The sequence below is a fragment of the Ranitomeya variabilis genome, chromosome 4, assembly GCF_051348905.1.
Source record: "Ranitomeya variabilis isolate aRanVar5 chromosome 4, aRanVar5.hap1, whole genome shotgun sequence".
In the NCBI taxonomy this organism is placed as follows: Eukaryota; Metazoa; Chordata; class Amphibia; order Anura; family Dendrobatidae; genus Ranitomeya; species Ranitomeya variabilis.
In genome coordinates, this window is record NC_135235.1 from 36,606,616 (window position 1) to 36,750,794 (window position 144,179).

The 144,179-nt window shown below is 43.9% G+C and overlaps 2 protein-coding genes across 3 annotated transcripts; one reads left to right on the forward strand and one right to left on the reverse strand.

Moving 5' to 3' along the window:
- Nucleotides 1-1,781: 1,781 nt before the first annotated feature.
- CNNM1 (cyclin and CBS domain divalent metal cation transport mediator 1) lies at nucleotides 1,782-37,176 on the forward strand. Of its 2 annotated transcripts, XM_077258335.1 has the most exons (12): nucleotides 1,782-3,268; nucleotides 16,821-16,964; nucleotides 18,305-18,445; nucleotides 18,995-19,164; nucleotides 19,247-19,346; nucleotides 22,646-22,693; nucleotides 24,694-24,756; nucleotides 27,242-27,405; nucleotides 28,872-29,055; nucleotides 32,126-32,233; nucleotides 35,171-35,287; nucleotides 36,939-37,176. In XM_077258335.1, exons 1-12 carry the CDS (start codon nucleotides 1,882-1,884, stop codon nucleotides 37,013-37,015), a joined length of 2,703 nt encoding a protein of 900 aa, XP_077114450.1. In that variant the 5' UTR covers nucleotides 1,782-1,881; the 3' UTR covers nucleotides 37,016-37,176. The 2 variants fall into 2 exon arrangements, with proteins under 2 accessions (XP_077114450.1, XP_077114451.1); XM_077258336.1 differs by lacking the exon at nucleotides 24,694-24,756.
- A 12,754-nt stretch (nucleotides 37,177-49,930) lies between these two features.
- GOT1 (glutamic-oxaloacetic transaminase 1) lies at nucleotides 49,931-60,566 on the reverse strand. Its single transcript, XM_077258337.1, has 9 exons — nucleotides 60,359-60,566; nucleotides 57,012-57,193; nucleotides 56,078-56,201; nucleotides 55,070-55,182; nucleotides 54,322-54,426; nucleotides 52,924-53,074; nucleotides 52,025-52,190; nucleotides 51,619-51,761; nucleotides 49,931-51,101 (listed from the first exon to the last, which is right to left on the reverse strand). The coding sequence occupies exons 1-9, from the start codon at nucleotides 60,474-60,476 to the stop codon at nucleotides 50,962-50,964; spliced, it is 1,242 nt and encodes a 413-aa protein (XP_077114452.1). The 5' UTR covers nucleotides 60,477-60,566; the 3' UTR covers nucleotides 49,931-50,961.
- Nucleotides 60,567-144,179: the final 83,613 nt, after the last annotated feature.

The following is a 144,179-nucleotide window of genomic DNA, read 5'->3' on the forward strand; positions in this document are numbered from 1 at the left end:
CCCGGACGCGCGCCGCTATCAGTGGAGAGGTGGACAGAATGCTCATTTAGTGGTAAGGAATCACCGACCACCTCTCCACTGAAAATGGCGGCTGTCAGGACTCTGTTCTCAAGATAGATGCAGGACTCATTTCACAATAACTTTGGACCAAAATTGCACCATGGCAACTTTTATTACAGTTCCCGAACGTGAGACCAATGTTTCAAATATCACAAAATTTTGCCCAAATTACTGCTTTTTATGCTCGTTAATTTCTGCGCTTCCCACTGTTAGAAAAGAGCATGTCACTGGTTAACCAGTTCAAGACCGGGCCATTTACCCCTCTGTCCCTGATTACGCACAATGTTTTTTTTTTCATACATGCAATTTATATAGCTTTTTTTCTTGTTCGGATAGTTGAGTAATTTTTGCAGCTTTTGTTTGTGATACATGGGGCTTTAGTTGTATGCCTCTTTCATAATCTCTCCTTTTTGGCTGATATCATTGGAAAAATAATGGACATAGATGTCAATTTTTCCCATTTTTTTATCCACAGTACAACTAAGATACATATAAAGATTTGTTCCCCATTCTGCGACAACTATTTTTATATATCAGGGACATTTTTTTTTTTACAGGGTCAGCGCTAGTAACAGAGATTTGGCATTTTTTTTTTAAATTAATGTATATTTTTCCTTTCCATTTTTGTTTTATTTTGCACATTGTGCCCTCCATAAGGTCATGAAAGACATTCCAATATTGAACTATTTCTATTTTCATCTTATTTCCCCTGTAACTGCGGCTGGCACGTTACCCCCAGTTACAGGGGAAATTCAGCTTCCTGCAGAGCTGTCTGGTCTCCTATCATCCACAGTTCCTGTCTCCTCCCTATATACAGCAATCACATGGCCGCTGTATATGGAGGAGACGCCTTCAGTGCTTCCTATTACTGTGTATACAGCGATAAAGAAGGCAGACTGTATTTACAGCAATTCATGTCACAATTTGCGCCAAACATGTGACTTCGCTGCGTGAATGGAGGCCTGGTACGTTTTACACGAAAGGATCATTGTTTTCTCGTCAAAACACTGAGAGACCACAGTGCTGCCGCCATTTTACCACATCTCACACATTTATAGTGTTAGACTAGACCCATAGCTCTTGTGCCCAGGGAGCTGTAATGGCCGCCCTCTAGAAACAGAAATGACTAATAATATGACCTTTGCTTTGAGAAGACCATGGTCGGTGTGTAAAAAAAAATCATCAATTCCTCCAAAGAAATGACCTAAAATGGTCGTCGGGTTCCTACAACCAATAGACCTCACATAGCAACCAATCACAGTCAAGCTTTAATTTTTTATGACTAAAATCTGCGCTTTGATCGGTTGCTTTTTTTTTCCACAGAAGGTTCATAAATAAAAACTTTGCTCTGATTGGCTGCAAAAGCTAAATGAGATGCAGCATTTCGTAACTGATTTTTATTTTTTTCGCTACAGGAAAATAATTAGTCACTGGACAAAATATAAGCTTTATTATTAAAACTTAAAAAGAAAGACTTTGAAGTTACCTCAGGTAAGCTTCCCGCCATTTTTCTAAGCTACTGTTGCTAAACCAGTGATCACGTGTCACTTTCTGCCAATCCTAAGACGTCATTGAAGTCACATGACCTACACTCGCGCTCCCCCGCGCTTCCTTTACCCCTTATCACCTTCCCGCCTTTTTATAGTCTAGCTTTACTTCACACGCACAGGTGACGTCTTCTCTGAGTGGGCGGACACGTCAGCGATCACATGACACTCCTCTGACCAATACTAAGGACGCCGAGAGTCATGTGACGCGCAGCCGCTTCCCCGCGCAGTCAGCGCCTCCTTCCTCCTGTCAGAGCTGTGAGGAGGGCTCAGCATGGCGGAGGCGGCCGCTCCCGGTGCCGTCCTCCTCTTTCTCATCTCTCTGTCTCCACGGCCCGCGTCTTCCTGGCTGCTCGGTCTCCGGCCGGAGGACACGGTGGGCGGCCGTGTGTCCCTGGAGGGAGGCACTCTGCGGGCGGCTGAGGGGACCCGCTTTACCCTGCGCCTGTACTTCCAGCCTCCGCTCTCGGCTCAGCAGCAGCTGCATCCCCAGCAGCCGAGCTCCGCGGGTAACGGCTCCGGCCCTCCCCCCAGACTGGTGTTCATCGAGGAGCCGCGGGCGGAAGGTGACCCGTGCCTGGATGAAGGGGCCTGGGCTTCGGATGTGGAGGTGCTCGGCCCTCTGCAGCCCTCCCCTCACGGAGGCTCGGCCCTGGTGGAAGTCAGGGTCCGGGAGCTGCGGAAAGGGGAGCGGGGGAAGCTCTTCTCGCTCTGCGCCTTTGACGGGCGGCGCTGGGAGCACCATGGCGGGGAGCACTTCGTGCTGGAGGTCCGGGAAGCTGCCGAGGCGATGCCGGCCTGGCTGCGGGCTCTGGTGGCGCTGCTGCTGCTCGCCATGTCCGCGCTCTTCAGCGGCCTCCGCCTCAGCCTGCTCTCCCTGGACCCGGTGGAGCTGCGGGTGCTGCAGAACAGCGGCTCCCCGGCGGAGAAGGAGCACGCCCGGAGGGTGCAGTCAGTGCGCGCCCGGGGCTCCTACCTGCTCTGCACCCTGCTGCTGGGCAACGCGCTGGCGAACGCCTCCCTGGCCGGCTGGCTGTGCTCGTCCCTCCCCGCGGAGCCCTGGGTCTCCGTGCTGCTCTGCACCGCCTGCGTCTTTCTGTGCGGGGAAGTGGCTCCCTACTCGGTGTGTTCCCGGCACGGCCTGGCCATCGCCTCCCGCACGCTGTGCCTCACCCGCCTGCTGATGGCGGTCACCTTCCCGCTGTCCTACCCGCTCAGCCGCCTGCTGGACTGGGCGCTGCGCCAGGAGATCAGCACCTTCTACACCCGGGAGAAGCTGCTGGAGATGCTGCGGGCGGCCGATCCCTACAACGACCTGGTGAAGGAGGAGCTGAACATCATCCAGGGCGCCCTGGAGCTCCGCACCAAGGTGGTGGAGGACGTGCTCACCCCGCTGGGGGACTGCTTCATGCTGCGCTCGGACGCCGTGCTGGACTTCAGCACCGTCTCCGAGATCCTGCGCAGTGGATACACCCGCATCCCGGTGTACGAGGGCGACGACCGCGCCAACATCGTGGATATCCTGTTCGTCAAGGATCTGGCCTTCGTGGACCCGGATGACTGCACCTCCCTGCAGACGGTCACCCGCTTCTACCACCGACCCCTGCACTGCGTCTTCAATGACACCCGACTGGACGCGGTGCTGGAGGAGTTCAAGAAGGGTGAGGGCGGCTACACCCCCAGCCTGTGCCTGTCTCATCCCAACCTCCTGTCCCATCCCGATTCCCTGTGCCTGTCTCATCCCCGGCCTGTGCCTGGCTGTCTCATCCCCTGCCTCCTGTGCCTGTCTCATCCCCGGCCTCCCTGCTCTCCTGTGACTGTCTCATCCCAACCTCCTGTACCTGTCCCATCCCGATCCCCTGTGCCTGTCCGATTCCCGGCCTCCTCCTGTCCCATCCCGATCTCCTGTGCCTGTCTCATCCCCGGCCTCCCCCTGTGCCTGTCTCATCCCCGGCCTCCCCCTGTGCCTGTCTCATCCCCGGCCTCCTCTTGTGCCTGTCTCATCCCAACCTCCTGTCCCATCCCGATCCCCTGTGCCTGTCTCATCCCCTGCCTCCTGTGCCTGTCTTATCCCCGGCATCCCTGCCTCCTGTGCCTGTCTCATCTCCGGCCTCTGCCTGTCTGTCTCATCCCCTGCCTCCTGTGCCTGTCTCATCCCCTGCCTCCTGTGCCTGTCTCATCCCCTGCCTCCTGTGCCTGTCTCATCCCCGGCCTCCCTGCCTCCTGTGCCTGTCTCATCCCCGGCCTCCCTGCCTCCTGTGCCTGTCTCATCCCCAGCCTGCCTATCTCATCACTGGCATCCCTGCCTCCTGTGCCTGTCTCATCCCCAGCCTGCCTATCTCATCACTGGCATCCCTGCCTCCTGTGCCTGTCTCATCCCTGGCCTCCTGTGCCTCTCTCACCCTCGGTCTCCTTGCCGCCTGTGCCTCTCCCAGACATGGCCTCCTGTACAACTTCCCTGTGATTCAGTCTGAAGCATCCTCTGCCCAAAACTTCATCATCCAGCAGCTGTAATCCCTGCCACCATCCTGTTATACAGCATAAGGCCGGTTTCACACGTCAGTGGCTCCGGTACGTGAGGTGTCAGTTTTCTCACGTACCGGAGACACTGACACACGTAGACACATTAAAATCAATGTGTCTCTGCACGTCAATTGATTGTTTGCGGACCGTGTGTCCATGTGCAAAACACGGAGACATGTCAGTGTTCGTGGGAGCGCACGGATCACACGGACCCATTAAAGTCTATGGGTTCGTGTAAAACACGTACCGCACACGGATGCTGTCTGTGTGCAGTCCGTGTGCCGTGCAGGAGACAGCGCTACAGTAAGCGCTGTCCCCCCAGCGTGGTGCTGAAGCCGCCATTCATTTCTCCTTTCCAGCAGCGTTCACTGGAGAGAAGATATTTTTTTTGTGTGTTTAAAATAAAGATCCCTTTCACCACCCCCCTCCCACCGCCTGTGCGCCCGCCCGCTGGAAGTAAAATACTCACCCGGCTCCCTCGCTGCTTCCTCTCAGCGCCGCAGCTTCTTCCTGTATGAGCGGTCACGTGGTGCCGCTTATTACAGTGATGAATATGTGGCTCCACCTCCCATAGGGGTGGAGCCGCATATTCATCACTGTAATGAGCGGTACCACGTGACCGCTCATACAGGAAGAAGCTGCGGCGCTGAGAGGAAGCAGCGAGGGAGCCGGGTGAGTATTTTATTTACAGGAGGTGGGAGGGGGGTGGTGACCGGGATCTTTATTTTAAACACACAAAAAAAATGATTTTTCATATCTTCTCTCCAGCGAATGGTGCTGGAGAGAAGAAATGAATGGCGGCTTCAGCACCAGATGCAGGAGACAGCGCTTATCTCTAGCGCTGTCTCCTGCACGGTCCGTGTGCTACCCAGTCGGCACACGGCTGCCGCACGTGTGCCACACTGATGTGCCACGTGATCACACGGATAACTCCAGTACCGATTTTTCCGGTACTGGAATTATCTGGACGTGTGGGACAGGCCCAAGTAACATCACCAGTCTGTGTCCCCACTAATCGGCTCCTGTATACTGCTGTATTTTGGACCTAGTTTCCCCACTAACAGCCCTTATTGTCAGTACAGTCATCAGCATCATTCAGCCACTGTCCCACCATAGACGTGTAGTAACCTTCTCATTGGTTATAAGTATCCTACTGTAAAATATATAGCATACTCCAGCCTGTGTCCTCACTACCATCACATCCTGCATGCTACTGTATTATGTATAGAGTATCCCCCACCACCAGTCATCGGCATCATTCAGCATCTGTCCTACTGCACATATAGTATCCACAATTACAAGCTTGTGTGGTATCGTCATAATCTCCTGCATCATAAAATATATCTAGTATCTTCCATCACCTGCCTGTATATTCCAACTACAGTTATCAGCTCTATCGTACTGTATTATTTATGTAGATGGGTGGACGCACAGAAGAGGGCCCTTGTGCAGGGACTCCCTGTGGAATCCAATACATCACCATAATGAATCCCTATATGTGCTGTTTTGGAGGTGGTAGTGGGCACCAGGTTTCACCAATGATATGTTCGCCCCTGTATCCAGAATGCCCTTATCAGCCCTTACAGTCACCAGTTATTCAGCAACTGTATCATACCATGTTACACGTCTAGTATCCTACACAACTAGTTATCAGCCTCTGTATTATGTATCTAGTGTCCCCTACCAGCTGCCCTTATCTTCACTAGTCATTCAGCAACTGTATCATAATATTACACATCTAGTATCCAGTCTGTTTCCTAACTGCAGGCATCCATCAGCCTCTGTACTCTCCTGGCTCCATTGATTAGCATTGTTCACGCTGCACCTTCTGCTAAGATCTGTATCCTTCATATAGTGGTGTCTGTAATATCGCATAACTAGTGTCCTCCATCACCAATCTGTAACCTCCAATCTCTATATATCTGCGTCCTACTACAGTATGTTCCTCATCGGTTCCTGTATTTTATTTTACTTGCTTATTTAACACCCTTAATTCCACACTTGCAAGGGCAATGCGAGAAACTCGTGCAAGTCTCCCTCAATACCCGGCACTGCCGTCGACACTCAGGACCGGAATGTGCCACTGCATGTATTTCTAGGCAGCTGAACGCTCCGGTCTGAACCGCCGGCAGCAGCACCGGGTATTGAGGCGAGAGACTCAAAACAGGGACTTTTGCAGTTTATTGCTTATTAACCCCTTCGTGACATGCGCCGTACTAGTACGGCGCATGTCATGTCTCCCTCTTTGAAGTGGGCTCTGGCGGTGAGCCCACCTCAAAGCAGGGACAGCTGACATGTGCCCACAATAGCGGCAGGTGGAATCGCAATTCACCCGCCGCTATTAACTAGTTAAATGCCGCTGTCAAACGCTGACAGCGGCATTTAACTAGTACATCAGTCCGGAAATGCGCACATCGCTGACCCTCGTCACGTGATCGGGGGTCAGATGTCTGCATGACAACCAGAGGTGTCTTGAAGACCTCTGTGGTTGTTGATGCTGGATTGCTGTGAGCGCCACCCTATGGTCAGCACTCATAGCAAGCATGCAATTCTACTATGGAGGAGCGATCTGAGCTTTGCTCCTATGTAGCAGAGCCGATCGGGTTATGCCAGTTTCTAGCCTCCCATGGAGGCTATTGAAGCATGGCAAAAGTAAAAAAAAAAAATGTTTTAAAAAATATAAAAGTATAAATTATTATTTATTTATATAGCACCATTAATTCCATGGTGCTGTACATGAGAAAGGGTTACATACAGGGTTATAGATATCATTTACAGTAAACAAGTTTACAGTGACAGACTGGTACAGAGGGGAGAGGACCTGTCCTTGCGGACTTACATTCTATCACCCCCCTTTCACCCCATTCAAAATAAAGCAATAAAAAAAATCAAACCTACACATATTTGGAATCGCCTGATCTATCAATAATAAAAAAGGATTAACCTGATCGCTAAATGGCTTTGCGAAAAAAAATTCGAAACTCCAGAATTACATTTTTTTTTTTGTCGCCGCGACTTTGCATTATAATGCAATAACTGGTGATCAAAAGGACGCATCTGCACCAAAATGGTATCATTAGAAACGTCAGCTCTGCATGCAAAAAGTAAGCCCTCACCCAACCCCAGATCACGAAAAATGGAGACACTACAGGTATCGGAAAATGTCGCAATTTTTTTTTTTATTAGCAAAGTTTTGAATTTTTTTTCACCACTTAGATAAAAAAGAAACTAAACTAGTTTGGTGTCTGTGAACTTGTAATGACCTGGAGAATCATAATGGCAGGTCAGTTTTAGCATTTAGTGATCCTAGTAAAAACGTCAAACAAAAAACAAGTGTGGGATAGCACTTTTTTTTGCAATTTCACCACACTTGGAATTTTTTTCCCCTTTTTCTAGTACGCGACATGGTAAAACCAATGGTGTCATTCAAAAGAACAACTTGTCCCGCAAAAAACAAGCCCTCACATGGCCATATTGACGGAAAAATAAAAAAGTTATGGCTCTGGGAAGGAGGGGAGCAAAAAACGAAAACTCAAAAATGAAAAAGGGCTGCAACTTGAAGGGGTTAAAACTTGCAGCCATATTTTGAGATATGGTACTTTTTGTTTTATTTCTAGCTCGTTGCAGAGGAGATCGACTATTGCTGCTGTCTTGCTTGTGTGCACTAGGCTGAAGCAGGCAGGGATTAGGAGGTTATAGCACGCTCCAGTGGTCAATGCAGCTTCAAAACAGCACTTACAAGCTCAATAGAAAAGAGGTTGTAAGTGCTGTACATGTTCTGCTGTCTTGAAGCGGTGGTCAGTCTTCAGGGCAACGAGCTGTAAACTAAAAAAAAAAGTGTTAGTACCTCAAGAACGGATGACAATTTTAACAATCAGTAAATTGCAATGTTACTTGTATTTCTAAGCACTATCGATCGGTCAATACCTAAATATGAAGGAAAAATGTTGTGAACCCCAGCCCTTAAAATGCCAATAAAAGCTTAAATGCATATATGGATAAACTATATAGATTTTTATTATACATGTGGCATCAAATATTGTATCCCCATTGACTCAGTTTGCTGAATGATGCAGTTTTCTTGCAGATATGCTGTAAAAATAGCAAAAGTCAGCACCTAAGAAAGTGAAATTAATGGGCAAGTGCAAATCTGCTAGTGCTGCAATACAATAACAAGTACAAAGATGCAGTTGCCCTGCAAGCAATGGAACTTTTTCCATTGTTTTAACCATTCAAAGACTGTTTGTTTGTTTGTTTTTTATCGATTATGATTTTTTTTTTTTCTTTTTTCCAAAACTTTTTTCCCCTTCATTATAGCCTTATGATGGCTTCTTTTTTTCTGTAAGGGTATGTTTCCACGTTCAGGAAACGCTGCGTGTTTGACGCTGCGCAGAGCCGCAGCGTCACACACGCAGCGTCCAGATGTTCCAGCATAGTGGAGGGGATTTTATGAAATCCCGTCTCCACTATGCGTGGTAACACGCAGCCGGCGGCCCTGCGATTCCAGACATGCTGGCCGTCTTTTAAGATCGCAGCATGTCCGTTTACCTTGCGGCGACGCCGCAAGGTAAAACAGGGTCCTATGTGTGGGGTGCGATGATGCCGGATGTGTGCAATGAACACATCCGGCATCATCGCGTCACAGAAGGGGGCGGAGCGGGTTTGCCGCTCGTCCAAACCGCCGGCCATCCTGAAGGTGGAAACATACCCTGATGGTATGTGTCCACGTTCAGGATTTGGTCAGGATTTTACGCAGGTAAAATCCTGACCAAATCTGCACCTGAGGTCACTGGCAGGTCACCTGCATTGTTCTTGCGTTTCAGCAATGTAAGGACATGCTGCGTTCTTAAAAGACGCGCCACATGTCCATTTCCGCGGGTCTACCGCATGTGTCTTTTAATGCATAGTGGAGATGGGATTTCATGAAATCCCCTCCACTATGCTGTAACATCTGGACGCTGCGTGTTTGACGCTGCAGCTCTGCACAGCGTCAAACACGCAGCGTTTCCTGAACTTGGAAACTTACTCTAATAGTACTTATGAAAAATGATATTCACTTTACCTTACAATGAACGGAAAAATGGGAAAAATTCCAAGTAGGTTGACATGTGGCAAAAAACTTTCTTCAATTTTTTTAATTTGGTTTTTACAGTGTTCATTGTGTTGTGAAATATGATTCTCTGGATGAGTACAATTATGGTGATACCAAAAACAGTTTTTGGGGGTTTTTTTTAAACTATTTTAGTGACTAAAAAAAAATTAAACTTTCGAAACGTATTTGGTTAGTGTCTACATTTTCTGAGACCCCTAACTTTTTTTTGTTGTTCTGTTGATGGAGCTGAATTAGAGCTTATTTTTGAAAGATTTAAAAAAATAAATAAATCAAATCACCCTCCTTTTAAAACTTTAGAAACAACTTTTATTTTTTTAATAAATTTCATAATTATTTTCAATAATTAAGAATGCTATATGTTTGGTATTGCAATAATCGTACTGACCTGATGAATAATGTTGACAGGTTATTTTATATTGCACAATGCACGGCATTAAAACAAAACCCAAACATTTCTGATTTTTTATTTTTATTTTTTCTTGCCATTCATCTGCACTTGAAATGTTTTTCCTGTTATTCAGTACATGATTTGGTAAAATTAAGGCTACGTTCACATTTGCGTTGTTGGGCGCAGCAACGCAAAACGCATACACAACGCAGCGTTTTGTGACGCATGCGTTCAACGTTTACATTAATTTTGGACGCAGAAAAACTGCATCATGTAGCGTCGGCTGCGCCCAAATGACGCATGCGTCAGACAAGGCTAGACAACGCATATCGGCGCATGCCCATGCGCCCCCCATGTTAAAGATAGGGACGCATGCGTTGGTATCCGTCGGCGACGCTGCACCCAACAACGCAAATGTGAACGTAGCCTAACATTGTCATTTAAAATTACAACTCATCCCGAATAAAACAAACTCTCATGTGACTGTCACTGAAAAAGAAAATAAAAAATGGGACTCTGGAGAAATATAGAGAAAGGAAAGAGCAAACATTAAAATTGGTCATAGCACGGAGGGTCTACGTTTATAAAGAGACCCTCATTCACTCTAGACAAGAAAACTGCAAAAACATGCAGTGAAAAATGTAAGACTTCACATGTCCGTGTATTAGCTAAATGGCTACAAAAAATGGAGGAAAATAGAGATCGTGATAGCAAAGACAAAGGATCCAGATACTAAGGCATTGTCGGCAGAGTATTGCACATAGTAAATAGTTAATTGAATTCAAAGTATTGCAATAAATAAATGAAAATTACACTGATTAGAAAACTATTTAACTACATGCTTCATAGACAGGGAGGCATAGAAAATTCATAAAATATATTGCTAGAGAAGGGAGCACTACAAAAAATTGCTTGCTAACATGAAGGAAAGTAACAACTCGTAACAGATCACATGCTCCCCAAATAAAGTCAAATGGAATAAGCATCCTTAAGAGTTTAAGGGCTCATTCACACATTTTTTTGGTATGCTTACTCTCCATGGTTTTCATGGCTAGCACTCGTACCTTTGGTATCCTATGGAGCCATTCATATTTCTGATTTTTTTTTTTCCATGGGCTGAGCGATCCGTGGAAAATTGCGGAGACATGTCCAATTTTGATTAAAGTGTCGTATCAAGATTACCAATTGAAGTCTATGGGTCCGTGAAAAAAATCGAACCCCACTCGGGTGACATCCATTTCCTTAATAGACGTGTACCGCAACCCCAAAATTTAAATAGCCAGTGTGTAATACTTCATCCATGCGCTGTCTGATTTTTACCGACTGGTTGCTATGAGGAGTTAGGATACCTCAGTTACTTTATTCAGAGACAAGAAAAACAGCTGGCATATGGATGGTAATAGCAGACACTGAACACATCTGATTATAAACTGCCTATCACACAGATAAAAAAAAAAGTATTTTTTTTTGTAGATATTAGATTGTTGTCTATTTACGTAGAAATCAAAGAGATTGTCCAGCTTCAATGTGTATGAATGTCTTAAAGGAGCTTTCTAAAGCCAAAAGAAACAATACAGCTACAATAAGTAACTGGTGTATTCTGATCCTTATTTTCCACTGTTCCAACGTTGTCCGACCTGCTGCTCTTCAGTTTACGTTGGCTGCAGTGGTGATATTTATATTTCACGTATCCATTGGCTTGTCCAGGAGTACATGGCACTTGACCACTGAAGCTTGTGATCGCCTGCAGCTGTCACATGGGGAGTACATGATGTCTTGCAGTTTTCACACTGACTACTAAAGCTGATAATAGTCAAACACACCCTGTACAGAAGACTTATCAGTACAGACCGAAAACAATAAAGGGCAGCACTTCTATATAAAGAATCCTCCATTCATAATAGGTGATGTCACAGCTCACCTCCTCCCTGCCTGCACAATAAATTAACAATTCTATATACAGTAGATAAAGGATTGATAATAGGTGATGTCACAGCTCACCTCCTCCTCCTGTACAATGACTGATAACACCTCTATATACAGTAGATAAGACAGGATCCACCATTCACAATAGGTGATGTCACCGCTCACCTCCTCATCCTGTACAATGACTGATAACACCTCTATATACAGTAGATAACACAGGATCCACCATTCACAATAGGTGATGTCACAGCTCACCACCTCCTCCTCCTGTACAATGACTGATAACACCTCTATATACAGTAGATAAGACAGGATCGACCATTCACAATAGGTGATGTCACAGCTCACCACCTCCTCCTCCTGTACAATGACTGATGACACCTCTATATACAGTAGATCACACAGGATCCACCATTCACAATAGGCGATGTCACAGCTCACCTCTTCCTCCTGTATGACTGATAACACCTCTATATACAGTAGATAACACAGGATCCACCATTCACAATAGGTGATGTCACAGTTCCCCTCCTCCTCCTGTACAATGACTGATAACACCTCTATATACAGTAGATAACACTTGTATATACAAAACATAAAGGATTCACAAAATATGATGTCACAGCTTACCTTTACAAAGACTAATAACATCTCTATATAAAGTACACTGGCTTGTAAAAATATTCACCCCCTTTGCTTTTTACCTATTTTGTTGCATTACAACCTGTTTAAATAGTTTTGTAATCCCGATTTGTTTGTGATGCATCTGCACTAAATGGTATAAGTTGGTGAAGTGATGTGAGAAAAATATAGGCATAAATTAAATTTATGGGATCAAATAGCTAAGCATTGGCATGTGCATATGTATTCACCCTTTTTGCGATGAAGCCCCTAAAAAATTGTGATCCAAGCAGTTAGGCCATGTGCACACGTTCAGGATTTTTAGCGTTTTTTTCGCTATAAAAACGCGAAAAAAACGCTAACATATGCCTCCTATTATTTACAGTGTATTCCGCATTTTTTGTGCAAATGTTGCGTTTTTTTCTGCGAAAAAATCGCATCGTGGAAAAAAAAGCAACATGTTCATTAAAAATGCGGAATTGCAGGGATTCCGCACACCTAGGAGTCCATTGATCTGCTTACTTCCCGCACGGGGCTGTGCACACCATGCGGGAAGTAAGCAGATTATGTGCGGTTGGTACCCAGGGTGGAGGAGAGGAGACTCTCCTCCACGCACTGGGCACCATATAATTGGTCAAAAATAAAAGAATTAAAATTAAAAATAGTCCTATACTCACCCTCGATGTCCCCCGCAGTGTTCCCGCCTCACCGCTGCACGCTGCCGTTCGGTTCCTGTAGCTGGTGTGCGGTGAAGGACCCTGCCGATGACGTCACGGTCCTGTGATTGGTCGAGACCGGTCATGTGACCGCTCACGTGACCGTGACGTCATGGAAGGTCCTGCGCGCACACCATCTATACGGAACGGACGCCGGTGAGGAGATCAGCTGTCTGCGGGTGAGTATAAGCATTTTTTTTCTTTTTTTTATTATTTTTAAACATTCTATCTTTTACTATAGATGCTGCAAAAGCAGCATCTATAGTAAAAAGTTGGTCACACTTGTCAAACAGTATGTTTGACAAGTGTGACCAACCTGTCAGTCAGTTTTCCAAGCGATGCTACAGATCGCTTGGAAAACTTTAGCATTCTGCAAGCTAATTACGCTTGCAGAATGCTAAAAAAACGGGAAAAAAATGCGGATTTCTTGCAGAAAATTTCCGGTTTTCTTCAGGAAATTTCTGCAAGAAATCCGGACGTGTGCACATACCCTTACTCTCATGTCACATGCATAGCGGACATCCCCCTGTGTGCAATTTAAGTGTCACATGTCTGTCAGTATATAGACTTTTATCTTTTCTGAAAGGCCACAGAGGCTGCAACATCATTAAGGAGACACCACTATCCAAACAACACCATGAAGGCCAGGAGATCTCCAAACAAGTCAGGGACAAAGTTGTTGAGAAGTACAAGTCGGGTGGGTTATAAAAAAAAAAAAAAAAATATCCCAATCTGTGATCATTCCCCAGAGCATCATCAAATCCATGATCATCAAATGGAAAGAACATGGTATCACAACAAATCTGCCAAGAGAGGGCCGTCCACCAAAACTCTCAGTCTGGGCAAGGAGGACGTTAATCGGAGAAGCAGCATAGAGACCAAAGGTTACCCGAAGGACTTGCAGAGACTGGAGTATCTGTCCATACAGTCACAATAATCCTTACACTCCATAGAGGTGGCCCTTATGGAAGAGTGGGTAGAAAAAAGCCTTTAGTTACACACACTTTCACGATTCCACCCCCCAGTGTGTCTGATGCAGTTACTGACAGCACAGTCCAATCTGGTACAGGGGCGTTCTGAAGCTGTCAGTACTTTGATTGACAGCTCAGCCATCCTATCTGGTACAAGGGCGTGCTGAGCTGACAGTGTGTTGATTGACAACTCGACTATCCAATCAGAGACTGGCTGACTCCCAAGTGTTTGTTATCCTAGGTGATTGCCATGCTACTTTTATCAGAGCTGTTTCTTCAAGACCTCTGCCAGATGTTCATTCAGCTTGTGTGGTTTGTTTCCTGTGTGCCTCAAGTAGTGTATGTTGATCTTTTGTTGCCTGACCTTGGACCTTGTCTGTTTAACCCCTTCTGCTCTGATCCTCTATCCTGGTATTCTGACCTCGGATTGTTACCTGACTACGCTTTTGTCTCTTCCTTTTTATGACGTACCCTCATGGCCTCTGACCTTGGACTTCTTGACTATCCTGGTTCACAGCTTGGCGGTGAACAGTGACTAGCTTCACGCACACAAATTGTTAGGTTTGCCAGGAGACATGTGGGAGACTCACCAAATGTATGGAGGAAGGTGCTGTCGTTAGAGGAGACCAAAATTGAACATTTTGGCCACCAAGGTAAACGCTATATCTGGCACCAAACCAACATGGCTCATCTCCCACCCCAAGAACACCATCCCCACAGTGAAAGGTAGTGGCAGCATCATGCTTTGGGGATGTTTTTTGGCAGCAGGGACAGGGAAAATGGTCCAAGTCAAGGGTAATATGGATGGTTTGAAATACAGGGATATTTCTGAGCAAAACTTGTTTCAGTCTGTTAGTGATTTGAGACTGGGACAGAGGTTCATCTTACAACAAGACAATGACCCAAAGCATACTGCTAAAGCAGCAGTCAAGTGGTTTAAGGGGAACATGTAAATGTTTTGGAATGACCTAGTCAAAGCCCAGACCTTGATCCAATTGAGAATCTGTTGTCAGACTTGAAGAGGAAACGTCTAACTTGAAGGAGTTGGAGAAGTTTTGCCTTGAGGAATGGGCAAAAATCCTAGTGGCAAGATGTGGAAAGCTCATAGAGACTCTACAAAGTACTGACTTTAGGGGGTTGAATAGTTATGCACACTGAAGTTTTCATTTATTTTGTCCTATTTGTTGTTTACTTCACAATAAAGAGAAAACCAAAATGTTCACTGTTGTAGACATGTTATTTACATGAACTGATGCAAACCCTAAAAAACAGTGAAATTCTAGATTGTGAGGTAGCAAAACACAAAAAATGCTAAGGAAAAATGCTTTTGCAAGGCACTGTAGATAACCGGATTCACAATAGGTGATATCACAGCTCACCTCCCCCTCCTGCACAGTGACTGAAAACACCTCTATATACAGTCGATAACACAGGATCCACCAAACAGAATAGGTGATGTCACAGCTCACCTCCTCCTGTACAATGACTGATAACACCTCTATATACAGTAGATAACACAGGATCCACCATTCACAATAGGCGATGTCACAGCTCACCTCCTCCTGTGCAATGACTGATAACACCTCTATATACAGTAGATAACACAGGATCCACCATTCACAATAGGTGAGGTCACAGCTCACCTCCTCCTGTACAATGACTGATAACACCTCTATATACAGTAGGTAACACAGGATCCACCAATCACAATATGTGATGTCACAGCTCACCTCCTCCTCCTGTGCAATGACTGATAACACCTCTATATACAGTAGGTAACACAGGATCCACCATTCACAATAGGTGATATCACAGCTCACCTCCTCCTGTACAATGACTAATAACACCTTTATATACTGTAGATAATACAGAATCCACCATTCACAATAAATGAGATCACAGCTCACCTCCTCCTGTACAATGACTGATAACACCTCTATATACAGTAGATAACACAGGATCCACCATTCACAGTAGGTGATGTCACAGTTCACCTCCAGTACAATGACTGATAACTCCTCTATATACAGTAGATAACACAGGATCCACCATTCACAGTAGGTGATGTCACAGTTCACCTCCTCCTCCTGTACAATGACTGATATCACCTCTATATACAGTAGATAACAGGATCCACCATTCACAATAGGTGATGTCACAGCTCACCTCCTCCTCCTGTACAATGACTGATAACACCTCTATATACAGTATATAACACAGGATCCACCATTCACAATAGGTGATGTCACAGCTCACCTCCTCCTCCTGTACAATGACTGATAACACCTCTATATGCAGTAGATAACACAGGATCCACCATTCACAATAAGTGATGTCACAGCTCACCTCCTCCTGTACAATGACTGATAAACCTCTATATACAGAAGATAACACAGGATCCACCATTCACAATAGATGATGTCACAGCTCACCTTCTCCTTTACAATGACTGATAACACCTCTATATACAGTAGATAACAGGAACCACCATTCACAATAGGTGATGTCACAGTTCACCTCCTCCTCCTGTACAATGACTGATAACACCTCTATATACAGTAGATAACAGGATCCACCATTCACAATAGGTGATGTCACAGCTCACCTCCTCCTCCTGTACAATGACTGATAACACCTCTATATACAGTAGATAACACAGGATCCACCATTCACAATAGATGATGTCACAGCTCACCTCCTGTACAATGACTGATAAACCTCTATATACAGAAGATAACACAGGATCCACCAATCACAGGTCAGGTTTCTCCTGTATCTGTATGACTTTAAATCCAGCCTGGCTGTTATTACTAGTACTAAATGTAAGCCAAGATGCAAGTGTGAACGGATCCTGACTTTGGCTCTCATTACTAATGAATGTTACATCCGGTATTATAACAGTTTGTGTATTCTCGCTGCAGACTAAGTTACTTCAGTGCAGGTTTATTGTCGTAGGTAAATCTCACCTGGCCATAGTACAGCGGGTCAATAACGAAGGAGAAGGGGATCCGTTTTATGAAGTGATGGGAATTGTGACCTTAGAGGATATTATAGAAGAAATCATAAAGTCAGAGATCCTGGATGAGACTGATCTGTACAGTAAGTATCACGTTTACAATACGGTGAGTGTTTTGCTACAATAAAGTCGATCTGTCCCCACATTTCACAGCATAAGCAAAGGCTATGTGCACACTGAGATATTTGAGGAATTTTTGTAGCGGGTCTGTTCCAAAAAGGCTTGAAAGTCTCTTCCTATTTATTTCTTTTGTAAAATTACTTTGTTGTTCATATGTCCGGTCTTTTGGTTGTTTTCTTTTTCTGCTTCATGTTTTAAAAAATGCCGCGGTGGGAAAAAAAGAAAGTGCATGTCACTTTGTTAATGCGGATCGTAATGGAAAACACTCCAAAATAGCCTCTGTCCAATCAAAAGCCTGCAAAAAAAGCTTCAGGAAAAAACTTTGTCAAATCCTTCAAGAAATGGAAATTAACGAAATGTGCAACATTTCATTAAGTGGTTTTCATAAAAAAAAAAATAAAATTGTAGTTTCTCACTGTCTCTCTGTGCACATACCATAAATGCATTATTAAACAGATCTAGACCTGATGAGGCTAGTGTACTTACTCCATGTCAGAATCCAAATTAGAGGCACATAAGCAGGAAACAATTCATGGGTCCTCCCTAAGGATACCGACCTTTTTATTTTATATCTAGTCCTTTTCTATGCAGCAGGTCGGTGGGGAACTGGGTGATAAGATCCCCACCGTTCGTCATGCATTTCCACCGTATGGAGGAAATGTTTTGTCGCAAAGAATTGGACATGAACTGCTAGAGAAGTTCAAGCAAGGTCACGCAAGTGTCAGCCATGAAGAAGGAGCTGGACGCCCGTCCACGACTGATGACGACGTTGATTGTGCACGTGGACTAATTCTTTGGGTAGATGAGTAACAGTGGATTATGTGACAAATCAGCCCTTCAAGGCCGCAGAATCTCGTCTGATGAAGACAGAAAGACAGCAATGCATTTGTGTATTCCTTTTTTCTGAAAGTTGATTAACAGTGCAGATGTTTATTGAATCCCCCTCGTATGTTTCAGAACTTAGCGCTGTGCTGTTCCTCTGTTCTTCTTAGAAATGTATGACTATATTGATCACTGGGTATCACCAATTGGGGGAAGGTGTTCCCTACACTTCCTGATACTGTCCAATCAGTGCTGTCCATGTAGGGACACACCCCTTTGACAAACAGAACTGTTCCATCCATTTACTAATTTATTCATTTCCAGGAGGAATAACAGGAACAGCGCAATGGAACGTTATATAAAAATGTGATGGATTATTGATATTTCTTGGGGAAAACAAACACTGGATCAGGCAGGAGGGGTCATCTTAACATGAAAATCATAAATTAGTCTAATTTTTATTTTTTGTTCTTTTGTATAGCTGATAATAGAAAAAAGGAAAGAATTCCACACCGGGAGAGGAAACAACATGACTTCTCTCTCTTCAAGCTGCCAGACAGTGAGATGAAGGTGAAGATTTCTCCCCAGCTTCTGCTGGCTACACATCGATTCATGGCAACAGGTTTGTAGGCACAAGTGTATAGATGTAACCTGCAGGATGTGCTATTTACAGATCTCAGTGATGTTACTTTATGACCAAGGAAGCCTGATATGTAAATATCTGATGGTTGTTTGCTGGTGAATAGAGGTGAGAAAATCGATTGTAGATTAATTGATTTTGCCATGAATTTCTTAAATAATTCCAGTTCTAACTAATCCAAATTTTGGGACATTTGATGTGCTTGAATCGAGATTCTGAGGACCACATTAACCCACCTCTCTTTGTCCCTCCCCATAGCTGACACCTAGTCCATCAATTAGCTCCTCTCTGGTCAGATCAGCTGTCATGTGCCAGAAAAGGTGCGGGTTTATCGCTGGAGTGCGCACTAAACAGTGAAAGGCATCCAATGATGGACTGTGTCATTGGAAGTTAAGGTGTTAAAGGGGAAGAGTTTCTGTACTGGCAATCCCTATGCTTTGGGATATATAATATAATAACAACCACCCCTGACAGGATTAATGGGTATATAGTATAATATTTCAATTGAAAGATTATAAATGTATTTTGCAGAAATTGAGCCTTTCAAAGCACCGTACCTGTCAGAGAAGATTCTGCTGCGGCTGCTGAAACATCCACATGTGATCCAAGAACTGAAATTTGATGAGAAAAATAAAAGGTCTTGTGAACATTTTCTTTACCAGCGCAATAAACCGGTGGATTATTTTATTTTAATTCTGCAGGTAAATATCTGTAAAGTGTGAATTATAATTCACCATTGCTTTATGTAGCATCTTCATCTTTCTTTGCTTTCGTTTTTGTAAGGGTAAAGTGGAAGTCGAAGTTGGTAAAGAAGGATTGCGATTTGAGAACGGTGCTTTCACCTATTATGGCGTCCCTGCTATACTCACCGCCGTATCCTCCGGTAATGACTTCTGATACACATACTACACGGATGTCATACATTGCAGAACTACTAAATAGAAGTCTCATATAATGTATCATTTATCTCTACCTTTCTTTGTCTTCACATCAACTTTTTCCTGACTGAATGATTTTTCGTTCTTGTGTTGTTTTTTTACTCCAAGGGCATCATTTTTTTATTTTTTCCATTGTCATCGTCATGTGATAGCTTTTTGTTGTTTGTTTGACGAGCTGTAACATTGAATGACAACATTCTTTTCAACATATAAAGCAGTTAAAAATCGGGGGGGGGGGGGATTTTGACTGGGATGTGATTGAAAAAAAAAGACCAGCAATTCAAACATCACTTTCTGAGTTTAGTTTTAACAACATTCACTTTATGGTCAAAATGACCTGGTAGCTTTGCTCTATGGGTCTGTATGGTTGTGATGATACCAAATACCAAACCAATGGGGAAAAAAGTATTCAGTCAGCCCCCAATTGTGCAAGTTCTCCCACTTAAAAAGATGAGAGAGGCCTGTAATTGACATCATAGGTAGACAACAACTATGAGAGTCACAATGAGAAAACAAATTCAGAAAATCACCTTGTCTGATTTGGCAAGATTTATTTTGCAAATTATAGTGGAAAATAAGTATTTGGTCATTAACAAAAGTTCATCTCAATATTTTGTTATATATCCTTTGTTGGCAATGACAGAGGTAAAACGTTTTTTGTAAGTCTTCACAAGGTTGGCACACACGTTGATGGTATGTTGGCCCATTCCTCCATGCAGATCTCCACTAGAGCAGTGATGTTTTGGGCCTGTCACTGGGCAACACGGACTTTCAACTCCTTCCAAAGGCTTTCTATGGGTTTGAGATCTGGAAACTGGCTAGGTCACTCCAGGACCTTTATATGCTTCTGACGAAGCCATTCCTTCAGTGCCCTGGCGATGTGCTTGGGATCATTATCATGCTGAAAGACCCATCCATGTTTCATTTTCAATGCCCTTGCTGATGGAAGGAGGTTTGCACTCAAAATCTCACGATACATGGCCCCATTCATTCTTTCATGTACATGGATCAGTCGTCCTGGTCCCTTAGCAGAGAAACAGCCTGAAAGCACGATGTTGCCACCACCATGTTTCACATTAGGTATGGTGTTCTTTGGATGCAACTCAGCATTCTGTCTCCTCCAAACACGACGACGAGTTTTGTTTCTACCAAACAGTTATACTTTGGTTTCATCAGACCATATGACATTCTCCCAATACTCTTCTGGATAATCCAAATGCTCTCTAGCAAACTTCAGACGGGCCCAGAAATGTACTGGCTTAAGCAGTGGGACACGTCTGACAGTGCAGGATCTGAGTCCCTGGCGGCGTAGCGTGTTACTGATGGTAGCCTTTGTTGCAGTGGTCCCAGCTCTATGTAGGTCATTCATTAGGTCCCCCATGTGGTTATGGGATTTTTGCTCACAGTTCTTGTGATCATTTTGACCCCATGGGGTGAGATCTTGCGTGGAGCCCCAGATCGAGGGAGATTGTCAGTTGTTTTGTATGTCTTCCATTTTTTTATTATTGCTCCTACATTTGATTTCATCACACCAAGCTGCTTGCCTTATTGCAGATTCAGTCTTCCCAGCCTGGTGCAGGGCTACAATTTTGATGTCGTTCAACAGCTCTTTAGTCTTCACCATAGTGGAGTTTGGAGTGTGACTGTTTGAGGTAGTGGACAGGTGTCTTTTATACTGACAGGTGCCATTACTACAGGTAATGAGTGGAGGACAGAGGAGCCTCTTACAGAAGAAGTTACAGGTCTGTGAGAGCCAGAAATCTTGCATGTTTTTAGGTGACCAAATACTTATTTTCCACCAAAAATAAATCTTACTAAATCAGACAAGCCTTTAGAAATACCCTGGTTTAGGGAAAGAGGGAGAAAAAAAAGACAAGTGCGGCGCTTCCTCTGAGCGTAATACGTTTTTACCATCAGTAAAAAAAATCTTTTAGTTGTGGTTATGCTCACCTTCAACCGGTAAGAAATGCACTTTGAGATTCTCAAGGAATCAATTCTTTAGGCAACTCTTCTCCATATCTTGTATAATCCAATAAGGTGTGCAGCTCACTTTGGAGAACTATGTGTTGATCCTGCTTCGGATCCACATACGTGGTGAATTCAAAGAGAAAATAAACTCCAAGCGAATGTGGCCCTAATCACCTTAGGATTTTTTTTAATACATCCACTTCGAGTGAAAAAATGTTAATAAAAGTTCATTTACTTTCTCAAAACTAAAAAAAATGGGATTTTTTTTTTTTTTTTTTAAATACAGTACAACGCGTTTTGGCTGCTATTTTTACAGTGCAGTTTTTTGTTACAGTACAGTTTTTTGTTACCTGATGAAGGCTGTAAAAATAGCAGCCAAAACGCGTTGTACTGTATTTTAAAAATATTTTTATTCTTTTTTTTGTTTTGAGAAAGTAAATTAACTTTTATTAACATTTTTTCACTGGAAGTGGATGTATTAAAAAAATCCTAAGGTGATTAGCGCCACATTTGCTTGAAGTTTATTTTTCCTTCAAATCAGACAAGGTGATTTTCTGGATTTGTTTTCTCATTTTGACTCTCATAGTTGTGGTCTACCTATAATGTCAATTACAGGCGCCTCTCATATTTTTAAGTGGGAGAACTTGCACAATTGGTGGCTGACTAAATATTTTTTCCCCACTGTATATGTTTTGGATTTTTTACTTACTACTTTAAAAAAATAAACCGTGCAAAAAGAAAAATTTGATTCATTCCTCATATTCTAAGAGCCATATTTTTTATTTCTCCATAGATAAAGTTGTATATGGGCTTGTTTCTTGCAGTACAAGCTGAAGTTTTTATCATTATCAATTTGGGTTATATACGATTTTATAAAACATTTGGGGGTGGTGACGTGACCAAAAACGAGTCTGGTATTTAGATTTTTTATTCTCTTCTGGTGATTACCATATGGAATAATTAGAAAGATATTTTAATGTTTTTTTACATTTCTTTTACTAGTCCCCTTAGTTACTGAACCTGCAGTCACTTGATCACTTAAACTTTATGATGACATCCATACACCCAAATAGAGTATATAGACAGGGGTTGTGTTCATGAGAGAACCTTTTTCCATTGAATGCAGCAGGAACATTTTGACGCCTACAGCAGGGATCTTCCTGCCTTTTTCGGGTTATTAGATTAGACAACTCTATAGACAGTTAAAGAGATGTGAGGTTCTGCAGAAGTGGATGATGCTGTAGATTAATATTTATTTATTTATTTTCATTTGCAGACAATGATGTAAGAAAAGTTGGAAGTTTAGCTGGATCTTCCTTTCTCTGTAAGTATATTACCCGCAGGTATTTCTAGGTTGCCAGGCTAATATCTCAGTGTGCTGTAATATATGAAGTGAACCCGGGTGCAAGTGTTCAATTTGCCTTTCAACCATAGAGAAAAAATATGCATTACACAATTCTTATTCTTGTTGAAATCAAAAGGCATTTCTGAATGTGAAACTTGGCAGATTGCTAGGCCCAAAAGTTGTGTGCACATAGTGTTCAAAAAGAAAAAGATGGGTTGCGGTGCTCTTATAATGTTATCACACCAGTGATATCACATCTGTGACATCACTACCAGTATGAAGTCTTAAATGGGATACATAAGGCTATGCCCCTGATACCCCCATATCCGTCACCTATCACGTCATTTCACTGGAGGTTACAGTATATAATGACATTTAAATACTGTATGGACAAGAGTATGTGCCCCCCTCCACAATACAACTACACAAACTTTTCTGAACTCCAATTCTACATCCATAGTCATTAATATGTAGTCGGCCCCTCTGCAAATATAATGGCTTCCTCTCCTCTGGGAACGATTTCTACAAGATTTTGGGGGCTTCTGAGGGAATTTTTGTCCCCTCATCCAGGAGAGCATTTGTGAAGTTAGACCCTGATATTGGGGAGAGGCCTGTGTCACAATCTCCATTCTAGTTGTTGAGTGTGGCTGAGGTCTGGGCCCAGTGCGGCCGGTCTAGTACTTTCATCAAACTCCTCTATGTCCTTATGTAGCTTTTGCACTGGGCACAGTCATGGAAAACAGAATATAAAGAAGCTTTCCCCAAACTATTCATTCCTACAAAGCTGGAAGTCTTTTGCTGAAGGATTAAGATTTTACTTCACTGGGACAAAGGGCCAAGGCCAACGCCTGATAATAAATCCATAGCCTTATCCCTCCTCATCTGTACAGCAGGCACAGTGCCATCAGACGGATAACGTCCAACTAGCATTCACAAAATCCAGACTCCTCCATCAGACGACAGATAGAGACGTGAGATCTATCACTGCATAGCACACGTTTCCTCCAGAGTCCAGTGGTGGTGGGTTTACACCACTCCATCCAACGCTCGGCATTGTGCTTGGTGATGTAAGGCTGCATGCAGCCTCACGGCCACGATGTTCCCCACAGGGACGCAGTATTTGTTCTTATGTTATACCAGAGGAGGTCAATTGTGGAGTTAGCACAGTGTTGTTGACTTTTCTGCTCCTCAGAACTTGGCCCCCCCCCCTCTCTGTAACATTACAGGGTCTTCACTTCATGGCTGAGTTGCTGCGGTTCCTTCCACATCTCAATAATATCGCTCGCAGGTGATGGGGAAGAAATGTCATGAATGGACTTGTTACCCCGGTGGCTTCTATTACAGGACCGCGCCGGTATCAGTGAGCTCCGCACCACCGGCCGCTATGTCACATGGTAGTAAAGGCAGATGGCACGGCGGAGGGCCAGACGTTATAAACAGAGGGGCCGAATATTATACACCGGAGGCGATGGCTCCGAAAGAAAATACTGAATTCAATTATTAAGACATGTGTCCCAATACTTTTGTTCCATAGGGAGAATAGACGATTGGAGGAATTGCGATCAGGTTGCTGCATTAATTTTCAAATGAGTAACTGAGAATGATATCTGCGATCTGATTGGTTCCTTCTCCACGTTAGGCACTTTTTGATAATTTTCCTTTAGTTTTCCTTGTTGGTTTTCCTCTTACAGATGCCTCCTGGTGTTGGCTCTATAAACACACAACCCATTTTCAAGCTTCTGTAACTTTTTAGCTTTAATTTAAGCTTTTTTTTTACTGTGCATTCTGTTAATATATTGTCCTTAGTGCAGACAGCACTGAAGATGCTCTCACAATATATTGGTGATTTCTCCAGACATTTCACCCTCTTACATTATTTTGATCTTTCCGTTGTGTGTGTTGTATTTCTATGTATCGTCCCTGTCATCCCTCAAACTCTTCTTATCTTCTTATTCCCTACTTTTGCTTTGCCCTCTTAGTACCTGTGTCCGTATCTCGTACCTTCGCTTTCAGCAGAGGGGAATCATTGGCTGGCTCCCCAGGTAAACATGCATGGCTGTGTACTTAGATGAAAATGGGTTGAACTCACATATGTAAGTGGATCATTCTATACGGATCTATCACTGGTTACAGAGGTTTATGCATGTATTAAAAAAAAGACAAATTCAGTCTGGATACGATGTGTTGTTTTATTTATCAATGTTGTAAAGATCTCTGCTGGCTGTCAGTGAATGAGACCGTATCCAGAATCTGAATGGTGCAAAGCAATAAAAGAAGTAATACCTGCCGGATTGCTCAGCGCTTTCGATTCTATGGTCTCTATACTTCCTGTTCTGTCTGGAGAGTCGTGACCACTGCAGCCAATCACTGGCTTCATCAGTGATCAATACTCTATTGTTAAAGCTATTGATTAACAGAAGTGTTCACATGTCTGTCCGGTAATGACAGAGACAGTTTTTGTGCCTCTGGACAGAAATATCGCAAAAGCTCACTGCAGTGACTGGAAGATGCAGGATGCTTCAAAACAGACATGACAAGATCACTTTACATCATTCTCAGCTGTAAAACTGTTTTCCGTCCTTGCATTAAAATGTTGTTTGGTTGTGAACGGCCGGACTGTTTCACAGCTCAATATTAATAATTTTGATTGAACACTGTTGAGATCTGCATGTTGACACGGTTTTGTGTGTAATGAAGCTGCATCGCACCTGCAGTGTGTGAACCCAGGCTTATGGTACAGACATTGCCATGGTTTTTTGATGTTGATGACTCAAGAAATATTTTTCTCATGGAGCTGCTGCCCCTTCTTCTTAAAGTGTGTTACAATATAGTTGTGTGACAAAGTGTTTGCCCCTTCCTGATTTCCTATTCTTTTGCATCTTTGTTACACTTAAATGTTTCATATCAGCAAACAAATTTAAATACTAGACAAAGATAACACAAGTAATCACAAAATGTAGTTTTTCAATGAAGGTCTTAATTATTAAGGGAAAAAGAAATCCAAACCTACAGGGCCCTGTGTGAAAAAGTGATTGCCTTCTAAACCTAATAACTGATTGGGCCGCCCTCAGCAGCAACAACTGCAATGAAGCATTTGCGATAACTGGCAATGAGTCTTTTACAACGCTCTGCATGTATTTTGGCCACTGATCTTTGCAGAATTGTTGTAATTCAGCCACATTGGAGGGTTTCCAAGCTTGAACTGCCTTTTTAAGGCCATGCCACAGCATCTCAATCAGATTACAGTCAGGACTTTGACTAGGCCACTCCAAAGTTTTAATTTTGTTTTTCTTTTTTTTTCTTTTTTTTCAAAATTATTTTTATTAGGGGATTTTTACAATATAGGGGATAATGGGTTAGGAAAGTAATGAAGGAAAAGGAAGGAATCCAAACAAAGGAAAAGAGAAAAGGGGTTAGGGAGGAAGAGGAGAGAGGGAAAATGAATATCATATTAACATAGTTGCACCACAATAATATATCAAGTGCAAAAACAACATAACATAAAGTATAGATTAAAAATATTCTGGCAGAATAATAAGACATCAAATAAAGAGGCTTTTCTTGCTTGGAAAAAAAATTACGTTCCAAGAGGACCATTTGGAATTATATTTAGGTAGAGAGTTATTCCTTAAAGCTAAGGACATTTCCAAGGAGTTATGAGAGAACATAATATAAATTATATCAGAAATAGAGGGAGTATCCATCAATTTCCACTTTGATGCAATACAAGTTTTTATGACAGAAAAAATATGTAAAGAAACTTGTCAAATTTTTTGAGGGAGGTCATCAGCTTCCAGAAAAAGGAGAGCCAATTGGGGAGAAATTTTGACGGGAGACTCATTTATTTTTTATTTTGTTTTTCTTAAGCCTTTCAGACGTAGACTTGCCGGTGTGTCTGTTACATAACTCGCATGTACTTCAGCTTGAGGTCATGAACAGATGGCCAGGCATCCTCTTTCAGGGTTATTTGGTAGACAGCAGAATTCATGGTTCCATTTACCACAGAAAGTCTTCCAGGTCCTGAAGCAGCAAAACAGACCCAGACCAGCATTTTGAAATGCTATGTTACTTCTACAACAGATGTTATGGGACATACTGTACACCTTCCAAAAAGTTCAACTTTTGTCTCTTCAGTCCACAAAGTATTTTCTCAAAAGTCTTGGGAATCATGAAGGTGTTTTCAGCAGCTATAGAAGGCAAATGGTGCAAAAGTTTTAATAAAACCCAATTGCGAAGAAATATTTTTGACCAAAATTACACGCATTGAAGTAAAATTAAAAAATGTCCCTAAAGATGGACAACTTTATTAATTCTTTCAACTTAGCCTTCCCCCATTATCTGTCTCCTCGACTTCTACCTGCCAGAAACCCTCCTGCAGATCAGAATAGCCCTCACTTATTTCATTCTCATTGACGTATATTGCTTCCTTCTTTTGCAGTAAATCTCCTTTCTTGCTATCTTCCTTATCCTATTTTCTGTCCAATTTTTCTGCTTTCTTTTCCTTCCCCTTTCCTCCGCTCTCCGTAGTAAACAGATCCCCTTCTCGCTGCAGTGGTTTGAACCGTTCTGAATCCCCTAACAGAGAACGTAATGATTACGGGGGCAGCAACAACCAGCTAAGCAACAGCAACAACAACCTGTACATTCCAGATTACTCCGTCCACATCCTGTGCGATGTCCAGTTTATCAAGGTAACCCATCAGATGTATATCACAGTTTTTGTTTTTCTTAAGGTACCTTCACACGAAGCGACGCTGCAGCGATAGCGACAACGATGTCGATCGCTGCAGCGTCGCTGTTTGGTCGCTGGAGAGCTGTCACACAGACCGCTCTCCAGCGATCAACTATGCCGAGGTCCCCTGGTAACCAGGGTAAACATCGGGTAACTAAGCGCAGGGCCGCGCTTAGTAACCCGATGTTTACCCTGGTTACCAGCGTAAAATCTAAAAAAAAACAAACAGCACATACTTACATTCACATCCCCCTGCGTCCACTTCCTGACTGACTGAGCGCCGTACAGTGAGAGCAGAGCGGTGACGTCACCGCTGTGCTGCTTTCACTTTCACTTTGCGGCGCTGAGTCAGAGGAGGAAGCAGACTGCAGGGGACGCAATGTGAGTATGTGCTGTTTGTTTTTTTTACATTTTACGCTAGTAACCAGGGTAAACATCGGGTAACTAAGCGCGGCCCTGCGCTTAGTAACCCGATGTTTACCCTGGTTACCAGTGTAAAATATCGCTGGTATCGTTGCTTTTGCTTTCAAACACAACGATACACAGCGATCGGACGACCAAATAAAGTTCTGGACTTTATTCAGCGACCAGCGACATCACAGCAGGATCCTGATCGCTGCTGCGTGTCAAACGAAACGATATCGCTAGCGAGGACGCTGCAACGTCACGGATTGCTAGCGATATCGTTATAATGTCGTTTCGTGTGAAGGTACCTTTAGTCCATATAGAATTGCAGTTTAAAATTGAAATCAAATATTTACGGTAAGTAATTTGGATTTTCCCATCCTAAAGGCTCATTCAGATGTCCGTGCACATTGGTCTGATCTCGGACAGCAATGCACAGACTGGTCAGGGGTCTCCTGACCAAACTCAGCCTCAATCCCGCGCCAGTCCGTGCATTGCTGTCCGAGATCAAACCGATGTGTACGGACATCTGCATGAGCCCTAACAATTGCTTTTCAAAACAAGCAGTATTGCACTTCCTGCATGGTGCACCTGTAGCCAAAACTCGGAGTAAAAGCACTGACTTGCTGCCGTCGCATCTCACAAACTGCTTTTTGTGTGTATACCTGAACAATATGTATTGGAACTGTCCCTAAAAAACTCTGAATTTTTTAGACTGGGCAATAGCTAAAAGTGTTGGAACTGTAATGTCTTGGTTTTCTAGTTTCCATTGCACCTGTCGAAGGCCAAAGCTTCTATTGAAGTGAATAGGAGTTGAGCTGCAGTACCCAAGAACAGCCACTATAATGTATGGCGCTATGCTATTCCAGCTCAGTTCACCGCCGGAGTTAAGAACAGCTAATCGTTGGGTTGTCGGGTGTTGGACCGATCTGATATTGATGACCTTAGTGCTGGACAACCTCTTCTAAAATAGGGAAAATTTTCAACAGTTGTAAAATTGCCTTTTTTTTTTACCAATAGATTACAAGGCAACAGTATCAGAACGCGTTGGCTGCCAGTCGCATGGACAGTTCTCCCCAGTCCCCAGAAATAGAAGTATTCTGTGACGGGGAGTCCACAAAAGTCACCAAGTATCACAGAGTGTCCGAATCTCCAAAAGACGATGCCGTGACCACATTACTGAGCGACAGAAACTGCAACTTAGGTAAATGTCATTTACACCACCCAAAGGATTTTATGTGTTTCATATTGAACGGAGTGTTACCAAAATATTAAATCATGTATACAGATGGAAGACCATTACAAGCTTAGTAACGAGGGCAGTAAGAGAGCGGAGACTTGTGCATCCGTCCATGTTTTGAAATCGATGGCTGCACATAATCTCTGCCGTCCCCTCCTCACAGTGTAAGTGGGATGTGCTGTCAGTAGCCATTGATGAAAACTCTGATTTTATTATCTAGTCTATTCTAAAAAGAAAATTGAAAGATGGGTTCCTATCCGTTGCTGTACTTCTAGAAAACTTTTGACATGGAAAAGTACGTTTACACGGATTTCTTCTTGTTCAATGGATCACCAATGGAGCAATGCGCATGAACCACATCCCATTTACATGGAGCTATGCAGACGAACCGCATCCCATTTACATGGAGCTATACGGACTAACCACATCCCAATTACATGGAGCTATGCGGAGCGGATGAACCACATCCCATTTACATGGAGCTATGCGGACGAACCACATCCCATTTACATGGAGCTATGCGGATGAACCACATCCCATTTACATGGAGCCATGCGGATGAACCACATCCCATTTACATGGAGCCATGCGGACGAACCACATCCCATTTACATGGAGCTATGCGGATGAACCACTTCCCATTTACGTGGAACTATGCGGACGAACCACATCCAATTTGCATGGAGCTATGCGGACGAACCACATCCCATTTGCATGGAGCTATGCGGATGAACCACATCCCATTTACATGGAGCAATGCAGATGAACCACATCCCATTGACATGGAGCTATGCGGATGAACCACATGCCATTTACATGGAGCTATGCGGACGAACCACATCTCATTTACATGGAGCCATGCGGATGAACCACATCCCATTTACATGGAGCCATGCGGATGAACCACATCCCAATTACATGGAGCTATGCGGAGCGGATGAACCACATCCCATTTACATGGAGCTATGTGGACGAACCACATCCCATTTACATGGAGCTATGCGGATGAACCACATCCCATTTACATGGAGCCATGCGGATGAACCACATCCCAATTACATGGAGCTCTGCGGAGCGGATGAACCACATCCCATTTACATGGAGCTATGCGGACGAACCACATCCCATTTACATGGAGCCATGCGGACGAACCACATCCCATTTACATGGAGCTATGCGGACGACCTATATCCCATTTACGTGGAACTATGCGGACGAACCACATCCCATTTGCATGGAGCTATGCGGACGATCCACATCCCATTTACATGGAGCTATGCAGACGAACCACATCCCATTTATATGGAGCTATGCGGATGAACCACATCCCATTTACATGGAGCTATGCGGACGAACCACATCCCATTTACATGGAGCTATGCAGACGAACCACATCCCATTTACATGGAGCTATGCGGATGAACCACTTCCCATTTACGTGGAACTATGCGGACGAACCACATCCCATTTACATGGAGCTATGCGGACGAACCACATCCCATTTACATGGAGCCATGCGGATGAACCACATCCCATTTACATGGAGCTATGCGGACGAACCACATCCCATTTGCATGGAGCTATGCGGACGATCCACATCCCATTTACATGGAGCTATGCAGACGAACCACATCCCATTTATATGGAGCTATGCGGATGAACCACATCCCATTTACATGGAGCAATGCGGATGAACCACATCCCATTTACATGGAGCTATGCGGACGAACCACATCCCATTTACATGGAGCTATGCGGACGAACCACATCCCATTTACATGGAGCTATGCGGACGAACCACATTCCATTTGCATGGAGCTATGCAGACGAACCACATCCCATTTGCATGGAGCTATGCGGATGAACCACATCCCATTTACATGGAGCTATGCGGACGAACCACATCCCATTTACATGGAGCTATGCGGACGAACCACATCCCATTTACATGGAGCTATGCAGACGAACCACATCCCATTTACATGGAGCTATGCGGACGAACCACATCCCATTTACCGTACATGAGACGTGTTGATGAACCACCTCCTATTTACATGAGACGTGTTGATGACAGCAGTTATTTTTATGTCTGCATGAAAGATGTGATCTAATAAGTAGACATATTTATTTGGAGGAAAAATTTTTTTAAAATTAATGCCTTTTTTTTTCCTTAAACTCACGTCCTCATAATAAAAACGCAAGAGAAAGCGAACAAAACGTCACAAAATTCTACCTTGTGAAAACCACAGCTCACCCCGCTTCATCGAAACTAAAAGAAAAAAGTTACGGCTCTCAGAAATGGCAACACAAACCAAGTTTGTTTTTTTTCTTTACAAAGTTCAGTATTTTTGTAAGCCACTAAATAATAAACTGTGTACACCTGAAATGCATCTGCAACGAGGCCTCGCCTTTTAATGTTTTTCAATAAAGAATCCATTTTATCCCTGCATGGTTGTGCCGGAATCTTTCCCAATTTTTCATCTAAATAATAAACTATACGGGTTTGGTATTGCTGTGATTATACCAACCTGAAGAATTACGTTGCCAGGTCATTTTTACCCTATAATAAATGTCATAAAACAGAAACTTAAAAAAAAATTTAAAAAAAAGTCCGAATTCAAAATCATCATTCAAAAGTACAACTCGTCCCGTATGCTATGTCGACGGAGAGATAAAAAAGTTATGTCTCTAGAAGAAGAGCAATGAAAAAAAACTAAAATGCAAAATGAAAATTACCAGCGTCATTAAAGGGGTTGTCTCATCATATTAAATGGGTAAAATTGCCAAGTGCTCCTCCAATGCTGTAGAAGCATAGCTGTCCCTGCTGGCAGCCTGGGTGCGACGATGCTTCTTGCCGGAGCTGTCAATCTTCAGGAATGCACCACACCTTAACCGCAACCACAAGGGGGCAGAGTAGTAGTACACATTATTGCTATGGTAGGAGTTCTAGTATTCCTGTATAGTAAATTGTGTAAATATTTTTTTTCTTCTAATTATCGGTGCTCGAGGAATATAATCCATCTTCTTTTACCAGCCGGCAGCAGATCGGATGTTTTGAAAAGTCCCAATGACTCTGTGTTCTTACATATGGATGACATCCCCCAAATACGAGAGGAGCTGGCGGACATTTACAGCTGCACAAGTAAGTTTACAGATCGCATCAAGTGCTGCCTTTTTTTTCTATTTTAGCTCCAATGAACTAATGAAATGCCTTAATTATTCCACCTGTGTAACAATAGGTACATGATTACAGGAGCAGCCATCCTGTCTGAACGTCTGTTAACAATATTAAGAGTTATATGTTACAGCTGTCGCATGAAAATGTTCATTGTCTTCTCTATGGAGAATTATGGTCATTCTTGTGGTTTCCTATGCAGAGAGGAAGAAGAGGGAATCATCAACTATTGTGAATGATCGACCCTGAACCATGGGTAGTGGGTTCTACCACTAGAAGGCTGGCACACAAAAAAAGGTGTTTTCTACACCCGTGGCCATATACTGACATAGAATTGCCTCCTACAGACACTGCGCTATCTGTATCAGTTCTTTTTTGTTTTTCTCGGTGTGTTTGTCTCCTTCTTTTTCTTATTAACTCTGAGATGGACACAGCGTGCAGTCCACACTAGCTTTACCAACCTATGTGTGCCACTATTTAGCAGGTCGTCCATGCTTCTTCACCCTTTGGGTCTCTGATGTAACTGAATACAATTGGTGGACATATCTCCTCCCAGGCCCTCTCGGACCCTGCATCTTTTGACACCTTTGGGGTTTCGGTAATAGTCCTTCTGGGCTTTATCCACTCGTTTCCCTCAGGAAGCCTCTCTGGGCCCTTGTTTGAGCACACTGCAGACAATGCTTCCTTGTGGCAGACAGGCTTCCTCGTGTCCAGTGCCTTAGCTCTGCCCCAGTGTCGGACCGCTTGGACACTCCGTCAGGAATTGAGCTCTTCAGATCTGGTGAAACGGCATTGGTCAGAAATGTGACCCTGGCCTTTGGTAATCTGATGAGCTGCTCCCGGTCTGTGGGTCGAGTCCCTGTAATAGTTGCCAGCTCACATTGCCATCATTCCCTCCAAACCCCTTCTGACAGCAAAAATACTCCAGTTTCACACTGACGCCCCCTGCAAGAGAGTCAGGATCTTCTCCCATAGATTATGCTCGGCTTCCACAGAGTTTTCTCAGTATAGAGGAACTGTGGACAGTACTGCCGTACTTTACCGGGCAGTGAAAGACCCCTTCTATACTAAGGATTGGTCCGCAGCCCCCTCCAGGAAGGAGATTTTTTTTCTGTTGGCCCCACCAGCAATAATTATTCTTTGGACTTTGATGATCTCCTTGACAGAGAATGGAAGCATCCCGGCAGTTACATGCTTTCATCTAATAGGGCTGAATTTCTTCCTCTTTTTGGTGGGGTATGTTGCTACATGTTGCACACATCCATCCTTCTATACTGTCATCACAAGTATTTCCAGAGCCACCACCTTGCCTTTTTTTTAAATTTTTGCATCTCCAGTGACCCATGAATAAAAATATCAACAACCTCTGTAAAGCAGCACTTTCAGAGGCAGGCGGCGATGTGCTTCCTGCTTTTACCTTTACTTGGTCAGCAGACCTTGTTTGTCTTGGTCTAGTGCCCTCCCTAGAGCCTGTCTTCTGGAGCCCCGCAGGAAGATCTTGTAGGCCGAGGACAGCTAACACTCTCCCTCAGTTTCATTTAATGATGTGACTGACCAAGGGACTTTTCAGACTTGCTTATCAATCCATACATACAGCCTGTAACTATCACCCTGCACGGTGTACCACCCTATTTAGAAGTCTTACTTTAATTGTTGATGCTGTAGTCAGCTAGGTGGTCTGCAAGGTCAGCTGTTGTTTTTTCCTCCTCTTGAGACCGTTCTTCTGGGACATACCATAGTCTCTTGTCTGCCAATGTTAACAAGAAAATTGCCTGGTTGTTTTTCTTCCCCAAATTCCAGTTATTTTATTCTTTGATTCCTTACTTGTTTTTTTATGTTTTTTTGTGGGGTGTGGGGGTAGTTACCCTCCCACTTCTTATGGCAAAAAAAGGAGCTGCCTAGAGCCTGAATAAGGGTTGTATCCCAGCAGGTGGAGCCAACACTTTTTTTTCTGCCTTGTGTCAGTCTCCTAATGGCAGTGCATATACCCCCTGATGTCGTGTTTCGCGGGTGGGGCTGGTGCCTGCTTGTTCTGCTCTCCGTGTTTTTCCTTACAATGTATACTGACAGACAGTGCACTCTCTTGCCAGCCCATGACACTTGTAACTAGAGCTGACGAGGAAGCGCACTGTTACTGTGCATTGAAAAGGATATCGCACGGTGACCAGGGTACTCGCACTGAGCATCCGTCAGAATTGATGACCGGCACATGCTCAGTAGAGCAGAGACTAGCCCAGCTCCTGAAATTAACATAATTGACGCTCCGTTTCAGGGTGGAGACAGAGGCTACGGCAGTGATGGCAGCCTCTGCCCCCTGATCACGACTATTTTGAGTATCTGAGCATGCACTGGGGATTGTCAAATGAAATGTCATCAAACAGGGAGAAGTAAATAAAAGCAGTTAGATAGAAGAGAGGGAACGGCAGGGACTTTTTAATGAAAGTGTATCAGACAAGAGAGTAGATTATTGCATTACATAGCTAGAGATTTAGGATTAAATCAATGTTAGTTTCAGACCTCCCATTTATAGGGGTTGACTACTACTAGGACAACCCCATCTCATCTCATGGCCCCAATAAAATTAAAAAGCCTATACTCACGTCCCGTGCCGCCGCCATTCCAGCAGTGTCAGTGGTTGTTTTGTAGCTGTATATCGTTCTCATAGATGTAAATGGCGTTCTTTCTGTATCACGTGCGTGGAGTTTTGCAAGGCTCAGTCAGATAAACGGACAGTCATAGAGACGTCTGCCAAGAATTTACGCCTAGACTCTACTGAATCAGACTAAAATGTAGCTCTGACCCTAATACATAGACTTCATATTTGTTTGTTGTTTTTTTAAAGCAAATTGAAAGATTGAGAAGAGGTGATCTTTTTAATCGAACTTTCCTTGTCTTTTATGACAGAACCGGATTCCTGCAGTGTCACCGTGGACATGGAGCATTCCTGCGGAGACATGATATCGAGTCCAGCGCAAAACAGCGGAGAGGAGACACTTGGCAAGAAGTTATTGAGGACTCTAAGTATGTGTGTTATTTACTATGTAACCAATCCGAGGGAGCACAGTGTGTAAGACCCCCAACACCAACTGTACCTCTGCACGGAGAATCAGTGTACCCCCAAAAGCTGCTACAAAGGGTTCTCACACAGCCAAGCAGACGCTACTCTGTACTAACAAGGATCGAAAACTCCACGGTTGGGTTCTGGGGTTTGGCTGATATTCTTAAGGTGCTTCACAGGGAATCTGTCACCAGGTTTTTGCCACCCCATCTGAGAGCAGCATTATTTAGGGGCAGAGACCCTGATTCTCTGTCTCTACGTTATTCTGCTGTTAGCTTAGTTAGAAAAAAACTTGGAGACTGATTTCCTTTAAGGGGATAGACAGTGGCTTAGAGGATAACTAAGCATAGGAGGTACTCCTGTAGAAGAGCTATAAAGGGTCATAACGTTTAATTACTTAAAATGAAGCAACCTGGTGTTTACAGTGTAAATCAATGTGCACTTCCATCTAATGAGAGCTGGTGGACACATGCTCCGTCACTCTCAACACAGACAGGTCATAGTGCAAAGTGACCCTCTAGCTCTCTGCCCTGTTCATCAGGAAACTTTTGCATGCAGTGCTTCTGAAAACATTCATTTCACTGAGGAAGCAGGAAGCAACTGTATTGTCAGCTGCCAGAGGGAGAAGATTTATTCTTCCCAGAGGCCAACAAGCAACTGCATTGTCAGCTGCCGGAGGGAGAAGGATATATATTCTGCTCGCTCAGTGGCCACCAAGCAACTGTATTGCCAGCTTCCGGAGGTAGAAGGAGATTTATTCTGCCCAGAGCCCACCAAACAACTGTATTGCCAGCTGCCAGAGGTAGGAGATTTATTCTGCCCAGAGCCCACCAAACAGCTGTATTTTCAGCTGCCAGAGGTGGTGGAAGATTTATTCTTCCCAAAACCCATTACAGCAGCATAGATAAGTACCTGCACCAAGGAATATAGAATCAACAAAAATTGGAAAAATGTATATTTACATGCTAGAAATACTGTAAATTGTTTCAAAACCGTCGACCACGCATGGACTTGCAAAGTGAACGGGGCTTCATGCAGTTTGCTGCTAAACTTCACGTCTAGAGGCTCCACAATGCAGGTAAAAATTAGGAGGGGATAAAGCCTTACTTCGGCACATTGACGCATTCTCTTTCAGGATTGCTGGGGGTCCCATAGATCAATCATAAAGTGATGTTAGATGGCATTACCCATTTTATAAGCTCAGTGTCCCAATGGCAATTTTCAAAACATGTTGCGCCTGTTATTGCATTTTTTTTTATTATTATTATTATTTCTCTTTAGCTCCATATGTTCACACACGTCAGAATTGTTGCTGAAATTTCTGAGGAAAAATCCATTCCATACATCTGAATGGGGTTGTTTCTGCAGCATGTGCATGGACTTCTGCAAGCCCTGATCAAATGAATGAGAAAGATTCAGAAATTTCTGCCGCTAATCTAAACTGTGTGGATTTACCTTCGGTCATTTTCAGGTACAGATTTTCTCCCCCCCTTCGTAGTCTGCAGGGACCTGGAGAGAGGTAGCTATGAGTGGGGCAATGCATGTCATCATCATCAGGGTATGTGGTGGTAACACAGTGTGTAAAGCAACAAACACAATTTGTTTTTTTTGCAGGTGGAAAAACAAGAAAAAAATCCAGAGACACGGATAAAAGTCCAGAAGAAATGTCAGTTTTGCACCTAATCACATGAAAGCGAATCCGTGGTAAAAAGACAGACATGATTGTGGGATTATCGACGGGAGTCTCTCTTCTCTCCTCCTCTGTTCGCCATGCCTATGCACTTTTATTTTTCTGAACGTGTTTTTCTACACATAATATGTAACTGCACAGAAAAAAAGGATGAAATGCAAACTTAGTAGAAATGTCACAGAAAATAGGCCTGTGGGAAATTGGGAATTCACTACTAGAAGTGTCTCAATGGCTAGTACCTGCTGTGTTTACTATTTTTTTCCTACATTGGTCTAAAGGGAAAAAAAAATTCTCATCTTTTTGGGAAAAAAAAAGTTTTGCAGAGTCCTGGCACTATTTGACATTCGGCTTTTTAGCCAATCACATGGTAATAAAAGCAGATCTAGTTTGGCTGATTTCTGCTGGTAAGGGTGCAAAGAGACAGCTGTAAAAATTAGACCGTAATGCTCGGACTGGCTGCTGCTCTCCCAACCCAAGCGGGACAGCTGAATAGAAATATATAGGGAGAGCCGCCGGCCAGTCCGTGCATTGTGGTCTGATCAGTCATATTGTTGGCCCGCTTAATGATCTGATCAGGTGAAGAATTTATAAAGGCTGGTCCTCTCAATTACTCGCATGTGTAAAGGGGCCTGGAATGTTGTTTTTACTAAAATGCATGTATTTTGGGCTAAAAATAATTTTCAAAATTGTTTTTCATGAAAAATTTGGTTCTTACGGGCTCTTTATTATCCCTGCACATTGGTGGATGCAAAATAAATTAAATAAGAATCCATCAGTGAGATTTGTAACATGGGAGTTTGTCACTCTTTTATCTGTCTTTTTCTGTGCCGATTATCTCAGCTGTAGTTTGATGTGGTCATAAATCAGCTGAGAAGACCTCAGACAAAGACAGATAAAAGAGTCACAAACTCCATGATACAAGCTCACTGATGTTTTCTCATTGAACTCCTCCTGCAGTCACCAATATGCAGTAAACAAAATGGCAAAAATGCAGTCAGGGGAACTGGGAAAAGAGAGTCAGCTCACCAAGTCCAGACGCACCTAGTTTCAGTAGAAATCACCGCACGGAGCCGCCCTAGTCTGGATAGTCTGAATGCAGAATAAAGACGTCTCCAAGATAATGGAAAAAAAATTTCAAGTTTATTAGTCCAAATTAAAAACCAACATTACTGTAAAACCACCAAGTGAAACCAACACGTTTCAAGGTCATGACTAAGGCCGAAATGCATTGGTTTATTATTATTTATTTATATAGCACCATTGATTCCATGGTGCTGTACATGAGAAGGGGTTACATACAAGTTACAGATATCACATACAGTAAACAAACTAACAATGACAGACTGATACAGAGGGGCGAGGACCCTGCCCTTGCGGGCTTACATTCTACAGGATTATGGGGAAGGAGACAGTAGGTTGAGGGTTGCAGGAGCTCCAGTGTTGGTGAGGCAGTAGCTCCGGTAGTGGTGAGGAGGCAGCGGGGTCAGTGCAGGATGTAGACTTTCCTGAAGAGATGGGTTTTTAGGTTCCGTCTGAAGGATCCGAATGTGGTTGATAGTCGGACGTGTTGGGGCAAAGAATTCCAGAGGATGGGGGATATTCAGGAGAAGTCCAGGAGGCGGTTGGATGAGGAATGAATAAGTGTGGAGGAGAGAAAGAGGTCTTGGAAGGACTGGAGATTACGTGAGGGGAGATATCGGGAGATTAGTTCAGAGATATATGGAGGAGACAGGTTATGGATGGCTTTTTAGGTCAGTATTAGTAATTTGAACTGGATACGCTGAGGGAATGGGAGCCAGTGAAGAGATTTGCAGAGGGGGGAAGCGGAGTAGTAGCGAGGAGAGAAATGGATTAGTCGGGCAGCAGAGTTAAGGATGGACTGGAGAGGTGCAAGGGTGTTAGCAGGGAGGCCACATAAAAGGATGTTGCAGTAGTCAAGGCGGGAGATGATGAGGGCATGCACAAGCATTTTAGTAGATTGACAGTTGAGGAAAGGACGGATTCTGGAGATATGTTTGAGCTGGGGGTGACAAGAGGTGGAAAGAGGTTGGAAGGACAGGGCAAAGTCAAGGGTTACTCCGAGGCAGCGGACTTCCGGTACGGGGGAAAGCGTGATGTCGTTAATTGCGATAGATCAGGTAAGGAAGATCTATGAGATGGAGGAAAGATGATGAGTTCAGATTTGTCCACATTGAGTTTGAGGAAGCGAGAGGAGAAGGAGGAGGATATGGCTGATAGACACTCCGGGATTCTGGAGAGCAGAGAGGTGACGTCTGGGCCAGAGAGGTAGATCTGAGTGTCATCAGCATTGAGGTGGTACTGGAAGCCATAGGACCTTATGAGTTGTCCCAGGCCAAGTGTATAGATTGAGAAGAGTAGGGGTCCTAGAACAAAGCCTTGGGGGACTCCAACAGAGAGACGGCGGGATGAGGAGGTAGTGTGGGAGTGGGAGACGCTGAATGTGCGGTTGGAAAGGTACGAGGCTATCCAGGATAGGGCGAGGTCTTTGATGCTAAAGGAGGAGAGGATCTGTAGTAGGAGGCAGTGGTCAACTGTGTCAAAAGCAGACGACAGGTCTAGAAGGAGGAGTACAGAGTATTGTCCGTTAGCTTTGGCGGTAAGTAGGTCATTAGTGATTTTGGTCACAGCTGTGTCAGTTGAGTGATGGAGGCAGACACCAGTTTGTAGATTGTCAAAGAGCAAGTTAGATGAGAGGTGGGAGGAAAGTTCAGCGTGGACGTGCTGCTCCAGGAGTTTGGAAGCGAATGGGAGCAGCGATATTTGGCGATAGCTGGGCATAACTGTTGGATCGAGGGTTGGCTTTTTAAGGATTAGTTTAGTTTAGTTAATGGACACTTGGTGGTTTGCCAGCAATGTTGGTTTATTATATTAATTACTAAACTTGAAATTTTATTCCATTACCCTACCTGTCATCGCTGGCGAAAACTTCTTTTTTCTGCATAAAAGCCAAAAGGTACAAAAAACATTTGCAAAAATATATTTGCATTTAAGTAAAAATGAATAAAAAGTCCCTTATATAATCTGTATGCAGTCATCTCCCCCTGGCGGTGACTGGTGGTATCAAGAATCATCAATTCAAGGGGTTGTCATTTGAAAAATGTGTGTTTAGATATCTATGAAGTAGTATCTATAGGGACTGACGCTTATATCCTGGAAGTCAGGGCACCTTTTGATGATACAAGTTAATATTAAGTTGATTGTATATATATATATATATATATATATATATATATATATATATATTCATACATCTCTAAAGATATTTTTTTTATGTAGACTCCACCTCGAACTTTATGTCTGTGCTGCAGATCAGAAAAAAAATGAGCTCCAAAAGTTTTAAAGATATTAATATCTTGCTGATCGGTGGGTTTTGCATCTGTGGGACATGCACCGATCGGCAGAACAGGCAATTTTTATCCCTTATGGAGAACTTTTATCCCCATTAGCACATGGAGCCGCAGGTCGGTCTCACCCGACTGCCGCTCCATTTATTGTGTATGGGCATGATGGAAAAGGCCAAATGCAGCACTCTGCAGCCCCAAAAGAAATGAATAGAGCAGTGGTTGAGCATATGCACTGCTGCTCCAATCTAACCTGGATAAAAGTTGCCTGTTTTGCCGATCGGTATGGGTCCTGGCAGTCGACCCCAGCAATCAGTAAGTTTTCACCAAACATCCCCTTTAAATGTTTGTATTTTTGGCTAAAAGGCATTTTTGCAATAGAGTTTCATTAAAAATGTTACACCATTTATCTTTTACAGCCTCTCTTTATTAGTGTACATAGCAGACTGCAAAATTAGTTACCAGTGAATCTGCCAGTGAGCTCCTTCTGACTGCAGGTAATCCTTGTATCTCCTTTCCTGTACCATCCTGAAAATCTAAGTTCAAGTTTCCACTTGTCTCAAATCGGCTGGTAAAATGGTTCAGGATAAGACATACGTATCATGGCGTCACAATGAGCTCAGTAACAGGTTCACTCATTCTACAGTCAGTTATGCACGGTGATACATTGAGGCTGTAGAAATATTCCAACATTTTTAAAGAAAGTGGAAACTATTGCAAAAAACTGTTCTTGGCCCCAATGCAAGTAAGTAAAAAGAAAAATTGATTCCCCAATGATGTCAATATCTATTAAATTATTCTGCAATTAATTCAGATCTGTTTAGATTAAAAAAAATGTGTGCAGACATTCACTATAACAAAGTCATTTAAAATTCGGGGACTATCTACAGAAACCCATTTAAGATAAATTATAAGAAGAGAAATGTTTTATATATTTTCTTAAAAATTATTTGTTCTAATGCTAAAAGCAACGGGTAAGCAAAAAAAAATGTTAGATGGATGACATGAATACTAATTGAGATGGTAGATAATATTTTTATAATTTGACAGTGATGACATCACCGATTCAGCTGTAATATATTACTGTAGTTTATGGGAATGTCTCCCTGACGTTACATTCCTTCTGCGTGTTACATACATGTAAGGTTCCGGATGTTATGTAACGATGGCAATGAATTTCCTACATAATGGACTTTACAGTGTATCTTTATTTTTACGGTTCCGACATTTCATAACGCATGAACAATGTTGTTTCATTCTTGAAGGTGTTTAATCACTGCATCTGCATTTTCCATGGTCAGTAGATACAGATTTTGGTTGGTGTAGCAGGTTGCTGCAGTTTATCTTTTAGCATTTTATGCACTTTAAAGTGAATGTTCACCATTGAACACCATTTTTTAAATTAGAATTAAAAATCATGAGTTGATTATATATGTCTAAATAGTGGTTAGATCTCCGTAGTTGGAACAGGAAGATCCTACTTGTGTGGCTGCAGGTACACAGAAATTTTTATTCTGCATGTCTTCTCAAAGTGGGAAACTTATTACTACTCATGTATTGTTTATAGAACTCAAGCAGTAGGAGGTCTTCTGTATACATCACAATAGAAACACTTAGACTGCTGTATATACATCACATAAGAGACACAGACTGCTGTTTATATATCATGTCACTGAGACTGCTGTGGTATACATCACATAGGAGACGCAGACTCTGCTGTTTATATATCACGTCACTGAGACTGCTGTGGTATACATCACATAGGAGACACCGAGACGTCACATAAAAGACTCCAAGACTGCTTTTTTACATGACGTGGATACATTCAGCCTCTGTTTATACATCATATAGGAAGCCCATAGACCGCAGTATATATCACATAGGAGACACTCAAGCTGTTGTTTATAAATAACAGAAGATACACTGACACTACTCTGTACACATGACATGAACACACTGAGATTGCTGTGTATATATCACATAGGAAACACTGAGACTTGTTTTTATATCATGTGGATACCCTCAGACTACTGTTTATACATCACATAGGAGACATCGAGAGTGCTGTATATATATCACATAGGAAACACAGACTGCTGTTTTTACATCACATGGATACAGACTGATGTTTATACTTCACATTGGAGACACCGAGACTTGTATACATCACATAGGAGACTTCAAGATTGCTGTTTTACATCACGTGGATACACTCTGCTGCTGTATATACTTCATATGGGAAGCACAGAGACTGCAGTATATATATCACATAGGAGACACTCAGACTGCTGTTTATAAATAACATAGGATACACTGAGAAAACTACACGACATAAATACACTGAGACAGCTGTGTATATATATCACATAGACACTAAGTGCTGTATACATCAAATAGACACTGAGACTGCTGTATACATTACATAGGATACACTGAGACTGCTGTGCATACATCACATAGGAGACACTTCTGTATATACACCATATAGGATACACTGAGACTGCTGTTTACATCACATAGGAGACACTGATACTGCTGTATGTACATCGCAGAAAGGAATATCCACTGCACTCTCATGTTCAAGATACTTTATTTATTGGTACACATCAAAGAAGCATGAACAGTTGAAAACAGATTAGTGACAAAATAAGAAAGATTTTTCGACCTGTCCCGGGTCTTTATCACAAGGTTGCAGTATATCTAAATCGCTGAAATATAGCATATGGATGCATGAGCTTGTCATATAGGGATAACTTAGAATAGTCAATCTGTCTGGGGAATAGAAGAGAGTAGTTGGTTCATGCTTCTTTGTTATGTACCAATCAATAAAGTATCTTGAAAATATCGAGTTTGAGAGTGCGGTGGATATTCTTTTCTATATATCAGCACTACAACCCACTCCTCCAGCACCTCCATTTTATTTTGAGTGCAGACGAATTATTAACTTTGTATATACATCACTGAGACTGCTGTATATACATCACATAGGAGACACTGAGACTGCTGTGTAAATCACATCACATGGGATACACAGACTGCTGTATACATCACATATGATACAGACTGCTGTATACATCACATATGATACAGACTGCTGTATACATCGCATTGGATACACTGAGACTCCTGTATATACATCACATAAGAAATAAAAACTGCTGCATACATCACATAGATACTGCTATATGCATAACATAGGAGAAACAGACTGATGTATACATTATATACGAGACACTGAGACTGCTGTATACATCACAAAGGAGACACTGAGACTACTGTTTACATCACATAGATACCAAGACTGCTGTGTACAGCAGTCACTGAAAATGCTGTATATGCATCAGGAAGGAGACACTGAGACTGCTGTGTATACATCACATAGGATACCCAGACTGCTGTATACATCACATATGATACACAGACTGCTGTTTACATCACATAGGATACACTGAGACTGCTGTATATACATCACATAGGAGACACAGACTTTGTTGTATATACATCACATAAGAAACAAACTGCTGTATACATCACTTAGATTCTGCTATATAAATCACATAAGAGACACTGAGACTTGTATACATCACATAGGTACTGAGACTGCTGTGTACATCAGTCACTGAGAATGCTGTGTATACATCACATATGAGACACTGAGACTCTGCTGTATATACACCACATAAGAAACAAAAACTGCTGCATACATTACATACTGCTTTACACATCACATAGGAGAAACAGACTGATGTATACATTATATAGGAGATACCGAGACTGCTGTGTGCATCTCAGTCACTGAAAATGCTGTATATGCATCACAAAGGAGACACTGAGACTGCTCTATATACATCACATGGGATACCCAGACTGCTGTATACATCACATATGATACACAGACTGCTGTATACATCACATAGGAGACACTGAGACTGATGTATATACATCACATAAGAAACAAACTGCTGTATACATCACATAGATTCTGCTATATACATCACATAGATTCTGCTCTATACATCACATAGGAGACACTGAGACTTGTATACATCACATAGGAGACACAGACTGCTGTACAAACATCATATAGAATATCCTGCAAGTGCTGCATTCATCATAGGAAGAAGAGAGGCAGGAGCATAGAGCTCGCTAACTTCTCCCATAAAGAACATCCTGATACTGGCTAACATAAGGGCGTAATCCAGCTTTGTGTGCAATGCAGCAGTGAAAGTTTCACGCGGTTTCTTGCCATCTAGGAAAGCATTTAAGGGCCGGCTGATGGAAAACAAGCCCGGCAATCTGCCCATGGGCCATAGCAAAAAACTTCACAGGCTGTATATGACCCTCGGGCCATATATTCCTCATCCGTGGAATGTGTTATGATGGGAGGATGGAAATAAAAATCTTCACCCACTTCCTGTTGAGTGACAAAAATCTGTCTCTCACGACTTCCAAAAATCTATCTCCTCATTTTTGCTGCTAGAGACGGATTACACTTGACAACAGGCAGGGGACAGCAAGTTATACAGAGCGAAGACACCAAATGGCAGGGGTGAGACAACCTGATTTTTTTTAATCAGCACATGATTTAGATCTATACGAGCTGGCGTTAAAGGGGTCTTCCCAACAACCAAAGTTATCCTCCATCCATAGGATATGGGATATTGATCGCTGGGAGTCACAAATGTCAGGACACTCAGCAGGATGACGTAGAGATGCACATGCTCAACCTCCGCTCCATTCATTGACTATTGGAGTGCCATAGAGAGCGGAGTACAGCAGTCCCAGAGATGAAGCATGGGAAGACGAGACTTTACAAAGCCTATTTTCTCGTACAAGCGTCCTGTCCGTTATTCCTTATCCTAGGGCATAACTTTCTATTGTGGGAATACCTCTCTAAATGGTGATGATTCACTTTCAGCTTTTCATTTTTCACTGAAAATAACCTGTAGGGTAAAAGCTTTCACAGAATCACTGTAACTGCCGGCGACGATCCTATCTGATGGCACAATTCCACCAGAGTGAATCCTTCATTTTCACCTTTCTTGGTCGGACGCTTTTAATTTAGGACGGGAGATAAAAACGTTTATATTTTGAATAAGGACAATTATATATACTTTTATAGCGCGCTCTCCTCCATGGCTTTGTAGCGATGCATGCACATCAAGGGAAATGTAACAAAGGTTTATTTTTATCTCTTATAATGACCAATACAGAAAAAGTGTTACTAATAATCATGTTGAGATGCAACGTGAGAAAATGACCTCAAGGCAGAAGCAGCCATAGTAGTATGTCATGTTTGTGTCAGTCGTAGTACTAGGAATACATGTGGGGTATCCGGGCTTCGCTCGTACAGCAATGGAGATTTATTCATTAGTCGCCTTGTCCGTATGTGCCAAACAGAGGTGGTGCGAGTCCATATGCAGGACCCAGTCCACCTGCCCCCTTAGTAATCTGTGAGAACCTTCACTATCCCCCAGGATCCGCTACTCTCGATTAGCCAGCCTGGTACAATACCATTGTGATGTCTCGCCAGGCCAGCTAGTCAAAAGAAGAGCGAGCGGTCGTGTGAGAGGATGATCTCAGCCTCCTGTCTAAGACCCTCAGATTACTAATGGGGCCAGTGGATCGGGTCTGACAAATCAATTCACACCAACTCTTGTGCCAATGTGTTTTCTTGCCACTCTCAGCCAGCTCCGCCAACGTGAGCAGAGAAGGGGGGTGCATGACAGAGGCGCCTGCCTAATTCACTAAAATATATACCAGTTTGTGGCGTAAATTCCACCAGAATTTTGCTCCACTCCCGGTCTGGAGTTCAGCTTTGGCAGAGGCACATGGCCCCCTTAAGATGCACCCTTTAATGAAGTAGTCGCCTCTTACTCCTGACTAGGGTTGAGCGAAACGGGTCGTTCATTTTCATAAGTCGCCGACTTTTGGCAAAGTCGGCGTCTCATGAAACCCGACCCGATCCCTGTGTGGGGTCGGCCATGCGGTACGTGATCTTGGCGCCAAAGTCGCGTTTCGTATGATGCGATTAGCGCCATTTTTTCAGCCAATGAATGAGCGTGGGCAGAGTGATGACATAGGTGTTAGGGGAGTGAACGCCTATCGTCATGCTATCGCTTGTGCGCAGTAGCGATTTGGAATGTGCAAATCGAAATTTTGAGAGAGAGAGAGAGATTAAAAATAAAAAATAATAATATCTTCACTGGGTTTCGTGTTTCGGCCGAAACCCGACTTTTCACTGTGGTCGGCCGATTTCACTCGACTTTTAAGACAGTCGGGTTTCACAAAACCCGACTCGACCCTAACAAACTAAAGGTCGCTCAACCCTACTCCTGACCTTTATTAATGCTGCAGTGTACAAAGCTGCGTCTTAACATGTTTTGGGGTCTTTTCCTTCCCTTCTGATTGAATGGCTCCTCTTGGTATGACGTATGTTCATCAAGACTTTACACCAATCACTAGTGTCCTCACTTCTGCCTCTTCTCCCTGCTCACAGAATGCTTAGAGAGAACCTGCAGCTGCATCCCCCTCCTCCCTGCCTAGTATTAACTGCACAGTATTATTAGTGTAGATTCATGATGATGAATATTTACAGAGTCTGTAGGCAGGAAAGTAAGGCGGAGGTGAGAAAGATGTCACTTTCCCCTAATATATATTATACTGTGTCCTGTTTTTGCATGTATTACTGATTTATGCAAAAACCCTGTAGGGGGTAGGTGTGCTTTATGCAGCCATAGTGTATTTGGTAAGGACAGCAGGAATACGTCCAGATTTCAGCAGACCTTATGTACATATGCAAGGGAAAAAAATAAACTTGTGGTAAACTTGTTCCTTCTGCCGCCATAGTAATGTCTGCTCTTCTCATAGTCTGGGTACAAGTCCAACTCCAGCACATGGTGGCAGCCATTGTAACCAAAAACTGATTGTTCTTGCTGCTATTATTGTATAGACGTTTTGCACACTGTGTGATGGTGTCCTGTATACGGCTGAGGCCCCAACACCTCATTACAGAACCTTCAGTCTGGACAGAGCTAATGAAAAAAGCCAAACCTGCATTCTCAGCCCCCACGTAATATGACGACAGCGGCTCACAGGCCATGGTGGTAAGGATGGGGTGTATCCTGAGCCACCGGCCTACTGTAATTGTCATTGTACCGAAACCAAAGAAGGATAAGTGCACCTAGCGAGCAGTCAGGCCATGTTATTCACCATCCCGGCTGTAGTGTACGGGAGGATCATCCTCCACCTGCATCCGTAGAAAGAAGGAGAGTCCGGGGTCGGCCATGTTAGACACTCGTGTGAGTGAGCCCTTAGGCTGAAAAACAGCACTAAAAGCAATTCCTGCCAAAAAGGTACAGAGGGAAGGACTAGTAAATCACCAATTTACTAATGTTATGTTAGGCCTCTTTTACATGTCCAATTTTTATATACAGACTATATGTTCTATCTGTAAAAAAAAAAAAAAGATAGAAAATACATACAAATCTATGGGGATGAAGTGTCCACACACAAAAAAAAAAAAAAGACAGTCACAGGTAAAACTTGCCCACTCAAAACAATGGGTCCTTAAAAAAGGTTACAGCAATTGCATGCCATCCATTTTTCATTTTTAACTTTTTTCTTTGCTGAAAAGAAAATGGACACAAAAATGGCTGAAAATCGATTAACAGTTTGTTGGGTTTTTTTTATCTGGTAAACACATACACAAAAGATGTCGGAATGAGGCCATAAAGTTAAACAGCTAATATTTAGATTTGATGCACCAAATTCATGACAACTAGTGATGAGCGAATATACTCGTTACTCGAGATTTCTCGAGCACGCTCGGGGGTCCTCCGAGTATTTTTTAGTGCTCGGACATTTAGTTTTTCTGTTAGCCAGCATAAGTACATGTGGGGGTTGCCTGGTTGCTAGGGAACCCCCACATGTACTTATGCTGGCTAACAGATGTAAATCATCCAGCTGCGGCAAGAAAAACAAACTCTGAGCACTAAAAAAATACTCGGAGAACACCCGAGCATGCTCGAGAAATCTCGAGTAACGAGTATATTCGCTCATCACTACTGACAACGGTTCATGCTGGATGACAGATCTGGCGGATTTATTATTAAACTTTACACCGCTTATTTTTTGGTAGTTTTTGTTTGTGACAAACTTTGGATGTATTCTGGCTTCTCCTGAGCAATGTATAATACCATAATTGTATTTTGTTACATAGCATTGCAGTTTTTGGTTGCAGTTTTCACATGACAAGTCATTCCAAGCAGACTCATAGAATTGCATGGTCTATGAATCGTGACGTGTAATGATAAAACTTATAAAAAAAAATAAAATGCAGCTAGTAGTGAGAAACCTGCCCGTCACTACTGGCCAGGAGCGGCACCTGGGGCCTTAATGTGTCCTAATTTGCACCAGTTTTTTTCCAGGCTCACGTGGCCTCCTCTGTGTTTTTTCTTTTGGTCTGCAGTCCACATGTATGCACACTATGGCTGCACGTACAGCGTACTCGTTGCACAACCTGCACCATGGCACTGTACAATGTTCCCCAATGGAGTGTTAAATGGCTTAAAAATCACTTATGGATTATCACATCCACACCAATACTCTGTAGGTGCCGTGGATTTCATTCATTGCAATGTAGTGTGAAATGTAACACCTTCAGATTTTGGGACGGTTCCACAGCGTCATTTTTAAGCTGTGTCTGCACATTCCCCAACAGGAGCTAAAAATGGATGTTCTCACACGGAGCACAGAAAGACCGGTAAACGTATTCTTCTGTACTTGTACACATTCATGTTGCTGATCCAAAAAAATATATATAAAATGTTAAAGTTTTTCCTAATTTGTGAAGGTAATATTTTTTAAATACAGTTAAAGAAAAAAAAAAAAATGTGTTTTGTTTTTTCTCTTAGCAATCACAAACTATTTGTTCTAGGATGTTGGTGTCAGACCCTGATCATATGCATTGCTGCTGCCTATTACAAGTTTCCTTACGCCACCTCACGATTGTAGAGAGTAAACTTAAGCGTATGGGTTTTTTTTAGCGTAGGCATACGAAACTGCCCCCCCCCCCCCCCCCCCCCAAAAAAAAAAAAGGAGCGAATAGAAGCAGTGTGAACATTGGAAATATTTGGTAAGGAACAATATTGGCTAACTAAACTGTTTCCAGCACGTCTGTCATAGTAAACTTGAGAAGCGAAGACTCTAATCTGTAATTTAAGCAAGTGGTGCAGATTTTGTGGTGGATTCCACTGTGGAAATGCTGAAAATTTGCAATGCAGAGTCCCCATATCTGCCTTTGGAGTCTATGTAAGGCCATGTGCACACTCAGTCTTTGCTAAATTTTTAAAACACAACTCAAATTTTTGATTTGGAGCGTTTCACCGTGTGTGCACATAGCCTACAGAGGAACAGTGCTGTAGATTTGCACGTTTCCCCTCTTTACAGTTTTATCATACAGCCCTTATATTTCATCTCGTTCCGTCAGGGACCCCAGATGATCCAGTGTGAAAGAAACCTAAATACCGGTAATTAACAGACACGAGCCACCATAGAGTTAGAAGGATTTATTGCATCATATGACGTGATATTACTAGATTTTTAAATTGTCAGTTACACAGTTGTGCGCTTTTCTGCATCGCATGACAATAGCGTTACATGCTCTGTAATATTGTGCAGCATAAGATCTCATTCCCCCCCTCCTGGAGAACAGAGTAGGACACTTTCACAATAGAAGGCAGGTTTGTGGGAAGGTTTAGATGTTTCTGGGTCAGCACAAAACATAATCACTAATTGTACCGGTGTAAGGGAGGGCTCCGTGGACGGGTTTTCAACATGGCTCTGTATCCTGCTGCATGCGAGAGAAACTACGATGATGGGAGGTTTCACAAAACTAAAACCTATTGGCGACACTGACCAGACACGTGATAAAAATGGCTGTCAGAATAAAGCAGATTGTGGGGGGTCTGTCCGACGCCGGTAATGTCAGGAGACTTTAGAGCAGTGCCCTGCGACCTTTGGCTGTATAGCTTCAACAAATCTACAATGCCCTGCATGCTAGGAGTTGTAGTTCTGCAGCAACCACAAGCTTGGTGAAAAAAAAAAAAAACTACCACTTTAAGTGCAGATTAAATAGAATAGTCCCAAATCTGGAGTTATCTACTGCAGAATTTCCCCAGGGAGCAAAAAACCGTTGCAAACATTGCTGTAAAGGGTTACAAAGGGTGAAATGTGCAGCAGAAACCGACAATCTGCAGAAAGAAAGTCTGCTCCGCTGGTCGGTTTACTCTGCAGCATGTGCAGAAGATCTTTGGTGAATCCCATCTTTTCCGCTGCGTACACAGTGACGAGGGCACAGGAGATCTGTCCAAGTGCCTTCTGTTCGGCTTCAACAATGAAATGCGTGGGATTTTCTCATCTTTCCCTGATGTTGAGATGGTCGCACTGCATCCATTGTATACATGTAACAAGTCTCTCCCTGTTTTACTTTGTTCAATTTAAAGCCACAAAAGGAGAAAAAAAAACACAAACATTACACACAACAAATCTTATTACATCAATTACTGCAGGTGGGGGCTTCTGTTTACTGGATCTTAGTAACGGCTTCATAAATAGATTGGGCCACGTAGTCCAGGTTCTTTGTCGTCAGCCCGCACATGTTTATACGTCCGCTCGCCATCAAATAAATATGCTTTTCTTTAATGAGGTATTCAACTTGCTTTGCTGATGAAAAAAAAAAAAACGATAAAGTATTGGGCATGAGGGAGCAGCAAGCATCCGACGCAAAGTACCAAGTTGCACACACCAGAGTAACCAAGGGCAAATTCGGACGCAGCTTGCAACCAGTTTTGCGGTTCCTTTTAACCACTACCCTTCATCTGTCGTATATGTATGGAGCAAACTCACACAGACCTACCCCTACACCTGCGATTGTTAACCTATTAACTGCCGCTGTCAACCTGACAGCATCATTAAACGTGACGATATGCATGCATTTTACACAATTTCTCCCCACTTGGAATTTTTTCCCCCTTTATCCAGTACACTATATGGTAAAATGAATGATGTCATTCAAAAGTACAACTCGTCCCGCAAATAAACAAACTATCGGATATCAATGTGGACAGAAAATTATGAGTTACGGCTCTGGGAAGAAGGGGGGGAAAAAAAGCAGAAAGGCTAAATTGGCCGTGACGTGAAGGGGTTAAAACCCGATACACATAAGTGAGGGTACACTTACGATTCAGGCCAGTAAAGCTGAACATCCCTATCTGCTCCACGATGTGCTTCCATGTACCGGGGGTTTTCAGAGCCTCCAGTCTGGATTTAAGTTCTGCTCTCATTAACAGGACTCGATCCGCCATAGTCTTAACATTGCTCCTCCTGGGTGGTCATAGAAATAGAAAAAAAAAAAGCAAATAATAGAAGACATAGGTGAGTAATGCATTTGCCCTGGTCTGGTCCTCCACAACTTTATGGGATCCAGTAGACCCAAGTAAGGTGCCCATGATGTAGACTGGCTGCCACGGAGGACCGGACCAAGGCAGCGCGGATCGAATTGCTCATCTTATGAAAAAAAAATGCCACATTTAGGGCCATTTCATCACCTGGTCACCTTAGCATTAAGGTTTTAGTTGTCTTCTTACCATTCATCGAAGAGTTCAGGGGTGGTCAGAGTGGTTGCAACGATGCGAGCACCTTGTGAGGGAGGATTGGACCAGGTTGTGCGCACAATCTTCTCCATCTGAGAGAGGACACGTTCAACATTGTCTCGGTTTTTACCCACGACAGTCAGATTGCCAACTCTCTCATCTAAAGAGGAGAAAACGTAGAAGCATTGCTGCCCGATACGTGACGTACTACAAGGTAAACGGTCAATGGATAGATGGGAGAATCGGTCTGCCGTACCTTGTCCGGCCAGAAAACTGCCTCCTGCCTGACAGTACCTGCAGTTATTCTGTTATTAGCGGCTTGGCACACATGTAACGTTGCCCCAGGCCGGCTAATCAAAAGGAGAGGCGTGGGTGCCGGCAGGTAGGAGGCGATTTTCCAGGCTCCTGGCGGGCAGGCGCAATTTACTGTTGTGGCTATTGGATTCTCAACTAATTAATTTACTCCAGAACACAGTACGGCGGAGGCAGGTCCAGGGATCAGCACCAACCAAAACCTAGGGCTTACTGGTTTTGGAGGTGCCCATGGTGGTTTTGGTAAATTTGCTACATCCTTACCAAGGTGAGGGGAGGTAGGCAAGGAGGGTCCCAACTCTAACTAATGGACCAATGTACACCTGGAACCATCACAATCCCCAATATATGTGATGGGGGCAGCCATGCCCCTTGGTAAAGAATAGGCAGCACTTACACAATTACGTTCAACACAAACTAATGGGAGTTACAAAACATACAGAGTTCCCGAAAACCAGTATTGGTGAAGATTCCAGCACCTGGGACTCCATCCAGTGTCTTATCACATTATATTGGATCGTTAGGCGACTATTTTGTGGGAACACTGCAGTTACCATATAACGGGCCGGCCCAGTACTCACTGTATAACCCAAAGTTCTTGGAGAAAGACTGAGCGCAGAACAGCTCGAAGCCCTGAGCCACAAAGTAACGTACGGCCCAGGCATCCTTGTCTAGATTTCCAGAGGCAAATCCTTGGTAGGCAGAGTCGAAGAATGCGAAGAGAAATCGCCTCTGAAGAAAGCAGGAACATTAAGACAACAGGTTAGTTAGTGTGATCAACAGGTATTGGCTTTAAAAGGGATCTGGTCACCTCCTAGCAGGTCTGCCAAAGAAAAAAAAAAAAAAACACGTATTCCTCCTAAAATAGCAAATCTGGAGCATCTGTCCTACACGGCACCATTCATCTATTGTTCCTCCATGAAGTATATGAATAAATCTTACTGGGGGCATTGGTAACACCCCGTTGTCCAATTTATTCATGCATTTCCTGGAGCAACAACAGAGTAGAATTCTAAAAAAAACAAAAAACAACATTCTTCAGAATTGTATGGTTATGGCAAAGACAGTTATTATGAAAGCAATTGAGAGGCAAAAAATAAAAAAAAGACTAGTGGGCGCTGTCACAATGAAGACAACAAGGATGAGAAGGTGTAGAAAAACTAAGAACACTATTAAAAGACAGCAACGCTTTTCAAATTAATCGATTTCTTCCTCGGCTTCATACAAAGAAGTATAAAAAACAACTTGAACTTGTAAAGGAAGCAGTGATTCAAAGAAATGACATGGCCCACCTGCAGGTTTTTGATACCCATGGGTGGGACGTCATTTCTTTGAAACACGGCTTCCTCTGCAAGTTGTTTTCGATGCTTCTTCATAGGAAGCCTCAGGAAGAAATCAGATTGATTTTGAAATGCCTTGCCGTCTTAATAAACGGTTATAGTTTTTCTACACCTTCTTGTAATTTGCTTCATCATGACAGCGCCCCACGCAACGTATTTCTATTTCTTATTTTTCAGCTCGCAATTGTTTAATTGTTAAATGAGCCGTTCTGTCGGCTTCCAGGGGTGGAGCAGCAGGTTATACAAGGACTAACATGTCACTACTACTCTCATCAGAGTGGTGCCTGACCTGCACCGCTCCACCAGGTGAGCAGACTCCATCTACTCTTCCCTGTCTTTATCACCAGGACTTCAACATGAAGTCTCCTATTTATTATAAAAAAGCATGTTAGGACTAGGCGAGAGGTCTCCGTGGAAGAAAGTCTTTACCATAGATTTCTTGCTATAGGGAAAAGCGAGACTGCTCAGTCATCTTATCATTACTTACTGGACATCCCCTATTAGAGGGGCCACTAATAAGGGGTTATCCACTAGTAATTCAGTAGTTACTCGTGTATAAAACGGATCCGAGAGCTCAGGACGACAGATCTCCAAGCAACAAAGACGACCAGATGAATGTAGCGGTCACTTTTGGCGTACCTTCATGACATCAGCAATCTGCTTCCACTCGTCTTGTGTGGGGTCTGTCCCTGTGGGATTGTGGGCACAGGCGTGCAGGACAAAGATGGAGTGCTCCGGAGCGCCCTGAAGGGAAGATGTATCACAGTCAACATTACAAATGGAAAACATCACGATTGATGTAAACAGTGATCAAAAAATAAATAAAATTTAATTATCCTAACAGATCATTCTCAGTTACCAGTGTCACCAGATCAAAATCCTTCTCCATCAAACCAGAAGAAAGATCTCCCTTTTGCCGTATTCACGCATTTGTGTGTCGTGGTCCAGATACGGACCCATGAAGCACAGACTGGGCCTATGAGGCTTTTGTGTTCAGGTTGGAAGACTAGTCCGTGCTTCACGGTCCCTGACATACAGATGTGTGAACGGGGCCTTAGACGAGCAATGTGATCTGCCATTTGTCCATACAACAGATCCTGTATGTCTGTAGGGTTTATGATTGGGTGTGCCATCACTGGGAAGGCAGCAATCAATGGTAACGGACAGGTGACAGCCTAATACAGCTACTGGTTAAAAGCCAAAACAGAGCAACCGGTCAGTGGAAATGACACGACTACAGGCCAGACCCGAGCTCTATGTTCTGTATGGACTTACTGTAAAAACGCTCCTGGAGAAATCTGTCCCCGAGGTGTATAGAAAGTCTGTAGAAACAGTAAGACATTTGTGTTCCTACTTTGCTCATGGAAACCATCAGGCCCTCGCTCACCTCTAAATCTTCCAGGAATCCCTTAAGATCGAGTCCTCGTTTAGCAGCGTCCCAGTAACGGTAACTTCTGATGTCTTTAAAGCCGGCGTCAATAAATACGGCGTTATGGTTCTCTGTGGAATAAGGGTGAGGGTTAAAAAAGAAAGAAAAAATAATCAGTAATAATAATAGCAGCAATGCATAAGATGTTATTGCAGACTCAGGACCTGCTCTGCCCGCTGTGAACAGAAGGCGCTCAAAGTGGTAAAAATGTGAAGATTGCTGTTTAATACCTCTCTATGCTGTGATAGATAAAGTTACAGACCCAAACCTGGGGAGGCACTACTGCGATTCCGACGCCATAGCTTTAGGCTATGTGCACACGTTGCAGATTGGTGTGCAGATTTTTCCGAGCTGTTTTTGCAAAATCCGAAGGTAAACCGCACTGCGGATTACCCGTGGATTTACCACGGTTTTGTGCGGATTCCACCTGCAGATTCCTATTACGGAGCAGGAGTCCGTACAAAGAATAGACATCCTGCGGAAAAAACACCGCTGTGTTCCACGCATTTTTTTCAGCAGCATGTGCAGTGCGGATTTTGTTTTCCATACGTTTACATGGTACTGTACAACGCATGGAAATCTGCTGCAGATCCGCAGCGTCAAATCCGCTGTGGATCCACAGCAAAATTCCCACCGTGTGCACATAGCCTCCAATTTCTACTGGATGCAGATCAGTCACTGGTGCTAATGAACTGGGATAATGAACCCAATATGAGCCCCATAATGACTGTGCAAGCGACAGACTAAGATGTGATCGTCAGCATCTCAGTGGTGCATCCTCGAGGTTGATTTCATGTACATTTAAAGGTGTTTAAGAAATCTGATTTGAGACATCAAAAGATGATGATAAAAAAATAAATAAATAATTTGTTTAAATTCACTAATCATATCAATAAAAAAAAAAAAGATAATTTCCCAAACAAGTATGTGAGCGCTGATATTTGCACAAAAACACCACAATCTCACCCCAGGAAGGAGCGGAAATGTAGATGGGGGTTGCAGTGTTATTGGTTCCATTGTACCAGCGTCTTAAAAACTCGGCTCCAATGCGCAGCGCCCCGGTACCACCCAGAGACTGGACACCACCGACCTGCAAAACACAATATAAAAAAGAGGCAATGTTTTATTAAGGGCGGACAAATGGTAAACTCCATATTAAATTGATTAAACACCGTTCAGTTCCAGAGAATTCTGCATTGATCCTGTGTATTCCGGCCACTACGTGACCCGCTCAGATCGGCTAATGGCCATTTCATGCTCTCGCCTCTTCTGCAGCGCTAAACATATTTTCTTGATCCCATTGAGAGGTCGCTATTTTATATGTTTATGGTAAATGTATGATGTATTGCAGTCTGTGGACACGTCATCGTCTGTGTCACCATGAATAAAGCCGATGTTGGGGAATCACTCATTAAACATACCACCCTGGAATCATTTTCTAGGACCCCGGCGCTGACTGAAAAGGTGTCAGAGGCATACCCAGCAACCCGATCACAGAGGGTCTCTGATCCTGCCGCAGTCACTTTTGACTGTAGCGATGAACAGATGAAGCAGCCAGGATCGGAGAATGTTCCAGCATCTGCTTTGAAGAGGCTCAGGATCCCCATGTGGGGCTTATAAAAAAAAAAACAAACTGGAATTGTTGAATAATGTCCCTAGTAATAAAGTATATATGGGTGGTCAAAAAATCCCTCTCTTTTGCTCCATCAAACGCTTTAGGTGCTAATAATCGCAGCATCTAAGGAGTTAATTTACTGGAGCTGAACCATTACAGCAAGTCCTGCAGACCACCTCCCCGCTGTGTGTGAATTAGACCTCACTGGGAAGGATGGGCATAAACAACCAAAGTCCTAATTCTGACCACAATGTAATGCGATAGTAATGAATGTAATCCAGATACCCGATCTTCTTTAAAGTCCGGACTGTCTTCACCCAGGGCGATCCTGGAGGCGCTGGCCCGGAACTCCGGCAGTCCGAGGATCGGCAGGTACTCGTGATTTAATGTGTGGTCGTTGGCGATCTTCTGCTCCACCTTCTTCACCACCGGCAGGACCCAGGGCTGGGAGTCATCGGTCCGATAGGCTGCAGGGGAAAAGGCATCACACAATGAGAAGGGAACAGCGCAGAACGAAGGCAGCACTAAAAAACAAGGTATTGAGAAAGGTTCAACTTGATGGACCTATGTCTTTTAACTATTAAGTGGCCTGATGTTCAAAGATCAGCTTTATTACAGGCCAAGATCCAAAGTCTGCAGAACGGCAACTGTCCAGGTACGACACAACTTTGACCCAGGTTACACAACAACAAAGGCAAAAACAACAACAAGTGCCGCGCAAAATTAAAAAGGGGTTTCACCAATCTTCTGTCACAGGCTCAGTTAGTTCTAACAGGAAAAAACAAAACAGCCTTACTTACCCTCCCTGGGTCCCGTGCTGCCCCGATATAGCCATGTAGATGACATGAGCCGCCAATCACAGTGATTGGCTGCAGCGCTGTTGACACCACTGAGGCCAATAGTCAGAAACCGGAATCAAAGTAAAGCTCAGTTTTGGTTTGACTTTTTCTTAAACATTTAACTGAAGATTGGTGAAGCCGGACAATCCCTTTAGATCTGCTGTAAGAAGTCCCATCACTAACACGACGGTCAATCACTGACATCAGTCCTCCCTATTCCTGACATCTCCTTGTAAAGACGTAGATAAATGAGCGGAATCGGCAATTCAGGCTCAGTTATCAAAATACGGCAGAAACTGAGCCCCAAGAAGTCACAAACTGCAGAAAAACTTGCATTTATTTATTTTTTTGTACACCGGCTTTAACAATTGTTGAAAACCTGAGCATGATTAACTGGCAAAGAACATAACCAACAAGGTTTAGGAAGTTTTATTAACGCCTAAAAGTTAGTAAATGGTGCAAAATGGCATAATTTAATGTGCAATTCTCCACCTTCCTCAAAGCAGGAGTAGAATCCATTTTGTGACTCTAGGCAAAGCCAAAACGCGGTTCTGAAATCTGAAGCAGAAACTGATTGTAAAGAAATCAAGAGAAACCATCCATCTATGCTGCAGATTGGCCCCATGGAGGTCACGCCTTATAATGCAAAGGGTGAAATCTGCGCCTCTGCGGACAGTCCACAGAGGATCGGTCAGGTGTGAACAGGTCCTGAGAATCTTAAAACCATGAGAACACAATTCTGGAACTCTCCAAGATAGGTCTTCATTATTTCCCTTCTGAGGATTCTTTGCAATTTGTTTTTATTAATTATTAATAATAATAATGATTAATAAAAACAGAACAATAAAAATGAACACTGGGTGCAGTCAGAACACGCACAAGTTCCAACTCTTTCTAACGTGCAGACTTATGGCTAGGAATAAAGTTATGCAAGCGAATGACTCAGCCCAAGTGCAGATGCGCGATCGGTGCTCGTACTCACTGCACCAGATGTCACTAGACATCACAGACCTGCAGTCCTGACATAAAGGATGTAACATGGGACAACTGAGGCCGGACTGCTCCATCCAGGATGGGCGGCTGCTGGCTCAGCACATACTCGGCGGCTCGTGACCTCAGCCCCAGACTGCAAGGACACAGGATCAAAGGGGCAACGACAGACGGGGCAACGACAGACGGGGCAACGACAGACGGGGCAACGAGAAGGGGCCCGGGGCAAAGAGAAGGGGCCCGGGGCAAAGAGAAGGGGCCCGGGGCAAAAATGGGATAAGGGGGGGTGCCCAAAGAAAGGAGAGAGGCTGATAAAGCTAAAGGCCCCATAACCCACTAGACAGAAGTCAGCAGGAATTGCAGATACCACAGTGAACAGTCGGGTGGTTCGGTGAAACGTACGATAGTTCAGTTATACCGATTACTGACTTTCCGGCCTATGATCAGCACTGGCTGCTCCACTGTAAATCCAGCACAGTCGCATGCAGTCTGGAATTGTGTTTTTGCTGCCGATAAGTAAGCGGCCCATTTCTGTCTCTACCATCATTGTGGAGTACCCAGGGTGCCCGAATTATCATTACATGGGGTAACAGATGAATTTTTTTATATATATCATCTGAAAAGTTGCATTAGGCCTCTTTCACATTTCCGTTGTTTTGGAACCGTCACAATGCGTCGCTTTGGAGAAAAAACGCATCCTGCAAAGTTGCCCGCAGGATGCATTTTTGCACCATAGACTTGCATTAGCAACGCATTGCGACGTATGGCCATACGTTGCATGCGTCGTCCACTGGATGCGTCGGGTTTTGGCGGACCGTCGTTTTGAAAAAACGTTCAAGGGAACGTTTTTTCATATGTTGCATCCTGCATTTTTAACTGCGCATGCCCGGCCGAGATCTCTCTCTCCTCCCCGGGACTTTAGAATGGGCAGCAGACACGTTGAAATACTGCGTCCGCTGCTCACGTTATGCACAAACTCACAAACGTATGTCGGTACGTCGCGCCGATGCTTTGTGACGGCCCCGTACCAACGTAAATGTGAAAGAAGCCTAAGAGAAAAGCCGGAGCCGTCGTTCTTAGAAGGGTAATTATATTCTCATCTTCATAGCTGGATACTGTCAGATAGTTCTTGTAAAAACAAGCAGTTTTACAATTTGCTGCTTATTAAAAGTTTGCAGCAGTACTTGAGAGCTAACACTTTTCGTTTATTTGCCGCTCGTTGCCTAGGAGACCGGCCACCGCTGCTGCCTTTCTTGTAAGCACTGCGCTGAGGCTGGCCGAGATGAGGAGGTAAGAGCGCGTCCTGGCAGCTTCAGAGCAGCGATCACAAGCTCAATAGAAGAGCCTGTGAGCGCTGCACATGTTCTGCTGTCTGGCAGCGGTGGTCGGTCTCCAAGACAACAAGTGTAAAAGTGTAAAATGTTTTCAGAACGGATCAAACTTTTAACAAGCAGTAAATTGCTTATATTTACAAGAACTATCCTGGAAATACTGGTTTGTGACAATTGGAAACACTCTTTATTGAGATTTCAGCTCTGAAGCCTGCAGAACAGTGAATGCAGCCGCCACCGCACACAGCGTCTCGTGTCTCCGCTCCCTTATAACCCCTGTGAGACAGATAATGTGTGACCCCAGTATATCAGCAGGGCGACAGCTGTCACTCTGCACACCCCCTTTAAAAATGGACACTCCCTTTAAGCAGCAGCAGTTATGGAGAACTGGTTATGACTCCCTATGCCCTTCTATTGGCTGTGGAACTACATGTCCCAGCCGCCCATGCGCACAGACCCCGTCCTCACTCACCTCCCACTCCCAGATTGACCTTGCGAGAGTCGCCGTCTGCACGAAAGTCCGCGGTCAGCTTAAAAACGGCCACAGGAGGCGCCTGAGGAACAGAAGCGAAGATGGAAGCACAAGCCATAACGACAGTCACCGGGGAACCGCACACTGGAGCCGTCACCTTCACCTTCACCGGCTTTATAGATGGGGCGGAGACACAGGCCAGCCAATCACAACGCAAGAAGCTGACGACGCCTATCAAACGACAGAGCTTTGCATCATTTCTCTGAGACCGGGGAAAGGTCATTAGCGACCAATCGTAGAGCGGGATGTGGAGGTGTAATGGTTAGACGAGCTGCTATTGGCTGGTGTAACGGAGGCTTTATAAAACAGAGCTGCCTATTGGATGCCGAGCGTAAGAGCACAAGTATCCCATAGCAACGGCCTCTTATGGAAATATGAGAGGGGGCAGACTCCAGCTATATATAGTGGTCCCCTCCATTCATACACAGTGCTGGAGACATCTCATCACATTAGCACTCAGCACTCTCTGGTTTCCAGACCTCTGCTTCCAGTCATTGAATGGAGCTCAGACAATTTTGGATTTGTGCTCCTTTTAGAGAGCCATAATGTTATTTTTTTTCCGTAGCTATGACCGTACGAGGCCTTGTGTTCAGCCCTTTACCATATAATCTACTGAAAAAAAAAAATTGCAAGTGCGTTAAAATAGTGGAAACAACTTAAATTCCGCCGTTTTTTTTAGTTCCTTTTCTTTGAAGGTGTTTATCGCACAGTTATAATGACCGGTAGATTATTCCCCGGGTCAGGACGATCACGGCGACACCGAACTTGTGTAGTTTTTATAGTTTATTGACAAAAAAGTTAAATTTTGTAAGAAAAAAAATGTGAGTCGCCATTTTCTGAGACTCGTCACGTTTTAGGCTACGTTCACACGATCCGTTTTTTGCTGCGGATCCGTAGCGGAATTGCAGCTACGGATCCGCAGCCGTTTTCCATGCAGGGTACAGTACAATGTTACCCTATGGAAAACAAAACCCGCTGTGCCGACGATCCTTTTTTTCGCTGGAAAATCCGCGCGGATTTGCCAACGGAAAAAAGAAGTACCATGTCAATTCTTTCAGCGGATTCCGCTGCGGGTTTCCAACAGCACCAATAGGAAACTGCAGTTGGAAACCCGCAGTGGAATCCGCAGAAGAAAAAGGACACAAATCCGCCGAGAGAAGCACCGCCGTTTTCCACTGCGGATTTCCCCGAAAAAGGACCGGAAAAATCCGCAGTGAAAAACGGATCGTGTGAACGTAGCCTTATATTTAGTTTTCTGCGTCCCGAGCTGCAGTTTTGATTGATTCCATCTGGGGTTTATACAATGTATTGATCGCTGTTAATGACAGTTTTTGTGAAAGAGGTGCAGAAATCTGAGCTCTGTAGTTATCACATGGGTTAAATCATTTTATATTTTCATTGATCGGACCTTTACGGCAGTAGACATGCCAAATATATTTATTTTTTTTCCATTTGAGAATTGTTTGTTAGTTTTTATGGCTTTTTATATATATTTTTGTAAAAAAAAATAATTTTTCATTACACTTTACTTTTTAATCCCCTTAGGCCTCTTTCACACTTCCCTCTTTTGTGTCACGTCGAAATCCGTCGATTTTTGAAAAAAATTTGCAGGATCCCGCATTTTCCCATAGACTTGTATTAGCGACGGATTGTGATGGATGGCCATCCGTTTCATCCGTCGTGCACTGGATCCGTCGGAAAATAGCGATCCGGCGTGGAGAGAAAACGCACAGAGGAACGTTTTTTCTGCGCGTTGGAAAATCGGTCAGCGACGGGTCCTGCGCTGTCTGTCGTCGGTTATAATGGAAGCCTATGGGTGCAGGATCCGTCGCTGACCGTCACACACAGGAATCCAGCGACGGATCACGTATTTTCCCTCTGAACATTCTCTCTCCCTCTCTCGTCCCCGGAATACCAAGTCCCATATGTACACTGGGAAAGCTCAGCCGATGCATCCGTCATAACACTGGATGCGTTCCCTCCGTTGTATCACTATTTTATCGACATCCGTCTGCACGTCTTCCCGACGCATTAGGACGGGACACTGCCGACGGAAGTGTGAAAGAAGCCTTAGGGAGCTGGAACCTGCACTTATTTGATCGCCTTTACTATACACTGCGGACATTAAAAAAAACTATTATTTTTTGTTTGCTTGACCAAAACCAATATATTTATATACAGTATATAAATGAATCGTCGATGTAATTGTACCGAAACACGTCACCATTACAAAATACTGACGGTCGTAGCCACGTCTGAGGGGGAAAAAAAGTTGCATGTTTGCAAAGTCAAAAAGTTATTCATGACCTCAAGGTCCCACTTGAGGATACCTTCAAGGTTCTAGCTGTTTTGCAGACTCACTGACCTACATATGTTACAGTAAGATAGACGGTTGTTTCTTATTAGTTGAGTGGTTCTTGACATTTTCTGGTTTAGAATAGTGGAATAGGGGTCAGCTCTGTATGGATCTGTGTAACCACACTGCCCTGTGAAACATATCTGATGGCCGCAAACACTTTCTGAAGGCCGGTGATTGCACAAATAAACTCCTGACGGGGTGTAACTGTTCATTGGAGGTCATTCCAAGTGATGATCTGATGAAGCTGCTGGAGAGAATGCTAAGGGGGTGTTAAGCTATAAAAGGAGGGGCACTGAGGAAAATGAACTTGTCATCTGGTGTTTAGACCCCAAAGTAACGTTATGAAAGTAAAGTACCTGTAATGATGATTCTGCGTGTGGCGATTTCTTATACAAATGAGTTTGCCAGTGTCACATCTCCACCAGGACCTGCTCCTGCAATATCTGCTTCTGTCACCAGCCGCCGCCATATTCATTCTACGAGCGGTGCTGGTGAGAGAGGAAATGTTGGAACAAGAAGCTCTGGACCTCACAGGCTTTGTCCAGCCACGTAGATTAGGGTGGCTGGGACCTGCAGGGCCGTCGTCCAGCCTGGCATTGTGGTGGTGGTGCTGCCCAGCTGGAGTTATCAGCCCTCTGCTCCAGACTATTGGAGAGCACCACACCCTACTTAAGCTTCCAACACAATGCTGGAAGATACAGGTGTAGCCTTGAGTTCCTCTGGTTTAACCCTATTAGTTCAGTTCCTGTATAGTGTGATAGTTTTCTGTTTTTGACCTCACCTTGTTTTATTGACTATTCTTGCGTCTTCCGATTTGGTACTGTTCCCGCCCTCTTGGTTCTTTCCACTCCTGCCAGCCTGCACCACCGTACAGCAGCTTATTCTGTGACCCCAGCCCCGGGTCCTCTGGTTAAGTCCAGATCCCTGTATCTGGACTTAACCAAGATCTGGTAAGCGGAGTGGCTTGCACTAAGCCTGTCCATGGTATCCATTTTAGAGTTACCAAGTAACTACTGGCAGAGCCACATTACAGCTAGTGCGGGGGGGTGCTTGGCCTGTACTTACAGCTCTCCGACATATTTTATTCTTTCTCCTCCTGATGCCGGCCTTCTATCTGTGATTCACAGATTACTCTTCTGTGTAACCCCTTCTTCATGCAATCACTGCCATTCCTGAGGGCAGCCCATGCGCAGATGGATAGTCCAACTAATACAACGTCATAGCTCCTAACCGTCCCTCATACTGCGGGACTGTCCCGATTTTGAGGCTGTGCCCTGCAGTGCACGGGACTCTGCTTCTCCCGCACAGCCAGCAGGAGAAGCAGCCAACACGACCGTATCTCCATATCTCCGTATTCCAGAGTGGGGGTTCAGAGAGAGGGAGAGAGGACATTCTGAGGTACGTGTGTGTGCGTGTGTGTGTGTGTGTGTGTGTGTTTTGCACTGCACACATACATGCAGCTGGCCCTGCTGTGCTTACAGTACAAGGCATTATAACCAGGAGTAGTGGCAGCAGATAGAGCAATCCAGTGCAGCCTGTTAGTCATAGGCACAGTATATACAAGTATATATGAATCCCTTAAATACTACAGCAGTTATGGAGTGGAACCAGTAGATAGTTGTCTGTGCATGCAGAGTTCGCCGAGCTGGGCTACATTGCAATGTGCAGGATCTGTGAGGCAGCAGTGTGGACAGTGACAGGTGGTGAAATATTTGCCTGAATTGTAAGCTGCTGGGACACATCTACAGCCCCAACTGTACACTGGCATCTTAATGTGTGGCCATTATACAGTATTGAGCATCATGTGGGGCCATTATACAGTATGTAGCATCATGTGGGGCCATTATACAGTATGAAGCACTGTGGGGCCATTATACAGTGTGGAGAATCATGTGTTGCCATTATACAGTATGTAGCATCATGTGTGGCCATTATACAGTATGGAGAATCATGTGTGGCCATTATACAGTATGTAGCATCATATGTGGCCATTATACAGTATGGAGCATCATTTGTTGCCATTATACAGTATGGAGCACTGTGTGGCCATTATACAGTATGGAGCACTGTGTGGCCATTATACAGTGTGGAGCACTGTGTGGCCATTATACAGTATGAAGCACTCTGTGGCCATTATACAGTATAGAGAATCATGTGGGGCCATTATACAGTATGGAGCACTGTGTGGCCACTATACAGTATGGAGCACTGTGTGGTCATTATACTGTATGGAGCACTGTGTGGCCATTATACAGTATGGAGCATCATGTGTGACCATTATACAGTATGGAGCATCATGTGTGGCCATTATAGAGTATGGAGCATCATATGTGGCCATTATACAGTATGGAGCATCATTTGTTGCCATTATACAGTATGGAGCACTGTGTGGCCATTATACAGTATGTAGCAGCATGTGTGGCTATTATACAGTATGGAGCACTGTGTGGCCATTATACAGTATGGAGCACTGTGTGGCCATTATACAGTATGGAGCACTATGTGGCCATTATACAGTGTGGAGCACTGTGTGGCCATTATACAGTATGAAGCACTCTGTGGCCATTATACAGTATTGAGTATAATGTGGCGCCATTATACAATATGGAGCACTGTGTGGCCACTATACAGTATGGAGCACTGTGTGGCCATTATACTGTATGGAGCACTGTGTGGCCATTATACAGTATGGAGCACTGTGGGGCCATTATACAGTATGGAGCGCTGTGTGGCTATTATACAGTATTGAGCATCACGTGGGGCCATTATACAGTATGGAGCACTGTGTGGCCATTATACTGTATTGAGCATCATGTGTGGCCATTATACTGTATGGAGCACTGTGTGGCCATTATACTGTATGGAGCACTGTGTGGCCATTATACAGTATGGAGCACTGTGTGGCCATTATACAGTATGGAGCACTGTGGGGCCATTATACAGTATGGAGCACTGTGTGGCCATTATACAGTATTGAGCATCACGTGGGGCCATTATACAGTATGGAGCACTGTGTGGCCATTATACTGTATTGAGCATCATGTGTGGCCATTATACAGTATAATAATTCAGCTGATGGTATAATCCCAAAATTAGTATGAATACAAAACACGTGTAGGATAAAATATAACTTTTACTAGATACGCTAAAAACCAATATTCACAACGAAAGTGCAAGGTGCATAACAGACAGATACACACACAAATGTGTGGATTGCGCTATAGATCCTTACTAGAAATCAATTATTGTATAATACTCAATTTTTGATAAATAACATGCTCAATCGATTTCTTTCTATAATTGTCGTGTCATGTTCCAAGACAATCAATTGGATCTGACATACCCAGCGCAGAAACCACTATAGTAGCCCATACCTCAAACCATAGGTGTGGAGAACCACTTTTACTAACCTAATGGGTACGGTAACTTATAACACCACTACAAGATTTTTAGCCCCAGTGCAACAGCAAAAAACCATACACATATATGCATTGCATCCTGGGGTTATTCAATGAATTCTTCACTGCCAACACTCTACGGTATTCAGTCCACCTGAGACTGTTTATTAAGCATATTCAAGAATCCATCAATGTGACTGGTATGAATCAATAAAGAAAGATCTCACCCGCCTTGAACCATGTTACATCGCAATACTTAGTTTCATTGGTGGCAGTGGACATCCTCCCCTACTGTCCCATGGGACAGTAGGGGAGGATCTATAGCGCAATCCACACGTTTGTGTGTATATCTGTCTGTGTTATGCACCTTGCACTTTCGTTGTGAATATTGGTTTTTAGAGTATCTAGTAAAAGTTATATTTTATCCTACATGTGTTTTGCCATTATACAGTATGGAGCATCATGTGTGGCCATTATACAGTATTGAGCATCATGTGTGGCCATTATACAGTATGGAGCATCATGTGTGGCCATTATACAGTATGGAGCACCGTGTGGCCATTGTACAGTATTGCGCATCACGTGGGGCCATTATACAGTATGGAGCACTGTGTGGCCATTATACTGTACGCAGAATCATGTGTGGCCATTATACAGTATGGAGCACTGTGTGGCCATATTTTTTTCTGTTTATAATTATTGTTTATGAAACAGTGTGATCAGCAGTGCTAAATGGGTGTGGTTGGGGTGTGGATATGGGTGTGACTAGTTGTGAAATGGGTGTGGTCAGGTCATGGCCTAAAATTTGCCACGGCGCGCTGCGCGTGCCACTACCTTTGTCCCTCCTTGCCTTCTTTAAAAGTTGGGAGGTATGTGCAACGTCATCAGGACCATGCACTGTCTCGGGAGTGATGGCGCCTGCACAAGGTGTCGGCGGGGGAGCAGGTCACAGAGAAGTGTCATCTCATCTGTAAGTCACTGGCAGGAGGCCAGGTGACTAGAAGAAAAAAAGGGAGAGAGGCCGTAGAACTGGAAGTACACCTGCAGTTTTGATCTAGATTGCAAAAAAAAATTGCCAATGGATTACGAGACATGGTCTTATAATATAAAGGTATGGAAGGAATCATCTATATAAATATTTTACTGTGAGGACGTTAGTTTGGGGTCTAATCATCTGCTGACAAGTTCCCTTTAACATATTCTGGTTTGTTTGTCGCATCTTTCTTTATTCATTTATTCTCTTCATTTTTTTTTTTGCTGCCTTCAGGATGAATCTTCAATGTGCACATTCCGACAAGAAAAAGGAAAACCATTGCATGAACAGGGGTGTCAAAACTTTTAACTGGTTTTATCCAAAGCATAGTCATGGTGGATGAGGATGATGAGAGTCACAGTACAATAAGTGTGACTACTCCCAGCCACTAACTGCACATGATGCTCTTACACACGTCATGGTATGTGCGGTAAATGAAGCATGGCGGCCAAAGAGGCAGCTTAAGATAAATGGAATATCATTTTCCTTGACACCTTTTGTCGGCAGCTGTAATAAGTCGCCCGCAGGGTTCAGTCCTGTAAGACCATCATTGTCACAAGACCCAAGAACCACCACATTGAGCAATTGTGCGGCTGCTGACTGAGGCGGAGCACTTACTCACTAGTCTCTCTTTTCTTCTTCCTGTCAGGCTGTGACATATTTCAAAGTTATGCCGAGTTTCTCCAGGTGTCGGCTTGTATATATGCCGTTATTAATGTACGGCTCCTTTATTTCTACATAAACGGAATACCTGAAGCCCACATTCCTCACGGTGGGATATGGCGTCCAAAAGATTAACACATTGGCATACCTTAGCAGAAATACAGGCAGGAGATATTTCCGCAATGCAGATTTTTTCCTAGTATATTTAATGGAGTTGTCTGGGACTGAGATATTGGTGACCGGTCCCTAGAATGAGTCACCAATGTCAGATAAGTGGTGTTCTAACACCTACCATCCCCACCGATCATCAGACCCCTGCCATCCCCACCAATCATCTGACACCTGCCATCCCCACGATCATCGGACACCTGCCATCCCCACCGATCATCTGACACCTGCCATCACCACAAATCATCAGACATCTGCCATCCCCACCGATCATCGGACATCTGCCATCCCCACCGATCATCTGACACCTGCCATCACCACAAATCATCTGACACCTGCCATCCCCACCGATCATCGGACATCTGCCATCCCCACCGATCATCGGAGACCTGCCATCCCCACCGATCATCAGACACCTGCCATCCCCACCGATCATCAGACACCTGCCATCCCTACCGATCATCTGACACCTGCCATCCCCACCGATCATCTGACACCTGCCATCCCCATCGATCATCAGACACCTGCCATCCCCATCAATCATCGGACATCTGCCATCCCCACCGATCATCGGAGACGTGCCATCCCCACCGATCATCAGACACCTACCATCCCCATCAATCATCTGACACCTGCCATCCCCACCGATCATCAGACACCTGCCATCCCCACCGATCATCAGACACCTGCCATCCCCATCAATCATCTGACACCTGCCATCCCCACCGATCATCAGACACCTGCCATCCCCACCGATCATCTGACACCTGCCATCCTCACCGATCATCTGACGCCTGCCATCCCCACCGATCATCAGACACCTGCCATCCCCACCGATCATCAGACACCTGCCATCCTCACCGATCATCTGACGCCTGCCATCCCCACCGATCATCAGACACCTGCCATCCCCATCAATCATCTGACACCTGCCATCCCCACCGATCATCAGACACCTGCCATCCCCACCGATCATCAGACACCTGCCATCCCCACCGATCATCTGACACCTGCCATCCTCACCGATCATCTGACGCCTGCCATCCCCACCGATCATCAGACACCTGCCATCCCCACCGATCATCAGACACCTGCCATCCTCACCGATCATCTGACGCCTGCCATCCCCACCGATCATCAGACACCTGCCATCCCCACCGATCATCAGACACCTGCCATCCCCGCCGATCATCTGACACCTGCCATCCCCATCAATCATCTGACACCTGCCATCCCCACCGATCATCAGACACCTGCCATCCCCACCGATCATCTGACACCTGCCATCCCCACCGATCATCTGACGCCTGCCATCCCCACCGATCATCAGACACCTGCCATCCCCACCGATCATCAGACACCTGCCATCCTCACCGATCATCTGACGCCTGCCATCCCCACCGATCATCAGACACCTGCCATCCCCACCGATCATCGGACACCTGCCATCCCCGCCGATCATCTGACACTTGCCATCCCCATCGATCATCTGACACCTGCCATCCCCACCGATCATCTGACGCCTGCCATCCCCACCGATCATCAGACACCTGCCATCCCCACCGATCATCAGACACCTGCCATCCTCACCGATCATCTGACGCCTGCCATCCCCACCGATCATCAGACACCTGCCATCCCCACTGATCATCAGACACCTGCCATCCCCACCGATCATCTGACACTTGCCATCCTCATCGATCATCTGACACCTGCCATCCCCACCGATCATCAGACACCTGCCATCCCCACCGATCATCTGACACCTGCCATCCCCACCGATCATCAGACACCTGCCATCCCCACTGATCATCAGACACCTGCCATCCCCACCGATCATCTGACACTTGCCATCCTCATCGATCATCTGACACCTGCCATCCCCACCGATCATCAGACACCTGCCATCCCCACCGATCATCTGACACCTGCCATCCCTACTGATCATCTGACACCTGCCGTCCCCTCCGATCATCTGACACCTGCCATCCCCTCCGATCATCTGACACCTGCCATCCCCTCCGATCATCTGACACCTGCCATCCCCACCAATCATCTGACACCTGCCATCCCCACTGATCATCGAACACCTTCCATCCCCAACGATCATCTGACACCTGCCATCCCCACCGATCATCAGACACCTGCCATCCCCACCAATAATCTGACACCTGCCATCCCCACCGATAATTTGACATCTGCCATCCCCACCGATCATCTGACACTTAGTGCCCCGTCTGCCAGAAGCACAAAGTCTGTTCTAAGTTGAAACAACATAACTCCCTCCGCACACCATGTAGTGGTGATTCTGGATACTGCACTTCAACTCCCATTGTAGTGAATGAAATCTGAGCTGCAGTACCCAACAATGCCTAGTAAACCGAGTAAAGAGTTTTGCTCTTCCAGCTGCATCAGCACCCGGTATCCGCTGACCGGTGGGTGGCAGGTGTCGTAGTCCAGGACAATCTGTTACTCACCAGTCTCCTGTACTAGATGGTTCCTTTCTTTGCTGTGTGTCAAGTTACCATAATAATCAGGTGAACACCTCTGCTCAGGGTTCCTGCCCTTATAAGCTGGCTCAGACAGCGACACTCCGCCTGAGTATTCAGGTAGTTGGCATTTTTTTCCTATTAACATTGTTTGTTGGTCTATTCTACTCTGAGTCTCCGTACCTACTCAGTTTTTTAACGTTTTTGGGGCCTGTTATATCGCTCCTTACATTCTCAACTCTTTTACATCGCTGGGCTCTGCTATGTCGATACTGCAAATCTCCTAATCTACTCAGCTATGCTACATCGAGTTTCTTTCCCTACTAAACTGCTTATGCGAACTAATGGCTTTGAGGTGGCTTTAAATTAAAGTTGCAAAACAAATGCAAAATAGGTAAGTAAGTAACAGTAAGGAAAACATTATGATTTTGTAACCCCGTAACTGTAACAATCCTAAATTAATATGAACACAAATCCTATAATCATCATCACTAAACATCAAAGAACATGCTGTATTTTGCAAAAACGTAGCAGTTTTTCAAATCAGTCAGGAAAAAACAATGTGTGTGCATGAGATTTCTGAAATCGCATAGACCTTGCTGGTACTGTAAAATGCAGCTTAAAATTTGCATTAAAAAAATGCTGCAAAAACGTAATGTGTGAACATAGCCTTAGATAGCAAAAACACATGCGGGGATTGGATTGCCCCTGTATGGCAAGCAGTCCCTGCATGGTTTTAATATCTTTATCATGTTATACCAAGACCACAAACATCTGGTTATGGGGGACATTCTTATGGTGCAGACACGAGTGCTTACACGTCCTTGCCAAGACTGAAATCATTTAAAGGGACTCTCATATAAAGGCGACCCCTGTTTGTTTACGACGTAACAAAGATTCTGCCCCCCACCGCCCCCATAAACCAAAGTGAAGCGCTGTTCTATAAGGGTCTATCACTGGGTCCTTCTCCGGTATCACACAATCAACAGAGCTAGAGTATAGCAAACAATTCCAAGACCTTTATTTAGGCAAAAATACGAAAGGTCCATATACGATCCACCACACAAAGGATAAAACAGTCCAGAACACGAATGCAGTTCAGTAACTTCAGTAACAGGATAAAAGTCCAACAATCCAGCAGACAGAGGATAGCATAGTCTATATACTCTTCTTTCTCTCTGAGATGCTGTGAACACATCATCATTCCACACAGGACTGATCTGTGTCTCACCTCACTGATATTTTAAGTCTCCCTCCTCATTCACAGGTCAGGAGGGGGAAGGTCGCAGGGGCTCATTGTTTTAACAAGTAGGTCAACAAGTCATTAGCATATTAGCAAACAGTACAGCACTGTGGGGGCTGATATCAGATGGCAGCCACAGCCATTCATCAATTAGCAAATAACTCCTTCTACAAGAGAACACCATGAAAATAAGTAAAATAGAAATATACACAAAAATGATACCCACATAGCATATCACACCATCACAGGGTCTTTTTACTTGGCCACATATATTGATTGACCAAGTGATAACATAGCAAATTGATCGCTGGATCTGGGACCAGGCGATGACCAGGAACAAACGACAATGCATTGGATCCGTGCGATTGGGTAGCGGGGAGGATAGGGGGGTAAATGAGTGCCAGAACGGACGACTCATATGGATCGCACCACTTAAATGCTGTTGTCTGTCAGAGATTAAGTTCTGCATTTGAGCTGTTAATCAGCAGTAATCAGAGCTCGCTCCAGTCGCTGCTGTCAGAGGCAGGTGCTAGTATAACAGAGGTAGCACCCAATGTGTAATGACTGCACCCGATGTTGGAAAGGGATATAAATGGTTTCCCCATAATCAATTGTCACCAATATTTCAGGCTGCGGAGCGGCTGTCTGTATTGTATTCCTATGGGATTATTGACAGGACACGCTCAGATATCTGCCCACAATTATTATCACTCCTCGGAGTACTGAGACGACGGCTAAAGATTAACTTGTAGGTGATGTAAACTCCGACCTTGTCCAGAACACATGCCTCAGAGGCCAATAGCTAATTTTATCCTGACATAACCCTCTAGTCGCTGAGGATGGGCCAAGCAGGAGGTGCAGATCTGAGCCATTAACACCAGGGGGCGTGAGTGCGCTGCGCGGATACCCAATATACAGTATATACAGTATATATATTTATATACGGTATATACACATACTACATACAACACTCGGATTAGGGCTACTTTTAATTTTCTGAAATTGGATGGGTACCTGAATAGCAATTCCAGAGAATGACATAGGTTTTTATTTGTTTTATAGGGAAACTGTGCCAAAAATCCCAACAATTTGCCTCGTTATAAACACAATGTCAGTTCTGTCGCACAATGGACACCATTCATGTAAAATACAGGTTCTGCTGAAGGTTTTTATCAACAAAGCTTGTATCTTACCTGTTATTCCAGGTAACTGTTTATTATAAGTGGCTGCGGCTATACAGGTGGAATAACACCATATGTGGCCGTTATATGATTTGTATCCTGCATTTTATTCACCCTTTTTCCCTCCATCTCTAATCTTCAGTTGTCTCTGACCTAAAGAATAGATGCTGCTATCATGTCTACCATACAAAACATGCACAGACATGAGGGATTTCTGCCCTCCTGTATCTATGTAGCACATGTTCAGACACAGCAGCAGAATGGAAGACATTGTATAAGCAGTACTGAGAAGTGTAGCAGTGAATCCAGCACTGGGGTGAGATAAACACTTACTAGAAAGCAGTATTTGTGTCTTTATCTCTCTATGTCACTCTTCTCTACTAACCATAGGCTTCAGTAGGCAGTTGCAATCTCATACCTCAGTGAGCTCAAAGTCATTTTTGCCTTAAGCAAAAGGGAATTTAGTAGTATTTCACTGTGAGTGATGAGCTCAGGAGGCAGGAAGATGCGAGGAAGTGGCTCATAAGTGGAATAAGAATCATGTTTATGTAAAGTCAATTGAAATAACAGTGACTATTTAAAGGGCATCTGTCACCAAATGTTTGTTACCCATCTGATGGCAGCATGATGAATGTGCAGAGACCCTGATTCCAGCGACTTACTTTACTGATTGCTGCAGCTTTGATTAAAAACTGTTTTCTCTGCTGTAGATCTAGCAGAGCTCAGAATGCTGAGCTCTGTATATCCCCGCCCACACCACTGATTGGCAGATTTCTGTTTACACTGTGCATAGGTAGAAAGCTGCCAATCAGTAGTGGGGGCATGGTACATGCACTGTAGCCGGTTTACTAGCCATCTAGTGATAATTTCCTGCTGATAGAACAGTGATGTTATCAAACCTACAATAAGCAGCACAGTAAGTTACACATCACTGGAATCAGTGTCTCTGACCCTACATCATGCTACTCCCAGATTACATAGCAAAAACCTACTGACAAAGTTCCTTTAAAGGCTATCATTTACTCAAGTTTGTCAACTTAATTTTTTATTGCTCTGATGTACCCAAATTAAAAATTAAACTTTTAGATTGTGCTAATATCATGGCCTCCATTTATTAAGCAATTTACCCGAGTTGTTTGGTTTATTGATTTCCCAACATGTGATTTAAATGCAAGTTAGAATTGCTATAGTTGGCAACCAAAAAAACACAAAAAAATAAAATTGCGCAAAGGATGAGCATTAACTTTATAACAACGTGACTGCACTTTTTATACTATATTTTGAGAAAGCAACAATTGCAATTCAAGCCAACAGGTGGCGCCGGTGAGCTACATGTCAGCTCATGGGATCTACTGTACATGACACATTTGTAGGATGGGAAGTTACAGCTTTTCTTTCTTTCTCTGGTCCCATAAATGGTCATCCAAGTCCTCGATCTTATTTATCATCACATTTTTTTTTGTCTTGAGAAATTTTCTCATTTGAAAAATTCAGTTTACATAAATTCGGTTCCTGAACTTCAGACTTTATATGTCATTGGTGCAATCATCAGGATGGAAAATTCCAATATGGATTTTTTTTTTTTTTACTCTGATACGTTATATTCAGTTTTTTCATAACTAAGTTTCCTCCTCTGTGATTTCCTTTAACACCAGTTTCAGCACTTTGTATTGATTAATTAACCCCTTACCGACCTAGTACACAGCAAGTCTATAGAGAAGATGGGAATTTTACTATATACTGCACTATTGAAGGCCTGCAGGTTTTATCCAATCTGAAGATAAAAAGAAATAAAAAAATTAAAGAAATAAAAATATTTGGCAATTGATAGGGAGTTTAGATTGTGAGCCCCATCGGGGACAGCGATGATAATGTGTGTAAATTGTAAAGCGCTGCGAAATATGTTGGCGCTATATAAAAATAAAGATTATTATTACCATATCAATAAAAGTCTGATTTACTGGCTGCATTATGTAAGGTTTCCATCAGATCTTACTAACCTCAGAATTGGAATATTGATGGCTTAAAATGTTTCCTTCTTTTTCTTCCTATAATTTGATGTTTTATTGGACGTTATACTCGTATTCTATGATATTTTGATACTGATATTGTCCCGTTTCTTCTTCTTTTTTTTGCAATTGGAAATTATATAATCTTTCAATAAAACTGAATTTTGAAAAAGTCTGATTTATCAAATAACAAATAAAACAAGAATAACAAATAAAAGAAAGAAAAATATATTTTTTTAATCAAACAATCAGTCATGTAAACTCCCAGTTCAGCGCTCTGCAAACAGCAATAGAGAAGGCAGAGACGGTAATAAACCATCTCTGCTTTCTCTATGGGGAGTCCGCCTGTGACTGACAGCTGACTCCCGACTCCCGCATGCAGCGACATTATAGAATGTAAAACCCAGACATTTAAAGTCTATGGCGGTCCGGACGTAGTGTCCAAATCATATTAAACAAGTCACTACCCACAAAACATTGTTACATGCTATGTCTTTTTCTTAGATCTTGCTGTATGGCTGCTTATTAGCTCATCTCATTAGATTGGGCCTGTGATCTGTGACTACGGTATAACTACAGGGCCTACAGGAGTCTGTGGTAGTCTGAGACACACCCCCTGCCTCATCATTGGCTCAGGCTGCTGCTCAGCTCCTCCCACAGAAGCTCTGACTACTCTAATTGGCTGCAACAAAGACATTGTGATAATATGTTATTGTAACACATTCCTTATATTGACTCTGATTATGTTTTTTTTTCTTTGTTTGATTTAGGGCCAAATATTTTTGCACGTAATTTATCAGACCTGACAGTGGTATGTAAGGGATGCAAACACTGGTAAAACCTGTGCGTTTTTTCATTTTTTCCCATTTAGTAGCCTCAGCCAGTAGTCACCAGCAGGGGTCGCTCTTGATCCGTTTGCAGAGCGCTAGTGATGATCACACACATTTCTTCCATGTGTTTTTTATGTACATTTTATCTATACAGAACATTTATGTTATATAACTTATAAAGCCAGCACAATGAGGGCAGTTCTTGGATTCTTTGCATTCTCTGTAAACAATGACACAGATGGTTTAGCAGGAGAATGTTCTCAATGAGGCGTCCGCGCGGAGGGACTGCTGCACCGCAGAGAAACAAAATACCAAAGTTATATCTGCAAACAAGTAGAACAACTTTATAACTTGCTGTAAAGCAAAACAAAAAGAGGCCTGAGAGTCACCGACCCCCATCTTAAAGTCTCATATCCGAGCTATGTATGCAACGTTTGTCTTTCTATTCTAAGTATTCAAGAAGAACCATCTATAACATTCTGTAATATTGTTATAATTATTATCTTATCACCCATTATTATTATTTTTTTGCATACATTTATATCAGTTACTGTTACTTATTCAATATTTTGTCTACTTATAGGATTGAAAGACACAAGGAAGCAATCATTTATACTACCTGCTATTAGAAAGTTTGCTTTATTTCCTCTGCTTGCCTTTACACTGTCATACTGCTTACCTACCACTAGGGGGAGCCCACGCATATTTATGCAGCTTCCATCAAATTCAATACTGCGTGTATAAATCATACATCGTGAGCTCCCCCTAGTGGTGGCTGGAGGCAGGCAGAATTATATGAATTTGTCAGTCCTGAATAACAGAGCTCTCATATTGGTCAACGCACAACTTTAAAGGGAATCTGTCAGCAGGTTTCACTATGTAGTATGAGAGCATTATAATATAGATCAATAGAGCCCGATTCCAGGGATGTGTCACGTATTAGACTGTGTGTTATTGTATTAAAACTATCAGTGTTTTATCAGTAGGAGATTAGCACTGTAGGACTAGGTCTCATGTGCAAGACAGTCCAGCTAATCGTTGTAACCCCGCCCTCCCCACTGATTGCCAACTTGTTGACAGCATACACAGTAATCTGCCAATCAGTGTTATTCAATTCAATTATTGTTCGTTTATAAATAAAAATAAAATTTAGCAAATTTTTTTTTAGCATATTTGACTCTGGATCTCTCTGCAAATCAAAAGGCATGAAGGTGTGATAATTGTCGGGGCTGTCTGCATTAACATATTATCACACACCACATATGGCGTATACTGTCCAAGATAGGTCCATAATACAGTAGCCTATAATAACTGGTAACATTTGGAAACAAGCTTATAGGGTTGTTCCGTTTTATAGAAGTAATCACCTATCTACAGGATAGGCGTTAAATTAGTGGGGATCTGACCGCTGGGACCTGCACCTATCCCAATAACAGGCCTATGCAGGTCTCTGAATGGCGAGGTGGTCTGACATTCCCATCTCCTCTCTATTCATTGTCTGTGGGACTGCTGGGAAAGCGCTATCCCTGTACCTGATTATTTACAGTAGACAATGAGTATAGCAGAGATGAGCTTGTTCAGCCAGCTGCTCTAGTTAGAATGACCCCCATTGATCAAGTTTTTCCCTATCGTATATATCGTATATATCCCTATATCGTATATATCCCTATATCGTATATATCCCTATCCTTTAGATACTTGGGAATAAACCTTAGTTTTCCCCTATCTTATATATCCCTGTCCTTTAGGTCCTTTTGTAATAAACCTTAGTTTTCCCCTATCTTATATATCCCTATCCTTTAGGTACTTGGGAATAAACCTTAGTTTTCCCCTATCTTATATATCCCTTTCCTTTAGGTACTTGGGAATAAACCTTAGTTTTCCCCTATCTTATATATCCCTATCCTTTAGGTACTTTGGAATAAACCTTAGTTTTCCCCTATCTCATATATCCCTTTCCTTTAGGTACTTGGGAATAAACCTTAGTTTTCCCCTATCTTATGTATCCCTTTCCTTTAGGTACTTGGGAATAAACCTTAGTTTTCCCCTATCTTATGTATCCCTTTCCTTTAGGTACTTGGGAATAAACCTTAGTTTTCCCCTATCTTATATATCCCTATCCTTTATGTACTTGGGAATAAACCTTAGTTTTCCCCTATCTTATATATCCCTTTCCTTTAGGTACTTGGGAATAAACCTTAGTTTTCCCCTGTCTTATATATCCCTATCCTTTATGTACTTGGGAATAAACCTTAGTTTTCCCTATCTTATATATCCCTTTCCGTCAGGTACTTGGGAATAAACCTTAGTTTTCCCCTATCTTATATATCCCTATCCTTTAGGTACTTGGGAATAAACCTTAGTTTTCCCCTATCTTATATATCCCTATCCTTTAGGTCCTTTTGTAATAAACCTTAGTTTTCCCCATCTTATATATCCCTTTCCGTTAGGTACTTGGGAATAAACCTTAGTTTTCCCCTATCTTAGATATTCCTATCCTTTAGGTACTTGGGAATAAACCTTAGTTTTCCCCTATCTTATATATCCCTTTCCTTTAGGTACTTGGGAATAAACCTTAGTTTTCCCCTATCTTATATATCCCTATCCTTTACGTACTTGGGAATAAACCTTAGTTTTCCCCTATCTTATATATCCCTTTCCTTTAGGTACTTGGGAATAAACCTTAGTTTCCCCTATCTTATATATCCCTATCCTTTATGTACTTGGGAATAAACCTTAGTTTTCCCCTATCTTATATATCCCTATCCTTTAGGTACTTGGGAATAAACCTTAGTTTTCCCCTGTCTTATATATCCCTATCCTTTAGGTACTTGGGAATAAACCTTAGTTTTCCCCTATCTTATATATCCCTATCCTTTAGGTGCTTGGGAATAAACCTTAGTTTTATCCTATCTTAAATATCCTTTTCCTTTAGATACTTGGGAATAAACCTTAGTTTTATCCTATCTTAAATATCCTTTTCCTTTAGATACTTGGGAATAAAGCTTTATGAATTGAATGCTATAAATTCTGTTAAGGCTGCATTCACACATTCGTGTGACACGTCCGTGTTCTCTCCGTTTTTTTCTCCATCAGTAGATTAATTGATCCGTACACACATCCATTTAACCCCTTCATGATATTGGATGCCTTTTTTTTTCCTTTACAACCTTTGGATTTTTTTTTCACCACTTAAATAAAAAAGATCCTATAAATGTTTGGTATCGACGAACTCGTAATGACCTGGAGAATCATAATGGCAGGTCAATTTTAGCATTTAGTGGACATGGTAAAAAAAAAAATAATAATAATAATGGAATTGCACTTTTGTTTGCAATTTCACCGCACTTGGAATTGTTTTCCAGTACACTATATGGTAAAAGCAATGGTGTCATTCAAAAGTACAACTCATTCCGCAAAAAAGAAGACCTCACACGGCCATATTGACAAAAAAAAAACGTTATGGCTCTGAGAAGGAGGGGAGCAAAAAATTGAAAATCGCAAGGTCGTGAAGAGGTTAAAAAAAACAGATCCATTTGTCCAATCCAAGAGACTCAGAGCAGGTCCTGTTCTCGTCCGTTTTGCAGGTTAAAGTCTGACAAATCCCTCTTATGGAAGGCTGTGATGTTGCGGAGGCACAATATGGCAGTACAGTGAGCCACAGGCACAATGGACTATACAGTCATGTCCGAAAGTGTTGGCACCCTTGAAATTGTTTCAGAAAATGAATATTTCTCCCATAAAATTATTGCAATGAGACATGTTTTGTTATACAGTTTTATTTCCTTTGTGTGTATTGGATCAAAAAAAAAACAGAGAAAAAAAGGCTAATTGGACATATTTTCACCAAAAATTATCTGGACAAAATTGTTGGCACCCTTCCAAAATTGTGGGTAAACAACTTTGTTTCAAGCATGTGATGCTCGTTCGAACTCACCTGTGGTAAGTAACAGGTGTGGACAAAATGAAAATCACACCTGAAACCAAGTAAAAAGGGGAGAAGTTGACTCAATATTTACATTGTGGTCTGTGTGCCTCACTAAGTATGGAGAACAGAAAGAAGAGAAAAGAACTGTCTGAGGACTTTAGAACCAAAATTATTGGGTGTAAACAACTTTGTTTCAAGCATGTGATGCTTGTTCAAACTCACGTGTGGCAAGTAACAGGTGTTGGCAATAAGAAAATCACACCTGAAAACAAGTAAAAAGGGGATAAGTTAACTCAACATTTGCATTGCATGTCTGTGTGTGCAACACTAAGCATGGAGAACAGAAAAATAGCCCGACAGAGGTGCAGTCCCACCTATAACCACTGCGTGGCACTTTGCCTCCTAACAGGACATTAAACTTGCAGATTGTCTGGTCCTAATAGCTGTGAAGTGGAGTGCAATCTATTGTTCCCTGTTATCATTTTTTTAGGCTAGTGAGAAGCTAACTAAAGTTTTTTGATGTTACGACGAACAGGAAGTCCAGACCCCCCCCCCCCCGTACCCCCAATATCTACAGACATCAGCAGATCTCGAGCTTTTATTATAGCAGCTATCTAGGTTTATGGGGCTTATCAGGCTGCAGACTTCAGTCTACATGGTCATTATTTAATACATTGATGGATATCTGTCATTCACTTTAGTTACCTCTTTACCATTGGAATTAACCCTTTAGTAACCCGCTTCTTGCATGGGCCTCTCCTGTATATACCGTACGTGCAGAGATAACGACCATTGTGGCTACACGGACATTTTTTAACTTGCAGGATGTTTCCTAAGGAAACAATGGAGTTTGGCAATTGGTTTAGGAAACAAAAGTCCAACATAGTTTTATGATTTATTTAAATCTAGATTTTCTTAAATGACAGAGGCAGGAACATTGGAGAACATTTAGAAAAGGTCAACCTGTTCGTTTCTCCCCCAAAATCAAAATACTTCCAATAAATATAAAATTCTTAAAGTTTTTCTTAACATAAGATGTGTCCAGTAATAAATAAGCCTCTTAAACCTGATTTGGCAGGTGTACTTACAATGAAAACCAATGTCAGTTTCCCAGCCCGATGTTATAATGAACTGGATTCATAAAATGCCCATTTTAATATCAAGTAGGAAAAGAGGATTATGCAACCATTCTGACAAGGATTTTCATTGTAAGTGCATCTGCCTCATCAGGTTTAGCATATCCATTTAATAATGTATGTAGTTTATACTGTGAAATCTGATGAGTGTTCCCTTTAATTCATCAAATTTAGTTTTTTCATAAAAAGCTGCCTAACAACCAGTATGGCTGACATTACATCACTTCCAATATTACCTTTTTCTAGGGTCCTAAATCTGGCAATACCCTTGTGATAAATGTCGGTGGATCTGGACAATTCAGAAGCATCTGATGATGATCTAATGTATGTGTCGGCTTCACAACCTCAGGACTTGTATTTCTAGGAAGCTTCATATGTAACTTTGTACATGTGTAATAACTAGTGATGAGCGAACGTTCCTGGATAAGGTGTTATCTCAGCATGCTCAGGTGCTGAGTGTCTTTATGAAATTATGTAATTTCCAAATCCCAAAAGGTTAATAAACCTGAAAACTGAATATTTAAGAAAGTAAAAGTGCAGTTTTGTCTTAACAGAATATCTGTGTGTGCAGACCTATTATGCAACTAAGTGAAAAATGTAAATTTTTTCACCTCAATTGCTTATTTTCAACTGTTAAAGTGAGAATAATAACCAAACAGCTCGAAAAGTACAAAATACATTTAAAAAATATATATCCTTGACCAATATAGTAATATGGCTGCCCGTCTTCCCAATAATAGCCATTAGCTCCGTCCATGGAGTCTTGTCAGTAGGGTTTGGGGCCAGTGAGGACCGGCCCGGGTCATTATTCTTACATCTTTAAGGCCTTTACTGGCAGCGAGCAGTGGAGACTTCAATGCTGCGATGGTGACTTGTCCTGCAGAAAAATCCTGATATTCCAGAAAGGCAGGAGCTGACATACCACTTGTGCAGCAGCACCGAAACCCGGAAGTGGAGAGAGGCCTTTGCAGGCCGGCAGGGCTGACCTCACCACCTGGCGCGTGCCGAGGCCCACCGGTATGCTATGGGGCCTGAGATTCGGGGGTCGCCACCCCCCCATACTTACCTCTCGCTCTTCTTCCAAAGGTCCGATCTCTTCCACGTCTTGTCACTCTGTGACGTCTCAGGGCAGAGGACACGATGATGTTACTACAGTGCACCCTCTGCCCTGAGCAGTGCAGGGAGCCAGAAGATGCTGAGGAGACCAACCCTGCATCGGGAAGAGGGAGAGGTAACTATTTCACTAGTTTTTTCATATATGAAGCACAATATGTATGGAGCATTATATGGGGCCTATTCTGTATGGAACATAATATGGGGCTCATTATACTGTATGGAGCATTATATTTGGCCTATTCTGTATGCAACATTATATGGGGCTCATTATACTGTATGGAGCATTGTATGGGGCCTATTCTGTATGGAACATTATATGGAGCTCATTATACTGTATGGAGCATTATATGGGTCACATTATCCTGTATGGAGCAATATATGGAGCTCATTATACTGTATGGAGCATTATATGGGGACTATTCTGTATGGAACATTATATGGGGCTCATTATACTGTATGGAGCATTATATGGGGCCTATTCTGTATGGAACATAATATGGGGCTCATTATACTGTATGGAGCATTATATTTGGCCTATTCTGTATGCAACATTATATGGGGCTCATTATACTGTATGGAGCATTATATGGGGCCTATTCTGTATGGAACATTATATGGAGCTCATTATACTGTATGGAGCATTATATGGGTCACATTATCCTGTATGGAGCAATATATGGAGCTCATTATACTGTATGTGGCATTATATGGGGCCTATTCTGTATGGAGCAATATATGGAGCTCATTATACTGTATGGAGCATTATATGGAGCTCATTATACTGTATGGAGCATTATATGGGGCCCATTATACTGTAAGGACTATATAGGAGGAAATTGACTTTTGGAAAGGGTACACTGCTGAGGACAGTTTCTACTGGTAGAGTACAATTATCAATATCCCATTTACGTCTAATACTACACGTACTGAAACCTTTGGACCTCGATCACCTGAATCCCCTCTGCTGTACGGTATTGTAGAATTTACAATAGATATCACTCATGTAATGTAAGAAGTGAAATCTTTGGCATTGTACTATACCTATACCTCTGCCATATCTGTGCCTCATGTGTTGTGGTATGTGTTAAATAGGCCCACAAAAGTCTGCCTGTGTATGTGTGTGTGAGAACAGGGGTCCGTAGACTTATCCTGAATGGACTACAGCTGTGCATGCCCGGCCTCTGCTCTCTCCATTACCTATAGAGCTGCTGAGCGCTGCGCTCGGCTATTTCCATCATTTCCATAGACCATGAATAGAGCAGAAGTCGAACATGCGCCCCTCCAATCCATTCATTGCTGAGCTGCAGAGTCCTGTTCTTATCATCGGGGTTGGGGATAACTTGATTTATTTGGGGAATAACCCTTTATCCCAATGGAGATATATATCTCTATCTCAGTAAAATAAATATAAATATATATATTTTACAGGTGTGGGGGACCCAATAGAACTTTTGCTATGGGGCCCTGTGAACTCAATGTACGCCCCTGCTTGCAGGGGAATCTGGCATGTTGCACAGAGCCTGAGGCTTCAGGGGTCCCATGGCCAAATTGTCCTCATCATAAGTGGCATGCCGGGCAGGGAGAGGGGCCCAGACATATTTCTTGCACAGGGGCCCCAAGCTGTTAGTGTACGCCACCACTGAAAGATGCAAACTTTTTCATGCACCACTGCTGGAAGATACTTCTTGGCCCAGTCTTGACTCCATGTTAAAAGCAAAAGAAAAGTCAAAGATGCTATAGGATTTTTACAGGATGAAAAAGGTGAAGTGGTCAAAAATGATGTTGAGAAGGCCGAACTTTTAAATTCCTATTTTGCATCTGTATTCTCTAAGAAATCAATTGTAACATCAATTGATCTTCACAGTGCCATCAAAGGAAGATGGTGAGGGAACTTTTAGCTAATTTAAATGAATTTAACTCTTCTGGTCCACATGAATTACATCCTAGCATACTGAAAGAGTTAGAAGAGAAAATTGCAGAACCACTCACCAAAATCTTTGAAAAGTCTCGTAAAGCAGGAGAAGTCCCAGAAGATTGGATAAGGGCAAATATTGTCCCTATCTTCAAAAAAAGAAAGAAGATGGAGCCTGGAAATCACAGGTCAGTGAGCCTTACTTCTGTACCAGGAAAGATCTTTGAATAAATTATTAAACAGCAAGTATGAAAGTACTTAAATAAGAATACAGTAATTAACCAGAGCCAGCATGGGTTTGTAGAAACAAGTCAAGCCAGAGTAATGTAATTTCCTTCTATGATGGAATCACTGACTGTATGGATCAGGGAAATGTGGTAGATATAGTATATTTCAACTTCAGCAAAGCATTTGATAAAGTATCACAGACTATCCTTAATAAAAAAAATACCAAGTATGGGATTGACAAGGCTACGGTTAGGTGGATTCATAACTGGCTCAGTGATCTTAGTCAAAGAGTGGTAATAAATGGTTGCACATCCAATTGGAAGAGTGTTTCAAGTGGGTACAACAAGGCTTTGTTCTGGCCCTAGTATTGCTCAACATTTTTATAAATGATCTAGATAAGGGAACTGAAGGTAAACTAATCTAATTTGCAGACAGTGAAAAACTAGGAGGAGTAGCTAACACTAGAGAAGACACCGAATTGATTCAAAAGAATCTTGGTAAGTTTAAACAATGGCAGCGACTAAGGGTACTGTCACACTCTGCAACTTTCCAACGATCACGACCAGCGATACGACCTGGCCGTGATCGTTGGAAAGTCGTTGTGTGGTCGCTGGGGAGCTGTCACACAGACAGCTCTCCAGCGACCAACGATGCTGAAGGCCCCGAGTAACCAGGGTAAACATCGGGTTACTAAGCGCAGGGCCGCGCTTAATAACCCGATGTTTACCGTGGTTACCAGCGTAAAAGTTAAAAAAAACAAACAGTACATACTCACATTCCGGTGTCCTTCAGGTCCCTTGCCGTCTGCTTCCCGCACTGACTGAGTGCCGCCATAAAGAGAAAGCAGATCACAGCGGCGATGTCACTGCTGTGCTGTGCCACTGCCTTATGGCCGGCAGTCAGTCAGTGCGGGAAGCAGACGGCAAGGGACCTGAAGGACACCGGAATGTGAGTATGTACTGTTTGGTTTTTTTTACGTTTACGCTGGTAACCACGGTAAACATCGGGTTACTAAGCGCGGCCCTGCGCTTAGTAACCCGATGTTTACCCTGGTTACAAGCGAACACATCGCTGGATCGCTGTCACACACAACGATCCAGCGATGACAGCGGGAGATCCAGCGACGAAATAAAGTTCCAAACGATCTGCTACGACGTACGATTCTCAGCAGGGTCCCTGATCGCTGCTGCGTGTCAGACACAGCGATATCGTATGGATATCGCTGGAATGTCGCGGATCGTACCGTCGTAGCGATCAAAGTGCCAATGTGTGACAGTACCTTAATAGAATGGTATTTAACAGGAAGAAATGCAAGATTCCACATCTGGGCAAGAAAAACGAAAATCATATCTATAGATGTGAAGCACATGTGAAGAAGACTTGGGTATACTAATAGATCGCAGACTGCACAGGAGATAACAGTGTGATGCAGCAGAAAAAAAGGCTAGGATGTATTATGAGAAGCATAGAGTCTAGATCACGTGAAGTAATTATCCCCCTACTCCTCCTTGGTCAGGCCTCATCTGGAGTGTCCAGTTCTGGGAACCACATTGTAAAAAAGATATTGAAAAACTGGAGCAAGTTCAGAGAAAAGCTACCACGATGGTGAGCAGAATGGATAAAAGATCTTGGAAAGTTTAACTTGCAAAAAAGAAGGCTAAGAGGAGACTTAATAACTGTCTACAAATATCTGAAGGGCTGTCACAGTGTAGAGGAATCATCTTTATTCTCATTTGCATATGGAAACACGAGAAGCAATGGAATGAAACTGAAAGGGAAAAGATACAGATTAGATATTAGAAAAAAAAATTGACAGTGAGGGTGATCAATGAGTGGAACAGGCGGCCCCGAGAGGTGGTGAGTTCTCCTTCAATGGAAGTCTTCACACAGAGGCTGGACAGACATCAGTCTGAGATGGTTTAGTGAATCCTGCATTGAGCAGGGGGTTGGACACGATGACCCTTGAGGTCCCTTCCAACTCTAACATTCTATGATTTCCACTTCTGTGTCTTGTTCAGTGGTGGTCGGGCTCAGCCTCCTCACCTCAGCCGTGTCTCTGAACTCTGAACACTTTGCTCTTCTGGCCTTCAGAGAGGCTGCAGTCTGGAATATGACAGCACTGGAGGATAATGGCTTCCCATTTGATTCTTCTCACATCTTTGGCCGTCCTTTTTTCTGAACACATTTTTTGCTCCCTGTTGACTATTTGCAAAAAAAACTGTGATTGCGCCAATATCTGAGCATTTTCAGGAGCTGCTCCTTCTGTAAGACTATTCACAATTGTTGACTTTTCAGGGTCAGGTAAATCTCTTTCTTTGGCCCATTTTGCCTGAAGAAAAGAAGCTGCCTAATAATTTTGCACATCTTAATAAAGGGCGTTGTATCCTTAGGCCTCACCCTCCTCATTACACAAAAACACACCACCTGATCTGCTTCATCCAATAAGCATTCAACTTGAGGGTATGTGCACACGTTGCGGATTTGGCCCTGAGGATCCGCAGAACTTTTCCATGCTGTGTAAACCTATGGAAAACATAATCTGCAGTGCACATGCTGCGGAAAATTCCGCTCGGAAACGCTGGAGCTGACAAATCTGCATAAAATGATGATATTGTCAAACTCCTCACTGGCTAATGATTCTGCACACAGTGTATAGTGTCTGTAATGACCGGGAGGGCACTAGAGAAGAAACCAGTCAGGGCTAGTAAGATCTGTTGTATATTCCTGTTGTATATTACTTATGTGGGAAGTGGTGGGAGATGCCTCTCACATAATGTATAGGACTCGCTCCCTATGCCGTGTTGGAGCAGGGACGTCTTGGGGAATTTAGTTTTCCTGCTGTTCAAGTGGAACTTCTGAGAATTACAGTTTGACTTCCCCCTGATTTCCTTTCTCAGTTCTTGGATGTATCCCACTCCAATAATAGAAGAATATTAAGAGAGTTTTCCCATCGGAGACATTTTTCTGCACAGGATATGCCATAGAAGTCTGCGAGGTGGGCGTCCAATCCCGGGACCACCTTGTAGGATTGAACAGCTTCGTTCCTGGAGGCAGCGACTTCACGGCTCATTATTTCGGTTTTTCTTGTACGTGTTCCTTCCGTGTTTTTCATCGATACTTGTACCTCTTACAGTCTATGAAGCTGTTCACAAATCTGTGTATATTTACAGACTGAGTGGTCCGCCCAAAACCACGGAGTCTCGGAACAATCTCACCTCTGCAAGGCTGGGGGGTCCGTGAAAAAAAATGAACAATCAAAGGAAAAGTCTCATAGAAGCGCGTCACCACTTCTGCATTTATCACCCACTCCTGGTTTTGGCTGCAAATACTGACGTAAAATACTGACCAAATACTGACCGTGTGACCGTGGTCTGATAGTAAAATCTGACACTGACTAAACTCCGATAAAACTCCGAACCAAAACACCGATGAATCTCGGACCGATTTTTGCGTACAACAAAAATCACTGCTGTGTGACTGAGCCCTAAATGAAAGAACTGAGCACGTTTTTTTTTTAAAAGGTGCTAGTGAAAAATATTTGGTCTTAATTAAATGCATGTATACGGAGCTAAAAAAAAAAACTAAAACATTTTTGCTACTGAATTTTATTAAAAATTTTGAACCATTTGGCTTTTACACATCTTGTGTGTTTTCCTGCACATTTCACTTTGGTGGCGACTGTGGTCATAAATCAACTGAGAGGAGATAAAAAAAAGAAGAGGATAAAAGAGTAACAAACTGTTGTGTCAGAATAAGCTCGCTGATAGATTTTCTGTCTACTGATGTAAATTACTGAACATGTGAACGTAGTCTTACCAAGGGGCTCATACAGTCATGGCCAAAAGTATTGGCACCCCTGCAATTCTGTCAGATAATACTCAGTTTCTTCCTGAAAATGATTGCAATCACAAATTCTTTGGTATTATTATCTTCATTTCATTTGTCTTAAATGAAAAAACACAAAAGAGAATGAAGCAAAAAGCAAAACATTGATCATTTCACACAAAACTCCAAAAATGGGCCAGACAAAAGTATTGGCACCCTCAGCCTAATACTTGGTTGCACAACCTTTAGCCAAAATAACTGCGACCTACCACTTCCGGTAACCATCAATGAGTTTCTTACAATGCTCTGCTGGAATTTTAGACCATTCTTCTTTGGCAAACTGCTCCAGGTCCCTGATATTTGAAGGGTGCCTTCTCCAAACTGCCATTTTTAGATCTCTCCACAGGTGTTCTATGGGATTCAGGTCTGGACTCATTGCTGGCCACCTTAGAAGTCTCCAGGGCTTTCTCTCAAACCATTTTCTAGTGCTTTTGAAGTGTGTTTTGGGTCATTATCCTGCTGGAAGACCCATGACCTCTGAAGAAGACCCAGATTTCTCACACTGGGCCCTACATTATGCTGCAAAATTTGTTGGTAGTCTTCAGACTTCATAATGCCATGCACACAGTCAAGCAGTCCAGTGCCACAGGCAGCAAAGCAACCCCAAAACATCAGTGAAACTCCGCCATGTTTGACTGTAGGGACCGTGTTCTTTTCTTTGAATGCCTCTTTTTTTCTCCTGTAAATGTTGATGCCTTTGCCCAAAAAGCTCTACTTTTGTCTCATCTGACCAGAGAACATTCTTCCAAAACGTTTTAGGCTTTTTCAGGTACAGTAAGTTTTGGCAAACTCCAGCCTGGCTTTTTTATGTCTCTGGGTAAGAAGTGGGGTCTTCCTGGGTCTCCTACCATACAGTCCCTTTTCATTCAGATGCCGACGGATAGTAAGGATTGACACTGTTGTACCCTCGGACTGCAGGGCAGCTTGAACTTGTTTGGATGTTAGTCGAGGTTCTTTATCCAACATCCGCACAATCTTGCGTTGAAATCTCTTGTCAATTTTTCTTTTCTGTCCACATCTAGGGAGGTTAGCCACAGTGCGGTGGGCTTTACACTTCTTGATGACACTGCGCACGGTAGACACAGGAACATTCAGGTCTTTGGAGATGGACTTGTAGCCTTGAGATTGCTCATGCTTCCTCACAATTTGGTTTCTTAAGTCCTCAGACAGTTCTTTGGTCTTCTTTCTTTTCTCCATGCTCAATGAGGTACACACAAGGACACAGGACAGAGGTTGAGTCAACTTTAATCCATGTCAACTGGCTGCAAGTGTGATTTAGTTATTGCCGTATGGAGAGTGACATACCAGTTGGCTTGTCAAGGTAAGGAGGCTTATTCGCCGTGCAATGCTCCTCTGGGAATTAAAATATGCAAATTGCCTCTTCTGAGAAAAAGAGGACTTAACTCTATAGCGCCACCTGTTGGAAGTAGTGATCCTACAAGTCACAATCAACCCTTTAACGAGTCGTGCAATATGACTTAGGATAAAAGCCAAATCAGTATCTCAATTCATAGACACGGTGTTTCGGGCTGTTGGCCCTCGTCAGTGCGAAGCATGAGAACTGATTTGGCTAGGTGAGAGGCTCTGGACTGGGGTCTAAGGGGTACTTGTCTGCGAATTGAGATACAGGTGGCGCTATAGAGTTAAGTCCTCTTTTTCTCAGAAGAGGCAATTTGCATATTAGTTATTACCAACACCTGTTAGGTGTCACAGGTAAGTTACAGGTGCTGTTAACCCCTTTACCCCCAAGGGTGGTTTACACGTTAATGACCGGGCCAATTTTTACAATTCTGACCACTGTCCCTTTATGAGTTTATAACTCTGGAACGCTTCAACGGATCTTGGCGATTCTGACACTGTTTTCTCGTTACATATTGTACTTCATGATAGTGGTAAAATTTCTTCGATATAACTTGCGTTTATTTGTGAAAAAAAACCGGAAATTTGGCAAAAATTTTGAAAATTTCGCAATTTTCCAACTTTGAATTTTTATGCCCTTAAATCACAGAGATATGTCACACAAAATACTTAATAGGTAACATTTCCCACATGTCTACTTTATATCAGCACAATTTAGGAACCAAAATTTTTTTTTGTTAGAGAATTATAAGGGTTAAAAGTTGACCAGCAATTTCTCATTTTTACAACACCATTTTTTTTTAGGGACCACATCTCATTTGAAGTCATTTTGAGGGGTCTATATGATAGAAAATACCCAAGTGTGACACCATTCTAAAAACTGCACCCCTCAAGGTGCTCAAAACCACATTCAAGAAATTTATTAACCCTTCAGGTGTTTCACAGGAATTTTTGGAATGTTTAAATAAAAATTAACATTTAAATTTTTTTTTACACAGAATTTATTTCAGCTCCAATTTGTTTTATTTTACCAAGGGTAACAGGAGAAAATGGACCCCTAAAGTTGTTGTACAATTTATCCTGAGTACGCCAATACCCGATATGTGGGGGTAAACCACTGTTTGGGCGCACCGCACAGCTCGGAAGGGAAGGAGCGCCATTTGACTTTTCAATGCAAAATTGACTGGAATTGAGATGGAACGCCATGTTGCGTTTGGAGAGTCCCTGATGTGCCTAAACATTGAAACCCCCCACAAGTGACACCATTTTGGAAAGTAGACCCCTTAAGGAACTTATCTAGATGTGTGGTGAGCACTTTGTCCCAACAAGTGCTTCACAGAAGTTTATAATGCAGAGCCGTAAAAATCAAAAATCATATTTTTTCACAAAAATTATCTTTTCACCCCCAATTTTTTATTTTACCAAGGTTAAGAGAAGAAATTAGACCACAGAAGTTGTTGTGCAACTTGTCCTGAGTATGCCGATACCCCATATGTGGGGGTAAATAACTGTTTGGGCGCATGGCAGAGCTCGGAAGGGAAGGAGCGCCATTTGACTTTTCAATGCAAAATTGACTGGAATTAAGATGGGACGCCATGTCGCATTTGGAGAGCCCCTGATGTGCCTAAACATTAAACCCCCCACAAGTGACACCATTTTGGAAAGTAGACTCCCTAAGGAACTTATCTAGATGTGTGGTGAGCACTTTGACCCACCAAGTGCTTCACAGAAGTTTATAATGCAGAGCCGTAAAAATAAAAAATCATATTTTTTCACAAAAATTATCTTTTCGCCCCAATTTTTTATTTTACCAAGGGTAAGAGAAGAAATTAGACCACAGAAGTTGTTGTGCAATTTGTCCTGAGTACGCCGATACCCCATATGTGGGGGTAAACGACTGTTTGGGTGCATGGCAGCGCTCGGAAGGGAAGGAGCGCCATTTGACTTTTCAATGCAAAATTGACTGGAATTAAGATGGGACGCCATGTCGGGTTTGGAGAGCCCCTGATGTGCCTAAACATTAAACCCCCCACAAGTGACACCATTTTGGAAAGTAGACCCCCTAAGGAACTTATCTAGATGTGTTTTGAGAGCTTTGATCCATCAAGTGTTTCACTACAGGTTATAATGCAGAGCCGTGAAAATAAAAATTCTTTTTTTTTTCACAAAAATGATTTTTTAGCCCCCAGTTTTGTATTTTCACAAGGGTAACAGGATAAATTGGACCCCAAAAGTTGTTGTCCAATTTGTCCTGAGTACGCTGATACCCCATATGTGGGGGGGAACCACTGTTTCGGCGCATGGCAGAGCTCGGGAGGGAAGGAGTGCCATTTGGAATGCAGACTTAGATGGATTGGTTTGCAGGCGTCACGTTGCATTTGCAGAGCCCCTGATGTACCCAAACAGTAGAAACCCCCCACAAGTGACCCCATATTGGAAACTAGACCTCCCAAGGAACTTATCTAGATGTGTTGTGAGAACTTTGAACCCCCAAGTGTTTCACTACAGTTTATAACGCAGAGCCTTGAAAATAAAAAATCTTTTTTTCCACAAAAATGATTTTTTAGCCCCCAGTTTTGTATTTTCCCAAGGGTAACAGGAGAAATTGGACCCCAAAAGTTGTTGTCCAATTTGTCCTGAGTATGCTGATACCCCATATGTGGGAGGGAACCACTGTTTGGACGCATGGCAGAGCTCGGAAGGGAATGAGCGCCATTTGGAATGCAGACTTAGATGGATTGGTCTGCAGGCATCACGTTGCATTTGCAGAGCCCCTGATGTACCCAAACAGTAGAAACCCCCAAAAGTGACCCCATATTGGAAACTAGACCTCCCAAGGAACTTATCTAGATGTGTTGTGAGAACTTTGAACCCCCAGGTGTTTCACTACAGTTTACAACGCAGAGCCGTGAAAATAAACAATCTTTTTTTCCCACAAAAATGATTTTTAGCCCCTCAAATTTATATTTTCCCAAGGGTAACAAGAGAACTTGGACCCCAAAAGTTGTTGTCCAATTTGTCCCGAGCACGCTGATGCCCCATATGTTGGGGTAAACCCCTGTTTGGGTGCACGGTAAAGCTCGGAAGAGAAGGAGCACTGTTTTACTTTTTCAATGCAGAATTGGCTGGAATTGAGAACGGATGCCATGTCGCGTTTGGAGAGCCCCTGATGTGCCTAAACAGTGGAAACTCCCCAATTCTAACTGAAACCCTAACCCCAACACACCCCTAACCCAAACACACCCATAACCCTAATCCCCACGGTAACCCTAACCACACCCCTAACCCTGACACACCCCTAACTCTAATCCCAACCCTAATCCCAACCGTAAATGTAATCCAAACCCTAACCCTAACTTTAGCCCCAACCCTAAACCTAACTTTAGCCCCAACCCTAACCCTAACTTTAGCTCCAACCCTAGCCCCAACCCTAACCCCAGCCCTAACCCTAGCCCTAACCCTAATGGGAAAATGGAAATAAATACATTTTTTTAATTTTATTATTTTTCCCTAACTAAGGGGGTGATGAAGGGGGGTTTGATTTACTTTCATAGCATTTTTTATAGCGGATTTTTATGATTGGCAGCCGTCACACACTAAAAGACGCTTTTTATAGCAAAAAAGTTTTTGCATGTCCACATTTTGAGACCTATAATTTTTCCATATTTTGGTCCACAGAGTCATGTGAGGTCTTGTTTTTTGCTTATACCGTTCCACGTTTGGTAAAATTGACAAAACAGTTTTATTCTTCGGGTCAGTACGATTACAGTGATACCTCATTTATATAATTTTTTTATGTTTTGGCGCTTTTATACGATAAAAACTATTTTATAGAATAAATAATTATTTTGGCATCGCTTTATTCTGAGGACTATAACTTTTTTATTTTTTCTTTGATGATGCTGTGTGGCGGCTCGTTTTTTGTGGGACAAGATGACGTTTTCAGCGGTACCATGGTTATTTATATCCGTCTTTTTGATCGCGTGTTATTCCACTTTTTGTTCGGCAGTATGATAATAAAGCGTTGTTTTTTGCCTCGGTTTTTTTTTTTTTGCCTACGGTGTTCACTGAAGGGGTTAACTAGTGATATAGTTTTATAGGTGGGGTCGTTACGGATGCGGCGATACTAAATATGTGTACTTTTATTGTTTTATTTTTTTTTATTTAGATAAAGAAATGTATTTATGGGAATAATATCTTTTTTTTTTCTTTATTTAGGAATTTTTTTTTATTTTTTTTTTACTTATGTGGAAATTTTTTTTTTAACTTTTTTACTTTGTCCCAGGGGAGGACATCACAGATCGGTGATCTGACAGTTTGCACAGCACTCTGTCAGATCACCGATCTGACTTACAGCGCTCCTGGCTTACCAGCGCCTGCACTGAGCAGGCACTCGGTAAGCCACCTCCTTCCCTGCAGGACCCGGATGCCGCGGCCATCTTGGATCCGGGGCCTGCAGGGATAGGAGGTAGGAGACCCTCGCAGCAATGCGATCACATCGCGTTGCTCCGGGGGTCTCAGGGAAGCCCGCAGGGAGCCCCCTCCCTGCGCGATGCTTCCCTGTACCGCCGGCACACCGCGATCATGTTTGATCACGGTGTGCCAGGGGTTAATGTGCCGGGGGCGGTCCGTGAACGCTCCTGGCACATAGTGCCGGATGTCAGCTGTGATAATCAGCTGACACCCGGCCGCAATTGGCCGCGCTCCCCCCGTGAGCGCCGCCGATCGCGCTGGACGTACTATCCCGTCGGTGGTCATATGGGCCCACCCCACCTCGACGGGATAGTACGTCCAATGTCAGAAAGGGGTTAATTACACAAATTAGAGAAGCATCACATGATTTTTCGAACAGTGCCAATACTTTTGTCCACCCCCTTTTTTATGTTTGGTGTGGAATTATATCCAATTTGGCTTTAGGACAATTCTTTTTGTGTTTTTCCATTTAAGACGAATTAAATGAAGATAATAATATCAAAGAATTTGTGTTGGCAATCATTTTCAGGAAGAAACCGAGTCAATACTTTTGGCCACAACTGTAGTTGTCCTTAAAGACATAACATATACCCCAGCACCCGCTGTCCTTACCACAGGCAGTGGCTCCAGGCATCCTTTTCTGGCAAGGGATGTCATGCGACAGCTGCCACTGATCGGCTGCAGCCTTGACGCTCAGAGTTAAGAGACTGTTTTTTTCCGCTGTTTGGCTGGTGCGGTCACATAACGTCCTGAAAACAGTGTGGAGAAATGCTGGAAATCTGGTTGGCGAATCTCTTTATTTTTTGTATTTTTGAACCCCCCCCCCCATGGGCCTGATTGTAAAAGATAATCTATAGTTGTGGACAACCCCTTCAAGAAATTGCTTTATTTGCAGTTCCCCACGTCATCTTTTCAGAGCTTTACGCGCAGCTTTCTGACATTTATTTCATCGTGAGATACTTTTTTTTAGATACACAAACAGAGCGGAATGTTTGTCGGTAGCTAGCGGTGACCACACATGGCTTTATAGTTTTCGAACCTCTCGACCCTCCTTTGTCTGGAGATATTCTGCCAGCTTAGAGCCACATTTACATTATCCTCTGGGTGCCAAACACCTGTTTGGAAGAGAGAAGAATGAAACCCTCAGTGTTTGTTCCACAAACACTATGACTGTTACCTACTTTAAGCTTCTCCAAATTGTAATTGTTTCCAATCTTTATAGCTTCTGCAAAAAAAAAAAAAAATGAAAATGGAGCCAAGTTTATTTTCGAGAGTAATACAATGAAGGAATCTCCCTGCGGGCGATCTGTTCTACCCCATCTGTTAGCAGGATGTATCCATCCAGTGGCTGTCATGCCAAAAACCTGAGCGCTGCATTCCTCTGTCACTCAATCATCGTGAATTATGCTGCACTTCCAAAGAGAATGATACACAGTAACGCACAGCACTTCATCTCAATCAAGAGGCCTGCGACTGGTAACAAACTTACAAGCGTCTGTTTACACTGCGGAGATGGGATGGTCTCTCCTTACTGAAGTCAATGGCCGGGCTTGTAGCAAAGTCTTTTATGGAGAAGCCAAACCCTTTCCAGCAAATGAGATGAACACTTGCAGGTGTAACCCCCTTCTGTCATCACAGATTAAGGTGCAACTGAATACACAGTTTACCCCTTTTCTGATTCATCTTGTGGGAGAGAGAGAGACAACTGTTGGGACTTTTAGAACAAAAGACATTCCCAATTTTTTTTTATATATCATAGTCCCAGAACCTGAGATATAGATGCTGTTTGATAAGCCCCTCACACTGTACATAAGGGGTAACACTGTTGTCCCCAAGACATTGCTTTCCCTGATTATGGAAGGGTATCTAATAGTGATGAGCGAATATACTCGTTGCTCGGGTGGTCTCCGAGTATTTATGACTGCTCGGAGATTTAGTTTTCATCCTGGCAGCTGAATGATTTACAGCTACTAGCCAGCCTGAGTGCATGTTTAGGTTGCCTGGTTGCTAGGGAATCCCCACATGTACTCAGGCTGGCTAGTAGCTGTAAATCATTTAGCTGAGGCGATGAAAACTAAATCTCTGAGCACTAAAAAATACTCGGAGACCACCCGAGCGTGCTAGGGAAAACCCGAGCAATGAGTACACTCGCTCATCACTAGTAACTAACTTAAAAGTTATGTATATGTGAATGCGTATACTTTTGCACTGATTTTTTTTTTTTGTTCATTTGCTTCCTAAAAGCACAATTAAGCAACTTTTTATATAATAAAAACTTTTTTAGAACTTTGCTCCTGAAGTGTGAAAGTCCTTCGCTGGGACTACAACCCTGGTAGTGCAATTGTATTGAGGCCCACTTAGACAGGTAAGCATCTCTGCCTGTTTTGGTTTTTTTTTTCTTGAATATTGGAGGATTTTTTTCCTCTTTTTATGGTTTTCATGTTAGAGTAGGACTGGCAAAGGTAAGGACCCTTGACGAGGGTTGCCAGCTTACATATTATGGCCAGAATATCAACCAATACCTTACATATATTGCTGTTTTTTGCACGTTATATTTTTTGCAGGGTGCAGTTGGGCCCAAATGGTTCTGTACACTGTGGCCTCTGTTCACACAGAATGCATCATAGTTAGCACTGGGCAGCCCGCCATAGCGCGTCATTAAGGCCGGGGTCACACATGCGTGTTTTACGGACGTAAGAGCGCAGAAACTACGTCCGTAAAACTCGCATTACATACGGCACAATTATTCTCAATGGGGCTGCTCCTATCAGCCGTATATTACGGATCCGTATTATACGGTCTTCTACGGCCGTACAAAATCGCAGCATGCTGCGTTTGTCAGCGTATTGCGCAAATAATACGCCAATGAAAGTCTATGGGGGCGAGAAAAATACGGATTCCACATGGACCAGCAGTGTGACTTGCGAGAAATACACAGCGGTGTTAGTGAAAAGTCGGTAATTCAATTGCCGGCTTTTCATTTCTCCTGCACAAACCCGACAGGATATGAGACATGGTTTACATACAGTAAACCATCTCATATCCCCATTTTTTTTGCATATTCCACACTACTAATGTTAGTAGTGTGTATGTGCAAAATTTCAGCGCTGTAGCTGCTAAAATTAAGGGTTAAATGGCGGAAAAAATTGGCGTGGGCTCCCGCGCAATTTTCTCCGCCAGAGTGGTAAAGCCAGGGACTGAGGGCAGATATTAATAGCCAGGAGAGGGTCCATGGTTATTGGCCCCCCCTGGCTACAAACATCTGCCCCCAGCCACCCCAGAAAAGGCACATCTGGAAGATGCGCCTATTCTGGCACTTGGCCACTCTCTTCCCACTCCCGTGTAGCGGTGGGATATGGGGTAATGAAGGGTTAATGTCACCTTGCTATTGTAAGGTGACATTAAGCCAGATTAATAATGGAGAGGCGTCAATTATGACACCTATCCATTATTAATCCAATTGTCTGAAAGGGTTAAAAAACACACACACATGATTTAAAAGTATTTTAATGAAATAAACACAGTGGTTGTTTTAATAATTTATTGCTCTCTCAATCCATCAGCAACACCCTCGCTTGGAAAAATAATAAACGCACAAGATACATACCCTCTGGTGAACTGTCACGTCCAACGAGGTAATCCATCTGAAGGGGTTAACTAATATTACAGGCACGAGCTGCGATAAACCACTCGCTCGTGCCTGTAATCCCCGGGTGCTGAAAGGAAAGCAGGATCTGTACTTACATTCAGTCGCGGTGATGCGCCCCTGCTGGATGTTCTCATGAACTGCAGCCTGGGAACTTTTTCCCACGCTCCAGGTCATATGAGGACATCCACCAGGGGGCGCATCACCGCGACTGAAGGAAATGTAGGTTACATTTCCTTCATTCGCCGGGGAATTACAAGCACGAGCACAGCTGCATTTGCAGGGCTCCTGCCTGTAAAATATTTTAACCCCTTCAGATGGATTACTTCGTGGGACGTGACGGTTCAGCTGAGGGTATGTATCTTGTGCGTTTATTATTTTGCCAAGCGAGGGCCTGCAAATGGATTGAGAGAGCAATAAAATATTAAAACAACCGCTGTGTTTATTTCATTAAAATACTTTTAAATCATGTGTGTGTGTTTTTTAACCCTTTCAGACAACTGGATTAATAATGGATAGGTGTCATAATTGACGCCTCTCCATTATTAATCTGGCTTAATGTCACCTTACAATAGCAAGGTGGCATTAACCCTTCATTACCCCATATCCCACCGCTACAGGGAGTGGGAAGAGAGTGGCCAAGTGCCAGAATAGGCGCATCTTCCAGATGTGCCTTTTCTGGGGTGGCTGGGGGCAGATGTTTGTAGCCACGGGGGGGGCAATAACCATGGACCCTCTCTAGGCTATTAATATCTGCCCTCAGTCACTGGCTTTACCATTCTGGCGGAGAAAATTGCGCGGGAGCCCACGCCAATTTTTTCCGCCATTTAACCCTTTATTTTAGCAGCTACAGCGCTGAAATTTTGCACATACACACTACTAACATTAGTAGTGTGGAATATGCAAAAAAAATGGGGATATGAGATGGATTACTGTATGTAAACCATGTCTCATATCATGTCGGGTTTGTGCAGGAGAAATGAAAAGCCGGCAATTGAATTACCGGCTTTTCACTAACACCGCTGCGTATTTCTCGCAAGTCACACTGCTGGTCCGTGTGGAATCCGTATTTTTCTCGCCCCCATAGACTTTCATTGGCGATTTTTTTGCGCAATACGCTGACAAACGCAGCATGCTGCGATTTTGTACGGCCGTAGAATACCGTATAATACTGAACCGTAATATACGGCTGATAGGAGCAGCCCCATTGAGAATAATTGTGCCGTATGTTATGCGAGTGGAGTGCCCCCACACCGCCGCAGGGCCGAGGGGTACCCGGAGCCGGGCCTCTGGGTCTCAGTCCTGGGGTTGTCACGGTGGCTAGACCCGGTCCGTGGCCCTGTCTGTCAGTGGGGGACGTCCGGTGCTATAAGTGGTGTTGTAACGGTGCAGTTGTGAGGTGCAGGTCGCGGTAAATAACAAGGACACCAGGTTGCAGTCTCTTTACCTCTTTACTGAAGGTTTTGGAGACCTCAGTCCAGTGCGCTGTTAACTGGGTTGTCAGAGACCGGCCGGTCCAAAGGCACATCAGAAGTTCTCTTTACAGGTGGGAATCAGTGTCTACCTGCTAGCGCTGGGTGTTGTAGTTCTTCCCTGCTGAGCTCCCGGGATAGTCCTCACAACTGTTTCTGTCTGTCTCTATTGTTCGTTCTCTTCGTCCTCCAGGTGATATGGTAGGACGCACCCGTATGACGGGGTAGGCCTGGAGTTCTTCCGGGACCCTAGAGTCGCCCCTCTCCCACAGCTGCCTCCGTTGTCTGCTTAGGTGTTAAGTGAGACAGCCAACCTGTGATTAGCTGTCCGGCCGTGGTTTGCAGTGTACTTAAAGTCTCTTACTTGCTCGGCGTTCCGGCCACCGACTGTTTGCGCCTCAGAAGGATGTTGCCTCGGTCTAACAGCACGACTCCTTCTGGTCCCAATACTTCTTTACTGTATTCCCGTTGTGCACTGGTTAGTTCTGCTCTGAGGAGTCTGCCAGGATCCCATCCCTGACAGGTCCTCTCACTAGCTCTTCCCAGCTACTTCTCCCTGTCTTCCTGTCCAACCCCCAGTTTTACCAGAGTTGTGAGGAGTGGCCTACTAAATAGGACCACCCCCCCTGGTGGCCGGAGTGTGAAGTGTGGTGTGAGTGTACCTGGTCAGAGAAACTCCTTAGTGCAATCAGACGTACCATAGCTCCCCATAGTGGCGGAGCCACAGTACTGCAACAACCAGGACTCTGGGGTGCTGCACTCCCCCCCGGTTAAATCCAGTACTCCGGGACTGGGAAAACAAGAACAATAATACATGTTAACAGGAAACACACAAATTTTTGAAATAGCATAACAATTGAACATAACTATGCTTCCCTTTACGGGAGGTGAGGATTCTTGAACGTTGCAAAAGTTAGGTCATGCACAGTTTATGACTCTCAGTTCAGTGGTTGAAACAGCGGGGACCCCGGGTAAACAAAGGGGTCCCCCTTATGAAAGTTTTTGAGCAATTCACCGTCCATTACTCTAGTGTCCATTTAAAAACCTGTAACAAAAAGATATGCATACAAACATTTTCAATTAAATAGCAGCCCTTATCAATACCTCCAAGTTTTGTAGCGGAGGGGAGTTTGATTTTGAGTGCTGCGTGTGGACCTTCGCAGCGCAGGGGTTGCTATTGGCCTAACAGGGCCCGCTATGCTTGCTACCGCTGGTGTAGTGCACTGTCTTTTAACTACACCTCTAGTGAGTCTGGGTAGCACTGGCAGGTTGGGGCTCTCAGAGCTGCGGTTATCAACAGTGGGTACAGCAGATTCACTGATAGCAGAGGGAGGATTTGCCGGCTCAATGGTTGGCATGGCTTCATCAGGTAAGGCTTGTTGAGGTAGCGGGGCCAGATGATCTGGTACCACCATTGGTTCTGGTGGGTCCGGCTGTTGAAACATTAGAACAGGCACCGCGATGGCTTGGTTTATCTGAGTCCAGGATTGGGGAAAGTCACCAAGGACGGTATGGAACATCTTCTCCTTTTCCACCGGCGGGGAGATTTCTGGGGCCGTGCCCCTCTCTTTCAACTTATCGGGGCAGACCTTAAGGTGATCCCTGGATACCGCTGTCGAGGTCTCCCCTCTGTCCTTGCTGATGAGACAGACCTTTGTGTTGTCGAAGTCGGATGGCAGGATGGTATACGGTTCCGCTTCCCATTGGTCATCGAGCTTGTGTAATCTCCTCTTTCGTTTAAGTACTTGCTCACCAGGTGACAGGGGGATCGCAGGAGCATGTTGGTTGTAGTCCCTTTCTTGCTTCTGCCTAGCCTGGGCGAGACTTCTCTCTACACACTCCTGTACTTCGCGGTACCTTCGCTGCCTTTCTGCATCCCAATCTGCATCCGGCGAGGTATCTTCGGGTACTAGGACCCCCATGTCCAGATCAACGGGTAACCGACTAGATCTTCCTCGCATCAGGTACGCTGGAGTACAGTTGGTGGAACTTACTGGGATGTGATTGTACATATCCACCAAGTCAGGCAACTTTGTCGGCCACAGGTTCCGTTCCTCCACGGGTAAGGTCTTCAATAAATCAATTACCACTTGGTTCATTATCTCGCACATCCCGTTGGTTTGAGGATGGTACGGTGTGGTCCTGATCTTCTTACACCCGTACAGTTGGCAGAATTCTTGGAACACTTCCGCTTCGAATGCAGGTCCCTGATCGGTCAGTACCTTCTCTGGGTAGCCATGGGGCCTACAAAAGTGTTGCTGGAAGGCCCTGGCGGCAGTCCTGGCCGTTAGATCCTTGACAGGCACAACCACCAAAAACCTGGAGTAGTGGTCCATGATGGTAAGGGCGTAGATATAGCCCGACCGGCTAGGTGTCAGCTTCACATGATCCAGCGCGACCAGTTCGAGCGGCCTTTTGGTGATGATAGGCCGCAGGGGAGCCCGCTGACTGTCACGGTCCTTCCTGCGCAGACTACATGGACCACACTCCCGACACCACTTCTCAATGGTTCTCTTCATGCCAATCCAATAGAACCTCCCTCGGAGCAGCTTCTCTAGCTTCCTCCATCCGAAGTGTCCGGCTCCATCATGGTAGGCTCCCAGAACCATGGGCGCATCTCGCCTGGGCACCACTATCTGCCACACCAATTCATGAGTACGTGGGTCAATGCTCCTCCTGCACAGCTTGCCATCATGGATAAACAGCTTGCTTCTCCCCTTCCACAGCTGTTGGGTTTCTTGTGGGTCGTCTGGGCCAGGGTGCAACCCAGCCTGCGTCAAGAGCTCCTTCACCTGACGGACCGCGGGGTCACTATCCTGGGTTTCTGCCCATCCGTGGTGGGGCAGGGGATTCAGCGTGGCATCCGGTTGGTTCTTGTGCCTGTTCTTCACATGGTGAGAGTTCTGAGTGGCTTTGGGGCGATGGAAGGCAGGCAGCTCCACCTCTTCAAGTGCCTCCGGGTCTTCTCCCACTTCTGGTAAATTGGGCATTCGGGACAGAGCATCGGCATTGGCATTCTGGTGTCCTGCCCGATATTTGATGGTGAAATCATAGTTGGACAGCCGGGCCATCCACCGCTGTTCCAAAGCCCCGAGTTTGGCAGTACCCAGATGCGTTAGCGGATTGTTGTCCGTGAAGACGGTGAATTTCGCGGAGGCCAGGTAGTGCTTAAACCTCTCTGTCACTGCCCAGACAAGGGCAAGGAATTCCAGTTTGAAGGAACTGTAGTTGTCAGGGTTCCTTTCCGTGGGACGGAGTTTCCTGCTGGCGTAAGCGATCACTCTTTCCTTGCCTTTCTGGACTTGAGACAGCACGGCTCCTAGTCCCACATTACTGGCATCTGTGTACAGCACAAATGGTTGGTCGTATTCGGGGTAAGCCAGTACCTCTTCTCCCGTCAGTGCCGACTTCAAACAGGTGAAGGATTCCTCCAGCTCTTCGTTCCAATCAAAGGGGGTGTTCCTCCCCTTGGTCTTCTTTGGTTGGCCCACCAACAGGTTTTGCAAGGGTGCGGCCTTCTTGGTGAAGTCCTTAATGAACCTCCGGTAATAGCCTACCAGCCCGAGGAACTGCCGGACTTCGTGGAGGTCACTGGGCTTTGGCCAGTCCTTAATCACTGTGACCTTGTCGGGGTCTGGGGCCACTCCTTCAGCGCTCACCACATGGCCCAGGTACTGCACTTTAGGTTTCAGCAGATGACACTTGGACGGTTTCACCTTTAAGCCAAAGTTGGATAGGGCTTCAAACACCTCGGCCAGGTGCTTCAGGTGGTCTTCGTAGGTCTTAGAGAAGACAATGACATCATCCAAATATAGCAGCACGGTTTCAAAGTTCAGGTGTCCCAGGCAGCACTCCATCATCCTCTGGAACGTTCCGGGAGCATTGCACAATCCGAAGGGCATGTAGTTGAACTCACAGAGACCCATTGGCGTCGTGAAGGCCGTCTTCTCTTTGTCCGCCTCCGCTACAGGAACCTGCCAGTACCCACTGGTGAGATCTAAGGTAGAGAAGTAGTTAGCAGATTTTAAGGCAGCCAGAGACTCCTCTATCCTAGGCAGTGGGTATGCGTCCTTATGTGTAATGCGATTCAACTGCCTGTAATCAACACACATCCTCATTGTACCATCTTTCTTTTTAACAAGGACTAACGGAGCTGCCCAGGGGCTACAGCTGTCTCTCACCACCCCAGCCTCCTTCATTTCCCGCAACATGTCCTTGGCACACTGGTAATGAGCTGGGGGTACAGGGCGATATCTCTCTTTTATGGGTCGGTGATCTCCCGTGGGGATGTGATGTTTGATCCCTTTCACCTGCCCAAAATCTGAGGGGTGTTTGCTGAATATCTGCTCGTACTCGTGTACCACCCTGTAGGCCCCCTGTTTTTGATGGGATGGGGTGGAGTCAGTGCCCACATGCAGTTCCCGACACCAGTCTTTCGAGTGCTCTGCAGAACCTTTGTTCTCCGCCAAGTTTGACGGGACCAAGGGTTCAGGTGTCTGTATCACATTATTATTGACAGTGAACAATTTGGCGAGCGTGGTATACTTGGTGAGGTGAACCTCTTCCTCCCCACAATTGAGGACACGTACGGGCACTCTCCCCTGACGGACGTCGACCACCCCCCGGGCTGTCAGAACAGTAGGCCTATTGTCTGAATATACGGGTTCTACCAAGGCCTGGTAGTCCTTACCCTTGAGGCCTATGGCTGCTCGACACCATATTAACATTTCACTCTTGGGGGGTATCGCGATGGGGTTTGAATCACTCACAGTGACACGACCAATCTCACCACCAGTCAGCTCTACCTGCTGTCTCTGCATCAGAGCTCTGATTTCCTTCTGCAGGGCACGTTGCTCACTGTGGCCAGCGGTTTCTGCCACCTGTTGCAACAAAACAATCACTTCTGCAAGACAATTTTCTATAACATTAGTACCAAGAGTCATCATGGGATTACATTCTCGGCGATCAATATCAACAATCACAATCCCTTGGGCTTTCAATTCCACCCGCCCCACTTTGATGGTGACCTCCTTATACCCCACTTGTGGCAACGGCTGACCATTACTGGCGATTATGGTGAAATCATCGTCAGGGCCACGAGTAATATCAGCGTTCTCCCAATACCGTTTGTAGAGCACGTAAGGTATAGTCGTCACCTGAGAACCGGTGTCCAGCAAAGCATTCAAGGGGATTCCATCAATCACTACAGGGAGAACTGGTCGTCCTCCAATATACTTGGTTCTCCAATGCTGCGGGCCTGACCGTCCTACTCCTGGGGGTTGGCCCTTTGCCCCAGGGGTTGCTCGTTTAAAGGACAGTACCTTGCAAGATGGCCCACCTGGTGACAGCGGCGGCAGATGGGTCGTCCATCCTGGTGGAAGCGATCGTCGGGCCGGCTCCTGGTCGGCGGAGTCCTCCTCTGTCGCATCCAAGGGACATCCTCCGGGCTGGAAGCCAACTGGATCTTCTCTTTGGGGGCCTCCTGTAGGGACTGCACCGTCCGGGCCAGGGCAGCAACGCTCTTGGTTAGCTCTTGCATCTGGAGACGGAGTCCTGCAGGGGAGTCGTCCTCGAAGCTCTGGGCGTCGGCCTCCGCGGCAACTGGGGTATCCGATGCCACCTCCTGGTGGTATGTGAGAGCGGGGCGCCTGGGTGGTACTGCGCGGCTGGGCTGTCGCTCCTGCAATGCCTGGATAGCTTTATCTTTAAACTGCGCAAAAGTCAAGTCTGGATTTTGCATGGCCAGGAAGTGCAATTGGCCCCGCTGGTGACTGCACAGGAGCCCCTCAATGAACCGCTCCTTCAGGATTTTATCCTCATCCTGCATGCTGCCGGGGTCACTCTGCTTAATGGCCCGCATCGCTTCCTGGAGATTAAGGGCATAATCCCGTAAGCTATCCTGTGGCCTTTGTTTGCATCCATAAAAAGTCAGTTTAATTTCCGTAGCAGTGCGAGTATCAAAGGTGGCTTTAAGCTTGGCAAAAATCTGTTGTGCAGTTTCTTTATCCTCAGCGGGCCAGGATTTCAATTCTCTCAGAGCCGCCCCAAAGAGTTGGCCGGTTATCATATGGACCTTCTGAGGCTCGGTTAGGGGATAGAACTCGAGCAGGCTGCAGAGCCCTTCCTTAAAGTCAGTGAACGTATGCGACTCCCCAGAGTATCGCGGAAGCCAAGCCGCTCCGGGCAGGTACGGCATAGAGAAGGGCATTATGGCTTTTGTGTTAGCGGCAGCGTCCGGCTGGTTGGGAGGAACAGCAGGTTCTGCGGCTACCGGTGGTGGTATTAGGGCCGCGGCTCCGTCCGCTGCGGGGACCGGAGCTGCCCCTGCGTCCGCGGCTGTGACCGCCACCTCCTCTCCTCCCGACTCAGACATGGCTGTCCCTTCCTCCCACGAACCTGCTGGAGGTCGGAGTTCCTCTTCCGGGATTGGCGCCTTACCGCGCTTTCCGTTCCGCGCTTCTTTTGGCTGATTCCGCCCACGTAGCTAAGGCTCCTCCCTCCGTGCGCGGCAATGGCGAATTTTGGCGGTAAATGGCAATACGCAGTCTTTTCAATAAAGTACAATTCAAGCGCAATAAATCACAGTTCCAAGGCACACATGACCTGATTCTTCAGGCTTAAGTAGATCCTGTTCGTGACGCCAAGTTGGAGCGCCCCCACACCGCCGCAGGGCCGAGGGGTACCCGGAGCCGGGCCTCTGGGTCTCAGTCCTGGGGTTGTCACGGTGGCTAGACCCGGTCCGTGGCCCTGTCTGTCAGTGGGGGACGTCCGGTGCAATAAGTGGTGTTGTAACGGTGCAGTTGTGAGGTGCAGGTCGCGGTAAATAACAAGGACACCAGGTTGCAGTCTCTTTACCTCTTTACTGAAGGTTTTGGAGACCTCAGTCCAGAGCGCTGTTAACTGGGTTGTCAGAGGCCGGCCGGTCCAAAGGCACATCAGAAGTTCTCTTTACAGGTGGGAATCAGTGTCTACCTGCTAGCGCTGGGTGTTGTAGTTCTTCCCTGCTGAGCTCCCGGGATAGTCCTCACAACTGTTTCTGTCTGTCTCTATTGTTCGTTCTCTTCGTCCTCCAGGTGATATGGTAGGACGCACCCGTATGACGGGGTAGGCCTGGAGTTCTTCCGGGACCCTAGAGTCGCCCCTCTCCCACAGCTGCCTCCGTTGTCTGCTTAGGTGTTAAGTGAGACAGCCAACCTGTAATTGGCTGCCCTGACGTGGTTTGCAGTAGTACTTAAAGTCTCTTACTTGCTCGGCGTTCCGGCCACCGACTGTTTGCGCCTCAGAAGGATGTTGCCTCGGTCTAACAGCACGACTCCTTCTGGTCCCAATACTTCTTTACTGTATTCCCGTTGTGCACTGGTTAGTTCTGCTCTGAGGAGTCTGCCAGGATCCCATCCCTGACAGGTCCTCTCACCAGCTCTCCCCAGTTACTTCTCCCTGTCTTCCTGTCCAACCCCCAGTTTTACCAGAGTTGTGAGGAGTGGCCTACTAGATAGAACCACCCCCCCTGGTGGCCGGAGTGTGAAGTGTGGTGTGAGTGTACCTGGTCAGAGAAACTCCTTAGTGCAATCAGACGTACCATAGCTCCCCATAGTGGCGGAGCCACAGTACTGCAACAACCAGGACTCTGGGGTGCTGCACGAGTTTTACGGACGTAGTTTCTGCGCTCTTACGTCCGTAAAACTCGCCAGTGTGACGCCGGCCTAATAGGCTGAGAACCAGATGCTCTGCATTCCTTGTGTGAACATTGCCACATACAGAGTATATATTTTTTTGCATTGGTGTACCACACGGCCAATCCCTGATTGAAGGCCGGCTGTTTCATTTGGTATTACACAAATCAATCAGAGCTCTGATCCTGCCTACTGGCTCTAAGGCTGTATGCACATGTTGCAGATTTGACTGTGGAATTTTCTGTGCAGATTCCGCATTTCTTGGCAGAAAACGCACGTCAGAATCTGCTCCTTTTTTGGTATGTGCACACGTTGCAGATTTTTGTGCGGATTTCTTCATTTTTTTACCCCTGCAGATTCCTATTATGGAATTGGTGCAGAAACGCAGCAGATCTGCAAAAAGAATTGACATGGTCCTTTTTAGAGTCTGCTGCGTTTTCCGTGCAGATTTTTCCGCACCATCAGCACAGCATTTTTTTTGCCATTGATTTACATTGTACTGTAAATCACTTGCGTTTCTGCGCAGAAAAAAACGCTGCAGATCTGCAGGAAATCTGCAACGTGTGCACATACCCTTACAGTTCTTTCTGTTTTTGTTTTGTTTCTTGCTGCTTTCTCATGCACGCGACCGATTTTCTTGTCCGAGCGCTATCCATAGCATTCATACCTATGATAGTCTATGGGGCGGTGCAGATGTCTATTTTTTTTCTTTGACCGGGTGGTCCTCGGATAACGTCAGAGACATGTCCGATTTTGATCCGAGTGTCAGATCCACATCAGCAGTACAAGTCTATCAGTCCGTGAAAAAATCAAACCGCACTCGGATGACATCCAAGTGTGATCCAATTTTCACAAGGCTGTCACAAAGGAGAAGGTGGAGCATTTTATTTTTATCTCTATGTCTGAGAAAAACTGATAGATCAAAGTCTGATCAGAATAATATGACCATTTTTAATAGGACTTTGGGCTCATTTCCACTTGCAAGAGAAAAAACGGTCCGTAATCTGGACCGAAAAAACGGATGTAGCGTATGCGATTGTCATGCGAGTGTTATGCGAGTGCAATGCGATTTTTAATCGCAACATCCGTATGACATCCGTATGCAAAACGTTTTTTTTCTCTGCAACTATTTTTATACAGTCATTTACAGGACCATTTACAGTGTTTTATGCCACAGAATGGTAAGGTATCCGTAAAAAACAGACGGAATACGGATGGTCCGTATTCCATGCGTTTTTTTCCTCGCACCCATTGACTTGCATTGGCGAGAATCGCAGCTATACGCAGCATGCTGCAATTTTTTTCTCAGTCCGATTTCGTCTGAGAAAAAAATCGCAAATGAAAAGACACCTATTGAATAACATTGGTCCGAGTGCAATCCGATTTTTTATCGGATTGCACTCGTACATTTTCCTCGCAAGTGGAAATGAGCCCTAATACTGACAGAATGGGGTTGTATGTGGCTGATCAGAGTGTGGAAAGGGGGGAAAGCATTAGGGAGGGCAGATCACATAGGCAGTAGATGGGGATGAAATCTTGTGATACTTTATGAGTTGTAGAAAGCCAAATCACTAGCCATCAGTATCAGAAAAGCTTCATTCCTAGAGTGAAGATAGCAGCCTCCTGAAAATCTCACCTGGATCTGGATCGCGTGTCTCAGCAGCATGTAGGGACACTGGTAGAAAAATGTAAAATTAGGTGAGGCTGCAAACTGCATATAAAAATGTCTACAAATCAATGAAGAAATGGAAATTGCAGCTTGAAACAAAGTACAACTTTTTAATGACAGGTCCCAAGTGACACATATGAAAAACATTTTTACCATTTCAAAGGTATTCAGAATTTTTCATATTAATTTGGGCAGCTGGTTGTCCTGTATATTTCTACTAGATGGTAGCCCGATTCTAACGCATCGGGTATTCTAGAATATGTATGTGGTTTATTTATGAAGATTTTAGAATAATACATTGAATACACAGGATTCGGCCGGCCGCGACCAATTAGCGAAGCGTGGTTCAAATCCCGCGCCAATTTGTGGCCGGACTGCGCTTGTCGCTGATTGTTCGCGGCCGGCCACATAGTATATAGCAGAGCCACATAGTATATAACAGCCCACGTAGTAAATAGCACAGCCACGTAGTATATTGCACAGCCACGTATTATATAGCACAGCCCACGAAGTATATAGTACTACCACGTAGTATATAGCACAGCCCACCGAGTATATAGTACAGCCACGTAGTATATAGCACAGCCCACGGAGTGTATAACAGCCCACATAGCATATAACAGCCACGTAGTATATAACAGCCCACGCACGCAGTATATAACACAGGCCACGTAGTGTATAACACAGGCCACATAGTGTATAACACAGCCCACGTAGTATATAGCACAGCCATGTAGTATATTGCACAGCCCACGTAGAATATTGCACAGGCCATGTAGTATATTGCACAGCCCATGCAGTACATTGCACAGCCCACGTAGTACATTGCACAGCCCACGTAGTACATTGCACAGCCCACGTAGTACATTGCACAGCCCACATAGTATATTGCACAGCCCACGTAGTATATTGCACAGCCCACGTAGTATATTGCACAGCCCACACAGAATATAGCACAGCCCACACAGTATATTGCACAGCCCATGCAGTATATCGCACAGCCCACGCAGTGTATCGCACAGCCCATGCAGTATATAGCACAGCCCACGTAGTATATAGCACAGCCCACACAGTATATTGCACAGCCCACGCAGTATATAGCACAGCCCATGCAGTATATTGCACAGCCCACACAGTATATTGCACAGCCCACGTAGTATATAGCACAGCCCATGCAGTATATAGCACAGCCCACGGAGTATATAGCACAGCCCACGCAGTATATTGCAAAGCCCATGCAGTATATTGCCCAGCCCACGTAGTATATTGCCCAGCCCACGTAGTATATTGCACAGCCACGTAGTATATTGCACAGCCACGTAGTATATTGCACAGCCCACGTAGTATATTGCCCAGCCCACGTAGTATATTGCCCAGGCCACGTAGTATATTGCACAGCCACATCATATATTGCACAGCCCACGTAGTATGTTGCCCAGCCCATGTAGTATATTGCACAGCCCACGTAGTATATTGCCCAGCCACGTAGTATATTGCACAGCCACGTAGTATATTGCACAGCCACGTAGTATATTGCACAGCCCACGTAGTATATTGCCCAGGCCACGTAGTATATTGCACAGCCACGTCGTATATTGCACAGCCCACGTAGTATATTGCCCAGCCCATGTAGTATATTGCACAGCCCACGTAGTATATAGCAATGTGGGCATCATATCCCTGTTAGAAAAAAGAATTAAAATAAAAAATAGTTATATACTCACCTTCCGTTGGCCCCCGGATGCAGGCGAAGCGATTACCGACGCTCCTCGCGCGCTCCGGTCTCAAGAGTGCATTGCGGTCTCGCGAGATGATGACGTAGCGGTCTCGCGACACCGCTACATCATCATCTCGCGAGATCGCAGCATGGAGCGGTCACCGGAGCGTCGCGAGGAGAGGGGAAGGCCTGTTCCTGATCCGGGGGCCGACGGACAGTGAGTATATAACGATTTTTTATTTTTTTAATTATTTTTAACATTAGATCTTTTTACTATTGATGCTGCATAGGCAGCATCAATAGTAAAAAGTTGGTCACACAGGGTTAATAGCAGCGTTAACAGAGTGCGTTACACCGCGGCATAACGCGGTCCGTTAGCGCTGCCATTAACCCTGTGTGAGCGCTGACTGGAGGGGATTATGGAGCGGGCACTGACTGCGGGGAGGAAGGAGCGGCCATTTTGCCGCCGGACTTTGCCCGTCGCTGATTGGTCGTGGCTGTTTTGCCGCGACCAATCAGCGACTTGGATTTCCATGACAGACAGAGGCCGTGACCAATGAATATCCGTGACAGACAGAAAGACAGACAGAAGGACAGACAGGCAGAAGTGACCCTTAGACAATTATATAGTAGATCCTCAACTCAGAGCAATTTTATTCAATAGTTTATTTGCATGAACCAACTGAAAGGGGACACATTGCTTCATCTGTTCTTACCCTTACCCTTACCCCTGACGAAGCCACTGGTTAGTGGCGACACGCGTTGGGCATCTGCTCAACCTGTGCCTCACTCTGACAAGGTTTAGGACATTGCACCGGGCCACTTCTGGGTATTGTATGTGGTTGGCTGCAAGGGAGGGGTGTACAGGGGCACACATCCAGCCCCAGCAGCTGAAGTGTGCTGGAACATGTTTACACCCTGTACAAACCCACAATATCTATTGGGGAGTGCTTTGTATTGACAGTATTAGGGGGCCTAAGTGTAGCATATTATTGGTTTATGTATTATACTATGTGGGAGATCTATTGCGTTCCTTCAGGACAGTGTATCCGGAAAACTATGTGTATACATACTGGTCATCTTTGCTAAATAGGATTTTTTATGGCTATGCTGTCTATATAGGTGCTAGTTTTTGGGCAATACTGCCACTACCCTTGGGAGTGATGCACAGGGTGTAGCCTTATTGTGGTCTTACGATTAGGGTTAAGTTCCCGGTTTTTAAATGTTTTTAAATGTTAGTGTCTTTGTGATTATATATGCATTTATCTGAATAAAGTTGTGTTCTATTTTTGCTCATTTCCAATTGTGTGGTGATCCCCATTTGTTTGGCCTACTCTGCTCTCTCTTGTTCTTAGTATTTGCCATTTTTTGTAGGTCTTGGTGTGTATCCCACAGGGTATCTGTGGTGCCCCCTCAATTCATATATATTGATCTGTTCTTATCTAATAGAAAAATGAAGAGTGAACATCCAAGAGCCATCTGGGTAGCAGTGTGGCTTTCAACACTGCCTGAATCCTTCTGACCATGCTCTCGATCAGATTCAAGCATGTTTTGAGAGAAATCTGATCCCAAAAGTTCAAAACATTGTTACCCTTTTGCTCGTCACTGTACATCACATAGTATACACTGACACCGTCGTATTTACATCACATAGGATACACTGAGACTGCAGTATACATGACATAGGACACACCTAGACTGCTGTATACATCACATAGGAGACACTGAGACTGCCGTATACCTGACATAGGAAACACCGAGACTGCTGTGTACATCACATAGGAGACACTGAGGCTGCTGTATATACATCAAATAGGATACGCTGAGATTGCAGTACATACATCACATATTGACATAGAAGACACCTAGACTGCTGTATACATCACATAGGAGACACTGTGACTGATGTATACATCCTATAGGAAATACCGAGGCAGTTGCATATACAGTTGAAACCAGAAGTTTACATACAATATATAAAAAGACACATCTGCATGTTGTTTCAATATCTGACATGAAATCAGAATAAACCTTTCACATTTTGGATTAGTTAGGATTACCATAATTATTAATATTTGCCAAATGCAAGAATAATGATAGAGAGACAGAGAATGTTTTAAGGCATTTTTATTACTGACTGCAAAGTCAAAAGTTTACATGCATTTCATTAGTATTTGGTAACATTGCCCTTAAACTGAATGACTTGGGGGAAACGTTTGGGATCTCCTTTCACAAGCTTCTCACAATAGTTGGTTGGAATTTGGGCCCAATCCTCCTGACAGTACTTGTGTAACTGGTCCAGGTTTGTAGGTCGCCTTGCTCACATCGGCCTTTTCAGCTTTGCCCATAAATTTTCAATAGGATTGAGATCAGGGCTTTGTGATGGCCGCTCCAAAACATTGACTTTGTTATCCTGAAGCCACTTTGTTACCATTTTGGCAGTACGCTTCGGAACATTGTCCATTTGAAAGACCCATTTCTGCCCAAGGTTTAACTTCCTGGCTGATGTCTTGAGATGTTGCTTCAGTATTGGCACATAATCTTCTTTTCTCATGATGCCATGGCATTTTGTGAAGTGCACCAGTCCCCCCTGCAGCAAACCAACCCCACAACATGAAGTTGCCACCACCGTGCTTCACAGTTGGGATGGTGTTCTTAGGCTTCCAAGCTTCTCCCTTTTTCCTTCAAACGTAACGATGGTCATTATGCCCAAAATTTCAATTTTAGTTTCATCAGACCACAGGACATTTCTCCAAAAAATAAGGTCTATGTTTCTGTGTACATTTGCAAACATTACTCTAGCTTTGTTTCTTTTGGCTTCTTCCTGACAGTGTGGCCTTTCAGCCCATGTTGATATAGTACTCTTTTCACTGTTGATATTGACACAATCTTACCTGCTTCCGCCATCGTCTTCACAATGTCTTTTGCTTTTGTCCTTGGTTTGATATGCACATGTCGGACCAAAGCACATTCATCTCTGGGACACAGAACCCATCTCCTTCCTGAGCGGTATGATGGCTGGACATTTCCATCTTGTTTATACTTGCGCATAATTGTTTGTACAGATGAACTAGGCACCTTCAGGTATCTGAAAATTGTACCCAAGGATGAGCCAGACTTGTTCAAGTCCACAATTCTCTTCCTGATATCTTGGCTGATTTCTTTAGACTTTCCCATGATGCCACACAAAGAAGCAGTGTGTTTCGGGTGTGCATTAAAATACATTCACACTTGTGTCTCTAATTAACTCAGATGTTGCAAAAAGAAAACTGACATCATCATATGGGTAGTCCAGAATTGTTTAAAGGCATAGTAATCTTAGTGTATGTAAACTTTTGATTTTGCAGTAAGTCATAAAAATGCCTTAAAACAGTCTGTCTCTCATTACTCTGGCATTTGGCAAATATTAATAATTATGGTGATCCTAATTAACCTGAAAAGGGAAAGGTTTATTCTGATTTCATGTCAGATATTGAGAAAAACATGCATATGTGTCTGTTTATATAACTGTACATCACATAGGAGACACTGGCACTGATGCATATACATTACATAGGAGCCACTGAAGCTAGTGCACTTATATCACGTAGGGGACACTTTGGCAGGAGCATATACATCACATAGGATACACTGGGGCTGGAGCTTATACACTATAGCACAATAAGTGCGGTGTCTTCTGTATTCATCAGTGGGAAGGGAACACAGATCTAACTCAAATCAATATTTGGTGTTTGGTGTGACCACCCTATGCCTACAAAACATCATCAGCTCTTCTAGGTACACGTACACAAAGTCAGGGATTTTGCAGGATTACAGTCGTTACATCACAAAGTTTGCTGCTTCAGTTTTTATAGAGACAAATTACATTCACTCTCTAGATTGCTACGAAGAGTGATCAGAAGAACTGTAAAAATTGCTAACGCATTCCTTGCCACAAACATTAACTTAGTCACAAAAACATTTCAACTGTATTTGAGCCCTGCCACAAAATAACATGTTTACAAAATTTCAGTGATCATCTTGTTAGCTCAGGATAAAGTGTTAACAAGGACAAGGCAACTGATATCACTAAGTCCTGCTGATTGAAGAGCAGACTGGTTGCTTTGAAAAGGGGCTGGTGCTTGTAATCAGTGTCTTCTCCTACTAACCATGGTTACTTCCAAGGAAACACATGCATTCATCATTGTTTTGCATGAAAGGGGCTTTACAGGCAAGGACATTGCTCTTGTAGGTTTGTCCCTAAATAAACCATTTATCAAATCATCAAGAAATTCGGTTGCTGTGAAGAACGCTTCAGGGCTCCCAAAAAAATTTCAGCAAGTGTCACAACCGTCTACTAAAGAAGATTCAAACATTTGAGGACCTTTTTTTAGAAGAAGGCATTGTCCATAGCAGGGAACCAAAATTATATAATGCTTCATTTCACCCAAATAGGGGCGGCATGTAAATTAAAAACTTACTGCCAGATTTTTTAAGATTGCAATACATTGGGAACATTGATCATCTAATCATTGAGGGTCCCCCAATGATAAGCTGATTAGAAGATGGTCACCATCAATCAGATAAAAACTGCACCTCCAGAGGAAAAAATTAAGTTTTACACAGTTCAGCTTATTGGCAGAGGAGCAGACACAATTGTTGAGGGTCCGAAATCTTTCATATCGGGTCATTGCTTGCAAAAAAAGAATTGCCCATAGCTGAGAACCTTTTTATGAGTGGCGTAACTAGAATCTAATGGGCCCCAGCGCAAGATTTTGACCAGCCCCCCTCCCTAATATATATATGGCTGCCATCCTAGTATATATGTCCCTCATTACGGTTAATGTGTATGCTCTACATCCTAGTATATATCCCTTATCTTAGGCCCCATTCGAGTATATCTATGCCCCTAACCTGGTATATATATGCCCCGTTCTGCCACTGTTTTTTAATGGACAGAAAAAAGCTAAAGCATTATACTCACAAGGGGTGAACATAGCAGAAGTATAATGCACTCCCCATAGTCCTCCATATAGTATAATGCACTCCCCATAGTCCTCCATATAGTATTATGAACCCCTCATAGTCCCCCATATAGTATAATGCACTCCCCATAGTCCTCCAAATAATATAATGCACTCCCATAGTCCTCCAAATAGTATAATGCACTCCCCATAGTCCTCCAAATAATATAATGCACCCTCCATAATTCTTCATAGAGTATAATGTGCCCCCCTTAGTCCTCCATACAGTATAATGCACAGGCCATAGTTATCCATGTAGTATAATGCACAGTCCACAGTCTTACATGTAGTATAACGTACAGCGCGATATATGTTCTCCATCTTGGTATATGGTCCCCATCCTGGTACATTTTTTCCATACTGGTACATGGCCCCCATCCTGGTATATGTCATCCCATCCTGGTATATGGCCCTCATCCTGGTATAGGTCCCTCATCCTGGTATATTGCCCTTATCCTTATATGTCCCCATCCTGGTATATGTCCCCATCCTGGTATATGTCTCCATCCTGGCATATGTCCCCATCCTGGTATATGTCCCCATCCTGGTATATGTCTCCATCCTGGCATATGTCCCCATCCTGGTATATGTTCCCATCCTGGGCCTCATCCTGGTATATATCCCCATTCTGGGCTCATCCTGGTAAATGGCCCAATCCTGGTATATGTCTCCATCCTGGGCCTCATATTGGTATATGCCCCCGATCTTCGTATATGGCCCCGCTGTTCAATACACAGGAAAAAAAAAAAAAAACAATAAACCCTCCTACTCACCTTCCCAGTGTTTGAACGTCGCGCAAGCATCCACTTCTGAAGTTGACAACTGAGTTCGGCGTGCGACAGGAGTGCATGACATCACTGCCATGCACCCTAGTCACATTTGCGCCGACGTCAGCTACTGGCCTCTGATTGGCCAGCAGAGTGTATTGCGGTGCACGGACCTGATGGGTTTGTACGCTACAATACACTTGACCTTGATGTGCGTCGAGGACGCATAAGGGCTGGTATCGGCAGGCCACTCACCCGCTGGACCCGGTAACAGTGACAACCACTGTCGTTTCGCCCCTGCTCTTTATGTTACATTATACTATTAGGATAAGATCATTAACCATGGTATAAGTCATTCATTCCAGGAAGATGATGTATATTTAAATTGTGGTATCTTCTTAATGGTTTATGTATTTAGTTTTTACTAACGGAAATACACCCCAGCACAAGAGCTTACCATCTAACAGCTTTCATCACACATAAAGTCACTTTTTCCAATATGTGCCTCCAAGTCCTCTGGCTTTGTACTGGATAAGTGGAGTTGATAATTTACTATAATTGTTTTTGAGGTTGGGCCGTATCACCATATATATCTACGTAACACCAAGCAATCCGTCAGGTTTTAGGGCTGGCATAGTGTCCTTGGTACGGTACGGAGGATTAACAAGATCTATTCATGACATATTGAAACCTGTTGGTGTCATGGAAGCTTATCATCCTTTCTACGCATCAGTAAGAATTACAAATATCTGTATCGCATGGCCAAGCTGTTTGCTTGATGACTCCCTCGGAGCATCATGCTTCATTTGATAAGAATTACGAATAAGAAAGATGTTACACTCGGTATTATCAGAGACACAACTGAAATAAAAGAAATATCTACATTTTAAAGTGAATGGAAACAATTATCATTCGTTAGGTCTATTTACTAGGCAAACTTGTATTGTAACAAATGGTCTCTTTACCAGGTACAGGCTTTGTTACAATGTAACTATTTCCTTATTTATTGTGCAACTTTTATATTACTCCATGCCCATCTGTGTGTTTGTTTGACAGCAAATTACAGGAGGGTTTAATGACCCCGATGATCACCCTGGACCTTTAAAATGGGGTACACTTTGTTCTTCTTCACCTGATTTGAACCTTTAGAGGCTTCTATCTGCAGCTTGGTAAAAAAAAAAAAAAATAAGAAAAAGAGCAGAAATGATCCAAGGGTGATGCCACCATTCTATCATACAAAGGATAGGAGAGAGATTTAAAAAATGCATCATGTCATCCTGTGCCAATATCAGTAACCATCTAAGAGGGACCATTTTTTAGTTTTTAAGGTCTACTTTCTTCCATGTATGTCACTGACATTGTATAAGGAAAAATATTGTTATTTTTTCCTTTATAAAATGTATGACTTTAAATTAAATGGTTTTGAGCTAAAATACTGGACATTAATCTTGGCAAGAAAAAGAGCGAACCCTTTTTCTCTAATCTTATACAACCCATTTGTATCTGCTTAAAGGGACATTAAACACATGGAATTTAAATTAATTTCTGTCTTTTCCTTCATTCTAAATTGTCTCATATTATTAAAAAATTTAAAAAATCTTAGTGTTCTCCCAATTCCTCAATTAGTTGCCTGTTTGTGGATTTAAGACTATTGTATGCAGCAGGAGCCTCCCCCCATCCCATACCTCCAATATGACCCTGTCCAGTACTGTCGATCAGTGAAGATTGCTTAAACCTAGGGGTAGAAACTCTCAGCTTATAGACACGCGTGATCAGAGAGATGTACAGGCGCAAAGGTTTTCTATTAAGCCCATACATCGCTCAGCACACACTAGCAATGGAGGTGCAAGGATTGGGACCATCATTGATCAGTAGTGCTGGACAAGAGCTCGTTACAGGTGGGGAGAGGCTCCTGCAGCAAGTTGTCTTCCAGCCACATATTGTAACAGAGGCTTTTAGAAACATATTAGAAACATAAATATTTTAAAGTTTTGTTAAACATTTATTTTTAAAAACATAATTAACCCTCAATATAATTTACTATTTATCAGGTTACCAATCCAAAGTCATAACAAAAATGCAAAAACTTAAATAGTCACAGTTGTTTGCATAAACCAATAGTACAAATGAATGTCAGAAACTTTGGAATATCTTATATCAAACAACTCTATCTCTTTCTCCACTTTCGAGCCACTTCTTCTCCTGACCCCTGCGTCCTGAACTCATAATAAACTATTAACAACGAATAAAATCCCTCTTGGTCAAAATAAGATAAAAAATTAAAGAGAGACGCATTGTCCATCCTGTTGTTTTCTGGTAAGTATTTTGCTTTAAATACTGCTGGATTCACAGCTACACTGCTCAGAATTGCTGTATAATGTGCTCTATGCTGTTGCTGCTTCTGAACACGTGCTACATAGAGACATTATAAGCGATAACCTGCAAAAATATTGTATATAGCAGAAAAAAATATAACAAATTACAACCAGTATGGATTCATGAAAGATAAGCCATGTATAACTAAGATGCTGGATTTCTATGTGGAGATAAGTGCAAATCTGGATATTGGGAATGCAGCTGATATGATTTATTTGAAGTTTGCCATGGAATCTGATTTTGTACCACATAACAGCCTTATACTGAAGCTCCAGAAGCCGAGACCAGGGGATATATAAGCACATGGGTGAAAAAAAACTTATTAAGGGACAGGAAACAGAGTCATTGTAAATGATACATTCTCTAAATAGGATTCAATCAGTAGTGGGGACAACAAGTATCTGTACTGGGAGAAGTAAGGACCACAACAATCTATACTGGGAGCAGTTGGGTACCCAAGGATCTGTACTGGGAGCAGTGATGAACACAAGAATCTGTACCGGGATCAGTGGGGACCACAAGGATCTGTACCGGGAGCAGAGGGGACCACAAGGATCTGTACTGGGAGCAATGGGGAACACAAGAATCTCTACTGGGAGCAGAGGGGACCACAAGGATCTGTACCGGGAGCAGTGGGACCACAAGGATCTGTACTGGGAGCAGTGGGGGACTTTGAAGTGATGTAGAATTGTAGTTCTAATGATGACTCATGCAGGGAAAATTTACCTCCTGTTTCTACATAGAGTTTAGAAGAATTCAGCTAGACTGTTTTTAATCATGTGATATCATAGATCTAATGGAAAAGAGAAGAATTAGCTGGGTAGAAAGGCAAAATGAGCAATTGTAAGTACACAGTGCTGTATAATAGGATGATTGCAATGTATTAAGAGGATAAACCTGTAATGGGTTGAGGAGGATGAGGGCTTCTTTAAAGAAAACAAAGCAGATCATACAGGGGATGGGACATTCTGGAGAAATTACTCATATGGTCACCAGGAAATTACAGGGATATGCAATATTTGGTGGCTCCAGAGATGGGACGGGGCGTTGTAAGGACCTTATTGCAGGCATGGGATGGACACCTGTAGGACACAGTCTCCACACTGCAGGGATATCACAAGACCTAGTGAAGTAAACCGTAGGTCACAGACAGTCTTGCTAATGAGGTGGGAAGGGATGAGATGTAGAAGCAGGGAGGCAGAACGCCTGCTGGTAAATAAGACCTAATTGCTGCCTACAATGCTGGTGACAAGTGCAGGTGACAACTTTCCTCCACGATTTATATTTACTCGTGTTTACAAGAAGATATGACAAAGTGACAATGATGAATGTTTTTCTGTCTGGAATCCAAAAATTATTTTTTTCATATGTGTCAGCAATGGTGACATCTCTTGTCTTACAGTATTTGACTTTTTAGGGTCACCTCGGGCTTTAGCTGATAATTACACAAGTGTGCGCATCAGCGGAGTCCTGTCCCGGGGATATCGCCAGCTGCACAGTCCTGTCTGCCTTTTTTGCGTAGCTAAGCACAATGGTTTTGTCTATAGTTATAGTCAAAATATCCACCTGTGATCAGCAGTGATGAACGGGACAACCTGACACCAAGTGTTCATTTTCCCTGTAGCGCCACCACAGGAGAAATGAAGAATTGCAACAGCTGCTGCTGAAATCAATGGGCTGTGTACCCGGGTCCTCCAAACCAAGAGATGCTCCTAGTAGTCACTCTCCACTCTGAATTAATTCCCACATCCCCCTTTTATAGTTGAGAATTTCCTTTAAAAAAATGGAAATTGAAAATGGGTTTTTGGAAACAGTTAACTCTGTTTACTCAATTTTAACCCCTTCACAACTGATGACGTATATTTACATCATCGGCCATGTCCTTGCCTTTGATGCGGGCTCTGCTGCTGAGTCCGCATCTTTCCCCGCACTTGATGGCTTATTTAATCAGTCATCATGTGCCTCTATCAGCCGCGAGTGGATACAAGATCCAACTGCGGCTCTTAACCAGTTAAATTCCGCTGTCAATCACTGACATCAGCTTTAACAGGCGCCGGGCAGAAGCGTGTCATTGATCCCACCCATCAATGAACCTATCACTTGATCGCGGGGGGCGAAGGGTTGTCATGACAGCCGGGGATCTGGTGAAGACCGCCTTGTCTGTCAGCATGATCCTCCTGCGAACAACGGCTTGTGGCCGGTGTTCATAGGAAATTGTGATTTTTGCTAAGCCCTGACACATTTTATATAGCCATCCTGAAAAATGGAGATGCTGCGGGTCTCAGAAAATGGCAACAAACACAAAAACTTTTAGTCATACAAATTTCAGTAATTTTTTGCACCACTTAAATAAAAATATACATGTTTGGTATCTGCAACCTTTACACCCAGGACAGTATTACCGTATAGTGAACATAGTAAGGATAGGTTCACATTGCATTCCTGGTGTCCGTTAGACTGACTACGTTACACTGCGGCATAACGTGGTGTAATGTAGTCCGTTAACGCCGCCATTGAATGCAATGTCGGACGCATAGCTAGTGCACACCCACAATGGACGTGTGCTAGCCATGTGCCGTTATTGAGTGACGGTGACGGACCCTGAGACGCGGGCTGCAGCGTTTCCGGGTCCGTCACTGCTAGCGCAGATAGAGCTAGCAGATGCTCTATCTGCGCTAGCGCGATGACAAATTGGCACTTGCGTTAACAGCAGCCCGTTAACGCATGTGTTGAACGGGCTGCTGTTTAGCGCAATGTGAACCTAGCCTAACTAGAAAAAAATAATAATAATTGAGGAATTGCACTTGTTTGCAATTTTACAGCACTTCGATTTTTTCCCGTTTTCCAGTACACTCTGGGGTAAAATTAATGGTGTCATACAAAAAATACAACTCATCCCACAAAAAACAAGCCCTCATACGGCTATATGGTTGGGAAAATAAGAAAGTTATGGCTTTTGGAAGAAGGGAAGGGAAAAAAAAGGAAAATCGCCCAGAATGAAGGAGTTAAAAAATGTCTGTGGATGGCTATTTCGTGAATTCCTATCTATGAGGATACTTAGGGGTTGTCCACTTTTGGGAACAATTTTTTCTTTCACTTAAATGTGTGTATTTGAGGCCTAAAATAATCATTTTTGCAATTGGGTTTTATTCAAAATTTTGCATTGTTTTGCCTTTTACAGGTTCTCTGTTTCCCTGCGGATTCAACCTTGATGTGGTCTGCGGTCATAAATCAGCTAAGAGCTCAGAAAAGCCAGATAACAGTTACACACTCTCCCGTCAGACTGTCAGAGCAAACTCACTGACAGATTCTCTGTTAATTCATTCTGCAGCCAGCAACAGATATTGCAAAAATGCTATAAAGGTCCAACGATGCAACATTTCTAATTAAAACCAAGTGCTAAAATTATTTTGATCTCCTAATGCATACATTTAAGTAAAAAAAAATTGTCCCAAGAGGTAGGCGACCCTAAAATTGAGGGCATTCACAGACCATCAACTAAATGCCCCATATATGACCCAGTGTAGCAGGCACCACATGTATACCAGTTAAATAAGTTGTAAAGACAAAGGACCTTTTTAACAAAATGAGACTATGTAAACCAAAGATCTGGGGGCTCTATATCTACAATGGTGCTTTCACACTGCATTTTTGTCACACGTTCCTTGGTTCCATCTGGGGTTATGTCCGAACCTCCGGCAAAATGGAATTCTGGCATCTTTGCCGAGAGGAACTGGAGGAAGACACCCAGACATAGTAGACACACTACTAGAAGCTAAAGGTTTTATATAAAATATATAAAGCTTGGAAGTTTTATATGGAAGTTTGCGATATCATAAAAAGTGGTGCTACAGACTTCTATAAACTATATATGGGCTATTTTCTAGGTAAACGGCTGTGGGTCATGAATGCTTTGGGACTTAAAAAAATGCCCAAATGTCTGAGTACCTAAGTCTATACTTGGTCTTTGATTTAAAACTATATATTAATATAGTTCAAATAATATTAAAGAGGAACTTTCACCAAATTTTTCAAGTTGAACTGGACACACAAGGTAATAGTGGCTGCAGAGATGAATAAAACTTTTTTTTTTTTTAGTATCATTACATCTCACACACTGAGAAACCTAAGCTGTGGTGGGGGCGTGTTCATATGCTGCTGTATTGCTGCCTTCTTATGATTGGTTAGCTCACACAGGGAGAAGAAGTACACGCCTCCCAGTAAAAACTATCTGATAACACCCACTTGGTCTTAACAAAAGTTAACTCATTAGGTGCCAGTTTCTTAGATTGCTAATATCTCCACAACAGAGAGATGAAACAAACAACAAAAAAATGTATTCCACTCTGAATCCACTATTACATGGTGTCCAGTTCAATGTTAAAAAATCTTGCAGCTTCACTTGCAACCATATACAGAAATAAGAAGAAGAAGGACAAGGGCTTCCTGACCGTTTCCCTTTAAATAAAAACCTCTCTAGTGTAGTTATGTTATTTAAGGCTTATGCCCTGTGTTATACCGAGCTCATTGTACCTGGGAGGCTGCTTTCTATCTACAGGTTAGACATGGTGGAACAGACACATATTTTACACTCTGCAGAAATTCTATACATTGTTTCCACATTCCGAGGCTGAAAATGTCCATAGTGAAATCTGTCAGCTGCTGCATCAGGAATATTAGCTTAGATTTCTAAGAGAAGTGATTTGCAATTCTGGATGGACGATTATTTTTCTAGATTACACCATTCACGGGATACTCTCACCATAGCACCATACTCGAGTGTAAGCCGACCCGAGTATAAGCCGACCCCCTAATTTTGCCACAAAAAACTGGGAAAACTTAATGACTCGAGTATAAGCCTAGGGTGGAAAATGCAGCAGCTACATTTCAAAAATAAAAATAGGTACCAATAAAAGTAAAATTAATTGAGATATCAGTAGGTTAAGTGTTTTTGAATATCCATATTGAATCAGGAGCCCCATATAATGCTCCATACAGTTCATCATGGGCCCCATAAGATGCTCCATATTAAAATATGCCCCATATAATGATGCATAAAGGTTAATAAGGGCCCCATAAGATGCTCCATAGAGATATTTGCCCCATACAATGCTGCACATATGTTGATTATGGCCCCATAAGATGCTCCATAGAGATATTTGCCCCATATAATGCTGCACAAATGTTGATTATGGCCCCATAAGATGCTCCAGAGATATTTGCCACATATAATGCTGCACAAATGTTGATTATGGCCCCATAAGATGCTCCATAAAGATATTTTTTGCCCCATATAATGCTGCACAAATGTTGATTATGGCGCTATAAGATGCTCCATAAAGATATTTGCCCCAGATAGTGCTGCACAAACGTTGATTATGGCCCCATAAGATGCTCCAGAGATATTTGCCCCCATATAGTGCTTGCACAAATGTTGATTATGGCCCCATAAGATGCTCCATAGATACATTTGCCCCATATAATGCTGCACAAATGTTGAATATGGCCCCATAAGATGCTCCATAGAGATATTTGCCCCATATGCAGTTGCTGCGATTAAAAAAAAAATATATATATATATACTCAACTCTCGTCGCTCAGGCCCCCGGCACTTGCTATATTCACCTCTCCTTGTTCCGGCATCACTGTGTCTCCCGCGTCCTCTGCACTAACGTTCAGGCAGAGGGCGCGGACTAACCACGTCATCGCACCCTCTGACCTGAGCGTCACTGCAGAGGACGCGGAAGACGGAGCAGCGTCGGAACCAGGAGAGGTGAATATCGCGCAGTGCTCCCTGTTATGATCTGGTGGCCTAAGAGCAGCATGAGACGTACTCTGGAGAAGGTGGTACCTGTACTGACCGCAGACCCTGGACTTAACACCGCAACTAGAAGTAGCCTTGGAATGTACCTATTACTCCCTAAACATCTCGACACAGCCGGAGGACTAATTACCCCTAGAGATAGAAAAGGGAAAACTATCTTGCCTCAGAGAAAATTCCCAAAGGATAGCCAGCCCCCCACAAATATTGACTGTGAGAGGAGAGGGAAAAAACATACACAGACTGAAATCAGAATTTAGCAAACGAGGCCACTTCTAGCTAAATAGAAAGGATAGGACAGAGTACTATGCGGTCAGTATTAAAACACTAGAAAATATCCACCACAGAAAATACAAAAATCTCCACAGCTAACTAAAGATATGGAGGGTATATCTGCATCTCCAGAGATACCAGCTTGGCTAAACAAATCCTTATTCAGACCAAGCTGGACAAGACAAAAACATGGAAAAGAACTGAACAATAAGGCCACAGCATGTGGACAGCAAAAATCAAGGCCAGAACTTATCTTTGTTGAAAGGAACAGCAAAGCAGGAGAGAGCAGGCAAGGATGTGAATCCTCCAGGAACAATGGACAACTGGCACTGACTAAAGGGTCAAGCAAGGCTAAATAGCCCAGTCAGGATTGCAAAAGCTTGACACACCTGATGAATGCTGCGATCCAGAGACAGCAGCACTACCACTTATAACCACCGGAGGGAGCCCAAGAGCAGAATTCACAACAGTACCCCCCCCTTGAGGAGGGGTCACCAAACCCTCACCAGAGCCCCCAGGCCGATCCGGACGAGCCAAATGAAAGGCACGAACCAAATCCTCAGCATGAACATCGGAGGCAACAACCCAAGAATTATCCTCCTGGCCATAACCCTTCCATTTGACAAGATACTGAAGCTTCCGCCTCGAAAAACGAGAATCCAAAATCTTCTCAACCACATACTCCAACTCCCCATCAATCAACACCGGGGCAGGAGGATCAACAGAGGGAACAACGGGCACCACATATTTCCGCAACAAAGATCTATGAAAAACATTATGGATGGAAAAAGAGGCCGGAAGGGTCAAACGAAAAGACACTGGATTGATAATCTCAGAAATCCTATAAGGGCCAATAAACCGAGGCTTAAACTTAGGGGAAGAAACCTTCATAGGAACATGACGGGAAGACAACCAGACCAAATCCCCAACCCGAAGCTGGGAACCAACACACCGACGACGGTTAGCAAAACGCTGAGCCCCCTCCTGAGACAACACCAAATTGTCAACAACATGAGCCCAAATTTGCTGCAACCTGTCAACCACAGAGTCCACCCCAGGACAATCAGAAGGCTCAACCTGCCCCGAAGAAAAACGAGGATGAAAACCAGAGTTACAAAAGAAGGGTGAAACCAAGGTAGCAGAACTAGCCCGATTATTAAGGGCAAACTCGGCCAATGGCAAGAAAGCAACCAAATCATCCTGATCAGCAGACACAAAGCATCTTAAATAAGTTTCCAAAGTCTGATTAGTTCGCTCGGTTTGGCCATTTGTCTGAGGATGAAACGCGGAAGAAAAAGACAAATCAATGCCCAGCCTAGCACAAAAGGCCCGCCAAAACCTAGAAACAAACTGGGAACCTCTATCGGACACAATATTCTCCGGAATGCCATGCAAACGAACCACATGCCGAAAAAACAACGGAACAAAATCAGAAGAGGAACGCAACTTAGGCAAAGGTACCAAATGAACCATCTTAGAAAACCGGTCACAAACCACCCAGATAACCGACATCCTCTGGGAAACCGGAAGATCCGAAATAAAATCCATAGAAATATGCGTCCAAGGCCTCTCAGGGACCGGCAAAGGCAAAAGCAACCCACTAGCGTGGGAACAGCAAGGCTTGGCCCACGCACAAGTCCCACAGGACTGCACAAAAGAACGCACATCCCGGTGACAAAGAAGGCCACCAAAAGGACCTACTAACCAAATCTCTGGTACCAAAAATCCCAGGATGACCAGCCAACACAGAACAATGAACCTCCGAAATCACTTTACTAGTCCATCTGTCAGGAACAAACAGTTTCCCCACTGGACAGCGGTCAGGTTTATCAGCCTGAAATTCCTGAAGAACCCGTCGTAAATCAGGAGAGATGGCAGAAAGAATCAACCCTTCCTTCAGAATGCCGACCGGCTCAAGGACCCCAGGAGAATCAGGCAAAAAGCTCCTAGAGAGGGCATCAGCCTTAACATTCTTAGAACCCGGAAGATACGAGACCACAAAATCAAAACGGGAGAAAAACAGGGACCATCGGGCCTGTCTAGGATTCAGCCGTTTGGCAGACTCGAGGTAAATCAGATTCTTATGATCGGTCAAGACCACAATACGGTGCTTGGCCCCCTCAAGCCAATGTCGCCACTCCTCAAATGCCCACTTCATAGCCAACAACTCACGATTGCCGACATCATAATTGCGTTCCACAAGCGAAAACTTTCGAGAAAAGAAGGCACACGGTTTCATCAAGGAACCATCAGAATTCCTCTGAGACAAAACGGCCCCTGCCCCAATCTCAGAAGCGTCAACCTCAACCTGAAAAGGAAGAGAAACATCCGGCTGACGCAACACAGGGGCAGAAGTAAATCGGCGTTTAAGCTCCTGAAAGGCAGAAACAGCCGCAGAGGGCCAATTCGTCACATCAGTGCCTTTCTTCGTCAAATCGGTCAGGGGTTTAACCACACTGGAGAAGTTGGCAATGAAACGGCGATAAAAATTAGCAAAGCCCAAAAATTTCTGAAGGCTCTTCACGGATGTGGGCTGGATCCAATCATGAATGGCCTGAACCTTAACCGGATACATTTCTATAGATGAGGGAGAAAAAATGAAGCCAAAAAAATAAATCTTCTGTACTCCAAAGAGGCACTTAGACCCCTTCACAAACAAGGCATTATCACGAAGGATCTGAAATACCATCCTGACTTGTTTCACATGAGACTCCCAATCATCTGAAAAAATCAAAATATCATCCAAATATACAATCATGAATTTATCAAGATAATTCCGAAATATATCATGCATGAAGGACTGAAACACAGATGGAGCATTAGAGAGTCCGAATGGCATCACAAGGTATTCAAAATGACCTTCGGGCGTATTAAACGCAGTTTTCCATTCGTCACCCTGCTTAATACGAACAAGATTATATGCCCCTCGAAGGTCAATCTTAGTAAACCAACTAGCCCCCTTAATCCTAGCAAACAGATCAGAAAGCAAAGGCAAAGGGTATTGGAATTTGACCGTGATCTTATTCAAGAGGCGATAATCAATACAGGGTCTCAAGGAGCCATCTTTTTTGGCAACAAAAAAAACCCTGCTCCCAATGGTGAAGAAGATGGCCCAATATGCCCCTTCTCCAAGGACTCCTTAACATAGCTCCGCATGGCGGTATGTTCTGGCACAGACAGGTTGAAAAGTCGGCCCTTAGGGAACTTACAGCCTGGAATCAAGTCAATAGCATAATCACAGTCCCTATGCGGTGGAAGGGAACTGGACTTGGGCTCATTGAATACATCCTGGAAATCTGACAAAAACTCAGGAATTTCAGAAGAGGGGGAGGAGGCAGTTGACATCAAAGGAACGTCACCATGAACCCCCTGACAACCCCAACTAGTCACAGACATAGATTTCCAATCTAACACCGGATTATGCACCTGTAACCATGGGAAACCCAGCACAATAGCATCATGCAAATTATGCAACACCAGAAAACGACAATCTTCCTGATGGGCTGGCGCCATGCACATGGTCAGCTGTGTCCAAAACTGAGGTTTATTTTTAGCCAACTGTGTAGCATCAATGCCCCTCAAAGGAATAGGACTCTGCAAAGGCTGCAAGGGGAAACCACAACGTCTGGCAAATTCTAAGTCCATTAAGTTTAGAGCGGCGCCTGAATCCACAAATGCCATGACAGAAAATGACGATAATGAGCAGATCAGGGTCACAGATAACAGAAATTTAGGTTGTACAGTACTGATGGTGACAGAACTAGCGATTCTCTTGGTACGCTTATTGCAATCAGAAATAACATGAGCAGAATCGCCGCAGTAAAAACACAACCTATTCTGACGTCTGAATCCTTGTCGTTCAGCTCTAGACACAATCCTATCACACTGCATAGGCTCAGGACTCCACTCGGAAGACAATGCCATAGTGTGCACAACTCTGCGCTCGCGCAAGCGCCGATCAATCTGAATGGCCAGAGACATAGAATCACTCAGACCAGCAGGCGTGGGGAACCCCACCATAACATCTTTAACGGATTCAGAAAGACCCTTTCTGAAAATTGCCGCCAAGGCATCCTCATTCCATTTAGTCAGTACAGACCATTTTCTAAATTTCTGGCAATATGATTCTGCCGCTTCTTGACCCTGACACAGGGCCAACAAGGTCTTCTCAGCATGAACCACTGAATTAGGTTCATCATACAATAACCCAAACGCCTGAAAAAAGGTGTCTACATTAAGCAACGCCAGATTCCCAGGTTCCAGGGCAAATGCCCAATCCTGGGGGTCACCACGCAGCAGAGATATAACAATTTTAACCTGCTGGATGGGATCACCAGAGGAACGGGGTTTCAGAGCAAAAAACAGTTTACAGTTATTTTTAAAGCTCAAAAATTTGGACCTGTCCCCAAGAAACAAATCAGGAGTTGGAATTCTAGGCTCTAAAACCAGAGTCTGAACGATATAATCGGAAATACCCTGTACTCTAGCAGCAAGTTGATCCACACGAGAAGCCAATCCCTGAATATCCATACCAGCGCCGAACTCCTGAGCCACCCACAGGTAAAGAGGGAAAAAAAAAAACCACAACAGACTACAGAAAAAAAAATGGCTCAGCACTTCTTCTGAGATGCGGTTAACTCATTGTTGGCCAGTTGTACTGTTATGATCTGGTGGCCTAAGAGCAGCATGAGACGTACTCTGGAGAAGGTGGTACCTGTACTGGCCGCAGACCCTGGACTTAACACCACAACTAGAAGTAGCCGTGGAATGTACCTATCACTCCCTAAACATCTCGACACAGCCGGAGGACTAATTACCCCTAGAGATAGAAAAGGGAAAACTATCTTGCCTCAGAGAAAATTCCCAAAGGATAGCCAGCTGTTGTGAATTCCGCTCTTGGGCTCCCTCCGGTGGTTGTAAGTAGCACTTTTGTGAATTCTGCTCTTGGGCTCCCTCCTGTGGTTTTGAGTGGTATAGCTGCTTCTGGGATTTAGTATCAGCAGCTGCTTCCACTGATCTTCTCTCTGCTCGGCTATTTTAGTCTGGCTTTATCCCTCAATCAATGCCAGTTGCCAATTGTTCTTGCCTGGAAGCACGGCTCTTGGATTTCCCTGACACTCTGACCCATTCAGCAAAGCTAAGTCCTTGCTTGTCCTTTTGCAGTCCACTTTTGTGGACTTATTGTTCAGCACATTTATGTTTTGTTCATTTGTCCAGCTTATCAGTATGTATCTATTTAGCTAAGCTGGAAGCTCTGGGCTGCAGATTTTGCCCTCCACACCTTTAGTCAGGTGTGGAGATTTTTGCATATCTCTGCGGTGGACTTTTTCTAGTTTTTATTACTGACCGCACAGTGTTTCTTTCCTTACTGTCTATCTAGCTAGAATTGGCCTCCTTTGCTAAATCTTGTTTCATACTACGTATGTCATTTCCTTCTCCTCTCACAGCCAATATTTGTGGGGGCTGTCCTATCCTTTGGGAATTTTCTCTGAGGCAAGATAGCTTTCCGTTTCTACCTTTAGGGGTAGCTAGTTCTCCGGCTGTGACGAGATGTCCAGGGAGTGACAGGAACATTCCACGGCTACTGCTAGTGTTGTGTTAAGATCAGGGACTGCGGTCGGTATAGTTACCACCTGCTCAGAGCTAGTCGCATGTCGCTCCTAAATTACCAGTCCATAACAGTGCAACTGGCCCAGAATGAGTTGAATGCATCTCAAAAGAAGGAAAAGAAAAAGAGTTCTGAGCCATTTTTTTTTTTTTTTTCTTTAGTCTGTTTTGTCTTTTTCCTTCCTCTTAATCTCTGGGTGGATTTGGGTGCAGACAGGGATGTTCAGGGTTTGTTTTCTCGTGTGGATCAGCTTGCTGCAAGAGTTCAGAGTATCCAAGATTATGTTGTTCAGACTCCAGCCTTAGAGCCTAGAATTCCTACTCCAGATTTGTTTTACGGGGATAGATCTAAGCTTTTGAACTTTAAAAATAACTGCAAATTGTTTTTTGCTCTGAAACCCCGTTCCTCTGGTGACCCCACTCAGCAAGTTAAAATAGTTATTTCTCTGCTGCGTGGTGACCCTCAGGACTGGGCATTCTCCCTTGAGTCAGGGGATCCGGCATTGCTTAATGTAGATGCATTTTTTCAATCGCTCGGATTATTGTATGATGAACCTAACTCTGTAGAGCATGCTGAGAAAACACTGTTGGCCCTGTGTCAGGGTCAGGAAGCGGCAGAATTATACTGTCAGAAATTTAGAAAATGGTCTGTGCTCACTAAATGGAATGAGGATGCTCTGGCAGCAATTTTCAGAAAGGGTCATTCAGAAGCCCTTAAAGATGTTATGGTGGGGTTCCCCACGCCTGTTGGTTTGAGCGAATCTATGTCCCTAGCCATTCAGATTGATCGGCGCCTGCGCGAGCGCAAAGTGGTGCACCATATGGCAGCGTCCTCTGAACAGAGTCCTGAGCCTATGCAATGTGATAGGATTCTGACTAGAGCGGAACAGAGGGGATACAGACGACAGAATGGGCTGTGTTTTTACTGTGGTTATTCTGCTCATACTATTTCTGATTGCCCTAAGCGTATTAAGAGGGTTGCTAGATCTGTTACCATTAGTACTGTACAGCATAAGTTTCTCCTGTCTGTGACCCTGATTTGCTCATTGTCGTCTTTCTCTGTCATGGCATTTGTGGATTCAGGCGCTGCCCTGAATTTAATGGACTTAGATTTCGCCAGGCGCTGTGGCTTTTCTTTGCAGCGGTTGCAGAGTCCTATTCCCTTGAGGGGTATTGATGCTACACCGTTGGCCAAGAATAAACCTCAGTATTGGACTCAGCTGACCATGTGCATGGCTCCAGCACATCAGGAAGATTGTCGTTTTCTGGTGTTGCATAATTTACATGATGTTGTTGTACTGGGTTTTCCATGGTTACAAGTACACAATCCAGTGTTGGATTGGAAATCGATGTCTGTGACTAGTTGGGGTTGTCAAGGGGTACATAGTGACGTTCCTTTAATGTCAATTTCCTCTTCCCCCTCTTCTGATGTTCCTGAATTTTTGTCAGATTTCCAGGATGTATTCGATGAGCCCAAGTCCAGTTCCCTTCCTTCTCATAGGGACTGTGATTGTGCTATCGACTTGGTTCCTGGCTGTAAGTTCCCTAAGGGCCGACTCTTCAATCTGTCTGTGCCAGAGCATGCCGCTATGCGGAGCTATGTTAAAGAGTCGTTAGAGAAGGGGCATATTCGGCCGTCTTCATCACCATTGGGAGCAGGATTCTTTTTTGTGCCAAGAAGGATGGCTCCTTGAGACCCTGTATTGATTATCGCCTTCTTAATAAGATCACGGTCAAATTCCATTACCCTTTACCTTTGCTCTCTGATTTGTTTGCTCGGATTAAGGGGGCTAGTTGGTTTACCAAGATTGACCTTCGAGGTGCGTATAATCTTGTTCGTATTAAACAGGGTGACGAACGGAAAACTGCATTTAATACGCCCGAAGGCCACTTTGAATACCTGGTGATGCCTTTCGGGCTTTCTAATGCTCCTTCTCTATTTCAGTCCTTCATGCATGATATTTTTCGCAATTATCTTGATAAATTCTTGATTGTGTATTTGGATGATATTTTGATTTTTTCCAATGATTGGGAGTCTCACGTGAAGCAGGTCAGGATGGTATTCCAAATCCTTCGTGATAATGCTCTATTTGTGAAGGGGTCTAAGTGCCTATTTGGGGTCCAGAAGGTCTCTTTTTTGGGGTTTATTTTTTCTCCTTCGTCTATAGAAATGGATCCTGTTAAGGTCCAAGCCATTCATGACTGGGTTCAACCCACATCTGTGAAGAGCCTTCAAAAATTTTTGGGCTTTGCTAATTTTTATCGCCGTTTCATTGCCAACTTCTCTAGTGTGGTAAAGCCCCTGACCGATTTGACGAAGAAGGGCGCTGATGTGGCAAATTGGTCCTCTGAGGCTCTGGAGGCCTTTCAGGAGCTTAAGCGCCGATTTACTTCTGCCCCGGTCTTGCGTCAGCCTGATGTGTCTCTTCCTTTTCAGGTTGAGGTTGACGCTTCTGAGATTGGGGCAGGGGCCGTTTTGTCACAGAGGAATTCTGATGGTTCCTTGATGAAACCATGTGCCTTTTTCTCCCGAAAGTTTTCGCCTGCGGAACGCAATTATGATGTCGGCAATCGGGAGTTGTTGGCTATGAAGTGGGCATTTGAGGAGTGGCGACATTGGCTTGAGGGAGCCAAGCACCGCGATGTGGTCTTGACCGATCATAAGAATCTGATTTACCTCGAGTCGGCCAAGCGGCTGAACCCTAGACAGGCTCGATGGTCCCTGTTTTTCTCCCGTTTCGATTTTGTGGTCTCGTATCTTCCGGGATCTAAGAATGTTAAGGCGGATGCCCTCTCTAGGAGATTTTTGCCTAATTCTCCTGGAGTTCTTGAGCCGGTTGGCATTCTTAGAGAAGGGGTGATTCTTTCTGCCATCTCCCCTGATTTACGGCGGGTGCTTCAGGAATTTCAGGCTGATAAACCTGACCGCTGTCCTGTGGGGAAGCTGTTTGTTCCTGATAGATGGACAAGTAAGGTAATTTCTGAGGTCCATTGTTCTGTGTTGGCCGGTCATCCTGGGATTTTTGGTACCAGGGATTTGGTTGCTAGGTCCTTTTGGTGGCCTTCCTTGTCGCGGGATGTGCGTTCTTTTGTGCAGTCCTGTGGGACCTGTGCCCGGGCTAAGCCTTGCTGTTCCCGCGCTAGTGGGTTGCTTTTGCCTTTGCCTGTCCTTGAGAGGCCCTGGACGCATATTTCCATGGATTTTATTTCGGATCTTCCTGTGTCTCAGAGGATGTCTGTTATCTGGGTGGTTTGTGACCGGTTCTCTAAAATGGTCCATTTGGTACCTTTGTCTAAATTGCCTTCCTCCTCTGATTTGGTTCCATTGTTTTTTCAGCATGTGGTTCGTTTGCATGGCATTCCGGAGAATATTGTGTCTGACAGAGGTTCCCAGTTTGTCTCCAGGTTTTGGCGTTCCTTTTGTGCTAGGATGGGCATTAATTTGTCTTTTTCTTCGGCGTTCCATCCTCAGACAAATGGCCAAACTGAGTGAACTAATCAAACCTTGGAAACCTATTTGAGATGCTTTGTGTCTGCTGATCAGGATGATTGGGTGGCTTTCTTGCCGTTGGCCGAGTTTGCCCTTAATAATCAGGCCAGTTCGGCTACTTTGGTTTCGCCTTTTTTTTGTAATTTTGGTTTCCATCCTCGTTTTTCTTCAGGGCAGATTGAGCCTTCTGATTGTCCTGGTGTTGATTCCGTGATGGACAGGTTACAGCAGATTTGGACTCATGTGGTAGACAATTTGACGTAGTCTCAGGAAAAGGCTCAGCGTTTTGTTAACCGCCGTCGGTGTGTTGGTCCTCGGCTTCGTGTGGGGGATTTAGTCTGGTTATCTTCTCATCATGTTCCTATGAAGGTTTCTTCCCCTAAGTTCAAGCCTCGGTTTATTGGTCCTTATAAGATTTCTGAGATTATCAATCCAGTATCTTTTTGTTTGGCCCTTCCAGCCTCTTTTGCCATCCACAGTGTTTTCCATAGATCGTTGTTGCGGAGATATGTGGTACCTGTGGTTCCCTCTGTTGATCCTCCTGCCCCAGTGTTGGTTGAGGGGGAATTGGAATATGTGGTTGAAAAAATGTTGGATTCTTGTTTTTCGAGGCGGAGGCTTCAGTATCTTGTCAAGTGGAAGGGTTATGGCCAGGAGGATAATTCTTGGGTGGTTGCTTCCGATGTCCATGCCGCCGATTTGGTTCGTGCTTTTCACTTGGCTCGTCCTGATCGGCCTGGGGGCTCTGGTGAGGGTTCAGTGACCCCTCCTCAAGGGGGGGGTACTGTTGTGAATTCCGCTCTTGGGCTCCCTCCGGTGGTTGTAAGTAGCACTTTTGTGAATTCTGCTCTTGGGCTCCCTCCTGTGGTTTTGAGTGGTATAGCTGCTTCTGGGATTTAGTATCAGCAGCTGCTTCCACTGATCTTCTTTCTGCTCGGCTATTTTAGTCTGGCTTTATCCCTCAATCAATGCCAGTTGCCAATTGTTCTTGCCTGGAAGCACGGCTCTTGGATTTCCCTGACACTCTGACCCATTCAGCAAAGCTAAGTCCTTGCTTGTCCTTTTGCAGTCCACTTTTGTGGACTTATTGTTCAGCACATTTATGTTTTGTTCATTTGTCCAGCTTATCAGTATGTATCTATTTAGCTAAGCTGGAAGCTCTGGGCTGCAGATTTTGCCCTCCACACCTTTAGTCAGGTGTGGAGATTTTTGCATATCTCTGCGGTGGACTTTTTCTAGTTTTTATTACTGACCGCACAGTGTTTCTTTCCTTACTGTCTATCTAGCTAGAATTGGCCTCCTTTGCTAAATCTTGTTTCATACTACGTATGTCATTTCCTTCTCCTCTCACAGCCAATATTTGTGGGGGGCTGTCCTTTCCTTTGGGAATTTTCTCTGAGGCAAGATAGCTTTCCGTTTCTACCTTTAGGGGTAGCTAGTTCTCCGGCTGTGACAAGATGTCCAGGGAGTGACAGGAACATTCCACGGCTACTACTAGTGTTGTGTTAATATCAGGGACTGCGGTCTGTATAGTTACCACCTGCCCAGAGCTAGTCGCATGTCGCTCCTAAATTACCAGTCCATAACAGCCAGCCCCCCACAAATATTGACTGTGAGAGGAGAGGGAAAAACATACACAGACTGAAATCAGAATTTAGCAAAGGAGGCCACTTCTAGCTAAATAGAAAGGATAGGACAGAGTACTATGCGGTCAGTATTAAAACACTAGAAAATATCCACCAAAGAAAATACAAAAATCTCCACAGCTAACTAAAGATATGGAGGGTATATCTGCATCTCCAGAGATACCAGCTTGGCTAAACAAATCCTTATTCAGACCAAGCTGGACAAGACAAAAACATGGAAAAGAACTGAACAATAAGGCCACAGCATGTGAACTGCAAAAATCAAGGCCAGAACTTATCTTTGTTGAAAGGAACAGCAAAGCAGGAGAGAGCAGGCAAGGATGTGAATCCTCCAGGAACAATGGACAACTGGCACTGACTAAAGGGTCAAGCAAGGCTAAATAGCCCAGTCAGGATTGCAAAAACTTGACACACCTGATGAATGCTGCGATCCAGAGACAGCAGCACTACCACTTATAACCACCGGAGGGAGCCCAAGAGCAGAATTCACAACAGCTCCCCCTCCCCATTATACTCACCTGCTCCTGGCGAGGTCCATGCATCTCCGGTCTCCAGGCGCTGACAGCTTCTTCCAATGTTGAGCAGTCACCGTTACCGCTCATTACAGTAATGAATATGTGGCTCCACCCCTACAGGAGTGGAGTCGGGTCCATATTCATTACTGTAATGAGCGGTGCCATGTGACCGCTCAACACTGGAAGAAGCTGTCAGCGCCCGGAGAAGCAGGGATGTGCAAGGATCTCGCCAGGAGCAGGTGAGTATGTCACAGCCACTGCTCCCCCTCCCCTGCCGACCCCCAGGGACAATGACTCGAGTATAAGCTGAGAGGGGCACTTTCAGCCTAAAAAAATGGGCTGAAAATCTTGGCTTATACTCGAGTATATACAGTAGTTAGTAGTGGGTGCTCAGATCTCTCTCCATTCTAATGTGGATTCACACAGAATAATTAATGGATAACGGCAGAGCGTTTCCGGCTTGTGTGGTGTCCGTTATCACACTTACACTTAGATATAAAAATATCCATGATAGATATAATTTGTGCCGTGTGTGTTGGTTACTGTACATGGATTAACTTAATAAATAAATGAAAAAAATGATGTGTAGTCCCCCCTATTTTTGGTAACAAACAAAGGTAAAGCAGACAGCTGCGTGCTGATATTATCGGGCTGGGAAATTCCATGGTTATTGGCCCCTTCCCAGCCTAAAACTACTAGCCCTCAGCCGCTCCAGATGTGGAGCATCACTTGAAATTCTCCAATTCTGGCACTTTGCCTTCACTCTTCCCAATTGCCCTGGTGCGTTAGAAATAGAGGTAATGGTAGTTGGGATTGATGTCAGCTGTGAATTGTCCAAAAACACAGCTGACATTAAGCCCTGGTGTTAGTAATAGAGAGGTGTATATCAAATACCCCCATTACTAACCCAGTAATAAAAGAAAGAAAATACTTTATTTAAAAAAACACTTCCCAATCTCTTTTCCTGGTTCTCCAGTGACAGCGGACAGTGCTCGCAATGTGAGGATTCTCAAGTCTGCAGTCACATACAGTCCGCTGCCTCTGGGCGCAGATGGTCATGTGACTTCAAGTATGTGATTTGCATACTTCCGGCCACAGTCTGACTAGACATGACCCGACTCGCTCAGTACACTTGCATTGAGAAATGCCACTCATGTCTAGTTTGGCACATGACCACATGTATGTAAATCACATACTTTCGATCACTTGTTTACCACTCCCGACATCGGAGAAGCCCATAGTGCACATGTGGCACCCCTGAGGTCCGGTCACCACAGAGGTACTGCACCTCATCCAGGGGTGTGGGACTCCGCTCTCGGGTAAGGAGGGGGGCACTACCCAGGGCCCACATACTTGCATCCAACCTAACATCACTTTAGCCTGGCAAGTTGGGCAGACCCTAGAAAAAGGGGCGGGATCTCACTCAGGCAAGAAGGGTGGTGACAGTTGGAGGGAAGTGAGTGGTGAGTCTGTGGAGAGTAGGAAAGCAGAGTAGACATGAGTAAAGGAGCTCCAAGAGAGAGGGAGTTAGAGAAAGGTGAAGCTACTGAAAGAAGAGAAAGGAGGGGTCCTAGGGGCACGGGTAGTGAGGAATCAACCCATGGGGCCCATATCCATTCTGACTATATTTGGGTGGAGGGACCAGATCGCAGCAGGGAACCGGTCCCCAAGACTAGTGGAGAACTACAAGGCTCAGCTAGCCAGCCAGAGGCTGTGGTACCTGTATGTGCCACAGCCACATCCACACACATTCGCTGAAAAGGCAGCCACATAGGACTCAGGGGACTAGAGAGACATCACCCGACAAGATCCGAGAATGCTGGCTTGGGACACTGTGGGTGAAGGCACAGGGCAGGAGAGGTGGGAGCCAGCGCAGCAAGATGGCCAGGAAAGTAACATAAGAAAGAGGTCCTAGAAAAGTGCACCCCAAACTACCCGAGAGCTGGCTACCCCAAACTACCTGAGAGTGGTCCACTGACCTGGAGGACACAGCACCTTGGCTGGGGAATGCTTTATGCACTGTGAGTAAAGCTGTGGAAACTGCACCTTGCTGTGTGCTAAGAATTATTTCTGCATCACCTGCCCTCCACTACAACATCCACCATTGACTTTAACACCTTGATTGCCCTGGGACTAAGCTCTACCTGTGGAGAGCTGTAACAACTCTGCTGCATCAACATCAGCCCCAGTGGTTTCTTTAAGTATCGGCCATCCCTAGCCGAGCACCACAGGTGGTGTCACGAACAATTCCCCTATAAACTTTATTCCCCTTGCATCATCATCATCATTGTTTATTGGGCACCAAGGGCCACCGCTGCCGTGACACATCCCCTCTAAGAACTGTCCGACCCGGCCTGAGTACCCCACGGCTCTAGCGGGTGATCCACACACATTGCAGGATGTGAGGAGTCACAAGTCTGCAGTCATACAGAGTCACTGTATACTTGTAACCTAAAACCAGATAACCCCTTAAAGATGGAGAAATAAGGACACCAGCATGCTACAGCAAACTTTTGTGTCCAGCCGTGTGTAAATGGTAAGCATGTGCACCCAATACACAGTAGAGAAACATACCTCCATGCATAGTGTCTGCTACATGACCCCTATAATTGGCAACCACATGACCCACAAAATTGGCAACCATTTGACCCCTGTACTGCTGTATGCCCCCCACTATTAGCAGCCACATGCTCCACCTACAGCACCTGCCAATTAGTGGGATAAATTATGCAACAAGTAAACAGTCAGTTCTTAAAGTTGATGTGTTGGAAGCAGAAAAATGGTCAAACGTAAGGATTGATGGGGTCAGGGCATCTCCAGAATGGCAGGTCGTGTGCAGTGTTCCCAATATAAAGGTGTAAGTTCCTACTAAAAGTGGTCCAAGGAAGGACAAATGCAGCTGCCATTGATACCCAAGGCTCATCGTCCCTCTTTTCTCTTGAGCAGGGTGAAGTCTTGGCATCTCCTGGCAGCACTAGGCTTAGTTAGCATGATTATTGCAGTTTCAGGAGTCACTAGATGACATTACCTTTTGCATGGAGACACATCCGATTTTGATCGAAGAGTCAGATCAAAATCAGAGATGCAAGTCAAAGGGTCAGTGAACAATTCGGACTGCACTCGGACAGTCAGAATGAAGAAGGTGCAGCCTTTTTTTTTTATTATTATTTCACGTACAAGAAAAATGGAAGACCCTCAGACTACATTGTGATCAAACTCTGATCGAAGTCTGATCAGAATAATCTGTCCTGTGAATTAGCCCTTAGGAGAGGAGGAAGAGTCACCCGATAGAGTAAGGAGCCATCGCCACTGCGAGACTGAAGGAGGAAACAAGAGCGGCTCGCTACACGGATGTGACTTGGACTAACTGAATCGCACTCAGTGATCCTGCGAGTGTACTGACTCGCCCCGTTGCACTTCCAGGCTCATTTGCATGTGACTTCACATTTAGATTTTTCAGCGTTGTTATGCTAGGACTTCTACAGCCATAACTATAGCCTCTAGTTACAATAGTAAATCACCCTGCCAGCATGTTTTCACATACAGTATATAAGCAGTGGTATAGCCCCGATAAAAATGACACCTTCTTTGTAGAGATCCGATGTGCCAGTCATGAGAAATTTAGTGTAGAAGTGTCCCAGACTGGAAGTGCACTGGGGGGTGTCTTCTTCCAAGTTTCCGAGTGCACTGACACGCCCCTTGTGCTCTTCCAGTCTGATTTGCATTCAGCCTCTACTCTACATTTCTCTTGACTGGCACATCGGATCTCTACATATAAGGTGTCATTTTTTGGGGAAGACAAGCGCCTACCCAGCCGTACTGCTTTGGTCAGGATTTATTCATTGAGGATTTCTTGATTGTAGAACAAACCTCCTTTTCTTGTGGGTTCTGGCTGAACTTCTTATTTCTCTCCGGAGTCTTTACATTTGTGGACAGAAGACAGATGTTACTGAGCGTAGTGATGGGGAAGGAGGCAGAAGAGAGGAGCTTCTTCCCTGTTCTGGATACTGAATGTTTTCATTCCAAACTTCGGGGTCAGGTCAGAGTTTGTCTAAATGACTTTTGTTGTTGTAATTATGAGATTAGCGGATCTCTAGGGGCATGTTATGGAACCTTCCTATTAGGCCGTCCGCTGCCACCCAGAGAACAGCTCACAGCAATGCGAAGTAGAAAATACTAACAATAGACATTGCACAAAAGAGTGATTTATAATATATTAAGAAGACATTGCCTAAACATTCCAACAATCTCAAAAATGGGCTAAATATGATTTATATCCTCCACAAATTCATGGGAATAAGGGGGTGTAATAGGCACTTCCACACAAGGCAAGTTAGGAAACCTCACTTATTATTTACGGTATGTAAATATTTATATTTTGTATAAAAGCATTTTTACAATATGATTATACACATACTAAATTTAGCCGATAATTCAACCGGAGAGTTTTTACCAAGGTTTTCCAATAATTGTAATAATATGGAAAATTCAGATTAAACCTTAATTATCTAAGAGGTGTGGAAAGATATGTCTCCTTCATTAACATTATGTACCCCACGCTAAATTCTGGGATGATCTGACTTAAGTAATGATATAATTCTGACTGCATGCAGACACCACTAGGGGGAGCTCACTGAATATCCCTAATATTGAACTCAATGGAAGCAGTGAGCTCCCCCTAGTGGTGACTGCAGGTAACTTATATGATAAGGTTGCAAGGGAAACAGATTATTGCTCCCCTATGCTCCCCTATTGCTACCTATCATTGGCTTCACTAAGACATACTGTAGCTATGACCAGTAGCCATGGATTTTATCGAACTTGCCAATTTGAGGCTAACTTCCTAGAGGACTCAGCATGTGACGCGTAAGGAGAGGCACATTACATTTTCTTCCGATGGCTGCACTCCAATTTCAAGCCATATTGCTCCATGTCTTCTGCATTGCAGAAACATTTGAGAAAGTTTTTGAGAGTGTTTGGTGGCACACAGGATATTTGCCAACTCTTCCAGGAGTCTTGGCGGTCTCCTTGTAGTAGCGGTTCCTAATGCAAGAGCATAGTAATGGTCTTCTCTTATGGGCCCCCAATTATTGCAAATCTTTGATAGTAATGGTCTTCTTTTATGGGCCCCCAATTATTGCAAATCTTTGATAGTAATGGTCTTTTCTTATGGGCCCCCAATTATTGCAAATCTTTGATAGTAATGGTCTCTTCTTATGGGCCCCCAATTATTGCAAATTTTCGATAGTAATGGTCTTTTCTTATGGGCCCCTAATTATTGCAAATCTTCGATAATAATAGTCTTTTCTTATGGGCCCCCAATTATTGCAAATCTTCGATAGTAATGGTCTTTTCTTATGGGCCCCCAATTATTGCAAATCTTCGATAGTAATGGTCTTTTCTTATGGGCCCCCAATTATTGCAAATCTTTGATAGCAATGGTCTTTTCTTTTGGGCCAACAGGATCCAGAGCCCGGGGGCAATTGCAACCCCTGCCCCTATTATGGTCTCCCTTTCTTCCGGTAGCCCCGCATGAATGTTCCAGTAGAGTTGGGAAGTATGGCTTAAATGTATTGTTTGTTTTAGATTTGAGTTGATCAGATAACACACTTGTCTCACCTGAGGCTTCTGCTTTGTCTCTCCTCCATGCTTTAAGGTACCGTCACATTAAGCGACGCTGCAGCGATATCGACAACGATGCCGATCGCTGCAGCGTCGCTGTGTGGTCGCTGGAGAGCTGTCACACAGACAGCTCTCCAGCGACCAACGATGCCGAAGTCCCCGGGTAACCAGGGTAAACATCGGGTTACTGAGCGCAGGGCCGCGCTTAGTAACCCGATGTTTACCCTGGTTACCAGTGTAAATGTAAAAAAAAAACCAAACACTACATACTTACATTGCCGTGTCTGTCGCGTCCCTCGCCTTCAGCTTCCCTGCACTGTGTAAGCGCCGGCCCTAAGCACAGCGGTGACGTCACCGCTGTGCTTTGCTTTACGGCCGGCACTGACACATTCAGTGCAGGAAGCTCTGAGCAGCAGCGCGGACGCCGGGGGACATGACAGACATCAGATGGTAAGTATGTAGTGGTTTTTTTTTTACTTTTACAATGGTAACCAGGGTAAATATCGGGTTACTAAGCGCGGCTCTGCGCTTAGTAACCCGATATTTACCCTGGTTACCATTGTAAAACATTGCTGGCATCGTTGCTTTTGCTGTCAAACACGACGATACACGCCGATCTGACGACCAAATAAAGTTCTGGACTTTCAGCAACGACCAGCGATATCACAGCGGGATCCTGATCGCTGCTGCGTGTCAAACACAACGATATCACTATCCAGGACGCTGCAACGTCACGGATCGCTATCATTATCGTTGCAAAGTCGTTTAGTGTGAAGGTACCTTTACACTACATCTCTGACTAAAATCAATGAATGGTCCCAAAAAAGTGTCACTGTAGACTGCATGACCAACCGACGGCAGGGCACTGACAATAGCGGACTGTAGGAAGGGTTACCAAATCCTCAAGCTTCCCTGACCATTGGTGGTTGGTGGGAAAACAGTGGCTTGTATTGTGCGAGTGTTGACCCTTTTCTTGCCATACTGTATCGCCAGTGTAATACGCCTTGAAAACATGACCCATACAAGATGTCAGCGGCGTAAATTAATTCTTCCTATTGTGTCCTGCTCCGAACACAGGGGGAAGTTGCTGGGAGGTTTGCACTTCTGTCTGCCCCTGGAGTGATTTGTTCCTGTGTGTGCTGATAAGGGTGGTGGTGAAGTCTGACTCAGGAAACCTTACAAGATCCCCCATGATAAACTCTGACTACTACAAGTAAACAGCTGAGTGTGTGTCTGCGGTGGCCGTGGGGGGCTCCTCAGCATCCTCTGCATGTACCATATGTAATATATACTGGATGCAGCGGGGCGCTCCCCACTTCCACCATGGTTGGGTCTGCACTGGTTTCCATGTAACATAATCCCATCATCCCATATAGTGTCTTTTTTTTTTTTTTGCAGCTTGTTCCACTGTGAGACCTTTAGTCTTTTCATTGTTATAACATTGCAATAATAAGTCAGCCGGAACAAGAGAGCAGCTGCCTTGGGCTCAGCAATGTCAAAGGAGCAAGTCCCAACACATCAATTTTTCCTGCTTGCATGGAGGACTGGGAGAGCAGCGGCTCCTGTATCAGGTCTGCCATCTCTGGAGGACGATGCCTGCTCCTCTGGAGTTTGATAATATTAAGACAGAAACCAACAGACAGCATCTAACCGATGAAAGTTTGGAGGGTGTAAATACTTTTGCACACACAAAAAAATTCCCCCTTATACTACTCTGGCACAAAGTGATGTACCAGGTCTCATCGCAGAGATCCAGCTAAAGTATGCGCTCTTACCGGCAATGCTCCATGGGAAAAAAAGTATGCAGATTAGCTCTTCTCCACAAGGAATGAAAACTGTCCCTCTAGTGCCACCTATTGGAGTAGTAATGTTCAACCCTTTAAAGGAGTATACCAGTCTATATGAGCAGTCCTAAGGACTCCTTGGGGCCATCTCCTTTTTCCTCCGCGCCTTCCAAGAGTCATAACTTTTTCATTTTTTTGTTTTTTTAGTGTTGTTTTTTTCACATACAAGTTGTAGTTTTTATTATCACCACATTGATGTCAATAGGACTTTCTAATAACTTTTAATTCCATGTCTTTTGGAAGGGAAGCAGCTGAAAACCAACTTTGCCATTTTGATTTTTTTTTTTTCAACATATGAGATAAATATGATATTTTATGTATCAGTTTGGAGCATCACATACTGAGATATCAAAGTGTTTTTTGGATTTTTTTTATATTACAGTAAAATGGGGTGATCAACTTCTATATGTAATTGATAACAATTATATAATTTTTTTTTCCATTTTTTATTAGTCTTCCCAGGCATCACTTGTACAGTGCACTGCAATACTATAATATTACAGCCAAAAAAAAACTACTTAGAGTCATAAAGAATAAACAATCACATATTAATTAATAGATTCATGATTTTATTTAGGAGACCAAAATGACATATAGGTAGAAGACATAATAAAAAAAACACACAGACAGTGAATTAATAGGGGAGGCAGAGCTACATCAGCAGCGTGAACCAATTAAGGTAACAGGTGGGGAATGAATATTTATAAAGTGCAAGCTCAAAATAAAGGTTACTCAGAGTCAACCATTATCGGGGGTTGGGTGGGGGGAGCTGAGTTACTTGGTCAGGAGTTGAAGAGGGGGTGGAGCTGGGCTGCCAGAGACTTTGGAGTGATGTAGAATTGTAGTTCTAATGATGACTCATGCAGAAAAAAAATTAACCTACAATTTCTACATAGAGCTTAGAAGGATTCAGCTAGTTAGTTATTAATCATTTGATGTCATAGACCTAATGGAAAAAAGAAAAATTATCTGGTTAGAAAAGCAAATGAGCAATTGTAAGTACACAGTGCTGTATAAGATGATGATTGCAATGTATTAAGAGTATAACAATTTTGATGGGAGGAGGAGGAGGACGAGGAGGAGGTGGAGGAGGAGTACTTCTTTAAATAAAAATGCCAGTATGTTTGGTTGTTTTCATTATACCTGTGCATTGTATGTCCCTAAACAAAAATTAGGAATAGATTAACAACGGGGTTTCGCTATTGCCCTT

Coding starts and splice junctions, on each gene's coding strand:
- GOT1 (XM_077258337.1), bottom strand. CDS start 60,476: ATGGCTTGTGCTTCCATCTTCGCTTCTGTTCCTCAGGCGCCTCCTGTG. Junction 52,191..52,923: donor CAAGAACTTTGGGTTATACA/GTGAGTACTGGG, acceptor TCTCCTCTTTAG/ATGAGAGAGTTGGCAATCTG. Junction 51,762..52,024: donor CCTGAACTCTTCGATGAATG/GTAAGAAGACAA, acceptor ATGACCACCCAG/GAGGAGCAATGTTAAGACTA.
- CNNM1 (XM_077258335.1), top strand. CDS start 1,882: ATGGCGGAGGCGGCCGCTCCCGGTGCCGTCCTCCTCTTTCTCATCTCT. Junction 18,446..18,994: donor ACATCGATTCATGGCAACAG/GTTTGTAGGCAC, acceptor TGTATTTTGCAG/AAATTGAGCCTTTCAAAGCA. Junction 27,406..28,871: donor GCGATGTCCAGTTTATCAAG/GTAACCCATCAG, acceptor TTTTACCAATAG/ATTACAAGGCAACAGTATCA.